Source organism: Rutidosis leptorrhynchoides, chromosome 10, assembly GCF_046630445.1.
Source record: "Rutidosis leptorrhynchoides isolate AG116_Rl617_1_P2 chromosome 10, CSIRO_AGI_Rlap_v1, whole genome shotgun sequence".
In the NCBI taxonomy this organism is placed as follows: Eukaryota; Viridiplantae; Streptophyta; class Magnoliopsida; order Asterales; family Asteraceae; genus Rutidosis; species Rutidosis leptorrhynchoides.
In genome coordinates, this window is record NC_092342.1 from 213,932,048 (window position 1) to 214,076,226 (window position 144,179).

Consider the following 144,179-nt stretch of genomic DNA (forward strand, 5'->3'; position numbering starts at 1 on the left):
GGTGGCTGTACAGGTGCATCATCAGGGTCCTCATCTGAATCCTCGTCACTAGAGTCGTCAGAGGATGAGTCGTCGGATGAAGAATCGGCGGATGATGGGTCGTCTAGATCAGTTGGGGGTTGCTGCACGGGTGGCTCTCCTCAGGCGGCCAACAGCTGTCGGTATCTGGCAGGTCCGATCGGCACGAGACGTATATCAGGAAGGCGTCGGCACCAATGGTTATGCTCATTACGGACCGGACCTTCCCTAAGTTCCACAGGAATCACAGTACCACCGGGATGGTGCTGTGGCTTCGGAGGTCCTGGGGCAAGTGGAGCTGGAATCTCCGGTGGGTCCATGTGTCCATCTGAGGTAACCACTGGGTCGGGCGTATGGCTACTGGCTCAAGAGGATGAAGCGCCTGAGTCACTGGAAGGTGTCGACGACGGCATCTGGGAATCGGCAACAATGGTCGGTGAGGTGGCTGATGAGTCTGTGTCGCTGTCCAAAATGATGACAGGTGGAATATCCGACATCTGAACAAGGAAAAATAACTTTTTCCACGTCAGTAAGTCATAAAGTAATCACCTATTAGGCAAAGTAACTACGACAGTCTAAATCATGTATAGCAGTAAATAGCATGGCAATAATAACGAATCGTACAGAAGTAACATGCAATCGAAAGCAAATAATAGCATGCAGTAGTGAAAACAAGTAGCATACGGCATATAGCAGTAAAAGTAAGCAGTAGCATGCAGTAAGTTCAGCGAAAACAAGTAAACTAGCAAGTTATAGATTAGTCCTATTAGTGAATCCTACTCAGGTCGGTCTTAGACTCACTAATACAATCTAAGTCCCTACAACCAATGCTCTGATACCAAATGTGACGCCCCGTACTAAATCAACATGTACGAACCATCAACAACAGGATCATTACAAGGTCAAACACAATATGCATTTTCAAAACAAGTTTGCATTCACGATAAAAGGTGACGTCATAACTAACGTCGAATGTTTTACATCAAAAGTATGCTTCTATGAATAGAAGCAAAGATAATAGTGCGTAACTCTTAGGTCGTTACAAATCATTATTTCAAAAGTATTAAGGTTTGAATGCAAGATAAAGTGTTTCATGCGGTGACATCTCTAGTAAAGCACAACGGAAGTCTACGAGGCATGACTAGTACAACAATGGAAGCGGCTAACCTTAAGCACCTGAGAAAAACATGCTTAAAAATGTCAACACAAACGTTGGTGAGCTATAGTTTAAGTATAACAGTAATGTAAGGTAGGCCACGAGATTTTAGTGCTACAAAGAGCGTTTCAAAACAGTATGTAAAGTATATGTTTAACCGTGGGCACTTGGTAACTAACTTAACGTTTATAACCCCCTGAAAGTACACTTGGAAAGTGCGTATGTTTATGAAGTATTAAACACCCGTTAAATGCTAGCGCTACTAGCCCGAGTGGGGAAGTCAAACCCTATGGATCCATATCTAAGATTCGCGTTCACCGGTTCAAAGACCAATGACTAAACGTTACTGAGCTAAGGGGAAAGTTTATGCCGTTGTATAACCCACACATATAATAAGTTTAAGTACTCGTACCTAGTATGTAAAACATAAAACGCGCATGTATTCTCTGTTCCCAAAATAGTTAAAGTAAAAAGGGATGCTATAACTCACAGTGGTAAAGTAGTAGTAAAGTTGAGTCAGGAAGTAAGCAAGTATGTAGGTCCGGAAAGTCCTCAACCTAAGTCAAATATTACTAAGTCAGTAAATCGTTCCAATAGGTTTAAATTTATGTAAATTAGGTCTTAAGTATCATCATCATTCATCATTAAGTCAAAAGGGTAAAGTAAGTTTTCAATCAAGTAAAGTGTTTAAAACAAAGGCTGATTTCGATCAGTCACCACGGCCTCTATACCTACTGAAATAAAATGAGTCCAGTATCCATGGTTCCGTATAAGAGTCCTTTAGTTGTGGTAAAAATTCCACAAGTAAACTAGTCTTTGTTTGACCGTGGTGACGGTTTAAGTGCGAGTTGTAGAGACCCGTCCTAATCCATACGGACGAAGTCATCAACCTTTGATCCCCGAGCGATGATCGACTCCAAGTATTGTCCTTAAAATGAGCAAAATGAATAGCGGAAGGTTTCTTTCACACCTGAGAATAAACATGCTTTAAAGTGTCAACCAAAAGGTTGGTGAGTTCATTAGTTTAACATAAATAATCATTTCATAATTTTAATAGACCACAAGATTTCATATTTCCATTTCTCATAAACATACGTCCCATGCATAGAGACAAAAATATCATTCATATGGATTGAACACCTGGTAACCGACATTCACAATATGCATATAAGAATATCCCCATCATTCCGGGATCCTCCTTCGGACATGATATAAATTTCGAAGTACTAAAGCATCTGGTACTTTGGATGGGGCTTGTTGGGCCCGATAGATCTATCTTTAGGATTCGCGTCAATTAGGGTGTCTGTTCCCTAATTCTTAGATTACCAGACTAAATAAAAAGGGGCATATTCGGTTTAGTAATCCAGCCATAGAATGTAGTTTCATTTACTTGTGTCTATTTCGTAAAACAGTTATAAAAGCAGCGCATGTATTCTCAGTCCCAAAAATTTATATTGCAAAAGCATTTAAAAAGGGAGTAATGAAACTCACGCAAATAAATATTGTAAAACAGTTAATAAAGCATTTGCATGTATTCTCAGCCCAAAATGTATATAAAAAGGGAATAATAAAACTCACCTAATGTATTTTGTAGTAAAAATACATATAACGATATTTAACAGCTGAACAATGCAGGGTTTGTCTCGAATTCACGAACCTATATTATTTGTATATTTATTAATACATATAATCGTATTCGAATGAATATATATAAATTTATTAATTACATTATTTTTTTATATCAATAACATATATATTTTTTTATTTGTATGTACATTCAAATGGTTAATATTTTTATAGTTATATTAATATATTCATATTCATACTTGTTTAATGTTTTTTTTTTTTTTAAAATTGATAATTTGTTGTTTGTAAGTGTTTATATAAATAATTTTAGTAGGTTTTATATATATAGCTATGTGTAGTTTTAATATAACTATAGTATATATAATAAATATATTTTATGTACAAAATATTTATTTGTTTAAAAAAAATGATAGTTTCGATATTAACGATTTAATAATAAGAATAATCATAACTTTATTATAAATGATAATATTAATAATAATAATATGGATATTGTTAATAATAATACTAATAGTTATAAGAGTGTTACTAATACTTAATATTAATGAGAGAAAAAAAAATGATAACTTGTATTACCTTCATAATAATGTTAATAATAATGATCCTAATAATAATAATAATAACACATCTGTTAATGATAATAATAATTATAGTACTTTTAATAACAATAATAATATCGATATTATTGATAATTTCAATGATAACATTTATAAAATTGATAGTGATATTAATAAGTTTTATAATACTAATGATAATAAGAATAATAATATTGATAATAATAATAATAATTGATATTCACACTACTTAATAATAATAATACTAATAATAATAATATTGTTACTTAATAATAATACTAATACTCATATTAACAATATAACTAATATTACTTATAATAATAATACTTTTAATACTAAATACAATAATAATAATAAATCAGAACAATAATAATAATATTAATAATAATAATAATAATAGAATTAATAATAATGATAAAAATGATAATAATAATTATTTTAGGAAACTACCTCATCAAAAATTGGCTCAAAAAGATGTACATCGACCCTGCCAAGACTCGAACCCGAGACCCCTCGCTCACCTGCTAACACTCTAAACCCTTGCTCCATTTCCATTTTTCTGATTTAAACTCACAGAAAAAAATATGTAACCCGTCGGTCTAATTCTCCCTTCTTCTTCTTCTTCCCTCAAGTCACATGACCCAATTCAATCACTTAATCGTATATCAGTTTATATGTTGTCTTAAATTATAAAACCGAAACATAAATCAATTAAATGTGTTTAGAATTAATTAAAACAGAAAAAGAAATAAAAAAAATTCATACAGTGTTATATTGAACTCGATAAACTCATGGTTTGATTTTTAAATCCAGGACGTTTTAGGAGAAGAGTTCAACATGAAAATGGTTCTAATCCTTACCTATAAACTTTCCGTAAACTTAATTTAACATAAAACATACAAACAGCTTCGAATTTTGAGATGAACAAAAGTTTTGACTTTTTAGAAATAAACTTTGACTCAATAATTCAAACTCGATATCAAGAATTGGAACCTAAATTTTTGCAGAAAGATTGAATGATAGATTCCTAACAAAACTTCATTTACAAAATTTGAAATTATATTCGAATTCAAGGTTTAAAAAAAAAAAATACGTGAGCAGAGCGAGTGCTGTTCTTCCATTATTTTCTGTTTAAAAAATCGCAGTTGAGGAAAATGGGAGAGTAGTAATTGATAATGGAAATAAAGAGTTGAATGAATTTTCAGAATAACATTGATAAACCATTTGTTTAATAACTCTGTCGACAGCATCTTTGAATCAGACAAGAAGTTGAATAAAAAAAATAAAATAAAAGCAGTTTGTGAATTTTCCACAGGTTCGTACGATTTGATCCTGATATGGAATAATTTTCTAACAAGAACACAAATTAGATACTGTTAGACAGTGATGTAAAACAGAAAACATATTTTCCTGTATATATATATGTATATAATTTTGTTATATATAAAACTTGCTGTAAATGTATTGATATATATATATGTAATCGTATATTATATATATATATATATATATATATATATATATATATATATATATATATATATATATATATATATATATATATATATATATATATATATATATATATATATATATGTATATGATTTTATATATAACTAATTTTATATATTCATATATATATATATATCTGTTTATATATATAAATAATTCATAAGTTTTTGATAATTAACAATTATATTGATAATATTAATAATAATACTAATAATTAATAATATTACTAATAATAATAATATTTTTGATAATAGACTAGTATAATAAAAGATAAATAATAATATGATATTGAAAATTTTAATAATTTAATTAATAATAATGATAATAAAAATGATAATAAAAATCTTATTATTGATACTAATAATGATACTAGTTATAATAATATTAATATTGTTAATGATAATAATAACATTAATAATAATATAAATAATACAACTTAAACATATCACATATTATATACACATATATTTTATATTAGCAGTAATAATATTACTAATATAAATATCAATATTAATATTAATAATGATAATAATAATGAAAGTAATGAGAATAATATTAATATATCAATTATATTCAAATTTGCAATTTAATATAACACTATCTTATTATTTATGTAATATTATATTTTCTACTGACATTTATTGAATAGTTAATACATATATATTTCATATATATTTAATAGAAATCATATATAGATTCATTATAACATATATATATATATATATATATATATATATATATATATATATATATATATATATATATATATATATATATATATATATATATATTTTATATAAACATTTTTATTTACAAACAAGTGTTCGTGAATCGTCGGTACAGTCAAAAGAGTAATTGAATTCATGCAAATAGTTTAAACATTTTGAGACTCAACATTACATACTTTGCTTATCGTATCGAAATCATATAAAGATTAAAGTTTAAATTTGGTCGAAAATTCCCGGGTCATCACAGTACCTACCCGTTAAAGAAATTTCGTCCCGAAATTTGAGTGAGGTGGTCATGGCTAACAATAAAAATGTTTTCATGACGAATATGAGTTGATAAATTGAGTTTTATCATTATTGAGTAATATGGATAAAATAACTCGATTATTCGAAGAGTACTAATGAAGCTATCACCAAAGAGTGAAATATGAAAGTAAAGATTCATCTTAACTTTTGGCATAGTTAAGGTTGAATTCCGGAATTCAAGGGATTTAAAGAAAATCTTCGAATCTAAAAGATTTGATTCTTCGGCGAGTAAGGAAATTAAGATCTCTATAATTAAATACGGTGATCTGCCTCGATTACTGTGTCTGATATTTCCATTATAAATTTACCTTTTCCGTTCCATTTGTTTTCACCACTTCTATACTCAATTCCCAAATTCAAAAGATTTATGAAAATGTTTAACCCTGTTCTGATCCTTGTTCTTATTCTAACTATCGCAATGATCGTTCTTCCTTTCCAACTCCCACATGAAGAATCTGTTTATTTCTATTATGCTCTAGGGATTATTGTATTTATAATCCTCCTGTGTCTTTATATTGCTATACGTACTGATATCCACAGTTTGTAATTTCGATGTTGTCATTGGGCTTTATATTTTCTCTTATATTTTGGATCTCTTTGTCTTTTTATTATCCTCTCGACCTTTATTGAAGCGAGCAACGGTCCAGAATTCATAGATATGAATTTCAAAATGAATGTAGTTAATGTTCTAAGAAAGAAATGGTAATAACACGATCTTAATTCGTCAAATTACCAGAATATCCGGGAAAGATAGAACTATCAAGAAAATATGTTCTTGATATGTTTATATATCAGATCAAATGTAAGAGTCGTGTAACATGGCACATGATGACGTTATAATCTGTGAATCATCATGTCCCATTTAGAAACTCAGCATGACTTACTGTAATATAATCACGTTGATCAAGTGTCATTATATTATACTAATTCATGCATCAGTTCCCAACATTACTTCAATAACATTCATATTTTAAGCTCGAAAGTTTACAGCATATAGAAACTACCATTTTCTATATGATGTAACACTGATAGCACGAAGAGATAATTAATATCAGGCGAGAATATTTATGAAGATATCTTCAGAAATATTGAGGATATTTATAATGAAAGATACGATGATATCTTGGAACTTCTAATATCGAAGGATGATAGAGAAGATTTATCCGTAAGGGTTTAGAGTGAAGAGCAAGATATTCGCTAAAGACTTCAGCAGCCATTGAATCATTTAGATTCTTTGAAGTCAAACTTATTCTTTGTGATTTGTTCACGGCTTTCTTCATAGTTTCGCATAATCTGGTTTTCAGTACTAAATTTTCTCTTGAATGTTCCCAATATAATGATACGTAGGAAGCACGAAGAGGTATATAAATTCGGACGAGAATATTTTTGAAAATATCCTCAGAAATATCGAAGATATTGATGATGATACATTGGAATTTCTAAGTTCGATGGTTAATGAGGAAGATTTTCCGCAAGATTTTAACGTGAGTACGGAGCAAGATATTCATTGAAGGTTTCATCGGATCCAGAATTACCTGGATTCTTTGAATATATGGTATGGTCCTTGTATTTGTCCTTGGTCTCCTTCGTGGTTAGCTCAATCCGTTTTCCAGTTCCAACTTTTCTGAGCTTTTCCAACATACTATTCTTTATCATCAAAATTTCGATGATTAAGGGTGTTTATGGTTGTCTATGGTTTCTGCTGCTTCATTCAGCTTTTTCAACATTCAGAGTATTGATTTGTGACTGAGTGCTTTTCAGAATTTCAGAATGAGAGATCATAATTCTAAGAGATAAATGTCATACATATAACTGTTGATGTAGATATGAAGTGAGTTTTCAAAGTACTGATTGCTGATTCCCGGTAATTGGTATGGTAGTTCTCGTTACAAGATGCGGATGAGTATATGATAGGGTCTCAATGAATAAATATAATGATTTGTCAGAGAGATTTAAGCCAAGAAGCAACGAGGTTGCTGGACGTCTGCTGGTAATATGGTGGAATATAAAAGAATTCTCCGGTATCAAAAGGGTAATCGTATATATCAGGATTTATAATAAGGCTACTTCGAATGAAAAGTCGAAGTTGACCTGCTGGAGCTGTGACAAAATTGGCTACTTTGAAAAGGGATCGTAAAGTTATTTCTGCTAATAAATGCCAAAGGATCTGACGCAGCTACGTGTTAAACTTTTACTCAATTGCCGAGAGTTTCTTAGGTGCAATACTATATACATAAATCTTTCTTTCCGTAGATGAAGTACGATTGGTTCATCCTCTAAATTGAGGTGTTTTCCAGAATTATGAAAGGTTTGAACGCAGATTGTTATCGTCAAGATACAAATGAGGTTGGAGATGAAATCAATTGGCAAACTTGAAGAATCATTTAGTTTCATATGTTATAAACAATATTTTAATTCATTTTAATTGTCCAATATTGGTGGTCCTCTATTTATAGTCCACAATTATCAATTCAATAATTTATATATAATTTAATATATAATATTCGAATTAATTAATACGTATCGTGACGCGTATTCATCTCAGACTCGATCACAACTTAAAGTATATATATTATTATAGAATCAACCTCAACCCTGTATAGAGAACTCAATCATTACTGCATATAGAGTGTCTATGGTGATTCCAAATAATATATATAGATGCGTCGATATGATATGTCAAAACTTTGTATACGTGTCTCGACATTTAAAGTGCGTAAAATAAATAACAGAATTTAAATGACGATAAATAAAGTGCGTAAAGTAAATAACAGAAATTAAATTGCGATAAATAAATTGCGATAAATAAACTGCGATAAATAAAATGTAATCAGTTAGCTAGGAACAGTTAGCTGGAAACAGTTAGCGTGGATTCTTAACAAAATTTCTCATAGTTAATTTGTTTGTTTCTAACAAATTTTATTTTGTCCAATGTTTTCTTCATTATGCCACTTGTTGGATTATGATAAATCAAAATCCAAATATGAATTTGAATTTGAATGAAAATAGTTATTCTTTGGTGAACGGATACGTATATCGATGGTTGTAAATAGGATAGTAAATGATTGTTGAATCAAATTCGAAGAATGTACAGTGTAACTTATTAATGTGAAATCTAAATATTCCTCGGGTATTACCTACCCGTTAAAATATTTTCATCATTAATAGTTTGTACGAAAGAATTTTTAATTACAATCTTTATGAAAATATATATACATATATATTTTCTTCAGATGTAATCATGGATTTAATGAGTCAATATAATATTAGACTCATTTGATTTTTTTTTTTTTGAGCTAGAATAAGTAATCTCTAAAACTATTAGGATCCACATATTCTTCGCAGAATATTAATGAAGTTATGGATCAATACTTCATCGTTAATTGCCGTTGGTACTCCTTGGTATCCATGGTGCGTATGATGTTGATGTTCGTGTGACAGATTATGAAATTGAGGCTTGGGATGCGGATGTTGTTGTTGGTGATACTGTTGCTGCCGATAATGTTGCTGAAGCTGGTACATTTTGCACCATATTTTTCAAGACTACCACTCAGGTACGAAGCTCGTTGACTTCTTTGATTACTTCGGGATGTTTGGCGATTGGAACGAAAGGATGAATAAGGTTTTGAATTTTGAGATAGTATTTAATCATGGCGAGATATTCGGGTAATGAGGGTGAAAATGGTGTTTCAAATTGGTTCGCCGGTAAGTGCTTCAGGTTCATCGCCAAGAGGTGAATTCGGTTGGTGGAAAGAATCGCCTTCTTCTCGTCTCCATTGATTAAGTAGGCTACGAATCCATCAGATGAATTGGGGATGGATGATTGGTTGATTCATTCTGGTGACACTGCTTTCGGAGCTTAGGTGAAACTCCATATCGGAATAGCTGTCGGAATTCGAGGAATTCGAACTGGTTGAGGAATTCATCCCGTACGATCAGATGAAGGATTTTCGATAAGAATTAGATCATAGGATGTAGATTAGTACCCTGCAATACATAATTTACATATGCATATATAATACTAAATTTCCATAAGTTACGGAGGAATCTACGGAAGCTGTCAGGCAAAGATAACAATAACAGGTACGCTAAGATATGAATTAGCAGATACGCTAAGATATGAATTTTGTCTATACACTTTTCATGCAATCATTGTAGTAAGACGTGTCTAGACTAAGAATGATAAGCAGGTAATTTCCTAAGGATGATAAACAGATGATTTCCGACAAAAATGATAAGCAAAACTTTTGACATGTAGACACGGTCGAAGTCCAGACTTACTAATGCATCCTAACGACTATCAGTTAGACACACTAATGCAAGATCTGGTTCACTAAGACCACCGCTCTGATACCAACTGTAGAGACCCGTCCTAATCCATACGGACAAAGTCATCAACCTTTGATCCCCGAGCGATGATCGACTCCAAGTATTGTCCTTAAAATGAGCAAAATGCATAGCGGAAGGTTTCTTTCACACCTGAGAATAAACATGCTTTAAAGTGTCAACCAAAAGGTTGGTGAGTTCATTAGTTTAACATAAATAATCATTTCATAATTTTAATAGACCACAAGATTTCATATTTCCATTTCTCATAAACATACGTCCCATGCATAGAGACAAAAATATCATTCATATGGATTGAACACCTGGTAACCGACATTCACAATATGCATATAAGAATATCCCCATCATTCCGGGATCCTCCTTCGGACATGATATAAATTTCAAAGTACTAAAGCATCTGGTACTTTGGATGGGGCTTGTTGGGCCCGATAGATCTATCTTTAGGATTCACGTCAATTTGGGTGTCTCTTCCCTAATTCTTAGATTACCAGACTAAATAAAAAGGGGCATATTCGGTTTAATAATCCAGCCATAGAATGTAGTTTCATTTACTTGTGTCTATTTCGTAAAACAGTTATAAAAGCAGCGCATGTATTCTCAGTCCCAAAAATTTATATTGCAAAAGCATTTAAAAAGGGAGTAATGAAACTCACGCATATAAATATTGTAAAACAGTTAATAAAGCATTTGCATGTATTCTCAGCCCAAAATGTATATAAAAAGGGAATAATGAAACTCACCTAATGTATTTTGTAGTAAAAATACATATAACGATATTTAACAACTGAACAATGCAGGGTTTGTCTCGAATTCACGAACCTATATCATTTGTATATTTATTAATACATATAATCGTATTCGAATGAATATATATAAATTTATTAATTACATTATTTTTTTATATCAATAACATATATTTTTTTTTATTTGTATGTACATTCAAATGGTTAATATTTTTATAGTTATATTAATATATTCATATTCATACTTGTTTAATGTTATTTTTTTATAAAATTGATAATTTGTTGTTTGTAAGTGTTTATATAAATAATTTTAGTAGGTTTTATATATATAGCTATGTGTAGTTTTAATATAACTATAGTATATATAATAAATATATTTGATGTACAAAATATTTATTTGTTTAAAAAAAATGATAGTTTCGATATTAACGATTTAATAATAAGAATAATCATAACTTTATTAAAAATGATAATATTAATAATAATAATATGGATATTGTTAATAATAATACTAATAGTTATAAGAGTGTTACTAATACTTAATATTAATGAGAGAAAAAAAAATGATAACTTGTATTACCTTCATAATAATGTTAATAATAATGATCCTAATAATAATAATAATAATAACACATCTGTTAATGATAATAAAAATTATAGTACTTTTAATAACAATAATAATATCGATATTATTGATAATTTCAATGATAACATTTATAAAATTGATAGTGATATTAATAAGTTTTATAATACTAATGATAATAAGAATAATAATATTGATAATAATAATAATAATTGATATTCACACTACTTAATAATAATAATACTAATAATAATAATATTGTTACTTAATAATAATACTAATACTCATATTAACAATATAACTAATATTACTTATAATAATAATACTTTTAATACTAAATACAATAATAATAATAATAAATCAGAACAATAATAATAATATTAATAATAATAATAGAATTAATAATAATGATAAAAATGATAATAATAATTATTTTAGGAAACTACCTCATCAAAAATTGGCTCAAAAAAATGTACATCGACCCTGCCAAGACTCGAACCCGAGACCCCTCGCTCACCTGCTAACACTCTAAACCCTTGCTCCATTTCCATTTTTCTGATTTAAACTCACAGAAAAAAATATGTAACCCGTCGGTCTAATTCTCCCTTCTTCTTCTTCTTCCCTCAAGTCACATGACCTAATTCAATCACTTAATCGTATATCAGTTTATATGTTGTCTTAAATTATAAAACCGAAACATAAATCAATTAAATGTGTTTAGAATTAATTAAAACAGAAAAAGAAATAAAAAAAATTCATACAGTGTTATATTGAACTCGATAACACTATCTTATTATTTATGCAATATTATATTTTCTACTGACATTTATTGAATAGTTAATACATATATATTTCATATATATTTAATAGAAATCATATATAGATTCATTATAACACACACACACACACACACACACATATATATATATATATATATATATATATATATATATATATATATATATATATATATATATATAAACATTTTTATTTACAAACAAGTGTTCGTGAATCGTCGGTACAGTCAAAAGAGTAATTGAATTCATGAAAATAGTTTAAACATTTTGAGACTCAACATTACATACTTTGCTTATCGTATCGAAATCATATAAAGATTAAAGTTTAAATTTGGTCGAAAATTCCCGGGTTATCACACGAGTAGGTCAGAATTTTCAGCACAACGTTAAAAGGACATAGTGAAGTTCGGAGGGCCATAGATCCTAAACCGTAACTCGGATTAAGATGAGTCTTGAATGGGAAATTATCTACTCGAATAGAGATAACTGAAAATCAACTTTACAGTAGCCAGGTATTTTGATCAGTTCCAGAAAACAGTAAACAGTGTGTTCCAGTGGGTTCTTGGTGCTTGACGGTCATCACGGTTCTCATCCTTGATGCATATAGCTTCAAGTGTACAACTCGTTGATGTGTTTACATCATCTTTATCAAGTTTTTACCATCATAACATAAGTGTAAGTCTAAGATAAGTAGCACAACTCAATTAGGTGTTGCAAGTAGTTTGATGAACCAAAGTTACATCAAGATCTTAGATCCGACACATACATGAAATCTAAAAGTAATATTAAGCTACAAACTTGAAAGTAAACTAAATAATCAAGATCTTAAGTTGTAGAATATAGTTCTTAGTTAGATCTTGAAGATTCAAGATCCAAAAGTCTAGATCTAAAGTTACTAAGTTAAATCCTAAGTTATAACATTTGAATCTTTACTTTCATGAAACCATAAGTTATGAAACTTAGATTTTCATCTTGTAAAGTGTATGTAAGCTCATAAGCTCTTGATTATGACAAAATAAGTAGACCATAAGCTATAGAAACTTAGATCTTTCATAAGTATGTGAAGTTATAACTAGAAAGTTATACTTCCATGTTCTTGAAATTATAAAGTTAACTTTAGTTCAAGAAAGTATGAGATCAAGATTAACTTGTAATATTTGACCATTTAACCAACAATTGATACATGTACAAAATGAAGAAATAAATTATATCTACAAGTACTAAGTTTATGATTGTTCATACTTGGAAAGATTCAAGCCAAGGCTTGATCCTTAAGAAAGTAAACTTTAAGTTTACAAACATGAACACAAGTAATGATTTACAACTCATGAACTTTCAATCTTTCAAAACCTTAAATGTAGAACATAAACTAGAAAGTTTATGTTCTTGTAGGTTCTTGTATGAACAAGATAAAGTGAAGAACAAACTAGAGAGTTTGATTCTTAATAACTAGTAAGTAACAACTACAATAACAAGTAAGTAAACTACAAACAAGAACAAGTAATTAAACAAGCACATGATGATGATGAGGGTTGTATGTGCTACGGTTTTTCAAAGAAAAGAGGGAGAAAGAGAAGCCTTGTTACTTACAATATTTTGAGAGAAAAGAAATGAGAGAAAGTTGAGAGAAAAAGTAAGTAAGTGTGTGTGAAGAAATGAGATGGAATACTAGTAAATAAGTCACCAAAATTTGAAAACAAAACTCTCCCCATCCTCCACAAAATCCAACGATTTCCAAGGGGCCAAGGGAGGGAAATGTCTACTAGTTTCTTGCATGCATTTGGCTCAAAATAGTAATAAAGTGAGTTGTTATGGGAAAGTGTTGTAATGGAACAAGTAACTAGTCTTTCCTTTACCAACTAAACTAGTTTAAGCCTAAATGTAATACTTGCATAATAAGATGGGCTAACTAGTCCATTAAGGAAGTAGGTTGGGCTTCTAAGTCCATTAACATTAATAAAAGCCCAAGTTCAAGTAAATATGCAATTAATCAAATAAAGTCCAAGTAATTAACTAGTAACCTTAGTTAATTAAAATGACTAATAATAATTAATCAGGAATGTAAATAATATTCGAAAATATTATTCACGCAAAGTACGTGTGTCACAAAGACAAGTCGGGATATGTAAAGTTAAATACGGTAACAAGTAACACGTATAAGAACACGTTTATTAAAACGCAAGCATTAAAAAAATGAATTATTAATAATATAACGTTGGAAAATCCAGGGTCGTTACACTTTCGATTTCACGTGTAATGTAACCCAGTATGGTTCACGTCGGACATACAAAGGTGATCTACACACTCTTTAAACTCATACATAGCTATAGTCATAGATGATGGACCATTCAAAGCCTCATATACACTAAGCAAAGCATTAAAATCACCTAACATGACCCAATGATTTTTATCTACAAACCTGAAGTGCATTTCAAGATCTTTCTAAAGAGCTCGCCTTGTAATATGATAGTTATGTGTAACATCCTCAAACTGAGCCTAGCCGTAAGTTGACGATTTTGCCCTAGGCCTCGTTAATTGTGATTTTAATTAATTATCATGGTTATTTTTTTTAGCGCTGTTAGATTTTCTAGTGACCAGGGTTCCATAACAGTTCAGTTTACGTGTTTTGGACCCCGTTTGGGCCGCCAAACGAGGTGCGTTTGGGGCTAGATTACTGTTAGATACCCGTGTGTTGTGGGGTATGGGATTGTAATCTTAATAAGTGTATAGTGCTGCCTTCCTACCCCATTTTCCCCATCTCTCTAGAAACATCACCAACACCCCATATCTTCTTCCTCTCTAACTACCAAACCCTATGATATCGGCCAAAAAGTCACATTTTTACCCCCAAAATTAAAGCCCTAGAACAATAAAGATTCAAACTTTGTCGGCAAAATTATCTCTTTTTCAGTTGATTTTGTAGATTAAGTAATTACGAAGGCGATGCAAAAATAATCAAGTAAAACGGAGCTAAAACGAAGATTCTAGAGCGAAAACGGTGAAAGACAAGAAATCAAGTTACGATCCAATGAATTTCAGCTGACCAGGCAGCCAAACGGCCTGCCTGGCTCACAAACAGCCTGCCACACGCCCTGATCAAACGGCCCCTGCAAATGGCCTGCCAAACGGCTTGCCAAACGGCCTGCCAGCCGTTTGCAGGCAAAAATCAAGTCTATTTAAAGGGCTCTCTCCATCCATTTTAGCACACACTCAATTTATAATTCACTTTATATTTTCAAGCTTTTACTTAGTTTTAGTAGTAGTTAGCTTACCTTTTATTTTCCGAAAGATATCCCGGCGAGTCCCTAGGATCTCGGGCAGATTTCTTCGGTCTTTTCAGGTTTTTATCCGAAACGCTTGTCTTTTGTATTAAACATGTGTTCTTACTTTTTATGTTTAATAATGCGTTCCGATATTACCATGATAGCTTAATTAATCTGTATGTTGCCATGATAGAAGTTTGGGTTAGCGTAATTATGTTAATTTAGTATGATTACTTTCGTAATACTGAACTAGGAAGTCTGATAGGTTTGTATGCTAGCATCTTAAGGATTGACCAACCTAGTTGTGTGACAACCCGGAAATTTCCAACCAAATTTAAACTTTATCTTTATATTATTCCGACACGATGAGCAAAGTTTGTTAAGTTGAATCTCAAGAATTTTAAACTGTGTTCATACATTCATTATAACCTCGACCAAGTTCTGACGATTCACGAACCGTTATATATAAATAGATATGTATATATATGTATATATATATATATATATATATATATATTATAACTTGAGAATATTAATAAAGTATTAAACGTATAATGCTTTACACGAACGTATTTGTTTCAATATGTTTATCGATGGAATTAGAAGATAATATCAAATGATTGATTTATCAGATACATTGTGATATGATTACGGGTCCATGTTATGAGGTCCACTGTGATTTAAGAAATCTATTCTTTTTGACAACATTCGGAAAATGGTAAAGTGATTTATAAGTAAGAACGTGGAGTGTAAATAACTTAGATGTTGGATATCGACAAGTTAAGTAACTTGACACTTTTCATTAAGATGATTTCATACGTTTATTTAACCTTTGGACTTTATCCCATACTTCACCAACAGACTGTAATTTAAAATTTTGAAACCTATTATGAATATATATATGATTATACTTTTCTAAAACGTTTTATGATATAACGATTTCCATTATTTTAACCTTTAAACAAAATGATTCCTAAATATATTTAGTTTTGGAAAACAAAATTATCATATTTATTTGATTTAGTTTCAAACGTACAAAAACGTTTTCAGTTTAAAAAGAACTTTATTATTAAAACGTATATAACTTTTATAAATATCTAGAACCACTTTTGACAACTCATTACTTAACCAGAATGATAAAAATAATGATATTTATATTTTATTTTATTAAATATATATAACAATTTAAATTAATATTATATATATTTATACGCGTATTATACGTACATAGTTTTATACTTTTACTATACTTAAACTTTACCTTTACTTTATTTTTACTTTACTTTAACTTTAATAATTCACTTTAATAATTCATAATTTAATAATTCACTTTAATAATTCATACTTTAATAATTCACTTTAATAATTGATACTTTAATAATTCATACTTTAATAATTCATACTTTAATAATTCACTTTAATAATTCATACTATACTATAATAATTCACTTTAATAATTTAAAAATCTATTATAAATAGAATTCAATAGGTTTCATTATTTCATAGAAACTTGAAAATATTTTCTCTAAACTCTCTCAAAAAATTTACATATATATATTTACTCCGTATTATTTCAAGATATTATTAGTATACATAAAATATTACGATAAAGTGCTGTCCGAGTGATTTTGAAATTGTTTTTCGAGCGGGATAGAGCTAAGGAAATTATGGGTTATAGCTATAGAGGTTATGGGTATGGTTCGGGAGTATTGCTCGTGAGTCAAACTAGTATTTATCATCCCCGTTGTATCTATGTACTTTTCCTGTAATATTGAATCTCAATATTGATACGTGAGCCCTCATAACTTAACCTTTATATATAATTAGTGTATCCCCGACTAGTGCTCGAGTATATAGGATTATGCATGCTTATACGTTCGTTATTGTCGTTAGATAGGTTATGTCGAATCTTGAATTAAATACATATGCTATTAAGATAAGGTATATGATATGCATGTCGTTGGAAAGCTAGCGAAAAATTGAGAACTTTTCATTTAGATATCGAATGGTTTCGATGAACGGTTAGAAGTTATAGTCAATTGAATTTTTGTAAAAATGATTATTATTATCGTCGTTATTATCGTCGTTATAATCTAATTATTATTATTATTATTATTATTATTATTATTATTATTATTATTATTATTATTATTATTATTATTATTATTATTATTATTATTATTATTATTATTATTATTATTATTATTATTATTATTATTATTATCATTGTCGTTATTAATAAAAGATATTATTGTTATTTTTATTATTATTATTATTATCGTTATTATCGTTAAGGTTATAATAATAATAATAATAATAATAATAATAATAATAATAATAATAATAATAATAATAATAATAATAATAATAATTATTATTATTATTATTATTATTATCATTCAAATAGTTATTAGTATTATCATTAATATTATTATTAGTAGTATTATTTTAATTAAAACTAATATTAGTATCATCTAATTATTTTGATTACTATTATTATTATTATTATTATTATTATTATTATTATTATTATTAATATAAACGCGATATAAAAGACGACTAAAAGCTATTAAACGAAACGATTAGGAAATAATGCGTATGAGTATCATGATGAAATTAAGATATTGATTTAAAGGAAAAATATCGTTTTCATTATTTTACTATTATTGTTATTAAAAGTATTATTAATATTAAAACTATCATTTTTACTAAAATTATTATTTTTAATAAAAATATCATTGTTAATATGAAACATCATTATTATTATCATTTTAGTACTATTATTAATAAAAATTATCATTTTATCATTTTTAGAAAATATAATTATTGTTATTTTTATTAGTAGAATAATAATAATTATTACAAAATAATACAACCTTTACTTATTATTATTATTATTATCAATATTATTTTATCAAATAAATATGTGATACAAAGATATTTTACTACGTATAATATAATTACATTAATAATACCTATCATATTATTTTTATGATATTAAATGAACTTTATAAATTTTATTACTTAAGATATATAAAGGTATATTTTTATTATATAAATTTTTAATATAAAATTTTATTTATTAATAAAAGAACTATATTATTTACTTTAATAAAATCTGTTAAAAATATTTAAATATATAAAATGACTATATTTAAAACTATATAATAATCATGTATAAATTTTGGAAGACATTTTGGTCAATATGACTTTTGTTGACTTTTGCATATTTAGTCTCGAGCATTAGGATTGTGATACACTACGACTTGACCTAAATTGTTAGACAGATATTGATCAAACATATAAATATATATAATTAATATAGGTTCGTGAATCCAAGGCCAACCTTGCACTTGTTCAATGACGTCATATGTATTTTTACTACAAAATACAGTATTGTGAGTTTCATTTGCTCCCTTTTAAATGCTTTTGCAATATATATTTTGGCACTGAGAATACATGCGCTGTTTTATAAATGTTTTACGAAATAGACACAAGTACTTAAAACTACATTCTATGGTTAGATTACTATACCGAATATTGCCCCTTCAAGTCTGCTAGCCTAAGAATTAGGAAAATGACTCCTAATTGACGTGAATCCTAAAGATAGATCTATGGGCCTAAAAAACCTCATTCTGGAATTTGGAATGCTTTAGTACTTCGATTTAAATGGTGATTGCGATTGCCAATATTTATGGCATACTTGCGAGTATGCGGGGGATATTCTATATGCATTATGTTAATGTCGGTTACCAGGTGTTCATCATACGAATGGATTTTATATACTTGCGAGTGTAATGATATTTATGAGAAATGAGGATCATGTGGTCTATTAAAATTATGGAATTGATGGATTATGATAAACTAATGAACTCACCAACCTTTTGGTTGACACTTTAAAGCATGTTTATTCTCAGGTATTAAAGAAATCTACTGCTGTGCATTAGCTCATTTTAAGGATATTACTTGGAGTCATTCATGGCATATTTTTGAACGACGTTGCATTCGAGTCATTGAGTTCATCAAGATTATTATTAAGTCAATTATAGTTGGATGTATTATGAAATGGTATGCATGCCGTCAACTTTAGATGAAAAGAAAGTTTATCTTTTAAAAATGAATGCAATATTTGTAAAATGTATCATATAGAGGTCCAATACCTCGCGATGTAATCAACTATTGTGAATCGTTTATAATGTATATGAACGGGTCCTTTCAGGTTGTGATCAGGACTTGTATACCTATATGAAATTAGCTACTTCATAGGATTAAGACCCCTGGTTATACTATATCTGAAGATTCTATGAACTCGATATGGCTGGAGCTCCCGAGAGGCATCTAATGCGCTTCTATGAACTCATTTTATCAGCTCATATTCATCATGAAGCCATTCTTATTGTTAGTCAAGACGACCTCACTCAAATTTCGGGACGAAATTTCTTTAACGGGTAGGTATTGTGACCACCCGGAAATTTCCGACCAAATTTAAACTTGATCTTTAATTGATTTCCAAGACGATGAGCAAAGTCTATTAAATCGAGTTCCCAAAATGTTTGAACTATTATTCATGAATGCATTTGACCTTTGACTATTCTCGACAATTCATGAACCATGGTTGAATATATATATATATATATATATATATATATATATATATATATATAAATTTGAAGATAAGTATATATAAAATACAAATTTAATCACTAGAATTAAAAATGTAAAATAATATATAGAATAGTTAAGTTGCTATTAGAATGAATATATATATACATATCTATGAATGAGTTCTATATATCTAATAATATATATATATATATATATATATATATATATATATATATAGTCAGGTGAATATACATGATCTCTATACACAATTATTGATTATATATTTATATTAAAATGTATAGGTATTAGATAAGCAAATACATAGTATATATTAGATAATCATCAAGTATTACATAAATAATAAAATGTAATATTAACAAAGTAAATTTAATTACAAATCAAAATCTAGTTGTTGAAATAATATAAATACTATTTTCATTATCATTATTAATACGAATATCAATATTTGTGTTATTAATTTTTATGGTTGAAAGCATTAAAAGTCTAATAAATTTAAGGTTAGGATTCTCAAAATAAAGGTTCTGAAAATAAATATTAGTATAAGAATGATTAAAATTGTAATTTAAATGTAATTCAAATATTATTAGTTATTATTAATACGATATTACTTAGTAGTATTATTACTTTTATAATTTCATTAACATTAAAAATCATTGTGATAATTATAAGTTATCCTTATTATTATAAAAATTTATCAATTACAATACTATTATCATTTTTGATTAATATCGTTATTACTATTAGTATTATTATTATTAACATAGTGATTTATTCATTTATACTAGATATATTATGAAATCAGGTATATATAAATATTTACATATAAAATTCAGTTACATATTTATATATAAAAATATATATGCAGATAAATATATATACTACAATTATTATTAATATTAAGAAATTTAATTGTTATTAATATTAAGTTATACAAATATAAATATGAATATATAAAAGCAAGGTCATTCGTTATCTGCTATTTATATCTGTTATTTATTTATTTTTTATTTTTTTCTCTTTCACCTGCTTCCCTTTTCGTTTTTGTTCTTTCCTGCTCGTGAACCTACAGCCACACACCCACTCCATATACAAAAATCAATCATCTAGTATCTGTTTTAAATCAATCAATTACCACCATCATTATCAATTACACTGCTATCCTCTGATGATAATTGGAAAATCAAACAGAAGTTTTAAGCTACGAGCCAGGTCATATGGTCAAGTCAGCAACCACTAAAAATTGAACCAATTTGTAATTCTAAAAATGCAGAAGTGTTCTAATTCATGTCGTGAAAGTTTCTTCAAATTCTCAGGTTTTAATTCGCCAAATCAAATTCGAATTCGAAGAGTCAAACTTCGAATCAAAAGTCAACTGGATTTTTATTTTTCAAAATTCAAAATTTAGAAGATGTTTCAGGTTAAATTGATGATTCCAGTAGATTCTAGGAATGATTTTAAATTTAATTCATGTTGTAACAATTCTCTAAAACCTTCTCAAAATCAAAATCAAATTTTTTTTGAAACCTTCGACGGACACCAGCAGGGGTCTGTTTAATTTTTTTTTTTTGCTGTTTGTCTCTATTAATAACACTAGTAGTCTTAGTCTTTGAGTTAATTTAGAAGGCAAGAATCGAAATTAAATTGGTTAAGTTAGATTGTGGAGTTCACTGTCGATATGGGTATTGAAGAAGAAGGTGAACTAGATGCCTGGGTTAAATGTTTTTGGGAATGGAAGATAAACAGAAATATAGATTAGAGCAGATGGTTTGGTTGAAGGTTGGGTATTCGAAGGGGTCGCGGGTTCGAGCCCCATCAGGGGCTGTTAATTGTTTTTTTGAAACCTATTCCTAGTGAGGTAGTTTCTTTATTGTTGTTATTATTATTATTATTATTATTATTATTATTATTATTATTATTATTATTATTATTATTATTATTATTATTATTATTATTATTATTATTATTATGATTATTGATTATTTTTATTACAAGTATTATGATTATTATTATTAGTACCATTACTAATGTATGTATGTATTATTATTATTTTTAATGATTAGGATTACTATTAGTATTATTTATTAGATATTAGGATTATTGTTATTATTATTATTATTATTATTATTATTATTATTATTATTATTATTATTATTATTATTGATACTATTAGTATTACCAATATTATAATTATCTTTATAAGCATTAGAAACATTAATTATCATTAATATTGTTATAAGTAAGACTATTATAAATCTTGTCATTTTAGTGATATTATTAATATGATTATGATTAATATTAATACTAGTATCACTTTTGTAACTATTAGTATTATTAATCTTATAATTAGACAAAACTATCACTATTAACAATATCATTATTTATATTAAAATTATCATTTTTTTTATAAAGTAATTATTAATATTATTATTATTCTTAGTAAAACATTAATATCAAAACCAACATTTTTTAAACAAATAAATATTTTGAATATAAAACATACTTATTACATATACTATAATTATATTAATAAGCCATATAACTAAATATAAAGCATATTAACTTTACTTATATAAAAACTTATGTACAACAAATTAGGTATTTTTCAGATATAGACATATTAATATAATTATATAAATAATAATCATTTTCAAATATATATACAAACTAAATATATAATATATAAGGTTATAAGATATGAAATTGTTCGATTACGATTATATATTTTAATTTATATATACGAATGATATAGGTTCGTGAATCTGAGGCCAACCCTACACTATTCAGTGCCGTCATATGTATTTTTACTACAAAATACAGTATTGTGAGTTTCATTTGCCTTTTTACCCTTTATATTTTTGGGCTGAGAATACATGCGCAATTTTTATAAATGTTTTACGAAATAGACACAAGTAATTGAAACTACATTATATGGGTGAATGATCGAAGCCAAATATGCCCCTTTTACTTGGCAACCTAAGAATTAGTAAACCGATCTACTAATTGACGCGAATCCTAAATATAGATCTATTGGGCCTAACGAACCCCATCCATGGTTGCGGATGCTTTAGTACTTCGATGTTGTTTTATCATGTTCGAAGGATTTCCCGAAATGATAGGGGATATTCTTATATGCATCTTGTTAATATCGGTTACCAGGTGTTCACCATGTGAATGATTTTTGTCTCTATGCGTGGGACGTATATTTATGAGAACTGGAAATGAAATTCTTTTGGTCTATTAAAATAATGAAAATGAATGATTATGATAAATTAATGAACTCACCAACCTTTTGGTTGACACTTTAAAGCATGTTTATTCTCAGGATTTAAAGAAATCTTCCGCTGTGCGTTAGCTCATTTTAAAGATATTACTTGGAGTCTTTCATGGCATATTTTGAAGGACATTGCATTTGAGTCGTTGAGTTCAGTAAAGATTATTATTAAGTCAAATTATAGTTGGATAGTGAATATTATGAAATGGTATGCATGCCTGTCAATTTTCGATGTAAAGAAAGTTTGTCTTTTAAAAACGAATGCAATGTTTGTAAAATGTATCATATAGAGGTTAAATACCTCGCGATGTAATCAACTATTGTGAATCCTTTATAATGTATATGAACAGGTCCAATCACCTTAGGAACCGGAGAAATTCCTGAAATCAGTTCACACATGATTAGTCTAGTCAGTATGATCTGTAAATTTCAAGGATTAACGACTGACGATCTAAACTTTCAGTTAAACAAATTTATCAGTCTGGTTGACTCTTTTAAGAAGGAAGAAAACCAGAAAAATATTTTGAAACTTCATCTTTTTCAATATTCGCTGTCTACACACGCTTTAGCATGGTTTGACGAACTTAACCCGAATTCAATACATTCATGGGAGGAACTAGCCACTAAATTTCTAAACAAATTTTATCCACCCTCCCTACAAACCTGTTTAAGAAATGACATCACAAACTTTTCTCAAAAAGAAAACGAGTCATTGTGTCTAGCATGGAATAGAATGAAGATGATGCTTAAAAGATGTCTGAATCATTTGTTAAGTCGAGCAGACATAATCTGTATGCTTTACAATGGTTTGACCAAGGATGATAAGTCTCTCCTAGACATGGCCTCGCAAGGCAATTTCATGTCCCGAACAGCAGACGAAGCATGGAATCTCTTGGATACAATGGCCACACAACAGGAAGATTGGAATAGTGAAGCTGCTGAGAAGGATGACGTCTTTGCACATATAGTAAAAATGCTGGAAACCAAGTTACAAGATCTCACCCTCACTCTTCAAAGTTTACCAATTCCTAAAAACTCTGATGCTAATAGAACCAATCTAAGGTATCCTAACACTAGATGGGCACATAAACAGTAAAATAGCTCGGATCATTATATAATCTTCCCATTACGCAAACCTACTCTCCACTCTAAGAAAATTTTAGTTGAATTTATAAAAAAACAATACATGATAAACCTTCAAGTCATAGAATGTCAAAATAATTTTGACACTTTGATAAAGACTTTTGAAGAATTAATAACTAATTTTCAGCTTATGCTTAAACGTTTAATCACTAAAGTTGATATAGAGTGTAGTAAGTTTGATGCCCTAGTAATCACTAGAGGAGGGAAAGTGTGACGCCCCGTACAAAACTATCGTGTACGATTCATCCACAACATGATCTTTACACGGTCAAATACTACATGCTGTTTGAAAACCAGTTTTGCATTCATAAAAAGATAGCGTTTACAAAAGATAACATGACACAAAGGTCGTTTCAAAGTCATTATTTTAAAATAACATAAGTTACGAATGCAAGATAAAAGTTCCATGATTGAGACATCTCTAAGTAATGCAGCGGAAATCTAACACAGCAGGTCCATAACAGCAAGTCTAACAACGGAAGCAACATCATCTAAGCACCTGAGAAATACACGCTTAAAAGTCAACACGAATGTTGGTGAGCTATATTTTGAAATCAGTAAAGTAATGTAGACCACGAGTTATCGTATTCAAAATAGTATGAAAAGTATATGCTTATCCGTGGGCACCCGGTAACTAACTTAACGTAATAGTAATACCCCCTAAAAGTACACTTGGCGAGTGCGTATTTCCTCGAAGTATCAAACACCCGTTAAATGCTAGCGCGACTAGCCCGAGTGGGGATGTCAAACCCTATGGATCCATATCTAAGATTCGCGTCTACCGGTTCAAAAACCAATAGTTAAACGTTACCGTGCTAAGGGGAATCTTTGTGCCGTTATATCACCCACACATATATAAAGTTTAAGTACTCGTGTCTAGTATGTAAAAAATAAAAAGCGCATGTATTCTCAGTCCCAAAAATAGTAAAGTAGAAAGGGAGCTATAACTCACAGTGAATAAGCAGTAAATGTTGATATGAAACGTATGCAAGTAGTAAGTCGGTCCGAAAGGTCGTCAACCTAAGTCAAAGGTCACTAGGTCAATATGTTGTCCCCATAAGTTTAAAAGTGCATAAATTAAGTTTAAGTGTCATCATCATCATCATCATCATCATCATTATCATCAATACTAAGGTAAGTTTAAGAAGAATAGAGATCGAAACAAAAGGCTGAGTTGGGACAGATTTTACGACCTCTATATAAATCGAAAAGACGAGTAGTCAGTGGCTATGGCTCCGTATGTGAGTCCTCTAACTGCTGACCAATTTTCAGAACCCAACTCGTCTTTGTTTGACCGTGGCGACGGTTTAAGTGCGAGTAGGTCAGAAATTTCAGCACAACGTTACAAGGGCGTAGTGACTTTTGGAAGGCTATAAATCCTAAACCGTATATCGGATTAAGTTGAGACCTAAATAAAAAGTCATCTACTCGAAATGAACTATCTGAAAATCAATTTTCCAGAAGCCTAGAAGTCTTATCAGACCCCGAAAAATAGAAAACAAGTGCTCTGGTGAGGTTCTTAGTGCTTGATGCTCATCACGGTTCTCATCTTTGATGCTTGTAAGCTTCAAGTGTACAAATCTTTGATGTTTTAGCATCACTTTGACCAAGGTTCAACCATCAACACACAACTAAAAGTAAAATCTATCATTCTACAAGTTTGAAACATCAAGATTGCCTCCTTATTGCATGAATCCAATAAAGCTTCAACCTTTGTCCATTTTACACAAGTTCATGCATCTATATCATATGTGATGATGAAGACTTGATCTTTATCATCACAACAAACACAAAAAGGTTCCAAGTAAGTGAGATATACAATAATAACTTAGATCTCAAGTATTAAGAAAACCCTAAGCTAGAAAGATTGGATCTTTACAAGATTAATGAGACCATAAGCTAGAAAGCTAAGATCTTTAACAAAATAATGAAAGTAATGAGACCATAAGCTAGAAAGATAAGATCTTTAATAAAATAATGAAACCCTAAGCTAAAAAGATTGGATCTTTAGTGTTCTTGAAGATCTTGAAGCATAAAGCTTGGATCTTTAAGATACATGAAGATTACAAACACAAGTTTGAATCTTTTTAACAAAATAACAAGATTAATGCTAAAAAGATTTAGATCTACAAAATAGGTGAAGATTCAAAGCTAGAAAGCTTGAATCTTCCATCTTCTTGAAGAATTCAAATCCATGTTTGAATCTACAAGATGTAATCAGGATCAAAAGCTAAAAAGCTAGACCCTTTGATGATGATGATGAATTTGTGAAAGAGAAGGGAAGAAGAAGAAGAAAACTCAAATACTTACACTTTTTAGAGTGAGAAAGACTAGAGAAAGAATTAGAGAGTAAGTGTGTGTAAATTGTAAATGAGAGCAAGTGTAAATTGTGAGGAAATAGCTTAGTATTTATTGGGAAATGAGGGTGTGGGAGGCTCCTTTGGCCGTCACTTTTGGGAGGGGACAAGCGGGGGACAAGTTTGCTTTTTGGTTAGTGGTTGTCTAAAGTTGGTACTTATGTTAGGATCCCATGCAACATTAAGGATAATGCTTAACAAAAATGCTAGTATGTTCCCTCTAATAAATGGGCATTTGTCTTTCATTATTATGGGTCACTAACTTATTATAGTCCACTAGCTAGTGTAGGGTGGGCTAAGGTCCAACAAGGTAGAAAGTCCAATAAGCCCAACTAGTGTGCTCTAGTAAATTACTAAGCGTAATTAAGCATCCAAAAACCCAAGTAATTGTTATTATAAAATAACAATTAGTATTACGTAGTTATAATATTCCGATTATGACCAAAGTTAAACGTGTACCAAGTACATAGCTCGTTTCAAACGTCAAGTGACACCAACGGTCGTAAAAGCATTCGGGGATCAAGTTAAGTGATTACACACTTAATAGCACGTTGTAAGATATTAATGAAAGTAATTAATCATTAAATAAGATCCTAGAGCATAAACTAGTTCAGTACGCACATATACGCAGTTTCGTGAAAACACAAAGCACAAAAGCAAGTCGAAAAAGCTGGGTCGTTACATTACCCACCTGTTAAAGAAAATTTCGTCCCGAAATTTTGAGGAGTGACCAACAATGGCACCGTATTCGAATAAGAAGGAGCGTATCAAAGTTCCGAGAGTCTCGTGGGCTCAGAAGTGAACTATTTACCTTGAAAGATACTTGAGCGTATGAAAGTAAGAATATGTATATGCCATTAACTAAGTCTCTTGTCCTAAGAGATCAATAGGTATATGCCATTAATTAAGTCTCTTGTCCTAAGAGATCAATAGGTATATGCCATTAATTAAGTCTCTTGTCCTAAGAGATCAATAAATTGATTTCGTTTCTGGTTAACATGAGTATGTCATTTGAATATATATCCACAAAAGGAAAGATGACATTTTTAGCCCTACATGCATCTTCAGTAAGCTGGATGCATGAAATGCATCATGAATGTTACCAAACTCATCTAAAACATTGAACGCTTATGTCGCAATATAAAGCTGACAGATAGAATGGGTAGCATGGTGATCACAACCATGCGATTTGATGTCTGGATAGTGTTAGCCACGGATTTTACTAATCCCTTAATTTCGGAAGGAGACCATAGGTATAAAGAACCGATATCTAAGAAATGTTTGTATGCAATGCTATCCATAATTATTTATAGTATCTTTAGGGCGGTCTGAACGAACAATGAAAGGTATCACCCAGTTTTCCATGATGCATGTGATCTTATCCTTGAATGGAATGAAAGAACAGTTCCATAATGTAACTTTATCCTTTCAGTTACATGTTGAAGTTAGGGTTAACATTAACTAGAACAACATATAGTTGTAATTAACGAAGGAAGGAATGTGTAGAGTAACCACATCAGTGTCGTAGATGTTTTAAGCAGTCCCCTCCAAGAGAATAACAAGATTCATAGATTCCTAAAGTATTTTACACTACAATTCCGAAAGAAAATCGCACGAAAGGTGTGATCTTTGAACGAGAGTGAACTCTCCGAGCGGTTCATCCTGAATTTGTCCTTATACTTAAGGGGATGCGCGGATGAGAAGATACGTGAACTCTTAGTCCTACAGAATGTTTTACTCTACGTGAAAAGAATCTCCAAAAATGATTCCTTGTACCTCAATATACTGATTCATAGAGATGTTGTTTATGAGGGTGTTACGATTAGTTGTGAAACATTAAGAGTAGAAATCTACCTAGTGCCTTTCCTACGATAGGGTGACCACTAAGTGTACCTCAGAAAACTGATTTATCGGCTCGCGTTTTTGCCATGTCTAACCTTAAAGGAACATTTCATGAGCGCAAAGACTTCTTAACAAATTTTGTAAAATTGCCATCCAAGGTGGCTCAAGAGTTTTTAACAAAGATCTTAATCGTAAGCTTCATCCCTAAACGGAGGACGAGAAGAAGTGTGATCCATACATGGTGTAGACTAATACAAAAATCTTTAATGAAATCAACCAGGGAAGTTTTGAAAAACTTTAAACATTTGATGTGACAACATAAACGGAACGAAGTTCCTAGTAGATTTAGAATTATGTACAACGTGTACCATTTTACACAAAACTATTTGACTTAAGTTAAATAACTCGATAAAGGAGCAATTTTTAAATAATTTGAAGGTATAACTTAGTATGTACTAACCCCAAATAAATAAAGGTAAGTTTATTAACCTAATTATAAACATACATATATGATTTTACAAATCGCATAAGTGACAGAAAAATTTTATTACTTTCATTTGTCCATAAATCTCGTGATGACCGCGTAAATAAACAACATGTAAAAATCAACGTGTAAAAACTTTGGTAAACATAGTTTTTCGTATTTCAGAGGTTACGAATTGAAAAATATTGAGTGAAAAATCTTTGAATCATCTGGTGACATGTTACTAGGTAATGAAAACTAATGAATTAAATGTAGTTTTGATAATTATCAGGACACAAGTCTTTGTGCTAAAAATGTTCGCGTGTGCAGCCGTTGCTGAAAAGTGAGGTACGAAGGATAGAGCATGAGGATGAGAGGTTAATCGCTTCTTGACTTTGCAAAATGCCAAACAGGTTATGACTAATACTAAAGTCAGAATACTGATGGTGTTAATATCGCTAGATGAGAATCTTCTGGAATAAGTCAGGACCTCGAGTTATGTAAGAAAGAGCATCGTTCCAACAGGCGTGGTAAATAAGATCCTTGGGGTAACGTAATAGCTTTGAATGGTTTAAGTGTTAGTGAATGCCCGAAGGCTCTGCATGACGTGGTAGTAAGTGCCTTCATCACATACACACACAAACACATGAATTTCTCAATTTCGACGGTTGTCATTCTTCATGATGACTTGGATACGAATAAGCAACGAAAAATTTTATATAATAAGCAACGAAAATTTTATAGAAATCGTTTAAGGTGACAACGTAAGAAAAGAAATGAAGTTCTTAGTAAACTTGGGTTATGTACAACACGTACCATTCAAAGTAAGATATCTTTTGAATAGAAGATTTGATTTGTAAAAGTGAAAGTAAAATTTCATATGTATTTATCAAAAATAAGTAACTCGAAAATGATATATATAACGATTATCGTTATAAGACTATTAAAAATGAGACTATTAATTTCAATGAGTTATATACATAAAAATGAGACTATTAATTTAAGAAACTCGAAAACGATATATATAACGATTATCGTTATAACAACGTCTTACTAGGTACATATGAATCATATTAAGATATTGATACACTTGAATAATTATGTTAAATGATAAGTAAATATATTATTAAGTGTATTAATAATGAAATACATATGTAAACATAAGACTACTAACTTAATGATTTCGAAACGAGACATATATGTAACGATTATCGTTGTAACGACATTTAACTGTATATACATCATACTAAGATATATTATATATCATAATATTATGATAATATAATAATTTAACATCTCATTTGTTATAATAAACAATGGGTTAACAACATTCAACAAGATTGTTAACCTAAAGGTTTCAAAACAACATTTACATGTAACGACTAACGATGACTTAACGACTCAGTTAAAATGTATATACATGTAGTGTTTTAATATGTATTCATACACTTTTGAAAGACTTCAAGACACTTATCAAAATACTTCTACTTAACAAAAATGCTTACAATTACATTCTCGTTCAGTTTCATCAACAATTCTACTCGTATGCACCCGTATTCGTACTCGTACAATACACAGCTTTTAGATGTATGTACTATTGGTATATACACTCCAATGATCAGCTTTTAGCAGCCCATGTGAGTCACCTAACACATGTGGGAACCATCATTTGGCAACTAGCATGAAATATCTCATAAAATTACAAAAATATGAGTAATCATTCATGACTTATTTACATAAAAACAAAATTACATATCCTTTATATCTAATCCATACACCAACGACCAAAAACACCTACAAACACTTTCATTCTTCAATTTTCTTCATCTAATTAATCTCTCTCAAGTTCTATCTTCAAGTTCTAAGTGTTCTTCATATATTTTACAAGTTCTAGTTACATAAAATCAAGAATACTTTCAAGTTTGCTAGCTCAATTCCAATCTTGTAAGGTGATCATCGAACCTCAAGAAATCTTTGTTTCTTACAGTAGGTTATCATTCTAATACAAGGTAATAATCATATTCAAACTTTGGTTCAATTTCTATAACTATAACAATCTTATTTCAAGTGATGATCTTACTTGAACTTGTTTTCGTGTCATGATTCTGCTTCAAGAACTTTGAGCCATCCAAGGATCCGTTGAAGCTAGATCCATTTTTCTCTTTTCCAGTAGGTTTATCCAAGGAACTTAAGGTAGTAATGATGTTCATAACATCATTCAATTCATACATATAAAGCTATCTTATTCGAAGGTTTAAACTTGTAATCACTAGAACATAGTTTAGTTAATTCTAAACTTGTTCGCAAACAAAAGTTAATCCTTCTAACTTGACTTTTAAAATCAACTAAACACATGTTCTATATTTATATGATATGCTAACTTAATGATTTAAAACCTGGAAACACGAAAAACACCGTAAAACCGGATTTACGCCGTCGTAGTAACACCGCGGGCTGTTTTGGGTTAGTTAATTAAAAACTATGATAAACTTTGATTTAAAAGTTTTTATTCTGAGAAAATGATTTTTATTATGAACATGAAACTATATCCAAAAATTATGGTTAAACACAAAGTGGAAGTATGTTTTCTAAAATGGTCATCTAGACGTCGTTCTTTCGACTGAAATGACTACCTTTACAAAAACGACTTGTAACTTATTTTTCCGACTATAAACCTATACTTTTTCTGTTTAGATTCATAAAATATAGTTCAATATGAAACCATAGCAATTTGATTCACTCAAAACGGATTTAAAATGAAGAAGTTATGGGTAAAACAAGATTGGATAATTTTTCTCATTTTAGCTACTTGAAAATTGGTAACAAATCTATTCCAACCATAACTTAATCAACTTGTATTGTATATTATGTAATCTTGAGATACCATAGACACGTATACAATGTTTCAACCTATCATGTCGACACATCTATATATATTTCGGAACAACCATAGACACTCTATATGTGAATGTTGGAGTTAGCTATACAGGGTTGAGGTTGATTCCAAAATATATATAGTTTGAGTTGTGATCAATACTGAGATACGTATACACTGGGTCGTGGATTGATTCAAGATAATATTTATCGATTTATTTCTGTACATCTAATTGTGGACAACTAGTTGTAGGTTACTAACGAGGACAGCTGACTTAATAAACTTAAAACATCAAAATATATTAGAAGTGTTGTAAATATATTTTGAACATACTTTGATATATATGTATATATTGTTATAGGTTCGTGAATCAACCAGTGGCCAAGTCTTACTTCCCGACGAAGTAAAAATCTGTGAAAGTGAGTTATAGTCCCAATTTTAAAATCTAATATTTTTGGGATGAGAATACATGCAGGTTTTATAAATGATTTACAAAATAGACACAAGTACGTGAAACTACATTCTATGGTTGAATTATCGAAATCGAATATGCCCCTTTTTATTAAGTCTGGTAATCTAAGAATTAGGGAACAGACACCCTAATTGACGCGAATCCTAAAGATAGATCTATCGGGCCCAACAAGCCCCATCCAAAGTACCGGATGCTTTAGTACTTCGAAATTTATATCATATCCGAAGGGTGTCCCGGAATGATGGGGATATTCTTATATATGCATCTTGTTAATGTCGGTTACCAGGTGTTCACCATATGAATGACTTTTATCTCTATGTATGGGATGTGTATTGAAATATGAAATCTTGTGGTCTATTATTATGATTTGATATATATAGGTTAAACTTATAACTCACCAACATTTTTGTTGACGTTTTAAGCATGTTTATTCTCAGGTGATTATTAAGAGCTTCCGCTGTCGCATACTTAAATAAGGACGAGATTTGGAGTCCATGTTTGTATGATATTGTGTAAAAACTGCATTCAAGAAACTTATTTTGTTGTAACATATTTGTATTGTAAACCATTATGTAATGGTCGTGTGTAAACATGATATTTTAGATTATCATTATTTGATAATCTACGTAAAGCTTTTTAAACCTTTATTGATGAAATAAAGGTTATGGTTTGTTTTAAAATGAATGCAGTCTTTGAAAAACGTCTCATATAGAGGACAAAACCTCGCAACGAAATCAATTAATATGGAATGTTTTTAATCAATAAGAACGGGACATTTCAGTTGGTATCCGAGCGTTGGTCTTAGAGAACCAGAATTTTGCATTAGTGTGTCTTATCGAGTTTGTTAGGATGCATTAGTGAGTCTGGACTTCGACCGTGTTTACTTGAAAAATGATTGCTTAACAAATTTTGTTGGAAACTATATATTTTTAACATGTGAATATTATGTGATATATTAATCTCTTAACGCGTTTGATATTATGTGATAGATGTCTACCTCTAGAACAAGTCCCATTGACTCACCTAATAATAATGAAGAGTCAAATGTAAATTGGAATGATTCGTGGACTGATTCACAAGTTCCCGAAGAGGAACCGGAAGAAGAGTCGGAACCGGAAGAAGAATCGTAACCGGAAGAAGAATCGGAACCGGAAGAAGAAATAGAACCGGTGGGGGAAATAATAAAACAGTTAAGTAAAAAAGAATCCTCAACCAACCGACCAAGGTTAATTATGGTCAATGGTGTTTCCGCCAAGGAAGCAAAATATTGGGAGGATTACCAATTCTCCGATGAATCAGATTCCGACGAGAATTCCGATGATGTTATAGAAATTACCCCAACTGAATTTAAAAAGGCAAAAGAAAATAATAAGGGAAAGGGCATAAAAATAGAGAAATCTAATTCCAACTCCGATGAACTTTATATGTATCGTCAACCCCCAAAGTCCTTAAGTTGTAACAATGACCCGGGAACCTCTAAACCACCAAGTTTTTCTAAACCAATGTGGACAACGACGGCTCGTATTAGAGGAACATCATATATCCCTAGAAACTTGGCAAAACGAACCAAAACCGAACAAGAAGAAACGAGCGAGTCAGAATAAGATAGTTGTATTCGTGTGGTGTAATATATGTAATATAGTGTGCTTATGCTTTATGATATATGTAAAAATTGCTTGTATTAATAAGTATTTTTTTTTATGAATCTAACTCTTGTCTATTTTACAGTATAAAAACACAAAATGGATAGACAACCCAATATTTTAAGAGACCTACCCGGAGACATGATTGATGAAATCTTGTCTAGAGTCGGTCAGAATTCTTCGGCACAACTATTTAAGGCGAGATCAGTTTGTAAGACATTCGAAGAACGTTCCAAGAATGTCTTGGTTTATAAGAGACTTTCTTTTGAAAGATGGGGGATATCACATTGGGAAACCCATAAGTTACGATGTGTTTACTTTGACGCATATATTGCGGGGAACCCAAATGCTATTTTACGCAACAGGTTAAGAAATTATTTTGACTCAATATATCCGAATATTGGACTTCGTGATTTAGAAAAAGCGGCTAACATGCAACATAAAGAAGCATGTTATGCTTACGGATTAGTAATGTTCGCTTCTCACCAAAGTGAGAACAAGAACATCGGACTACAGCTATTAAACAAAATGTTTCCACAAGTGACGGAGTCGGTAATTGGGGTAAGAAATGAGGTTTTTAGATTGTTACGGGACTGTTGGACATTACGTAACCCTCGTCCCTTTGACGACGTTACAACATGCTGTCTTATCAACGGCCATAACAGTTATGTTCCACAAGACTAAGGATGGGAAGTAATCCTAGTAAAACCAGAATGCATGACTTGTTTCTGGACGTATGAATTACGTGTCTTTATTGCCTTTGCTGAACGACTTGTGTACTAGCTAGAATTATCTTCACAAATATCTTGTATCAAAGTTATTGTGTGCTATATTTCATGCTTTATGTAAAATAAGCGGTATTGTAAGTTTGTAAAATATTGTATAAAAGTTTGAACGCGAAATATTATTATAATCAGTTTTTCATATAGAATTGTAGTAGTTGAATTGTATATTAGCTACTAAGTATGAACTTAACGGGTAGGTACTACCCGAATTTAAACTTATAAAACGCTAATATTAAGAAAAAGCTTTTATAAATGAGTTCATATTATGCTACGAAATACTATTAACTACTCTTAATATTCTGTATGATTAACTTGTTCCATTTGACTATTTTGAAGGAAATGGCACCGACTACTCGACACACCGTGAATATGAATGAAGAGGAATTCCGTACTTTTCTAGCTTCAAACATAGCCGTAGTACAGGCTGCGCTACATACCAATAATAACCTTGGATCTAGCAGTACAGGAAATCGTGTAGGATGCACCTACAAAGAATTCACTGCCTGCAAACCTTTGGAATTTGATGGAACCGAAGGACCGATCAGATTGAAACGGTGGACCGAGAAGGTCGAATCGGTGTTTGCCATAAGTAAGTGTACTGAAGAGGACAAAGTGAAGTACGCTACGCATACCTTCACAGGTTCTGCGTTAACATGGTGGAATACCTATCTAGAGCAAGTGGGACAAGACGATGCGTACGCACTACCGTGGTCAGCATTCAAGCACTTGATGAATGAGAAGTACCGTCCCAGAACCGAGGTCAATAAGCTCAAGACAGAACTTAAAGGGTTACGAACCCAAGGATTTGATATTACCACGTACGAAAGACAATTCACAGAATTGTGCCTATTGTGTCCGGGAGCATTCGAAGATGAGGAAGAGAAGATCGACGCGTTTGTGAAAGGATTACCGGAAAGAATCCAAGAAGATATAAGTTCACACGAGCCCGCCTCTATACAACAGGCATGTAGAATGGCTCACAAACTAGTGAACCAGATTGAAGAAAGAATTAAAGAACAAACTGCTGAAGAGGCCAATGTGAAGCAAGTCAAAAGAAAGTGGGAGGAAAACGGTGATAAGAATCACCAATACAACAACAACAGCAATTACAACAATAATCGCAACAATTATCCCAACAATCGCAACATCAATTGCAACTACAACAAACGGCCCAACAACAACAACAACAACAACAACAACAACAACAACAACAGCAGCAGCAACTACAACAATCATCCCAACAACAATAATAACCGCAACAACAACAACAACAATCAGAAGCAGCTATGCCAAAGTTGTGAAAAGTATCACTCGGGGTTCTGCACCAAATTTTGCAACAAGTGTAAAAGAAATGGTCATAGCGCGGCGAAGTGTGAGGTCTACGGACCAGGGGTTAATAGAACGAAAGGAACAAATGGTGTCGGAACGAGTAATGGCGGAGCTAGTAGTGTCGGAGCAAGTTATGCCAATGTAGTTTGTTATAAATGTGGAAAACCGGGCCACATTATTAGAAATTGCCCGAACCAGGAGAACACGAATGGACAAGGCCGCGGAAGAGTTTTCAATATTAATGCGGCAGAGGCACAGGAAGACCCGGAGCTTGTTACGGGTACGTTTCTTATTGACAATAAATCTGCTTACGTTTTATTTGATTCGGGTGCGGATAGAAGCTATATGAGTAGAGATTTTTGTGCTAAATTAAGTTGTCCATTGACGCCTTTGGATAGTAAATTTTTACTCGAATTAGCAAATGGTAAATTAATTTCAGCAGATAATATATGTCGGAATCGAGAAATTAAACTGGTTAGCGAAACATTTAAGATTGATTTGATACCAGTAGAGTTAGGGAGTTTTGATGTGATAATCGGTATGGACTGGTTGAAAGAAGTGAAAGCAGAGATCGTTTGTTACAAAAATGCAATTCGAATTTTACGAGAAATAGGAAAACCCTTAATGGTGTACGGAGAAAAGGGCAACACGAAGCTACATCTTATTAGTAATTTGAAGGCACAAAAACTAATAAGAAAAGGTTGTTATGCTGTTCTAGCACACGTCGAGAAAGTACAAACTGAAGAAAAGAGCATCAATGATGTTCCCATTGCAAAAGAATTTCCCGATGTATTTCCGAAAGAATTACCGGGATTACCCCCACATCGATCCGTTGAATTTCAAATAGATCTTGTACCAGGAGCTGCACCAATAGCTCGTGCTCCTTACAGACTCGCACCCAGCGAGATGAAAGAACTGCAAAGCCAATTACAAGAACTTTTAGAGCGTGGTTTCATTCGACCAAGCACATCACCGTGGGGAGCTCCTGTTTTGTTTGTCAAGAAGAAAGATGGTACATTCAGGTTGTGTATCGACTACCGAGAGTTGAACAAACTTACCATCAAGAACCGCTACCCACTACCGAGAATCGACGACTTATTTGATCAACTACAAGGCTCGTCTGTTTATTCAAAGATTGACTTACGTTCCGGGTATCATCAAATGCGGGTGAAAGAAGATGATATTCCAAAGACTGCTTTCAGAACACGTTACGGTCATTACGAGTTTATGGTCATGCCGTTTGGTTTAACTAATGCACCAGCTGTGTTCATGGACCTTATGAACCGAGTGTGTGGACCATACCTTGACAAGTTTGTCATTGTTTTCATTGATGACATACTTATTTACTAAAAGAATGACCAAGAACACGGTGAACATTTGAGAAAGGTGTTAGAAGTATTGAGGAAGGAAAAATTGTACGCTAAGTTTTCAAAGTGTGCATTTTGGTTGGAAGAAGTTCAATTCCTCGGTCACATAGTGAACAAAGAAGGTATTAAGGTGGATCCGGCAAAGATAGAAACTGTTGAAAAGTGGGAAACCCCAAAAACTTCGAAACACATATGCCAGTTTTTAGGACTTGCTGGTTACTACAGAAGGTTCATCCAAGATTTTTCCAGAATAGCAAAACCCTTGACTGCATTAACGCATAAAGGGAAGAAATTTGAATGGAATGATGAACAAGAGAAAGCGTTCCAGTTATTGAAGAAAAAGCTAACTACGGCACCTATATTGTCATTGCCTGAAGGGAATGATGATTTTGTGATTTATTGTGACGCATCAAAGCAAGGTCTCGGTTGTGTATTAATGCAACGAACGAAGGTGATTGCTTATGCGTCTAGACAATTGAAGATTCACGAACAAAATTATACGACGCATGATTTGGAATTAGGAGCGGTTATTTTTGCATTAAAGACTTGGAGGCACTACTTATATGGGGTCAAAAGTATTATATATACCGACCACAAAAGTCTTCAACACATATTTAATCAGAAACAACTGAATATGAGGCAGCGTAGGTGGATTGAATTGTTGAATGATTACGACTTTGAGATTCGTTACCACCCGGGGAAGGCAAATGTGGTAGCCGATGCCTTGAGCAGGAAGGACAGAGAACCCATTCGAGTAAAATCTATGAATATAATGATTCATAATAACCTTACTACTCAAATAAAGGAGGCGCAACAAGGAGTTTTAAAAGAGAGAAATTTAAAGGATGAAATACCCAAAGGATCGGAGAAGCATCTTAGTATTCAGGAAGACGGAACCCGGTATAGGGCTGAAAGGATTTGGGTACCAAAATTTGGAGATATGAGAGAAATGGTACTTAGAGAAGCTCATAAAACCAGATACTCAATACATCCTGGAACGGGGAAGATGTACAAGGATCTCAAGAAACATTTTTGGTGGCCGGGTATGAAAGCTGATGTTGCTAAATACGTAGGAGAATGTTTGACGTGTTCTAAGGTCAAAGCTGAGCATCAGAAACCATCAGGTCTACTTCAACAACCCGAAATCCCGGAATGGAAATGGGAAAACATTACCATGGATTTCATCACTAAATTGCCAAGGACTGCAAGTGGTTTTGATACTATTTGGGTAATAGTTGATCGTCTCACCAAATCAGCACACTTCCTGCCAATAAGAGAAGATGACAAGATGGAGAAGTTAGCACGATTGTATTTGAAGGAAGTCGTCTCCAGACATGGAATACCAATCTCTATTATCTCTGATAGGGATGGCAGATTTATTTCAAGATTCTGGCAGACATTACAGCAAGCATTAGGAACTCATCTAGACATGAGTACTGCCTATCATCCACAAACTGATGGACAGAGCGAAAGGATGATACAAATGCTTGAAGACATGCTACGAGCATGTGTTATTGATTTCGGAAACAGTTGGGATCGACATCTACCGTTAGCAGAATTTTTCTACAACAACAGCTACCATTCAAGCATTGAGATGGCGCCGTTTGAAGCACTTTATGGTAGAAAGTGCAGGTCTCCGATTTGTTGGAGTGAAGTGGGGGATAGACAGATTACGGGTCCGGAGATTATACAAGAAACTACCGAGAAGATCATCCAAATTCAACAACGGTTGAAAACCGCCCAAAGTCGACAAAAGAGCTACGCTGACATTAAAAGAAAAGATATAGAATTTGAAATTGGAGAGATGGTCATGCTTAAAGTTGCACCTTGGAAAGGCGTTGTTCGATTTGGTAAACGAGGGAAATTAAATCCAAGGTATGTTGGACCATTCAAGATTATTGATCGTGTCGGACCAGTAGCTTACCGACTTGATTTACCTCAACAACTCGCGGCTGTACATAACACTTTCCACGTCTCGAATTTGAAGAAATGTTTTGCTAAAGAAGATCTCACTATTCCGTTAGATGAAATCCAAATCAATGAAAAACTTCAATTCATCGAAGAACCCGTCGAAATAATGGATCGTGAGGTTAAAAGACTTAAGCAAAACAAGATACCAATTGTTAAGGTTCGATGGAATGCTCGTAGAGGACCCGAGTTCACCTGGGAGCGTGAAGATCAGATGAAGAAGAAATACCCGCATCTATTTCCAGAAGATTCGTCCACACCTTCAACAGCTTAAAATTTCGGGACGAAATTTATTTAACGGGTAGGTACTGTAGTGACCCGAACTTTTCCATGTTTATATATATTAATTGAGATTGATATTTACATGATTAAATGTTTCCAACATGTTAAGCAATCAAACTTGTTAAGACTTGATTAATTGAAATATGTTTCATATAGACAATTGACCACCCAAGTTGACCGGTGATTCACGAACGTTAAAACTTGTAAAAACTATACGATGACATATATATAGTTAACATGTTTTTATTATAAGTATGTATCTCATTAGGTATTTTAACAATGAGTTATATACATAAAAATGAGACTATTAATTTAAGAAACTCGAAAATGATATATATAACGATTATCGTTATAACAACGTCTTACTAGGTACATATGAATCATATTAAGATATTGATACACTTGGTTAATTATGTTAAATGATAAGTAAATATATTATTAAGTGTATTAACAATGAAATACATATGTAAAAATAAGACTACTAACTTAATGATTTCGAAACGAGACATATATGTAACGATTATCGTTGTAACGACATTTAACTGTATATACATCATACTAAGATATATTATATATCATAATATCATGATAATATAATAATTTAACATCTCATTTGTTATAATAAACAATGGGTTAACAACATTCAACAAGATCGTTAACCTAAAGGTTTCAAAACAACATTTACATGTAACGACTAACGATGACTTAACGACTCAGTTAAAATGTATATACATGTAGTGTTTTAATATGTATTCATACACTTTTGAAAGACTTCAAGACACTTATATAAATACTTCTACTTAACAAAAATGCTTACAATTACATCCTCGTTCAGTTTCATCAACAATTCTACTCGTATGCACCCGTATTCGTACTCGTACAATACACAACTTTTAGATGTATGTACTATTAGTATATACACTCCAATGATCAGCTTTTAGCAGCCCATGTGAGTCACCTAACACATGTGGGAACTATCATTTGGCAACTAGCATGAAATATCTCATAAAATTACAAAAATATGAGTAATCATACATGACTTATTTACATGAAAACAAAATTACATATCCTTTATATCTAATCCATACACCAACGACCAAAAACACCTACAAACACTTTCATTCTTCAATTTTCTTCATCTAATTGATCTCTCTCAAGTTCTATCTTCAAGTTCTAAGTGTTCTTCTTATATTTTACAAGTTCTAGTTACATAAAATCAAGAATACTTTCAAGTTTGCTAGCTCACTTCCAATCTTGTAAGGTGATCATCCAACCTCAAGAAATCTTTGTTTCTTACAGTAGGTTATCATTCTAATACAAGGTAATAATCATATTCAAACTTTGGTTCAATTTCTATAACTATAACAATCTTATTTCAAGTGATGATCTTACTTGAACTTGTTTTCGTGTCATGATTCTGCTTCAAGAACTTCGAGCCATCCAAGGATCCGTTGAAGCTAGATCCATTTTTCTCTTTTCCAGTAGGTTTATCCAAGGAACTTAAGGTAGTAATGATGTTCATAACATCATTCGATTCATACATATAAAGCTATCTTATTCGAAGGTTTAAACTTGTAATCACTAGAACATAGTTTAGTTAATTCTAAACTTGTTCGCAAACAAAGTTAATCCTTCTAAATTGACTTTTAAAATCAACTAAACACATGTTCTATATCTATATGATATGCTAACTTAATGATTTAAAACCTGGAAACACGAAAAACACCGTAAAATCGGATTTACGCCGTCGTAGTAACACCGCGGGCTGTTTTGGTTTAGTTAATTAAAAACTATGATAAACTTTGATTTAAAAGTTGTTATTCTGAGAAAATGATTTTTATTATGAACATGAAACTATATCCAAAAATTATGGTTAAACTCAAAGTGGAAGTATGTTTTCTAAAATGGTCATCTAGACGTCGTTCTTTCGACTGAAATGACTACCTTTACAAAAATGACTTGTAACTTATTTTTCCGACAATAAACCTATACATTTTCTGTTTAGATTCATAAAATAGAGTTCAATATGAAACCATAGCAATTTGATTCACTCAAAACGGATTTAAAATGAAGAAGTTATGGGTAAAACAAGATTGGATAATTTTTCTCATTTTAGCTACGTGAAAATTGGTAACAAATCTATTCCAACCATAACTTAATCAACTTGTATTGTATATTATGTAATCTTGAGATACCATAGACACGTATACAATGTTTCGACCTATCATGTCGACACATCTATATATATTTCGGAACAACCATAGACACTCTATATGTGAATGTTGGAGTTAGCTATACAGGGTTGAGGTTGATTCCAAAATATATATAGTTTGAGTTGTGATCAATACTGAGATACGTATACACTGGGTCGTGGATTGATTCAAGATAATATTTATCGATTTATTTCTGTACATCTAATTGTGGATAACTAGTTGTAGGTTACTAACGAGGACAGCTGACTTAATAAACTTAAAACATCAAAATATATTAGAAGTGTTGTAAATATATTTTGAACATACTTTGATATATATGTATATATTGTTATAGGTTTGTGAATCAACCAGTGGCCAAGTCTTACTTTCCTACGAATTAAAAATCTGTGAAAGTGAGTTATAGTCCCACTTTTAAAATTTAATATTTTTGGGATGAGAATACATGCAGGTTTTATAAATGATTTACAAAATAGACACAAGTACGTGAAACTACATTCTATGGTTGAATTATCGAAATTGAATATGCCCATTTTTATTAAGTCTGGTAATCTAAGAATTAGGGAACAGACACCCTAATTGACGCGAATCCTAAAGATAGATCTATCGGGCCCAACAAGCCCCATCCAAAGTACCGGATGCTTTAGTACTTCGAAATTTATATCATATCCGAAGGGTGTCCCGGAATGATGGGGATATTCTTATATATGCATCTTGTTAATGTCGGTTACCAGGTGTTCACCATATGAATGACTTTTATCTCTATGTATGGGATGTGTATTGAAATATGAAATCTTGTGGTCTATTATTATGATTTGATATATATAGGTTAAACCTATAACTCACCAACATTTTTGTTGACGTTTTAAGCATGTTTATTCTCAGGTGATTATTAAGAGCTTCCGCTGTCGCATACTTAAATAAGGACGAGATTTGGAGTCCATGTTTGTATGATATTGTGTAAAAACTGCATTCAAGAAACTTATTTTGTTGTAACATATTTGTATTGTAAACCATTATGTAATGGTCGTGTGCAAACATGATATTTTAGATTATCATTATTTGATAATCTACGTAAAGCTTTTTAAACCTTTATTGATGAAATAAAGGTTATGGTTTGTTTTAAAATGAATGCAGTCTTTGAAAAACGTCTCATATAGAGGTCAAAACCTCGCATCGAAATCAATTAATATGGAACATTTTTAATCAATAAGAACGGGACATTTCATAAAAACCATTGAGTTTAAATGTAGTTGATGACTATTGGTAGGGCACAAGTCTTTCGACCAAAAATGCTTAAGCGTAAAGTTGTTGCTTATAAGTGAGATACGAAAGGGAGAGTATGAGGATGAGAATTATCCACCCATTGATTTTGGAATATTTCAAACTGGTATGACTAATATCGAAGTAAGAAGGATGATGATGTGATTATCATCGATTAAGTATTCTCTCAGAATAAGTTAGGATTCAGAGTATCGTAAGAATGAGTATCAAATGAGATTCTTGGGTAGTCCTTAATATAGAATTCGAATCGCTGAAGTGATGGGATACAATTTCCTCTATGTATCGTTGTGCAGGTTGGTCTATTGTATCGGTTCCTTTCATGGCTAAGCAGATTTGGTGAGGTGGTCAACAGTACCCCAGGTAGTGTCATAACTGCTTACCGTTTTTGGTAGCTTCGTGATGAAATCCATTGTTATTTCCTTCCCATTTCCATTATGGGATTTCGGGTTGTTGTCATGCAACTAATAGGGTTCTACTTCGGGCTACTTCTCTCCCCGTAACCTATTAATGGCTCACCATTCTTGCGAGGTATACGAATGACCTTCTCACTATAAATAACTTTCGCTTTCATCCTTGAAAGCCAGTCTGTTCCAACTATTTCATCAAAGCTTCCTAACTTGATGAGTATTAGGTTAATCCTAAAGTCCATTCCAACTTTTACATCAAGCTTCCTGACTTAATGAGTATTAGGTTAATCTTAAGGTTCATTCCAACTAAATCTTATTATACTATCGCGAAAAATTCTATCAACCTTCTCAAATAACATTTGTTTGTGCATAGGTAACTAATCATTTCCAACTACTTCATTAAAATTTCCAAGTTTGTTGGCATGCGGTCATCTCCAAATGACCCACCTGTTAATTTTAAGGTACTACCTTAAATCATTCCTCTATCTCTGCCAGCTTACCATTAGCTTGTCCTAGAGAATACTTAACTCCCATGGTTGTTAACGGCTTATTAGTCATAACACTAAGGTCATTAGATATAAGGTTTCTATCGCTCTAGTACTAAACAACTCCGAGACAATAAAACGTTGTGACGAAACGTACCCTAACTAAAATCAGGATCCATGCGGGTCTCCATAGCTGAGATAACGATTGCTTTACCGCAAGTAAGTCCAACATTTTTCCTATTTGAGAACTTTTTCCTTAAGTGTCCAGGGTGTCTATATCATTAACAGATTTTTGGGTTATCAATTCTGCAATCAAGGCCCTTCTTGTACAGTATGTGGGCTATGCGGTTATTCTTTTCCTACCTTTAATAGACCATAATGCGTATACTCCAGTGGTTCCTACCAAAATTTTATTTGAATCAATTCATATTCCTTAGATAGTAGCATTGGGACTTCTGCATGATTTACTTCAATATAATCATGCTGGCCTGGCGTCATTATATTGTACTAAATCGTACATTCGTTCCAATATCACTACATATGGTCAATTTAACGTGAACACTTCAAGTTCTACTCAATTTCATCTAACAGTGTTTTATCGATACTATCTCAAAACATATTCTACATAATTAATCTCATGGTTTCTCGGTGTGGGTGCGTAGGTTCCGTATGTCATGCATCAATGCCTAAATGTCCCAAAACTTCTTCAAGATGTTCGGGTTCAGGTAACGTCGCTAGGTTCCTTTCTAGAAATTTAATCTGGGTCTCGCGTCGAGTTGTACGTGTAGCAAGTAGTAATACGATATGTTTTGAGGCGACTCCCAAGTCTTTGGGTATGGCTGAGCATCAGTGGAAAACACAATGACCTTGTGAAAGGAGATGTCCTCCCGACTTCTCCAATGCCTAAGAGTGTTAGGGACCCAAGTCCAGAAGTGTCGTTAGATCGTCGAGTAGTGGTGAAGAATTGAAGAGATAAGTGTCGGTCATGAAAGCTTACGGGATACGGGTCACCTTACGGGAAGTGAACAACCTTCTAATGTTCATACGTTGTACGTGACTGATTAGAGTGAGCTCGGGGTGCGGTTACTCCGACAAGTCCTCACATATCTCCTCCTCCGAGGATCAACTTTAGCGGGTGTGTAATCTGAGGGGTACTCCTCCTAGATTGCGTGAAGTAATGTTTTGATCTCTGGAACGGTGGAACGGTAGTAACAGGTGGATTACAATACTAGTCCTCAGGGTTAGACGAGCGGGAAAAGGGTTCAGAAAAACATCTGAACTAGGAAAGATAAGTTTTCCAAGTTGGTACAACGAAAAGTAGACAGGTAGCAAGCACGAAATCAGGCATAGTAACTACAGCAGCCTAGATCGTCTACAGCAGTACATAGCATGGCAGTAATAGCATTATCAACAGAAGTATAGTAGCATGCAGTAGCGAGAATAAGCAATAACATACAGCGAGTTCACATAGTAGTAAAAGGAAACGGTAGCATGCAGCAAGTTCATACAGCAGTAGAAGTAAGCAGTGGCATGCAGTAGTAGTAAGCAGTAACATGCAGTAATATAACATAGTAGCATGCAGCGGTTCGCAGAAACAAGTAAACAAGCAAGTTGTAGATTAGTCCTATTAGTGAATCCTACTCGACCTAGGCTAGACTCACTAATGCAACATAATTTCCTACAACCAATGCTCTGATACCAAATGTGACACCCCGTACAAAACCATCGTGTACGATTCGTCAACAACAGGATCTTTACACGGTCAAATACTACATGCTGTTTGAAAACCAGTTTTGCATTCATAAAAAGATAGCGTTTACAAAAGATAACGTGACACAAAGGTCGTTACAAAGTCATTATTTGAAAATAACATAAGTTACGAATGCCAGATAAAAGTTCCATGATTGAGACATCTCTAAGTAATGCAGCGGAAATCTAACATAGCAGGTCCATAACAGCAAGTCTAACAGCGGAAGCAACATCGTGTAAGCACCTGAGAAATAAACGCTTAAAAGTCAACACGAATGTTGGTGAGCTATAGTTTGAAATCAGTAAAGTAATGTAGACCACGAGTTATCGTATTCAAAATAGTATGAAAAGTGTATGCTTATCCGTGGGCACCCGGTAACTAACTTAACGTAATAGTAATACCCCCTAAAAGTACACTTGGCGAGTGCATATGTCCTCGAAGTATCAAACACCCGTTAAATGCTAGCACGACTAGCCCGAGTGGGGATGTCAAACCCTATGGATCCATATCTAAGATTCACGTCTACCGGTTCAAAAACCAATAGTTAAACGTTACCGTTCTAAGGGGAATCTTTGTGCCTTTATATCACCCACACATATATAAAGTTTAAGTACTCCTGTCTAGTATGTAAAACATAAAAAGCGCATGTATTCTCAGTCCCAAAAATAGTAAAGTAGAAAGGGAGCTATAACTCACAGTGAATAAGCAGTAAATGTTGATATGAAACGTATGCAAGTAGTAAGTCGGTCCGAAAGGTCGTCAACTTAAGTCAAAGGTCACTAGGTCAGTATGTTGTCCCCATAAGTTTAAAAGTGCATAAATTAAGTTTAAGTGTCATCATCATCATCATCATCATCATTATCATCAATACTAAGGTAAGTTTAACAAGAATAGATATCGAAACAAAAGGCTGATTTGGGACTGCTGTTACGACCTCTATATAGATCGAAAAGACACGTAGTCAGTGGCTATGGCTCCGTATGTGAGTCCTATAACCACTGACCAATTTTCAGAACCTAACTCGTCTTCGTTTGACCGTGGCGATGGTTTAAGTGCGAGTAGGTCAGAAATTTCAGCACAACGTTACAAGGGCGTAGTGACTTTCGGAAGGCTATAAATCCTAAACTGTATATCGGATTAAGTCGAGGCCTAAACGAAAAGTCATCTACTCGAAACGAACTATCTGAAAATCAATTTTCTAGAAGCCCAAGAGTCTGATCAGACTCCGAAAAACAGCAAACAATTGCTCTGGTGAGGTTCTTAGTGCTTGATGCTCATCAGGGTTCTCATCCTTGATGATTGTAAGCTTCAAGTGTACAACTCTTTGATGTTTAGCATCACTTTGACCCAGGTTCAACCATCAACACACAACTAAAAGTAAAATCTATCATTTTACAAGTTTGGAACATCAAGATTGCCTCCTTATTGCATGAATCCAATAAAGCTTCAACCTTTGTCCATTTTACACAAGTTCATGCATCTATATCATATGTGATGATGAAGACTTGATCTTTATCATCACAACAAACATAAAAAGGTTCCAAGTAAGTGAGATCTACAATAATAATTTAGATCTCAAGTATTAAGAAAACCCTAAGCTAGAAAGCTTGGATCTTTACAAGATTAATGAGACCATAAGCTAGAAAGCTAAGATCTTTAATAAAATAATGAACCCCTAAGCTAAAAAGCTTGGATCTTTAGTGTTCTTGAAGATCTTGAAGCATAAAGCTTGGATCTTTAAGATACATGAAGATTACAAACACAAGTTTGAATCTTTTTAACAAAATAACAAGATTAATGCTAAAAAGATTTATATCTAAAAAATAGGTGAAGATTCAAAGCTAGAAAGCTTGAATCTTCCATGTTCTTGAAGGATTCAAATCCATGTTTGAATCTACAAGATGTAATCAAGATCAAAAGCTAAAAAGCTAGAACCTTTGATGATGATGATGAATTCGTGAAAGAGAAGGGAAGAAGAAGAAGAAAACTCAAATACTTACACTTTTTAGAGTGAGAAAGACTAGAGAAAGAATTAGAAAGTAAGTGTGTGTAAATTGTAAATGAGAGCAAATGTAAATTGTGAGGAAATAGCTTAGTATTTATAGGGAAATGAGGTTGTGGGAGGCTTCTTTGGCCATCACTTTTGGGAGGGGACAAGGGGGGACAAGTTTTCTTTTTGGTTAGTGGTTGTCTAAAGTTGGTGCTTATGTTAGGATCCCATGCAACTTTAAGGATAATGCTTAACAAAAATTTTAGTATGTTCCCTCTATTAAATGGGCATTTGTCTTTCATTATTATGGGTTACTAACTTATTATAATTGGGCTAATTAAATAGTCCACTAGCTAGTGTAGGGTGGGCTAAGGTCCAACTAGGTTGAAAGTCCAACAAGCCCAACTAGTGCTCTAGTAAATTACTAAGCGTAATTAAGCATCTAAAAACACAAGTAATTGTTATTATAAAATAACAATTAGTATTACGTAGTTATAATATTCCGATTATGACCAAAGTTAAACGTGTACCAAGTACATAGCTCGTTTCAAACGTCAAGTGACACTAACGGTCGTAAAAGCATTCGGGAATCAAGTTAAGTGATTACACACTTAATAGCACGTTGTAAGATATTAATGAAAGTAATTAATCATTAAATAAGATCCCATAGCATAAACTAGCTCAGTACGCACATATACGCAGTTTCGTGAAAACACAAAGCAGAAAAGCAAGTCGAAAAAGCTGGGTCGTTACAGAAAGAAACAACTGTTAAGATACCCATACAAGATTTTTCCGATAAGGAACCTGTGTAAATTGACCCAGTTATTAATCCACCAGAACCTATCTCTCCTAAGGCCCTGAAAATTATTTCGCGCACCCGCATACCTTTCCCAAGTAGGCTTAGGAAGGAAAAATAAGAAGCGCAATTCGCTAAGTATTGCGATAATGTCAAGAATTTGTATTTGAATGTACGACTAGTAGATGCTTTAGTAGAAATGCCAAACTGTGCTAAATTTTTCAAAGAACTGCTTTCAAACAAAGAGAGATTAAGAGAGATAGTTAGCTTGCCCTTAAGTGAAGAATGCTCATTAGTGTTACAACATGTTATTCCCCCTATGTTAGGAGATACAGGAAGATTTACGGTACCTTACTACCTGCAAGATGTCCAAATTAGCAATGCGTTAGCAGACTTAGGAGCCATTGTAAACCTAATGCCCTATTCATTATTCAAAAAGCTACGATTAAATGACTTAAGACCTACCAGAATGACTATTCAGCTCGTGGATAGATCAGTTAAGATTCCTCGAGAAATAGCTGAAGATGTCATAGTCAGAGTGGATAAGTTCGCATTTCCCGTTGATTTCGTCATTATGGATATTGAGGAAGACATGAAGGTCCCACTCATTCTTGGCAGACCATTCCTAAATACTGCCAAGGCCATAATTGATGTACACGAGAGATCACTTAAATTAAGGGTTGGAGGAGAAGAAATCACTTTCAATGTTGACCGTCTCAAGAACCATTCTCGCGAAGAAGATGTGAATCTCCCCGATTCTTTTCAAGAACTCGCCAACGAATACATGGAAGAAACCATGGCTATATGTAGTCAAGATCAAATTTCTAAGGATCTGTTCTTTACACCTCCTAAAGGAAATCTCGACATCCATTTGGCCATAAAACAAAAATATCCCCTATCTGAAAGTAATTTTCTTAGCAAAACTATCCGAATAGCACCTCTAGGACAAGGCATTCCCCTACCTCTGTTAAGGAGAAGACTGAATGAAGAGACAGATTTCATTCCGTTATTTCGGGAACCCCAGTCAAAAGAAGACTGTGGGGAAATTCCTGAACCAACCTTCGAAACTAAGGAAGACGTTTCTGAAGAGGAAGCATTAAGAAGGACAATTTCCAAAAATGAAGAATAGATAGCATCAGTGACCGCTACTGAAGAAACAGAATTCCAGGAGAGATATGACTCTTAGACTGAAAGGAGATAGCTAGAATGAAGCCATCCATCGAGGAACCTCCAGAATTGGAATTAAAGAAGTTACCCGACAATCTGGAGTATGCATTCTTAGAAGGAGAATCACAACTCCCCGTAAGCATCTCAAAAGAACTCACGCCACAAGAAAAGGCGAAATTGATTCAAGTTTTGAAATCACATAAGAAAGAAATTGCTTAGAAGATCTCCGGCATAAAAGGAATCAGCCCCAACTATTGCATCCACAAGATATTCATGGAAGATGATTTCAAACCATCAGTTCAGAGGCAAAGAAGGGTCAACCCTATGATTCAAGAAGTCGTCAAGAAAGAAGTAATCAAAATTCAAGATGCCGGTCTGATCAATCCCATCTCTGATTCACCAAGGGTCAGTCCTGTTCAAGTGGTACCCAAGAAGGGAGGGACGACCGTAATTCAAAATGAGAATAATGAGCTTATTCCAACACAGGAGGTCACCGGCTGGAGGGTTTGCATAAATTATTGTAAACTAAATGATGCAACCCGAAAAGATCATTTTCCATTACCTTTCCTCGATGAAATGTTGGAACGTCTATCAGGAAATGAATACTATTGTTTCCTCGACGGTTTTTAGGCTACTTTTAGATTCCCCTCGATCCAAAGGACCAAGAGAAGACAACCTTCACCTGTCCTTATGGAACATTTGCCTATCGTCACATGCCCTTTGGGTTATGCAATGCACCAACTACATTCTAGCGATGCATGGTAGCAATATTCCATGACATGATTGAACGTTGTATGGAAGTCTTCATGGACGACTTCTCAGTCTTTGGTAGTACTTTTGATTCGTGCCTTTCTAACCTTGACAAGTTGTTCACCCAGTGTGAAGATTCAAATTTATTTCTGAACTGGGAAAAATGTCACTTCATGGTTAAAGAAGGGATAGTTTTAGGACATAAGATTTCAAAAGCAGGAATAGAAGTTGATAAGGCTAAGATTGAGACCATAACAAAACTTCCAGAACCTACCACAGTAAAAGCGGTAAGGAGTTTCCTTGGACACGCTAGTTTTTATCGACGCTTCATTAAAGATTTCTCAAAGGTCACACGACCTCTCACTCATATCCTAGGAAAGGAAGTTCCATTTGTCTTTGATGAAGAATGTATTAAAGCATTCAACTATCTGAAAGAACAACTAACACATGCACCCATCATGATAGCTCCTGATTGGAGCTTACCATTCAAAATCATGTGTGATGCAAGTGACTTCGCAGTTGGAGCTGTACTCGGACAACGGACATATAAGCACTTTCATCCAATCTATTACGCCAGCAAAACCTTAACCGGAGCTCAAGAGAATTACACTACCACGGAAAAGGAGCTGCTGGCTGTAGTATTTGCCTTCGACAAATTTCGTTCCTATCTCATCCTGTCCAAAACTACGATTTATACAGATCATTCAGCCCATAAATATCTATTCACTAAGCAAGATGCTAAACCAAGACTCCTACGATGGATCTTACAACTTCAGGAATTTGATATTGAAATTAAAGATGAGAAAGGAGCAGAGAATGTCGCAGCAGACCATCTTAGTCGTTTGGAGAACCCAGCGATCGAACAACTTGCTGAACAAGATATCAGAGATAAATTTTCGGAAGAACAGCTTATGAGTTTAGGACAAGCTCACATACGATCACAATTCGCTGATACTCTTTGGAATGCCGACATGGCCAACTACCTAGTTGCTGGAGTAGTACAAATGTAACATCCCGCGTTTTTTCGTTAAATTTATTTTTAACACCGTTTTTTTAGATAATATCTTTTGTTATCTAAATTCGTGTCTTTCGTTAACTAACGTTCTTAATATTTCTGTTATTGGATTATCACACCTCTCGTTACTCTAGTGTATTTAAATAACTCGTTCGGTTAATTCACGCACCCGCATCCAAACTTAAGGGACTAATGTTGTCAAGTGAGGAAAGAGGTAACTAGTGGTTGACTAGTCAACCACCTCCCTCCCCACCATTCATTATTTTTCTTTTCTTTTCCATTTTCTCTCCATTTTTACTTCCAAACTTCCACCATTTGATCTTCATCACTAATTTATCATCTAAATCCGAATCAAGAAGCTAACATCAAAACAAATCGTACTTTTGGAATCCTCTCTTCATCCTCTACATTTTGGTACCAATTTCACTACTTGGGGTAAGGTTTCTAAAAACTCTAAATTTCTCTAATTCGATTTATAGACTTGAAATGGTGTTAGTTAGGGTCTATGGCTCGAGTCTAGCATGAATATGTGAATTATATGCTCGATCTTGTTGTTTTACATAAACTAGCATGAACTTAAAATGAGTTTATTTAATCTTGAGTTTTGGGATGATTAAATGTTGTTTAAATTTTAAAGTTCATGTATTAAATGTGTTACTAGCATCGTTAGCTTCGTTTTGGTATGTAGGTTGATTTAAAAAAGCTTCATTTACAAAATGGTTGAATTCATGATTCTTGGTTAGGGTTTGATGAACTTTAAAATGAATTTTTGATGCATTGTATGCTTGTTAAGGTTGTTAGTAAGTGTTTAGTTGCAATGTATGTTTAATTACCTTTGAAACGGCGTATCGTATGTGTAAATTGGATTCCCGAATCATGAAATGCATTTTATGAACTTGAAACTTTGATAATAAACTTGTAACGATCATTCGACGATGATGTTGTTGTTGTAAATGATGAATTTGATTTATGAAATGTGTTTAGTTGTATTCCTCGTCAAATTTCCTTTCCAACGATATAAGATACGTGTTTTGAGTGTTTACGGTTCGTTAATTGTGTTTGAATGAAATTTGGTTTGAGACGTACACATTTGAAACAGCCTAGGTACCAGGCCACGCCTAATGTCGCGGCGCGGCAATGGCCGTGTTTGGGGACTGTTCAACTTTTCACTTTTTCGTTTAATTCCAACTATGCTACATGTAGTGACCCGAACTTTTCCATGTTTATATATATATTAAATGAAATTGTTATTTACATGATTAAGTGTTTCCAACATGTTAAGCAATCAAACTTGTTAAGACTTGATTAATTGAAATACGTTTCATATAGACAATTGACCACCCAAGTTGACCGGTGATTCACGAACGTTAAAACTTGTAAAAACTATACGATGACATATATATGGTTATATATATAGTTAACATGATTTTATTATAAGTATGTATCTCATTAGGTATTTTAACAATGAGTTATATACATAAAAATGAGACTATTAATTTAAGAAACTCGAAAACGATATATATAACGATTATCGTTATAACAACGTCTTACTAGGTACATATGAATCATATTAAGATATTGATACACTTGGTTAATTATGTTAAATGATAAGTAAATATATTATTAAGTATATTAACAATGAAATACATATGTAAAAATAAGACTACTAACTTAATGATTTCGAAACGAGACATATATGTAACGATTATCGTTGTAACGACATTTAACTGTATATATATCATACTAAGATATATTATATATCATAATATCATGATAATATAACAATTTAACATCTCATTTTTATAATAAACAATGGGTTAACAACATTCAACAAGATCGTTAACCTAAAGGTTTCAAAACAACATTTACATGTAACGACTAACGATGACTTAACAACTCAGTTAAAATGTATATACATGTAGTGTTTTAATATGTATTCATACACTTTTTAAAGACTTCAAGTCACTTATCAAAATACTTCTACTTAACAAAAATGCTTACAATTACATCCTCGTTCAGTTTCATCAACAATTCTACTCGTATGCACCCGTATTCGTACTCGTACAATACACAGCTTTTAGATGTATGTACTATTGGTATATACACTCCAATGATCAGCTCTTAGCAGCCCATGTGAGTCACCTAACACATGTGGGAATCATCATTTGGCAACTAGCATGAAATATCTCATAAAATTACAAAAATATGAGTAATCATTCATGACTTATTTACATGAAAACAAAATTACATATCCTTTATATCTAATCCATACACCAACGACCAAAAACACCTACAAACACTTTCATTCTTCAATTTTCTTCATCTAATTGATCTCTCTCAAGTTCTATCTTCAAGTTCTAAGTGTTCTTCATAAATTCCAAAAGTTCTAGTTTCATAAAATCAAGAATACTTCCAAGATTGCAAGTTTACTTCCAAGTTTTCTAAATCCATCCCAAGTAATCATCCAAGATCAAGAAACCTTTGTTACTTACAGTAGGTTATATTTCTAATACAAGGTAATAATCATATTCAAACTTTAATTCAATTTCTATAACTATAACAATCTTATTTCGAGTGAAAATCTTACTTGAAATTGTTTTCATGTCATGATTCTGCTTCAAGAACTTTCAAGCCATCCAAGGATCCTTTGAAGCTAGATCCATTTTTCTCATTTCCAGTAGGTTTATCCAAGGAACTTGAGGTAGTAATGATGTTCATAACATCATTCGATTCATACATATAAAGCTATCTTATTCGAAGGTTTAAACTTGTAATCACTAGAACATAGTTTAGTTAATTCTAAACTTGTTCGCAAATAAAAGTTAATCCTTCTAACTTGACTTTTAAAATCAACTAAACACATGTTCTATATCTATATGATATGCTAACTTAATGATTTAAAACCTGGAAACACGAAAAACACCGTAAAACCGGATTTACGCCGTCATAGTAACACCGCGGGCTGTTTTGGGTTAGTTAATTAAAAACTATGATAAACTTTGATTTAAAAGTTGTTATTCTGAGAAAATGATTTTTATTATGAACATGAAACTATATCCAAAAATTATGGTTAAACTCAAAGTGGAAGTATGTTTTCTAAAATGGTCATCTAGACGTCGTTCTTTCGACTGAAATGACTACCTTTATAAAAACGACTTGTAACTTATTTTTCTGACTATAAACCTATACTTTTTATATTTAGATTCATAAAATAGAGTTCAATATGAAACCATATCAATTTGATTCACTCAAAACGGATTTAAAATGAAGAAGTTATGGGTAAAACAAGATTGGATAATTTTTCTCATTTTAGCTACGTGAAAATTGGTAACAAATCTATTCCAACCATAACTTAATCAACTTGTATTGTATATTATGTAATCTTGAGATACCATAGACACGTATACAATGTTTCGACCTATCATGTCGACACATCTATATATATTACGGAACAACCATAAACACTCTATATGTGAATGTTGGAGTTAGCTATACAGGGTTGAGGTTGATTCCAAAATATATATAGTTTGAGTTGTGATCAATACTGAGATACGTATACACTGGGTCGTGGATTGATTCAAGATAATATTTATCGATTTATTTCTGTACATCTAACTGTGGACAACTAGTTGTAGGTTACTAACGAGGACAGCTGACTTAATAAACTTAAAACATCAAAATATATTAAAAGTGTTGTAAATATATTTTGAACATACTTTGATATATATGTATATATTACTATAGGTTCGTGAATCAACCAGTGGCCAAGTCTTACTTCCCGACGAAGTAAAAATCTATGAAAGTGAGTTATAGTCCCACTTTTAAAATCTAATATTTTTGGGATGAGAATACATGCAGGTTTTATAAATGATTTACAAAATAGACACAAGTACGTGAAACTACATTCTATGGTTGAATTATCGAAATCGAATATGCCCCTTTTTATTAAGTCTGGTAATCTAAGAATTAGGGAACAGACACCCTAATTGACGCGAATCCTAAAGATAGATCTATTGGGCCTAATGTGACGACCCGGAAATTTTCGACCAAATTTAAACTTTAATCTTTATATTATTCCGACACGATAAGCAAAGTTTTTTAAGTTAAATCTCAAGAATTTTAAACTGTGTTCATACATTCATTATAACCTCGACCAAATTCCGACGATTCACGAACCGTTATATATAAATAGATATGTATATGTATATATATATATTATAACTTGAGAATATTAATAAAGTATTAAACGTATAATACTTTACACGAACGTATTTGTTTCAATATGATTTTCGACGAAATTAAAAAAAAAATATATTAAATGATTGAATTATCAAAAACATTGAATTATGATTACAAGTCTCTGTTGAGAGGTCCACTATGATTTGAGAAAATCTATTCCTCTTAACGATATTCAGAATAATTTGTAAAGCTATTTATAAATAAAAACAAAAAGTATTATTTACGAAAGTTAGACAAAAGTTAGTGGAGAATTGGTTTCCATAATATTCTATTAATCTATTTTCAAATGTACAAAGACGTTTTCAGTTTAAAAAGAACTTTATTATTAAAACGTATATAACTTTTATAAATATCTAGAATCACTTTTGACAACTCATTACTTAACCAGTATAATAAATATAATGATATTTATATTTTATTTCATTAAATATATATAACGATTTAAATTAATATTATATATATTTATACGCGTATTATACATATATAGTTTTTATACTTTTACTATACTTTAACTTTACCTTGACTTTACTTTTACTTTACTTTAACTTTAATAATTCACTTTAATAATTCATACTTTAATAATTCACTTTAATAATTCATACTTTAATAATTCATACTTTAATAATTCACTTTAATAATTCATACTTTAATAATTCACTTTAATAATTCAAAAATCTATTATAAATAGAATTCAATAGGTTTCATTATTTTATAGAAACTTAAAAATATATTTCTCTAAACTCTCTCAATCAATTTATATATATATATTTGCTTTGTATTATTTCAAGATATTATTAGTATACATAAAATATTACGACGGAGTGCTGTCCGAGTGATTTCAAAATAGTTTTTTTTGAATGAGTCGAAGCTAAGGAAATTATGGGTTATAGCTATGGAGGTGATGGGTATGGTTCATGGGTATGCTCGTGAGGTCAATCTAGTGTTTATCATCTCCGTTGCATCTACATACTTTCCTGCAATATTGAATCTCAATATTGATACGTTCGTGAATCCGAGGCCAACCTTGCACTTGTTAAATGACGTTATATGTATTTTTACTATGAAACACAGTATTGTGAGTTTCATTTGCTCCCTTTTTATACATATTTTTGGGCTGAGAATACATGCGCTGATTTATAAATGTTTTACGAAATAGGCACAAGTACTAAAACTAATTCTATGTGGGTTTAAACCAGAAATATACCCTTAGCTTGGTAACATTAAACTACTTGTCTATGTACGGTAGGCGCGAATCCTAAAGATAGATCTATTGGGTCTGACAAACCCCATCCTGACTATGGGATGCTTTAGTACTTCGAGGTTATTTTAAACACACCTGATCTGGTGTACTTCAGAGGGTAAAACATGAACGTTAAGGCTTGTTACCGGGTGCCTACAACTTATAGAATACTTTTATACACTTGCGAGTGTACATATATTTATAAACGGAAATCTTGTGGTCTATTAATATATTGAAATGATTGTTATGATAAACCTATGAACTCACCAACCTTTTGGTTGACACTTTAAAGCATGTTTATTCTCAGGTATTAAAGAAATCTTCCGCTGTGCATTAGCTCATTTTAAGGATATTACTTGGAGTCATTCATGGCATATTTTGAAAGACGTTGCATTCGAGTCATTGAGTTCATCAAGATTATTATTATGCCAATTATAGTTGGATGTATTATCAAATGGTGTGCATGCCATCAACTTTCGTTGTAAAGAAAGTTTGTCTTTTAAAAATGAATGCAATGTTTGTAAAATGTATCATATAGAGGTCAAATACCTCGCAATGTAATCAACTATTGTGAATCGTTTATAATGTATATGAACGGGTCATTTCAGTTGGTATCAGAGCGGTGGTCTTAGCGAACCAGGTCTGCATTAGTGTGTCTAACTGATAGTCGTTAGGATGCATTAGTGAGTCTGGACTTCGACCGTGTCTGCATGTCAAAAGTTTTGCTCATCATTTTTGTCGGAAATTACCTGCTTATCATTCTTAGTCTAGACACATCTTATTGCATTGATTGCATGAATAGTGTATAGACAAAATTCATATCTTAGCGTATCTGCTAATTCATATCTTAGCGTATCTGTTACTGTAAACTTTGCCTGACATATTCAGTAAATTCCTCCGTAATCTACGAAACCTTTTGCTCTATATAATTAGAATACCACCCGATAGCCGGAAAATCATTTCATATCGAAAAATTCTTTATTCTATCGTACGAAATGAAATTCTTCATTAGTTCAAGTCCCTCGGATTCCGAAATGGAATCCCACTCAAGTTCCGAAAGCAGTGTGACCGGAATGGATCAACCAATTAGTCATCATCTATTCTGGATGAATTGGGGATGGGTTCGTAGCCTCCTTAATCATTGGAGACAAGAAGAAGGTGATCCCTTCCATCCACCACATTGCCCTCTTGGCGAAGAACCTGAAGCACTTACCGGTGAACCTATCCGAAACACCATTTTCTCTCTTATTTCTAGAGTATCTCGTCACGATTACATACTACACCAAATTCTAGATTTTATTTATCCGCTCGTTCGAACCGACAATCACCCCGGTGTAATAGAAGAAGTCAACGAGCTTCGCGCTCGGGTAGTGGCTTTGAAGAATATGGTGCGAAGGTTACAAACACCAGCAGCAGCACCAGCAGCATAAACAGTACCACCATCAGCAACACCAACAGTACCATCACCACCACCAACAACAACATCCACATCCCACACCGCAACATCACAATCTGTATCTCAAACATCAACGTCATACGCCCTGTAAATATCCAGGAATATCAACAACAACAAACGATGAAGTATTAATTCATAAACTTCATTGAAGAGATATCTCTGCGGCAGTTATGTAATCTCCAAAATCTTAGAGATTATTTAATTCTGACCGTAAATCAGATGAGTGAACGGAGATGGTAGAGTAGAAACTTTGATCGAAAATGGTGTACGATTTACAAGCTAGAATTGTTTAACCAACAGCATCAACAGGACCGTAGCATTATCAACACAGTCAGTGCCGTCAGTATCGTCAGAATCAACAGCACATGTAACATCACAAACTCTGTCAGTTCAAGAATCATTGTGGACATCATTACGAATCAACAACAAATATATTGTATCAACGAGTTATGAAGTATTAACTCATTTCCAATCGAAAGAATTATATGTATATTTTATATGTATAAAATTTTAAACCATAATAAATCTTCCCGTACTAAGCTATTATGTGTGAATCTTAACTACTCAGTTAATTCATATTACAAATATGCAATGATGTACGTCCTTCGTCCGCAACTTAACCATCGTTAATTACAATCTCTGTCTCAATTCAATAAAAATCCAATTCATAATAAATCAAGTGTATTATTCGAATATATGTTTGATTTTACACTTTCATCATCGATGTACTCGAAACTTTTCAAATAACATCATTCGTACCTTGCGAAGTTCACAAGAATTTCACGAAAAACCAACAAATAACAAAGTAATGATTAATAATTTCAATATTATTGAAGAAATACTTATGCAATTTATAAAGTTTTAGGGATTACTCAATTCTAGTTCCAACCATAAAACAAATGAGTTTAATTTAATATTAACTCATTAAATCCATATTACATCTAAAGAAAATATACACATATATTTTCCTAAAGACTGTAATAAACTTCTTTTGTACAAAATATTAATTGTGAAATTTTTTTTAACGGGTAGGTAATACCCGAGAGATATATAAATTCACAATTAATATATTACATTTTTCGAAACTGATTCAGCAATCATCAACTATACTCTCTACTTTCACAACAATATCCATTCTTTCATATAAATCAAAACAATCATACTCATTCAAATTCAATTACATATTCTGATTTTGAAATCGCATAATTCAATTCGAAATATAACCAGTATCATCACTCTTAGATTCCTATATATTTCAAAGCTATACTTTGACTTCAAAACTGTGTTAGAACATCATATGTATTAACGATTACAATATGTGCTCAAACCCTTCGAAATTCCTGAAGACACTTCAACTAAGGAACAATTGAGATGATGATCCAACCACATGTTACCCACAGTTATACACCTGAAAAACTCTCAAAACCAAAGTCATAGTTCGACACGTATCCGTGTTAGACCCTTTGGCATTTACTAGCTAAAATAACTTTTCAATTCTGTTTCAAAATAGACAGTTTTGTCATAGCTCCAGCAAGTCAACTTCGACTTCTCAATCAAAACAGTCTTATTATAACCTCGATAGATACGTTGCCCTTTCGCCAACGTTACCGGGGAATCGTTTATATTCACCACATTAGCAATAAACTTACCAACAACTTCACTGATCTTTGACTTTCAAAAAAAAAAAAAATCATTATAATTATCGAAACCCTATCATATACTCATTCGTACCTTATAACAAGAATTGCCATACCAATTATTGAGAATCAGCAATCAGTATTTTGAAACCTCGCAGCATGTCTACATCAACAATTACATATACACACAACGTCTACCTCCAAGACTTACATTCTTTGAATGAGAAATTTCTGAAAAACACCCTAAACTGCGAACCAGTTCTCGAAATTTTGAAAAATACTGATGAAGCAGCAAAAACTGTAAACAACCTTAACAGTAAAAAGTTGGATGATAAAGGATAGTATATTGGCAAAGCTCAGAAAAAGAGAAGCTTTGGAACTGGAAAATGGATTGAGCAAAGTATGAAGGAGGCTGTGGACAAATCACAAAGGCTGAACCTGCCTTCAAAGAATCCAAATGATTCAGTACTTGCTGAAGTCATTAACGAATACCTTGCTCCTGACTCTAAACCACTGCGGACAATATCCTTCATCATCCTCTGATATTAGATATTCTAAGAAATCATCGTATCTTTCATTATAAATATCATCCATACTTCTGAAGATATTTTTATAATTATTCTTATCTGAAATCATTTACCTCTTCGCGCTATCTGTATTATATCATAAAAGAAACTATTTTAGTTTCTAAATTCTGAAACATTCAAGTTTAAAATAGGAATATTCTTGAAGAAGTGTTGGGAGCTGAAGCATGAGTTAATATAATATAATGACACTTGATCAACGTGATTATATTACAGTAATTCATGCTGAGTTTTTAAATGGAACATGATGATTCACAGATCATAACGTCATCATGTGCTATGTTACACGACTCTTGTATTCTCTTTGATCTCTAAATATCAAGAAAATATTTCTTGATGATTCGGCCTTTTCCGAGGTATTCTGGTAATTTGACAAGTCAAGATAGTGCCATTACAATTTCCTTCCTAGAACATTAACAATGTTCATTTCGAAATTTATATCTGCGAATTCTGGACCATTACAAGCGGTGCTTAATCGCAAGAAGAAGAAACGAAAGGACAAAGCTCCGAGCTAGAAATGGGAGTATAAATCATAGCAAATAGAAGAGATCATTAACTGTGGATGACAATGATTATAGAAGAAGCAAGGACTTTGAAATATAAGGGAAGATATAAAACCCAACAACAACCCAGAAATCACAAACCGTATATATCAATGCATATAGCAATATAAAGACACGGGAGAACTAAAAACACTATAAAACCAAGAGTATAGTAGAAGTAAATAGATTCTTCCGGAGGCAGATGAAAAAGAAGAGCGACAGATATGAAAGTAAGGAGTATATCAAGAATCAGCACTGGATGAAGCATATTGACAAATACTTTAAAATATGAGTTGAGAAGGTGTGAGTTGTAAGAAAACAAATGAGGTGGAATTATAGTGAAATATCCGACAGAGAAATCAAAATGGATTATCGCATTAATTCGAAGAGGATCATAATTTCCTTAATCGCCGAATAATCAAATCCAATATAGATTACAAAGATTTTCTTTTCGAAGATCAATCGTGATGACGTCAAAAGATACGACGAATCACTATTATCTTATTTCATTCATTTACGATAACTTCACTCACACGCTTCGAGTAATCGAATTATTTTATCCATTCTTCTTGAACATGATAAAACTCTATAATCGTTATAATAACATTCTCATTGTTAGTCATGACGACCTCTATCAAATTTCGGGGACGAAATTTCTTTAACGGGTAGGTACTGTGACGACCCGGAAATTTCCGACCAAATTTAAACTTTAATCTTTATATTATTCCGACACGATAAGCAAAGTTTTTTAAGTTAAATCTCAAGAATTTTAAACTGTGTTCATACATTCATTATAACCTCGACCAAATTCCGACGATTCACGAACCGTTATATATAAATAGATATGTATATGTATATATATATATTATAACTTGAGAATATTAATAAAGTATTAAACGTATAATACTTTACACGAACGTATTTGTTTCAATATGATTTTCGACGAAATTAAAAAATATATATATTAAATGATTGAATTATCAAAAACATTGAATTATGATTACAAGTCTCTGTTGAGAGGTCCACTATGATTTGAGAAAATCTATTCCTCTTAACGATATTCAGAATAATTTGTAAAGCTATTTATAAATAAAAACAAAAAGTATTATTTACGAAAGTTAGACAAAAGTTAGTGGAGAATTGGTTTCCATAATATTCTATTAATCTATTTTCAAATGTACAAAGACGTTTTCAGTTTAAAAAGAACTTTATTATTAAAACGTATATAACTTTTATAAATATCTAGAATCACTTTTGACAACTCATTACTTAACCAGTATAATAAATATAATGATATTTATATTTTATTTCATTAAATATATATAACGATTTAAATTAATATTATATATATTTATACGCGTATTATACATATATAGTTTTTATACTTTTACTATACTTTAACTTTACCTTGACTTTACTTTTACTTTACTTTAACTTTAATAATTCACTTTAATAATTCATACTTTAATAATTCACTTTAATAATTCATACTTTAATAATTCACTTTAATAATTCATACTTTAATAATTCACTTTAATAATTCATACTTTAATAATTCACTTTAATAATTCAAAAATCTATTATAAATAGAATTCAATAGGTTTCATTATTTCATAGAAACTTAAAAATATATTTCTCTAAACTCTCTCAATCAATTTATATATATATATTTGCTTTGTATTATTTCAAGATATTATTAGTATACATAAAATATTACGACGGAGTGCTGTCCGAGTGATTTCAAAATAGTTTTTTTTGAATGAGTCGAAGCTAAGGAAATTATGGGTTATAGCTATGGAGGTGATGGGTATGGTTCATGGGTATGCTCGTGAGGTCAATCTAGTGTTTATCATCTCCGTTGCATCTACATACTTTCCTGCAATATTGAATCTCAATATTGATACGTTCGTGAATCCGAGGCCAACCTTGCACTTGTTAAATGACGTTATATGTATTTTTACTACGAAACACAGTATTGTGAGTTTCATTTGCTCCCTTTTTATACATATTTTTGGGCTGAGAATACATTCGCTGATTTATAAATGTTTTACGAAATAGGCACAAGTACTAAAACTAATTCTATGTGGGTTTAAACCAGAAATATACCCTTAGCTTGGTAACATTAAACTACTTGTCAATGTACGGTAGGCGCGAATCCTAAAGATAGATCTATTGGGTCTGACAAACCCCATCCTGACTATGGGATGCTTTAGTACTTCGAGGTTATTTTAAACACACCTGATCTGGTGTACTTCAGAGGGTAAAACATGAACATTAAGGCTTGTTACCGGGTGCCTACAACTTATAGAATACTTTTATACACTTGCGAGTGTACATATATTTATAAACGGAAATCTTGTGGTCTATTAATATATTGAAATGATTGTTATGATAAACCTATGAACTCACCAACCTTTTGGTTGACACTTTAAAGCATGTTTATTCTCAGGTATTAAAGAAATCTTCCGCTGTGCATTAACTCATTTTAAGGATATTACTTGGAGTCATTCATGGGATATTTTGAAAGACGTTGCATTCGAGTCATTGAGTTCATCAAGATTATTATTATGCCAATTATAGTTGGATGTATTATCAAATGGTGTGCATGCCATCAACTTTCGTTGTAAAGAAAGTTTGTCTTTTAAAAATGAATGCAATGTTTGTAAAATGTATCATATAGAGGTCAAATACCTCGCAATGTAATCAACTATTGTGAATCGTTTATAATGTATATGAACGGGTCATTTCACCTAACAAACCCCATCCAAAGTATCGGATGCTTTAGTACTTCGAAATTTATATCATATCCGAAGGGTGTCCCGGAATGATGGGGATATTCTTATATATGCATCTTGTTAATGTCGGTTACCAGGTGTTCACCATATGAATGATTTTTATCTCTATGTATGGGATGTGTATTGAAATATGAAATCTTGTGGTCTATTGTTACGATTTGATATATATAGGTTAAACCTATAACTCACCAACATTTTTGTTGACGTTTAAAGCATGTTTATTCTCAGGTGAATACTAAGAGCTTCCGCTGTTGCATACTAAAATAAGGACAAGATTTGGAGTCCATATTTGTATGATATTGTGTAAAAACTACATTCAAGAAATTGATTTCGATGTAACATATTTGTATTGTAAACCATTATGTAATGGTCGTGTGTAAACAGGATATTTTAGATTATCATTATTTGATAATCTACGTAAAGCTTTTTAAACCTTTATTTATGAAATAAAGGTTATGGTTTGTTTTAAAAATGAATGCAATCTTTGAAAAACGTCTCATATAGAGGTCAAAACCTCGCAACGAAATCAATTAATATGGAACGTTTTTAATCAATAAGAACGGGACATTTCAGTTGGTATCAGAGCGTTGGTCTTAGTGAACCAGAATTTTGCATTAGTGTGTCTTATCGAGTTTGTTAGGATGCATTAGTGAGTCTGGACTTCGACCGTGTTTACTTGAAAAATGATTGTTTAACAAATTTTGTTGGAAACTATATATTTTTAACATGTGAATATTATGTGATATATTAATCTCTTAACGCGTTTGATATTATGTGATAGATGTCTACCTCTAGAACAAGTCACATTAACTCACCAAATAATAATGAAGAGTCAAATGTAAATTGGAATGATTCGTGGACTGATTCACAAGTTTTCGAAGAGGAACCGGAAGAAGAGTCAGAACCGAAAGAAGAGGACGAACCGGAGGAGGAAATAGAACCGTTGGGGGAAATAATAAAACGGTTAAGTAAAAGAAAATCCTCAACCAACCGACCAAGGTTAATTATGGTCAATGGTGTTTCCGCCAAGGAAACAAAATATTGGGAGGATTACCAATTCTCCGATAAATCGGATTCCGACGAGAATTCCGATGATGTTATAGAAATTACCCCAACTGAATTTAAAAAGGCAAAAGAAAATAATAAGGGAAAGGGCATAAAAATAGAGAAATCTAATTCCAACCCCGATGAACTTTATATGTATCGTCAACCCCCGAAGCCCTTGAGTTGTAACAATGACCCGGGAACCTCTAAACTACCAGGTTTTTCTAAACCGTTGTGGAAAACGACAGCTCGTATTAGAGGAACATCATATATCCCTAGAAACTTGGAAAAACGAACCAAAACCGAAGAAGAAGAAACGAGCGAGTCGGAATAAGATAGTTGTATTCGTGTGGTGTGATATATGTAATATAGTGTGCTTATGCTTTATGATATATGTAAAAATTGCTTGTATTAATAAGTATTTTTTTATGAATCTAACTCTTGTCTATTTTACAGTTTAAAAACACAAAATGGATAGACAACCCAATATTTTAAGAGACCTACCCGGAGACATGATTGATGAAATTTTGTCTAGAGTCGGTCAGAATTCCTCAGCATAACTATTTATGGCGAGATCAGTTTGTAAGACATTCGAAGAACATTCCAAGAATGTCTTGGTTTATAAGAGACTTTCGTTTGAAAGATGGGGGATATCACATTGGGAAACCCATAAGTTACGATGTGTTTACTTTGACGCATATATTGCGGAGAACCCAAATGCTATTTTACGCAACGGGTTAAGAAATTATTTTGACTCAATGTATTCGAATATAGGACTTCATGATTTAGAAAAAGCGGCTAACATACAACATAAAGAAGCATGCTATGCTTACGGGTTAGTAATGTTCGCTTCTCACCAAAGTCAGAAAAAGAACATCGGACTACAGCTATTAAACAAAACGTTCCCACAAGTGACGGAGTCGGTAATTGGGGTAAGAAATGAGGTTTTTAGGTTATTACGAGACTGTTGGTCATTACGTAACCCTCGTCCCTTTGACGACATTACAACACGCTGTCTTATCAACGGCCATAACGGTTATGTTCCACAAGACCAAGGATGGGAAGTAGTCCTAGTAAAACCAGAATGCATGACTTGTTTCTGGACGTATGAATTACGTGTCTTTATTGCCTTTGCTGAACGACTTGTGTACAAGCTAGAATTATCTTAACAACTATCTTGTATCAAAGTTATTGTGTGCTATATTTCATGCTTTATGTAAAATAAGCGGTATTGTAAGTTTGTAAAATATTGTATAAAAGTTTGAATGCGAAATATTATTATAATCAGTTTTTCATATAGAATTGTAATAGTTGAATTGTATATTAGCTACTAAGTATGAACTTAACGGGTAGGTACTACCCGAATTTAAACTTATAAAACGCTAATATGAAGAAAAAGCTTTTATAAATGAGTTCATATTATGCTACGAAATACTATTAACTACTCTTAATATTCTGTATGATTAACTTGTTCCATCTGACTATTTTGAAGAAAATGGCACCGACTACTCGACACACCGTGAATATGAATGAAGAGGAATTCCGTACTTTTCTAGCTTCAAACATAGCCGCAGTACAGGCTGCGCTACATACCAATAATAACCTTGGATTTAGCAGTACATGAAATTGTGTAGGATGCACCTACAAAGAATTCACTGCCTGCAAACCTTTGGAATTTGATGGAACCGAAGGACCGATCGGATTGAAACGGTGGACCGAGAAGGTCGAATCGGTATTTGCCATAAGTAAGTGTACTGAAGAGGACAAAGTGAAGTACGCTACGCATACCTTCACAGGTTCTATGTTAACATGGTGGAATACCTATCTAGAGCAAGTGGGACAAGATGATGCATACGCACTACCGTGGTCAGCATTCAAGCACTTGATGAACGAGAAGTACCGTCCCAGAATCGAGGTCAATAAGCTCAAGACAGAACTTAGAGGGTTACGAACCCAAGGATTTGATATTACCATGTACGAAAGACGATTCACAGAATTGTGCCTATTGTGTCCGGGAGCGTTCGAAGATGAGGAAGAGAAGATCGACGCGTTTGTGAAAGGATTACCGGAAAGAATACAAGAAGATATAAGTTCACACGAGCCCGCCTCCATACAACAGGCATGTAGAATGGCTCACAAACTAGTGAACTAAATTGAGGAAAAAATTAAAGAACAGACGGCTGAAGAGGCCAATGTGAAGCAAGTCAAAAGGAAGTGGGAGGAAAACGGTGATAAGAATCACCAATACAACAACAACAGCAATTACAATAATAATCGCAACAATTATCCCAACAATCGCAACATCAATCACAACTACAACAAACGGCCCAACAACAACAACAACAACAACAACAACAACAACAACAACAACAGCAACTACAACAATCATCCCAACAACAATAACAACCGCAACAACAACAACAATCAAAAGCAGCTATGCCAAAGGTGTGAAAAGTATCACTCAGGCTTCTGAACCAAATTTTGCAACAAGTGTAAAAGAAATGGTCATAGCGCGGCGAAGTGTGAGGTCTACGGACCAGGGGTTAACAGAACGAAAGGAACAAATGGTGTCGGAACAAGTAATGGCGGAGCAAGTAGTGTCGGAGCAAGTTATGCCAATGTAGTTTGTTATAAATGTGGAAAACCAGGCCACATTATTAGAAATTGCCCGAACCAGGAGAGCACGAATGGACAAGGCCGCGGAAGAGTTTTCAATATTAATGCGGCAGAGGCACAGGAAGACCCGGAGCTTGTTACGGGTACGTTTCTTATTGACAATAAATCTGTTTACGTTTTATTTGATTCGGGTGTGGATAGAAGCTATATGAGTAGAGATTTTTGTGCTAAATTAAGTTGTCCATTGACGCCGTTGGATAGTAAATTTTTACTCGAATTAGCAAACGGTAAATTAATTTCAGCAGATAATATATGCCAGAATCGAGAAATTAAACTGGATTTCGAAATATTTAAGATTGATTTGATACCAGTAGAGTTAGGGAGTTTTGATGTAATAGTTGGCATGGACTGGCTGAAGAAGGTGAAAGCAGAGATCGTATGTTATAAAAATGCAATTCGCATTGTACGAGAAGAAGGAGAACCCTTAATGGTGTACGGAGAAAAGGGCAACTTGAAGCTACATCTTATTAGTAATTTGAAGGCACAAAAACTAATAAGAAAAGGTTGCTATGTTGTTCTAGCACACGTCGAGAAAGTACAAACTGAAGAAAATAGCATCAATGATGTTCCCGTCGCAAAAGAATTTCCCGATGTATTTCCGAAAGAATTACCGGGACTACCTCCACATCGATCTGTTGAATTTCAAATAGATCTTGTACCAGGAGCTGCACCAATAGCTCGTGCTCGTTATAAACTCGCACCCAGCGAGATGAAAGAACTGCAAAGCCAACTGCAAGAACTATTAGAACGTGGTTTCATTCGACCAAGCACATCACCATGGGGAGCTCCTGTTTTGTTTGTCAAGAAGAAGGATGGTACATTTAGGTTGTGTATTGACTACAGAGAGTTGAACAAACTTACCATCAAAAACCGTTATCCACTGCCGAGAATTGACGACTTATTTGATTAACTACAAGGCTCGTCGATTTATTCGAAGATCGATTTACGTTCTGGATATCATCAAATGCGAGTAAAGGAGGATGATATTCCAAAAACTGCTTTTAGGACGCGTTATGGTCATTACGAGTTTATGGTTATGCCGTTTGGATTGACTAACGCACCAGCTGTGAAAGAACCCGTTCATATACATTATAAATGATTCACAATAGTTGATTACATTGCGAGGTATTTGACCTCTATATGATACATTTTACAAACATTGCATTCGTTTTTAAAAGACAATCTTTCTTTACATCAAAAATTGACAGGCATGCATACCATTTCATAATATTCACTATCCAACAATAAATTGATTTAATAATAATCTTTGATGAACTCAATGACTCGAATGCAACGTTCTTCGAAATATGCTATGAAAGACTCCAAGTAATATCTTTAAAATGAGCAAATGCACAGCGGAAGATTTCTTTAACACCTGAGAATAAACATGCTTTAAAGTGTCAACCAAAAGGTTGGTGAGTTCATTAGTTTATCATAATCATTTATTTCCATCATTTTAATAGACCACAAGAATTTCATTTCCAGTTCTCATAAATATACGTCCCATGCATAGAGACAAAAAATAATCATTCATATGGTGAACACCTGGTAACCGACATTAACTAGAAACAAATAAGAATATCCCCTATCATTCCGGGATCCTCCTTCGGACATTATATAATTTCGAAGTACTAAAGCATCCGGTACTTTGGATGGGGTTTGTTAGGCCCAATAGATCTATCTTTAGGATTCGCGTCAATTAGGGTGTCTGTTCCCTAATTCTTAGATTACCAGACTTTAATAAAAAGGGGCATATTCGATTTCGATAATTCAACCATAGAATGTAGTTTCAATTACTTGTGTCTATTTCGTCAAACATTTATAAAAGCGCATGTATTCTCAGTCCCAAAAATATAAAGGGTTAAAAGGCAAATGAAACTCACCATACTGTATTTCGTAGTAAAAATACATATAACGTCATTGAACAAGTGCAAGGTTGGCCTCGGATTCACGAACCTAAATTAATTATATATATTTATGTGTTGGTCAATATTTGTCTAACAAATTAGATTAAGTCATAGTGTACCACAATCCTAATGCTCGAGACTAATATGCAAAAGTCAACAAAAGTAAATTTGACTCAAAATAATTTCCAAAAATCTATACATGATTAATATATAGTTTACATATCGTCGTTTTATATTTTTAAATATTTTTATAAGATTTATTAGAGTAAATAATATAATTTATTTATTAATAAATAAAATTTTATATTATATTTATATAATAAAATATACTTTTATATATATTAAGTAATAAAATTTATAGGGTTCATTTAATATTATAAAGATAATATGATAGGTATTATTAAAGTAAGTTATTACACGTAGTAAAATATGTTTGTATCAAATATTTATTTGATAAAATAATATCTATAATGATAGTAAGTAAAAGTTGTATTATTTTGTAATAATAATAATTATTATAAAAATATTAATATTTATAATTACTAAGATGACATTATGATAAACGATAATTCTAATTATGATAACTTTAATATTTACGATAATTTTTAATATTATCTTTAAAATAATAATTCTATTTAAAATAATAATAATAATGATATTTTATAGTAACAATGACATTTCTATTAAAATGATAATTTTTGTTAAAATGATAGTTTTAATACTAACGATAATTTTAATAATAATAGTAATGATAAAAATAATAAGAACGATAATTTAATCTAAATCAATATCTTATAATATTTTAATTTCATCATGATACTCTTACCCATTATTTCCTAATCGTTTCGTTTAATTGCTTTTAATCGTCTTTTATATCGTGTTCGTAATAATGATAATAATAGTAATCAAAATAATTAGGTGTTACAAATATTTGTTTTAATTACACTAATATTAATAATGATAGTTACTATAACATTATTAGCGATAATACTAATAATTATCATAATGATAATATAGTAATAATAATATTAACAATAACAATAACCATTTTTAAATAATGATATATATATTAATAATGATAATAATAATAATAATACCAATAATAATAATAATAATAATAATAATAATAATTGGATAATAATAATAATACTAATTATAACTTTAACGATAATAACGATAGTAATAATAATAAAAAATAACAATTTTTTTAATGATAAATCCTTTTATTGATAAAGATAATAATAATAATAATAAGATAAAACTAGAACGACGATAATAACGACGATAATAATAATCATTTTTAATAATAATACAAAAATTCGATGGACTATAACTTCAAATTCGTTCATCGAAATCATTCGATATCTAAATGAAAAGTTCTTAATTTTTCGTTAGCTTTCCAACGACATGCATATCTTATACCTTATCTCAGTCGCATATATAACTAATTCACGATTCAACATAACCTAACTAAAGGCAATATCAAAAGTACAAATATGCATAATCCTATATACTCGAGCACTAGTCAAGGATACACTATTAGTATGTAAAAGTTAAATTATGAGTACTCACGTATCAATATTGAGATTCAATATTGCAGGAAAGGTACGTAGACGCAACGGAGATGATAAACACTATATTGACCTCACGAGCATACCCATGAACCATACCCAATCACCTCCATAGCTATAACCCATAATTTCCTTAATCCAATCCCACTCGAAAAACAATTTCAAAATCACTCGGACAGCACTCTGACGTAATATTTTATGTATACTAATAATATCTTGAAATAATACGGAGTAAATATATATATGTAAATCGATTGAGAGAGTTTAGAGAAAAATATTTTCAAGTTTCTATGAAATAATGAAACCTATTGAATTCTATTTATAATAGATTTTTGAATTATTAAAGTGAATTATTAAAGTATGAATTATTAAAGTGAATTATTAAAGTATGAATTATTAAAGTGAATTATTAAAGTATGAATTATTAAAGTGAATTATTAAAGTATGAATTATTAAAGTTAAAGTAAAGTAAAAATAAAGTAAAGGTAAAGTTTAAGTATAGTAAAAGTATAAAACTATGTACGTATAATACGCGTATAAATATATATAATATTAATTTAAATCGTTATATATATTTAAAAAAATAAAATATAAATATCGTTATCTTTATCATACTGGTTAAGTAATGAGTTGTCAAAAGTGGTTCTAGATATTTATAAAAGTTATATACGTTTTAATAATAAAGTTCTTTTTAAACTGAAAACGTTTTTGTACATTTGAAACTAAATCAAATAAATATAATAATTTTGTTTTCCAAAACCAAATATATTTTTAAGAATCATTTTGTTTAAAGGTTAAAATAATGGAAATCGTTATATCATAAAATTTTTTAGAAAAGTAGAATCATATATATTCATAATAGGTTTCAAGTTTTTAAATTACAGTTTGTTGGTGAAGCATGGGATAAAGTTCAAAGGTTAAATAAACGTATGAAATCATCTTAATGAAAAATGTCGAGTTACTTAACTTGTCGATATCCAACATCTAAGTTATTTACACTTCACGTTCTTACTTATAAATCACTTTACCATTTTCCGAATGTTGTCAAAAAGAATAGATTTCTTAAATCACAGTGGACCTCATAACATAGACCCGTAATCATATCATAATGTATCTGATAAATCAATCATTTGATATTATCTTCTAATTCCATCGATAAACATATTGAAACAAATACGTTCATGTAAAGTATTATATGTTTAATACTTTATTAATATTCTCTAGTTATAATATATATATACATATATATACATATTTATTTATATATAACGGTTCGTGAATCGTCGAAATTTGGTCGAGGTTATAATGAATGTATGAACACAATTTAAAATTCTTGAGATTTAACTTATCAAACTTTGATTATCGTGTAGGAATAATATAAAGATAAAGTTTAAATTTGGTTGGAAATTTCCGGGTTGTCACAGTACCTACCCGTTAAAGAAATTTTGTCCCAAAATTTGAGTAGAAAGGTCGTGAATGATAATAAGTATGTTTTCATGATGCATACAGGCTGAAAATTAGAGTTTTATCATCAGCGAATAATTTGGATAAACAATCCATTTATATGAAGAGTACGAATGAAGCTAACATAGAAGAGTGAAATGAGTAAGTGTAGATTCATCTTATCATTTGAGGTAGATATGATTGATTTCCAGATTTCAAGGGATTTGAAGAAAATCTTTGTAATAAGATTTGATTCTCCGGTAACAAAAGGAATTTGGATCCGCTTTAAATGCGATAGTCCATTTTAATTGTTTTTTCGGAGATTTTCTTATAAATTCACCTCCTTCATTTTCTTATAACTCACACCTTCTGTTGATGCATTTTATGCAAGTCCCTAGACATCTACCCACGTCTATTGCAGGTACAACAGTTTACAGGCCACCATGATCGTTTGTTATTATCCTATCCGTGTTTGTATGTGGTTACAGCAACTGCAGGAACGAGATTTAGATGTTTGACTATGTTACACTTAGTCAGACGTCCAAGTGAAGCCTCACTCGTACAGCTGATAGGCTCATACGCACGGTTGATACTGAGCTAAGTCACAATTACAACCTAAATGAGAAGACACGAGTGAGTGATCACCCGTACGGCTGATGAAGCCAACTCGTATGTGTGATGGATGAATCGTACGGGTGAGTCAACAGCAGGGGTATATAAAGTCTTATGTTCATCATTTTAGGTTAAGCCTCTCATTTGTTACACACACTCAGATCTGGTGAGCTCCTCCGATTCTCTCTCAACCCAAATCACCCAGGTGGTGAATAATAGCTCTAGGTGTTGATTTAATCACACTTGATTTAGTTATGGTATGACTAAATTAATCCCAAAAAGCTTAACCTATTTACTAGAGGGTTTGATTCACTTATTCCGTCATTGTGTGAGTTAAATCTGTTGATTTCTAAGTTCCTAGTCATGTTTCATCACCTTCTATTCTTTCCCCCTCAACTCATATTTTAAAGTGTTCATTAATATGCTCCATCCAGTTCTGATTCTCGATATATTTATAACTTTCATATCGGTCATTCTTCTTTTTCATCTATCGCCGGAAGAATCTATTTACTTCTACTATACTCTTGGGTTTATAGTGTTTCTAGTTCTCCCGTGTCTTAATATTGCTATATGCATCGATATATATGGTTTATAATTTTTGGTTTGTCGTTGGGCTTTATATCTTCCCTTATATTTCAAAGTCTCTGTTTCTATCTTCTATAATCATTGTCATCCACAGTTAATGCTCTCTTTTATTTGCTGCAATTTATACCCCAATTTCTATTTTGGAGTTTTGTCCTTTCGTTTCTTCTTCTTGCGATTAAGCACCGCTTGTTATGGTCCAAAATTCACAGATATGAATTTCGGAATAAACATTGTTAATGTTCTAGGAAGGAAATTGTGATGGCACGATCTTGACTTGTCAAATTACTAGAATACCTTGGAAAAGGCCGAATCATCAAGAAATATTTTCTTGATATTTTAGAGGTTAAATAAAATACAAGAGTCGTATAACATGGCACATGATGATGTTATGATCTATGAATCATCACGTTCTATTTAGAAACTCAGCATGAATTACTGTAATATAATCACGTTGATCAAGTGTCATTATATTATACTAACTCATGCTTCAGTTTCCAACACTACTTCAAAAACATTCATATTTTAAACTCAAAGGTTTACAGAGTATAGGAACTAAACAGTTTCCTTTTTGATGTAATACAGATAGCGCAAAGAGATAAATGATTCCAGATAAGAATAGTTATGGAAATATCTTCAGAAATATGGAGGATATTTATAATGAAAGATACGATGATATCTTAGAATTTCTAATATCATAGGATTATGAATAATATTATCTGTAAGGGTTTAGTGTCAGGAGCAAGGTATTCGTTAATGACTTCAGCAGACACTGAATCATTTGGATTCTTTGAAGGCAGGTTCAGTCTTTGTGATTTGTCCACAGCCTCCTTCATACTTTGCTCAATCCGTTTTTCAGTTCCAAAACTTCTCTATTTCTGAGCTTTGTTAATACACTAATCTTTATCATCAAACTTTTTACTGCTAAGGTCGTTTACAGTTTTTGTTGCTTCATCAGCATTTCGAGAACTAGTTCGCGGTTCAGAGTGTTTTTCAGAAACTTCACATTCGAAGTATGTAAGCCTTGGAAATAGACGTTATGTATAACTGTTGGCGTCAACATGCTATGAGATTTCAAAATACTGATTGCTAATTCCCAATGATTCGTATGGTAATTCTCGTTACAAGAGGCAGATGAGTAAATGATGAGGTTTCGATAAATATAAAGATTCTTCGGAATGCCCAAGATCAGTGAAGTTGTTGGTAAATTTATTGCTAATGTGGTGGAATATGAAAGGTTCTCCGGTAACAAAAGGGTAATCACATATATCAAAATTATGATAAGGCTACTCCGAATGAAAAATCGAAGTTGTCTTGCTGGAGCTGTGATATAATTTGCTACTTTGCAAAGGAATTGCAAGGTTATTTTTGCTAATAAATGCCAAAAGATCTGACACAGATATGTGTTGAATTATGACTTTGGTTTCGAGAGCTTTTTAAGTACATAACTGTGGGTAATATGTGGTTGGATCATCATCTCGATTGCTCATTATTTGAAGTGTCTTCAGAGATTTTCTAAGGGTTTGAACACAGATTGTAATTGTTTGTATACATTTGATGTTCTAACACACTTTTGAAGTCAAAATATAGCTTTGAAAGATGTAGGAATCTAAAAGTGATGGTACCGGTTATATCTCGAATTGAATTCTGAGATTTTAAAATCAGAATATGTAATTGGGTTTGAATGAGTATGATTGTTTTGATTTCTATGAAAGAATGTATATTATTGTGAAAGTAGGAAGTATAATTGATAATTTGCTTAATCTGATTCGAAGAATGTAACATATTAATTATGAATTTATATATATCTCTCGGGTATTACCTACCCGTTAAAAAATTTTCACAATTAATATTTTGTACATAAGAATTTTATTACAGTCTTTATGGAAATATATATGTATATATTCCCCTCAGATGTAACATAGATTTTAATGAGTTAATACTAAATTAAACTCATTCGATTTACGGTTGGAACTAGAATTGAATAATTCCTTGAAGGCTTTAGAGGTTACATAAGTATTTCTTCAATAATATTGAAATTATGAATCAATACTTCGTTATTTGTTGAGATGTGATGTTGGTTTTCATTAAATTCTTGTGAACTTCGCAAAGTACGAATGATGTTATCTGAAAAGTTTCGGTTACATCAATGATGAAGTGTAAAATCAAATATATACTTGATTTATTAGGAATTGGAATTTGTTGAATTGAGATAGAGATTGTAGTTAACGATTGTTAAGTCACGGGCGAGGGACGTATATTATTGCATATTTGTAATATGAATTAATCGAGTAGTTAAGATTCACACACAATAGCTTAGCACGGAAAGATTTATTTTTTTATTTCAAAATATATATATAAAATATATATATAATTTCTTCAGAGGGAATGAGTTAATTCTTCATAACTTGTTGATACAATATACACGTTATTGATTCGTAATGATGTCCACAGTGATTCTTGAACTGACGGAGTTTGTGATATTATAGGTGTTGTTGATTCTGATGTTGACTGTACTGACGATGCTGGTGACGTTGACGGTACTGTTGATGCTGTTGGTAAAACAAGTTTAACTTGTTAATCACACACCATTTTTTTTCAGGGTTTCTACTCTTCCTTCTATCATTTTGGTTCGCTTAACTGATTTATGGTTAGGGGTAGATTAGATAATCTCTAAGACTTTAGAGATTATATAATCACCGCAGAATGTTTCTCCAATGAAGTTATGAATTAATACTTCGTCAGTTATTGTTGTTGGTACTCCTTGGTATCTATGGTGCGTATGACGTTGATACTAGTGGGACAGATTGTGAAGTTGAGGTTTACAACGTGGTTGTGGTTGGAGGTGGTAATGGTACTGTTGGCGTTGATGATGGTGCTACTGGCTATGCTGCTGGTGCTGCTGCTGGTGTTTGTAATCTCTGCACCATATTCTCCAAAGCCACTACCCGAGCGCGAAGTTCGTTGACTTCTTCTATTATTCCAGGATGATTGTCGGTCGGAACGAGCGGATAAATAAAATCTAGAATTTGATGTAGTATATAATCGTGACGAGATACCCTGGAAATGAGAGAGAAAATGGTGTCTCGAACAGGTTCGCCGGTAAGTGCTTCAGGTTCTTCGCCAAGAGGGCAATGTGGTGGATGGAAAGGATCGCCTTCTTCTTCTTTCCAATGATTGAAGAGGCTACAAACCCATCCCCAATTCATCCAGAATAGGTGATGACTGATTGGTTGATCCATTCCGGTCACACTGCTTTCGGAGCTTGAGTGAGATTCCATTTCAGAATCCGAGTGACTTGAACTGATGACAAATTCCATTTCGTACGATTGGATAAAGGATTTTCGATATAAAATGATTTTTCGGCTATCGGGTGGTATTCTATTTACATAGGATATCTATATATAGATATCAAAAGATTTCATAGATTACGGAGGAATTTGCGGGATATGTCAGGCAAAGTTTAAAGTAACAGATACGATAAGATATGATTTAGCAGATACGCTAAGATATGAATTTTTGTCTATACACTACTCATGCAATTAATGTAGCAAGATGTGTCTAGACTAATAATGATAAGCAGGTAATTTCCTATGGATGATAAGCAGATGATTTCCGACTAGAAATGATAAGCAAAACTTTTGACATGCAGACACGGTCGAAGTCCAGACTCACTAATGCATCCTAACGACTTATCAGTTAGACACACTAATGCAGACCTGGTTCGCTAAGACTACCGCTCTGATACCAACTGAAAGAACCCGTTCATATACATTATAAACGATTCACAATAGTTGATTACATTGCGAGGTATTTGACCTCTATATGATACATTTTACAAACATTGCATTCGTTTTTAAAAGACAATCTTTCTTTACATCAAAAATTGACAGGCACGCATACCATTTCATAATATTCACTATCCAACTATAAATTGATTTAATAATAATCTTTGATGAACTCAATGACTCGAATGCAACGTTCTTCGAAATATGCTATGAAAGACTCCAAGTAATATCTTTAAAATGAGCAAATTCACAGCGGAAGATTTCTTTAACACCTGAGAATAAACATGCTTTAAAGTGTCAACCAAAAGGTTGGTGAGTTCATTAGTTTATCATAATCATTTATTTCCATCATTTTAATAGACCACAAGAATTTCATTTCCAGTTCTCATAAATATACGTCCCATGCATAGAGACAAAAAATAATCATTCATATGGTGAACACCTGGTAATCGACATTAACTAGATATATATAAGAATATCCCCTATCATTCCGGGATCCTCCTTCGGACATGATATAATTTCGAAGTACTAAAGCATCCGGTACTTTGGATGGGGTTTGTTAGGCCCAATAGATCTATCTTTAGGATTCGCGTCAATTAGGGTGTCTGTTCCCTAATTCTTAGATTACCAGACTTTAATAAAAAGGGGCATATTCGCTTTCGATAATTCAACCATAGAAATTAGTTTCAATTACTTGTGTCTATTTCGTCAAACATTTATAAAAGCGCATGTATTCTCAGTCCCAAAAATATAAAGGGTAAAAAGGCAAATGAAACTCACCATACTGTATTTCGTAGTAAAAATACATATAACGTCATTGAACAAGTGCAAGGTTGGCCTCGGATTCACGAACCTAAATTAATTATATATATTTATGTGTTGGTCAATATTTGTCTAACAAATTAGATCAAGTCATAGTGTACCACAATCCTAATGCTCGAGACTAATATGCAAAAGTCAACAAAAGTAAATTTGACTCAAAATAATTTCCAAAAATCTATACATGATTAATATATAGTTTAAATATCGTCGTTTTATATTTTTAAATATTTTTAAAAGATTTATTAGAGTAAATAATATAATTTATTTATTAATAAATAAAATTTTATATTATATTTATATAATAAAATATACTTTTATATATATTAAGTAATAAAATTTATAGGGTTCATTTAATATTATAAAGATAATATGATAGGTATTATTAAAGTAAGTTATTACACGTAGTAAAATATGTTTGTATCAAATATTTATTTGATAAAATAATATCTATAATGATAGTAAGTAAAAGTTGTATTATTTTGTAATAATAATTATTATTATAAAAATATCAATATTTATAATTACTAAGATGACATTATGATAAACGATAATTCTAATTATGATAACTTTAATATTTACGATAATTTTTAATATTATCTTTAAAATAATAATTCTATTTAAAATAATAATAATAATGATATTTTATAGTAACAATGACATTTCTATTAAAATGATAATTTTTGTTAAAATGATAGTGTTAATACTAACGATAATTTTAATAATAATAGTAATGATAAAAATAATAAGAACGATAATTTTATCTAAATCAATATCTTATAATATTTTAATTTCATCATGATACTCTTACCCATTATTTCCTAATCGTTTCGTTTAATTGCTTTTAATCGTCTTTTATATCGTGTTCGTAATAATGATAATAATAGTAATCAAAATAATTAGGTGTTACAAATATTTGTTTTAATTACACTAATATTAATAATGATAGTTACTATAACATTATTAGCGATAATACTAATAATTATCTTAATGATAATATAGTAATAATAATATTAACAATAACAATAACCATTTTTAAATAATGATATATATATTAATAACGATAATAATAATAATAATACCAATAATAATAATAATAATAATAATAATAATAATAATTGGATAATAATAATAATACTAATTATAACTTTAACGATAATAACGATAGTAATAATAATAAAAAATAACAATTTTTTTAATGATAAATCCTTTTATTGATAAAGATAATAATAATAATAATAATAATAAGATAAAACTAGAACGACGATAATAACGACGATAATAATAATCATTTTTAATAATAATACAAAAATTCGATGGACTATAACTTCAAATCCGTTCATCGAAATCATTCGATATCTAAATGAAAAGTTCTTAATTTTTCGTTAGCTTTCCAACGACATGCATATCTTATACCTTATCTCAGTTGCATATATAACTAATTCAGGATTCAACATAACCTAACTAAAGGCAATATCAAAAGTACAAATATGCATAATCCTATATACTCGAGCACTAGTCAAGGATACACTATTAGTATGTAAAAGTTAAATTATGAGTACTCACGTATCAATATTGAGATTCAATATTGCAGGAAAGGTACGTAGACGCAACGGAGATGATAAACACTATATTGACCTCACGAGCATACCCATGAACCATACCCAATCACCTCCATAGCTATAACCCATAATTTCCTTAATCCAATCCCACTCGAAAAACAATTTCAAAATCACTCGGACAGCACTCTGACGTAATATTTTATGTATACTAATAATATCTTGAAATAATACGGAGTAAATATATATATGTAAATCGATTGAGAGAGTTTAGAGAAAAATATTTTCAAGTTTCTATGAAATAATGAAACCTATTGAATTCTATTTATAATAGATTTTTGAATTATTAAAGTGAATTATTCAAGTATGAATTATTAAAGTGAATTATTAAAGTGAATTATTAAAGTTAAAGTATGAATTATTAAAGTGAATTATTAAAGTATGAATTATTAAAGTATGAATTATTAAAGTAAATTATTAAAGTTAAAGTAAAGTAAAAATAAAGTAAAGTTAAAGTTTAAGTATAGTAAAAGTATAAAACTATGTACGTATAATACGCGTATAAATATATATAATATTAATTTAAATCGTTATATATATTTAATAAAATAAAATATAAATATCGTTATCTTTATCATACTGGTTAAGTAATGAGTTGTCAAAAGTGGTTCTAGATATTTATAAAAGTTATATACGTTTTAATAATAAAGTTCTTTTTAAACTGAAAACGTTTTTGTACGTTTGAAACTAAATCAAATAAATATAATAATTTTGTTTTCCAAAACCAAATATATTTTTAAGAATCATTTTGTTTAAAGGTTAAAATAATGGAAATCGTTATATCATAAAATGTTTTAGAAAAGTAGAATCATATATATTCATAATAGGTTTCAAGTTTTTAAATTACAGTTTGTTGGTGAAGCATGGGATAAAGTTCAAAGGTTAAATAAACGTATGAAATCATCTTAATGAAAAATGTCGAGTTACTTAACTTGTCGATATCCAACATCTAAGTTATTTACACTTCACGTTCTTACTTATAAATCACTTTACCATTTTCCAAATGTTGTCAAAAAGAATAGATTTCTTAAATCACAGTGGACCTCATAACATAGACCCGTAATCATATCATAATGTATCTGATAAATCAATCATTTGATATTATCTTCTAATTCCATCGATAAACATATTGAAACAAATACGTTCATGTAAAGTATTATACGTTTAATACTTTATTAATATTCTCTAGTTATAATATATATATACATATATATACATATTTATTTATATAACGGTTCGTGAATCGTCGGAATTTGGTCGAGGTTATAATGAATGTATGAACACAATTTAAAATTCTTGAGATTTAACTTAACAAACTTTGCTTATCGTGTCGGAATAATATAAAGATAAAGTTTAAATTTGGTTGGAAATTTCCGGGTTGTCACAAGCTGTGTTCATGGACCTTATGAACCGAGTGTGTGGGCCATATCTTGACAAGTTTGTCATTGTTTTCATTGATGACATACTTATTTACTCAAAGAATGATCAAGAGCACGAAGAACATTTGAGAAAAGTGCTAGAAGTATTGAGGAAAGAAAAACTGTACGCTAAGTTTTCAAAGTGTGCATTTTGGTTGGAAGAAGTTTAATTCCTCGGTCACATAGTGAACAAAGAAGGTATCCAGGTGGACCCGGCAAAAATCGAAACCGTTGAAAAGTGGGAAACCCCAAAAACTCCGAAGCATATACGTCAATTTTTAGGATTGGCTGGTTACTACAGAAGATTCATCCAAGATTTCTCCAAAATAGCAAAACCCTTGACTGCATTAACGCATAAAGGGAAGAAATTTGAATGGAAGGATGAACAAGAAAAAGCGTTTCAATTATTGAAGAAAAAGCTAACTACGGCACCTATATTGTCTTTGCCTAAAGGGAATGATGATTTTGTGATTTATTGTGACGCATCAAAGCAAGGTCTCGGTTGTGTATTAATGCAACGGACGAAGGTGATTGCTTATGCGTCTAGACAATTGAAGATTCACGAGCAAAATTATACGACGCATGATTTGGAATTAGGCGCGGTTGTTTTTGCATTAAAGACTTGGAGGCACTACTTATATGGGGTCAAAAGTATTATATATACCGACCACAAAAGTCTTCAACACATATTTAATCAGAAACAACTGAATATGAGGCAGCGTAGGTAGATTGAATTGTTGAATTATTATGACTTTGAGATTCGTTACCACCCGGGGAAGGCAAATGTGGTAGCCGACGCCTTGAGCAGAAAGGACAGAGAACCCATTCGAGTAAAATCTATGAATATAATGATTCACACTAACCTTACTACTCAAATAAAGGAGGCGCAACAAGGAGTTTTAAAAGAGGGAAATTTAAAGGATGAAATACCCAAAGGATCAGAGAAGCATCTTAATATTCGGGAAGACGGAACCAAGTATAGGGCTGAAAGAATTTGGGTACCAAAATTTGGAGATATGAGAGAAATGGTACTTAGAGAAGCTCATAAAACCAGATACTCAATACATCCTGGAACGGGGAAGATATACAAGGATCTCAAGAAACATTTTTGGTGGCCGGGTATGAAAGCCGATGTTGCTAAATATGTAGGAGAATGTTTGACGTGTTCTAAGGTCAAAGCTGAGCATCAGAAACCATCAGGTCTACTTCAACAACCCGAAATCCCGGAATCGAAATGGGAAGTTATGGGTAAAATAGAGTTCAATATGAAACCATAGCAATTTGATTCACTCAAAATGGATTTAAAATGAAGAAGTTATGGGTAAAACAAGATTGGATAATTTTTCTCATTTTAGCTACGTGAAAATTGGTAACAAATCTATTCCAACCATAACTTAATCAACTTGTATTGTATATTATGTAATCTTGAGATACCATAGACACGTATACAATGTTTCGACCTATCATGTCGACACATCTATATATATTTCGGAACAACCATAGACACTCTATATGTGAATGTTGGAGTTAGCTATACAGGGTTGAGGTTGATTCCAAAATATATATAGTTTGAGTTGTGATCAATACTGAGATACATATACACTGGGTCGTGGATTGATTCAAGATAATATTTATTGATTTATTTCTGTACATCTAATTGTGGACAACTAGTTGTAGGTTACTAACGAGGACAGCTGACTTAATAAACTTAAAACATCAAAATATATTAAAAGTGTTGTAAATATATTTTGAACATACTTTGATATATATGTATATATTGTTATAGGTTCGTGAATCAACCAGTGGCCAAGTCTTACTTCCCAACGAAGTAAAAATCTGCGAAAGTGAGTTATAGTCCCACTTTTAAAATCTAATATTTTTGGGATGAGAATACATGCAGGTTTTATAAATGATTTACAAAATAGACACAAGTACGTGAAACTACATTCTATGGTTGAATTATCAAAATCGAATATGCCCCTTTTTATTAAGTCTGGTAATCTAAGAATTAGGGAACAGACACCCTAATTGACGCGAATCCTAAAGATAGATCTATTGGGCCTAACAAACCCCATCCAAAGTACCGGATGCTTTAGTACTTCGAAATTTATATCATATCCGAAGGGTGTCCCGGAATGATGGGGATATTCTTATATATATGCATCTTGTTAATGTCAGTTACCAGGTGTTCACCATATGAATGATTTTTATCTCTATGTATGGGATGTGTATTGAAATATGAAATCTTGTGGTCTATTGTTACGATTTGATATATATAGGTTAAACCTATAACTCACCAACATTTTTGTTGACGTTTAAAGCATGTTTATTCTCAGGTGAATACTAAGAGCTTCCGCTGTTGCATACTAAAATAAGGACAAGATTTGGAGTCCATGTCTGTATGATATTGTGTAAAAACTGCATTCAAGAAACTGATTTCGATGTAACATATTTGTATTGTAAACCATTATGTAATGGTCGTGTGTAAACAGGATATTTTAGATTATCATTATTTGATAATCTACGTAAAGCTTTTTAAACCTTTATTTATGAAATAAAGGTTATGGTTTGTTTTAAAAATGAATGCAGTCTTTGAAAAAATGTCTCATATAGAGGTCAAAACCTCGCAACGAAATCAATTAATATGGAACGTTTTTAATCCATAAGAACGGGACATTTCAGTTGGTATCCGAGCGTTGGTCTTAGAGAACCAGAATTTTGCATTAGTGTGTCTTATCGAGTTTGTTAGGATGCATTAGTGAGTCTGGACTTCGACCGTGTTTACTTGAAAAATGATTGCTTAACAAATTTTGTTGGAAACTATATATTTTTAACATGTGAATATTATGTGATATATTAATCTCTTAACTCGTTTGATATTATGTGATAGATGTCTACCTCTAGAACAAGTCCCATTGACTTACCTAATAATAATGAAGAGTCAAATGTAAATTGGAATGATTCGTGGACTGATTCACAAGTTCCCGAAGAGGAACCGGAAGAAGAGTCGGAACCGGAAGAAGAATCGGAACCGGAAGAAGAATCGGAACCGAATGAAGAAATAGAACCGGTGGGGGAAATAATAAAACGGTTAAGTAAAAGAAAATCCTCAACCAACCGACCAAGGTTAATTATGGTCAATGGTGTTTCCGCCAAGGAAGCAAAATATTGGGAGGATTACAAATTCTCCGATGAATCGGATTCCGACGAGAATTCCGATGATGTTATAGAAATTACCCCAACTGAATTTAAAAAGGCAAAAGAAAATAATAAGGGAAAGGGCATAAAAATAGAGAAATCTAATTTCAATCCCGATGAACTTTATATGTATCGTCAACCCCCGAAGTCCTTAAGTTGTAACAATGACCCGGGAACCTCTAAACCACCAGGTTTTTCTAAACCAATGTGGATAACGACGGCTCGTATTAGGGGAACATCATATATCCCTAGAAACTTGGCAAAACGAACCAAAACTGAAGAAGAAGAAATGAGCGAGTCGGAATAAGATAGTTGTATTCGTGTGGTGTAATATATGTAATATAGTGTGCTTATGCTTTATGATATATGTAAAAATTGCTTGTATTAATAAGTATTTTTTTTTATGAATCTAACTCTTGTCTATTTTACAGTTTAAAAACAAAAAATGGATAGACAACCCAATATTTTAAGAGACCTACCCGGAGACATGATTGATGAAATCTTGTCTAGAGTCGGACAGAATTCCTCGGCACAACTATTTAAGGCGAGATCAGTTTGTAAGACATTCGAAGAACGTTCCAAGAATGTCTTGGTTTATAAGAGACTTTCGTTTGAAAGATGGGGGATATCACATTGGGAAACCCATAAGTTACGATGTGTTTACTTTGACACATATATTGCGGGGAACCCAAATGCTATTTTACGCAACGGGTTAAGAAATTATTTTGACTCAATATATCCGAATATTGGACTTCGTGATTTAGAAAAAGCGGCTAACATGCAACATAAAGAAGCATGTTATGCTTATGGATTAGTAATGTTCGCTTCTCACCAAAGTGAGAACAAGAACATCAGGCTACAACTATTAAACAAAACGTTTCCACAAGTGATGGAGTCGGTAATTGGGGTAAGAAATGAGGTTTTTAGATTGTTACGGGACTGTTGGACATTACGTAACCCTCGTCCCTTTGACGACGTTACAACACGCTGTCTTATCAACGGCCATAACGGTTATGTTCCACAAGACCAAGGATGGGAAGTAATCCTAGTAAAACCAGAATGCATGACATGTTTCTAGACGTATGAATTACGTGTCTTTATTGCCTTTGTTGAACGACTTGTGTACTAGCTAGAATTATCTTCACAACTATCTTGTATCAAAGTTATTGTGTGCTATATTTCATGCTTTATGTAAAATAAGCGGTATTGTAAGTTTGTAAAATATTGTATAAAAGTTTGAACGCGAAATATTATTATAATCAGTTTTTCATATAGAATTGTAGTAGTTGAATTGTATATTAGCTACTAAGTATGAACTTAACGGGTAGGTACTACCCGAATTTAAACTTATAAAACGCTAATATGAAGAAAAAGCTTTTATAAATGAGTTCATATTATGCTACGAAATACTATTAACTACTCTTAATATTCTGTATGATTAACTTGTTCCATTTGAATATTTTGAAGGAAATGGCACCGACTACTCGACACACCGTGAATATGAATGAAGAGGAATTCCGTACTTTTCTAGCTTCAAACATAGCCGCAGTACAGGCTGCGCTACATACCAACAATAACCTTGGATCTAGCAGTACAGGAAATCGTGTAGGATGCACCTACAAAGAATTCACTGCCTGCAAACCTTTGGAATTTGATGGAACCGAAGGACCAATCGGATTGAAACGGTGGACCGAGAAGGTCGAATCGGTGTTTGCCATAAGTAAGTGTACTGAAGAGGACAAAGTGAAGTACGCTACGCATACCTTCACAGGTTCTGCGTTAACATGGTGGAATACCTATCTAGAGCAAGTTGGACAAGATGATGCGTACGCACTACCGTGGTCAGCATTCAAGCACTTGATGAACGAGAAGTACCGTCCCAGAACTGAGGTCAATAAGCTCAAGACAGAACTTAGAGGGTTACGAACCCAAGGATTTGATATTACCACGTACGAAAGACGATTCAAAGAATTGTGCCTATTGTGTCCGGGAGCATTCGAAGATGAGGAAGAGAAGATCGACGCGTTTGTGAAAGGATTACCGGAAAGAATCCAAGAAGATATAAGTTCACACGAGCCCGCCTCCATACAACAGGCATGTAGAATGGCTCGCAAACTAGTGAACCAGATTGAAGAAAGAATTAAAGAACAGACTGCTGAAGAGGCCAATGTGAAGCAAGTCAAAAGAAAGTGGGAGGAAAACGGTGATAAGAATCACCAATACAACAACAACAGCAATTACAACAATAATCGCAACAATTATCCCAACAATCGCAACATCAATCGCAACTACAACAAACGGCCCAACAACAACAACAACAACAACAACAGCAACTACAATAATCATCCCAACAACAATAATAACCGCAACAACAACAACAATCAGAAGCAGCTATGCCAAAGGTGTGAAAAGAATCACTCGGGGTTCTGCACCAAATTTTGCAACAAGTGTAAAAGAAATGGTCATAGAGCGGCGAAGTGTGAGGTCTACGGACCATGGGTTAATAGAACGAAAGGAACAAATGGTGTCGGAACGAGTAATGGCGGAGCAAGTAGTGTCGGAGCAAGTTATGCCAACGTAGTTTGTTATAAATGTGGAAAACCGGGCCACATTATTAGAAATTGCCCGAACCAGGAGAACACGAATGGACAAGGCCGCGGAAGAGTTTTCAATATTAATGCGGCAGAGGCACAAGAAGACCCGGAGCTTGTTACGGGTACGTTTCTTATTGACAATAAATCTGCTTACGTTTTATTTGATTCAGGTGCGGATAGAAGCTATATGAGTAGAGATTTTTGTGCTAAATTAAGTTGTCCATTGACGCCTTTGGATAGTAAATTTTTACTCGAATTAGCAAATGGTAAATTAATTTCAGCAGATAATATATGTCGGAATCGAGAAATTAAACTGGTTAGCGAAACATTTAAGATTGATTTGATACCAGTAGAGTTAGGGAGTTTTGATGTGATAATCGGTATGGACTGGTTGAAAGAAGTGAAAGCAGAGATCGTTTGTTACAAAAATGCAATTCGCATTATACGAGAAAAAGGAAAACCCTTAATGGTGTACGGAGAAAAGGGCAACACGAAGCTACATCTTATTAGTAATTTGAAGGCACAAAAACTAATAAGAAAAGGTTGCTATGCTATTCTAGCACACGTCGAGAAAGTACAAACTGAAGAAAAGAGCATCAATGATGTTCCCATTGCAAAAGAATTTCCCGATGTATTTCCGAAAGAATTACCGGGATTACCCCCACATCGATCCATTGAATTTCAAATAGATCTTGTACCAGGAGCTGCACCAATAGCTCGTGCTCCTTACAGACTCGCACCCAGCGAGATGAAAGAACTACAAAACCAATTACAAGAACTTTTAGAGCGTGGTTTCATTCGACCAAGCATATCACCGTGGGGAGCTCCTGTTTTGTTTGTCAAGAAGAAAGATGGTACATTCAGGTTGTGTATCGACTACCGAGAGTTGAACAAACTTACCATCAAGAACCGCTACCCACTACCAAGAATCGACGACTTATTTGATCAACTACAAGGCTCGTCTGTTTATTCAAAGATTGACTTACGTTCCGGGTATCATCAAATGCGGGTGAAAGAAGATGATATTCCAAAGACTGCTTTCAGAACACGTTACGGTCATTACGAGTTTATGGTCATGCCATTTGGTTTAACTAATGCACCAGCTGTGTTCATGGACCTTATGAACCGAGTGTGTGGACCATACCTTGACAAGTTTGTCATTGTTTTCATTGATGACATACTTATTTACTCAAAGAATGACCAAGAACACGGTGAACATTTGAGAAAGGTGTTAGAAGTATTGAGAAAGGAAGAATTGTACGCTAAGTTTTCAAAGTGTGCATTTTGGTTGGAAGAAGTTCAATTCCTCGGTCACATAGTGAACAAAGAAGGTATTAAGGTGGATCCGGCAAAGATAGAAACTGTTGAAAAGTGGGAAACCCCGAAAACTCCGAAACACATACGCCAGTTTTTAGGACTAGCTGGTTACTACAGAAGGTTCATCCAAGACTTTTCCAGAATAGCAAAACCCTTGACTGCATTAACGCATAAAGGGAAGAAATTTGAATGGAATGATGAACAAGAGAAAGCGTTTCAGTTATTGAAGAAAAAGCTAACTACGGCACCTATATTGTCATTGCCTGAAGGGAATGATGATTTTGTGATTTATTGTGATGCATCAAAGCAAGGTCTCGGTTGTGTATTAATGCAACGAACGAAGGTGATTGCTTATGCGTCTAGACAATTGAAGATTCACGAACAAAATTATACGACGCATGATTTTGAATTAGGCGCGGTTGTTTTTGCATTAAAGACTTAGAGGCACTACTTATATGGGGTCAAAAGTACTATATATACCGACCACAAAAGTCTTCAACACATATTTAATCAGAAACAACTGAATATGAGGCAACGTAGGTGGATTGAATTATTGAATGATTACGACTTTGAGATTCGTTACCACCCGGGGAAGGCAAATGTGGTAGCCGATGCCTTGAGCAGGAAGGACAGAGAACCCATTCGAGTAAAATCTATGAATATAATGATTCATAATAACCTTACTACTCAAATAAAGGAGGCGCAACAAGGAGTTTTAAAAGAGGGAAATTTAAAGGATGAAATACCCAAAGGATCGGAGAAGCATCTTAATATTCGGGAAGACGGAACCCGGTATAGGGCTGAAAGGATTTGGGTACCAAAATTTGGAGATATGAGAGAAATGGTACTTAGAGAAGCTCATAAAACCAGATACTCAATACATCCTGGAACGGGGAAGATGTACAAGGATCTCAAGAAACATTTTTGGTGGCCGGGTATGAAAGCCGATGTTGCTAAATATGTAGGAGAATGTTCGACGTGTTCTAAGGTCAAAGCTGAGCATCAGAAACCATCAGGTCTACTTCAACAACCCGAAATCCCGGAATGGAAATGGGAAAACATTACCATAGATTTCATCACTAAATTGCCAAGGACTGCAAGTGGTTTTGATACTATTTGGGTAATAGTTGATCGTCTCACCAAATCAGCACACTTCCTGCCAATAAGAGAAGATGACAAGATGGAGAAGTTAGCACGACTGTATTTGAAGGAAGTCGTCTCCAGACATAGAATACCAATCTCTATTATCTCTGATAGGGATGGCAGATTTATTTCAAGATTCTGGCAGACATTACAGCAAGCATTAGGAACTCGTCTAGACATGAGTACTGCCTATCATCCACAAACTGATGGGCAGAGCGAAAGGACGATACAAATGCTTGAAGACATGCTACGAGCATGTGTTATTGATTTTGGAAACAGTTGGGATCGACATCTACCGTTAGCAGAATTTTCCTACAACAACAGCTACCATTCAAGCATTGAGATGGCGCCGTTTGAAGCACTTTATGGTAGAAAGTGCAGGTCTCCGATTTGTTGGAGTGAAGTGGGGGATAGGCAGATTACGGGTCCGGAGATTATACAAGAAACTACCAAGAAGATCATCCAAATTCAACAACGGTTGAAAACCGCCCAAAGTCGACAAAAGAGCTACGCTGACATTAAAAGAAAAGATATAGAATTTGAAATTGGAGAGATGGTCATGCTTAAAGTTGCACCTTGGAAAGGCGTTGTTCGATTTGGTAAACGAGGGAAATTAAATCCAAGGTATATTGGACCATTCAAGATTATTGATCGTGTCAGACCAGTAGCTTACCGACTTGATTTACCTCAATAACTCGCGGCTGTACATAACACTTTCCACGTCTCGAATTTAAAGAAATGTTTTGCTAAAGAAGATCTCACTATTCCGTTAGATGAAATCCAAATCAACGAAAAACTTCAATTCATCGAAGAACCCGTCGAAATAATGGATCGTGAGGTTAAAAGACTTAAGCAAAACAAGATACCAATTGTTAAGGTTCGATGGAATGCTCGTAGAGGACCCGAGTTCACTTGGGAGCGTGAAGATCAGATGAAGAAGAAATACCCGCATCTATTTCCAGAAGATTCGTCAACACCTTCAACATCTTAAAATTTCGGGACGAAATTTATTTAACGGGTAGGTACTGTAGTGACCCGAACTTTTCCATGTTTATATATATTAATTGAGATTGATATTTACATGATTAAATTTTTCCAACATGTTAAGCAATCAAACTTGTTAAGACTTGATTAATTGAAATATGTTTCATATAGACAATTGACCACCCAAGTTGACCGGTGATTCACGAACGTTAAAACTTGTAAAAACTATACGATGACATATATATGGTTATATATATAGTTAACATGTTATTGGTATAAGTATGTATCTCATTAGGTATTTTAACAATGAGTTATATACATAAAAATGAGACTATTAATTTAAGAAACTCGAAAACGATATATATAACGATTATCGTTATAACAACGTCTTACTAGGTACATATGAATCATATTAAGATATTGATACACTTGGTTAATTATGTTAAATGATAAGTAAATATATTATTAAGTGTATTAACAATGAAATACATATGTAAAAATAAGACTACTAACTTAATGATTTCGAAACGAGACATATATGTAACGATTATCGTTGTAACGACATTTAACTGTATATACATCATAATAAGATATATTATATATCATAATATCATGATAATATAATAATTTAGCATCTCATTTGTTATAATAAACAATGGGTTAACAACATTCAACAAGATCGTTAACCTAAAGGTTTCAAAACAACATTTACATGTAACGACTAACGATGACTTAACGACTCAGTTAAAATGTATATACATGTAGTGTTTTAATATGTATTCATACACTTTTGAAAGACTTCAAGACACTTATCAAAATACTTCTACTTAACAAAAATGCTTACAATTACATCCTCGTTCAGTTTCATCAACAATTCTACTCGTATGCACCCGTATTCGTACTCGTACAATACACAGCTTTTAGATGTATGTACTATTGGTATATACACTCCAATGATCAGCTATTAGCAGCCCATGTGAGTCACCTAACACATGTGGGAACCATCATTTGGCAACTAGCATGAAATATCTCATAAAATTACAAAAATATGAGTAATCATTCATGACTTATTTACATGAAAACAAAATTACATATCCTTTATATCTAATCCATACACCAACGACCAAAAACACCTACAAACACTTTCATTCTTCAATTTTCTTCATCTAATTGGTCTCTCTCAAGTTCTATCTTCAAGTTCTAAGTGTTCTTCATATATTTTACAAGTTCTAGTTACATAAAATCAAGAATACTTTCAAGTTTGCTAGCTCACTTCCAATCTTGTAAGGTGATCATCCAACCTCAAGAAATCTTTGTTTCTTACAGTAGGTTATTATTCTAACACAAGGTAATAATCATATTCAAACTTTGGTTCAATTTCTATAACTATAACAATCTTATTTCAAGTGATGATCTTACTTGAACTTGTTTTCGTGTCATGATTCTGCTTCAAGAACTTCGAGCCATCCAAGGATCCGTTGAAGCTAGATCCATTTTTCTCTTTTCCAGTAGGTTTATCCAAGGAACTTAAGGTAGTAATGATGTTCATAACATGATTCGATTCATACATATAAAGCTATCTTATTCGAAGGTTTAAACTTGTAATCACTAGAACATAGTTTAGTTAATTCTAAACTTGTTCGCAAACAAAAGTTAATCCTTCTAACTTGACTTTTAAAATCAACTAAACACATGTTCTATATCTATATGATATGCTAACTTAATGATTTAAAACCTAAAAACACGAAAAACACCATAAAACCGGATTTACGCCGTCGTAGTAACACCGCGGGCTGTTTTGGGTTAGTTAATTAAAAACTATGATAAACTTTGATTTAAAAGTTGTTATTCTGAGAAAATGATTTTTATTATGAACATGAAACTATATCCAAAAATTATGGTTAAACTCAAAGTGGAAGTATGTTTTCTAAAATGGTCATCTAGACGTCGTTCTTTCGACTGAAATGACTACCTTTACAAAAACGACTTGTAACTTATTTTTCCGACTATAAACCTATACTTTTTCTGTTTAGATTCATAAAATAGAGTTCAATATGAAACCATAGCAATTTGATTCACTCAAAACGGATTTAAAATGAAGAAGTTATGGGTAAAACAAGATTGGATAATTTTTCTCATTTTAGCTACGTGAAAATTGGTAACAAATCTATTCCAACCATAACTTAATCAACTTGTATTGTATATTATGTAATCTTGAGATACCATAGACACGTATACAATGTTTCGACCTATCATGTCGACACATCTATATATATTTCGGAACAACCATAGACACTCTATATGTGAATGTTGGAGTTAGCTATACAGGGTTGAGGTTGATTCCAAAATATATATAGTTTGAGTTGTGATCAATACTGAGATACATATACACTGGGTCGTGGATTGATTCAAGATAATATTTATCGATTTATTTCTGTACATCTAATTGTGGACAACTAGTTGTAGGTTACTAACGAGGACAGCTGACTTAATAAACTTAAAACATCAAAATATATTAAAAGTGTTGTAAATATATTTTGAACATACTTTGATATATATGTATATATTGTTATAGGTTCGTGAATCAACCAGTGGCCAAGTCTTACTTCCCGACGAAGTAAAAATCTGCGAAAGTGAGTTATAGTCCCACTTTTAAAATCTAATATTTTTGGGATGAGAATACATGCAGGTTTTATAAATAATTTACAAAATAGACACAAGTACGTGAAACTACATTCTATGGTTGAATTATCAAAATCGAATATGCCCCTTTTTATTAAGTCTGGTAATCTAAGAATTAGGGAACAGACACCCTAATTGACGTGAATCCTAAAGATAGATCTATTGGGCCTAACAAACCCCATCCAAAGTACCGGATGCTTTAGTACTTCGAAATTTATATCATATCCGAAGGGTGTCCCGGAATGATGGGGATATTCTTATATATATGCATCTTGTTAATGTCGGTTACCAGGTGTTCACCATATGAATGATTTTTATCTCTATGTATGGGATGTGTATTGAAATATGAAATCTTGTGGTCTATTGTTACGATTTGATATATATAGGTTAAACCTATAACTCACCAACATTTTTGTTGACGTTTAAAACATGTTTATTCTCAGGTGAATACTAAGAGCATCTGCTATTGCATACTAAAATAAGGACAAGATTTGGAGTCCATGTCTGTATGATATTGTGTAAAAACTGCATTCAAGAAACTGATTTCGATGTAACATATTTGTATTGTAAACCATTATGTAATGGTCGTGTGTAAACAGGATATTTTAGATTATCATTATTTGATAATCTACGTAAAGCTTTTTAAACCTTTATTTATGAAATAAAGGTTATGGTTTGTTTTAAAAATGAATGCAGTCTTTGAAAAAACGTCTCATATAGAGGTCAAAACCTCGCAACGAAATCAATTAATATGGAACGTTTTTAATCAATAAGAACGGGACATTTCATTAAATGTGTTACTAGCATCGTTAGCTTCGTTTTGGTATGTAGGTTGATTTAGAAAAGCTTCATTTACAAAATGGTTGAATTCATGATTCTTGGTTAGGGTTTGATGAACTTTAAAATGAACTTTTGATGCATTGTATGCTTGTTAATGTTGTTAGTAAGTGTTTAGTTGCAATGTATGTTTAATTACCTTTGAAACAGTGTATCGTATGTGTAAATTGGATTCCCGAATCATGAAATGCATTTTATGAACTTGAAACTTTGATAATGAACTTTTAACGATCATTCGACGAGGATGTTTTTGTTTTAAATGATGAATTTGAATTATCAAACGTGTTTAGTCGTATTCCTCGTCAAATTTCCTTTACAACGATATAAGATACGTGCTTTGAGTGTTTACAGTTCGTTAATTGTGTTTGAATGAAATTTGGTTTGAGACTTAGACATTTGAAACAGCCCAGGTACCAGGCCACGCCTAATGTCGCGGTGTGGCAATGGCCATGTTTGGGGACTGTTTAACTTTTCACTTTTTCGTTTAATTCCAACTATTCTACACACCTCCGATTAACATGTAACTTGTTCTAACATGCTCATATATGATTATATGACTCAGAAAAATTGTTCGAGACCCGACCTGAACGTGTTGACTTTTTCGTGGACTTTGACCAAAGTTTGACTTTTTGTCAAACTTAACCAAATACTTATGCAATCGTTCTAGTCTTCTTTTATACTTGATTCTTGCATGAAACTTGACAACATGACTCACATGCTATATAATCAAGCCGTAACGAGCTATAGGACTAATTGAACACATTTCGCCCGACCTTGTGTCGTAACTAGTTAATTGATACAACTTACTTGTTTAGGTCAAGACTAAGCAACTTTTATGCATACCTTTACTTTGTGAAGTACTTTTATACTCGTACACTCGAGGGGAGATCATAGTCCCACCCTTTTCAATAACTTTTATACTTTTAAATAGTGGGCTGAGAAACATATACTTTGTATACATTTTATACGGTTTATACTCTTATACTTTGAACACAAATACAAAAGCAAAGATACGTACGAGTTAGAACAAAAATCCTCAAGTCCAATTATCATCAGTCACACTTGTAGGTTGTAAGCGTGAATTTATGTTATGTGGCCATACGGGTTTGACGAACCCTCATTCGGATGAATGAAACCTATTTTCTGGAAATAGTGTAGGTTCTAACACTATATTCAGAGGTAAGATTCAGTTAAACTTTGATAATTGGATGCTCGTGATACAAACACATCTTTTGAGATGTATACGCTTGATAATCGGTTTATACTAAATCTTGTGGTTCAAAAACATACTTTTACAAATACACCTATGATTTCACCAACGTTTTTCGTTGACAGTTTTCTATATGTTTCTCAGGTTCATACTTGGCTACTTGATACATGCTTCCGCACACTTTGATTACTTGCTTGGAGTCAAGCATACATGCATACGCTAGTGATAGCACCTTTGATTCAAACTTAAAGCATACATACTTATGCTATTTATAGTAACCGTGGTTTTAAACTAATTATATCGCAAATTATTTCATTTATACTTTACATATTTTGTAAACTTAAACTTGTTGTAAATCCGTTTGGTAAACTAAACTTTGCAAGTCTTATACGTTTCAAATGAATGCGACATAATTTTGGTCAAACACGTCTCATATAGGGACTATGACCACATAAAGGGACCTAAGTTAACGGCGCCGTCAATGACGATTTTGCTGGGTTGTTACAACAAAAAGGAATGAGCACATCCCGAAGAAGGAAGTTCTTCAGGGATGCCAAGTACTACTACTGGGAAGACCCTTACCTGTTTAGAATTTGCCCTAATCATATAATCAGAAGGTGCGTAGATGAAAAACAAGCATCATGGATTCTTCACCAATGTCACCACTGACCAACTGAAGGTCATCATGGAGAAAACTTAATGGCAAGAAAAGTCTACGAATCAGGATTTTATTGGCCGTCTATATTCCGAGATGCGCAAGAGCTTGTAAAGCGTTGCGATGCATGCCAGAGGTAAGGTATTATCTCTATGAAGAATGAGATACCTCGGACTAATATCCAAGCTTGCGAGATCTTCGATATATGGGGATTAGACTTCATGGGGCCATTCCCAAAGTCTAATGGGAAGGAATATGTCCTCGTAGCAGTAGATTATGTCTCCAGATTGTCGAAGCCCAAGCATTTCCAACCAATGATGCCAAGGTCATCACCAACTTCCTGAAGAGACTCTTCTGCCGATTTAGAGCTCCCCGCGCTATAATAAGTGATAGAGGCACACACTTCTGCAATACTCAATTTATGAAGGTGATACAATAATACGGAATTACCCACAAAATGTCCACTGCCTATCATCCGCAAACTAACGGACAAGCAGAAGTCACCAACAGAGCACTCAAGAGAACTCTAGAATGCACCGTCGGCCATCATGGAAATAAATGGGCCGAGAAACTAGACGATGCTCTATGGGCATTCCGGACTGCTTACAAGAATCCTCTAGGGACTACACCCTACCGCATGATCTATGGAAAAGCCGGTCACCTTCTGCTAGAACTTGAATATAAAGCTCTCTGGGCACTGAAGACCTGCAACCTCGATCCCTCAGTTATCACTAAGCATCAGAAGATGCAGATGAATGAACTCGCTGAATTAAGAGACTAAGCGTACGAAACGTCATACATCTACAAGGAACGGACGAAGCTGACACATGATGCAAAATTGATTCCTATAAAGTTCGCTCCTGGAGATAAAGTTCTGCTCTTTAATTCTCGATTCAAGAAGTTCGCTGGAAAATTTAGATCAAGATGGAGTGGGCCATACAAAGTTATACATGCTTTTCCTCACGGAGCCGTGGAACTAGAAGGACCTATTGGAAACTTCAAAGTCAACGACCACCGGCTAAAAGCTTATCTAGAAGACCATGATAAGGAGGAGCACCTCTTCTCCTTTGATCCATTCTGAAGATCTGGCAAAGAAAAGTTGAGTTGTAACGACTTGATAAACAAAGCGCTCTTGGGAGGCACCCCTTGCTTATCCTTTTTATTTTATTTATTTTATTTATTTTCAGTCTATAAATAAAATAATACATCAGGACGAATACAATACATTTGGTTACATCGCGAGGTACTTGACCTCTATATGATACATTTTACAAACATTGCATTTTTTAAAAGACAAACTTTCTTTACATCGAAAGTTGACGGCATGCATACCATTTCATAATATATCCAACTATAATTGACTTAATAATAATCTTAATGAACTCAACGACTCGAATGCAACGTCTTTTGAAATATGTCATGAATGACTCCAAGTAATGTCTCTAAAATGAGTAAATGCACAGTGAAAGATTTCTTTTATGCCTGAGAATAAACATGCTTTCAAGTGTCAACCAAAAGGTTGATGAGTTCATTAGTTTATCAAAAACAATCATTTCCATTAATTTAATAGACCACAAGATACTCATATTTCGAAAACAATCTGTGCAGGTCTGCTCACTGCTGGAAAATCATTCATACGATATATAAACACCTGGTAATCGACCTTAACAAGATGCATATAGAATATCCCCCGCATACCGACATTCCGCACGGTCATGCAAAAGCATACAAACAGGCTACTCTTTTAAATATGATGGTTGTGTACACCTCACAAACAGATCATATCTTTTAAAGCTGGTGGTTGTATACCTATTTTGAAGTACTAAAGCAGTTCAAATTCTATGACTGGGGCTTGTGAGTGCCCATAGATCTATCTTTAGGATTCGCGTCAAATAGGAGCTCGGTTTCCTAATTATTAGATTACCAGACTATAAAGAGGTGATATCTGGTGTACTCGTAACTCAATCGTAGAATGTTTTTAAGTACTTGTGTCTATTTCGTAAAACAGTTATAAAACAGCGCATGTATTCTTAGTCCCAAAAATATATATATTGAAAATTTTTTTAAAAAGGGAGTAATGAAACTCACGATACGATACTTTGTAGTAAAAATATGCATACGACGATACTGAACAATGCAGGGTTGGCCTCGGATTCACGAACCTATATCATTTATACATATATTAACACATATACTAGTAATCAAATAATTTTTATATTATGAGTGATATGATTTATATGCTTCATTGATTCTTTTATTAATATAAATTTAAGGTAGTTTAATAATTTATTTGTAATTATAATATTTATCCTTCATTAATAATAACTACTTATTTTAAGGTTTATTTGATAAAATATATATATATATATATATATATATATATATATATATATATATATATATATATATATATATATATATATATATATATATATATATATATATATATATATCAATTAATATCATTTATATATAGTTTAATTAATATCATTTTAATAATAACATATAGTATTATGTATTCTAATTGTAATGTATTTTTAGATAAAATATATATTTTCAATAATAATAATAATAATAATAATAATAATAATAATAATAATAATAATAATAATATTAATAATAATAGTAGTAATAATAATAATAATAATAATGAGTAATAAGTAAACTACCTCAAAGAAGTAGTCATAAAAATGCCCAAGTTCGGGTTTGAACCCGCGAAGTCCCGCTAACCCGAATACATCCTTAACCATTACGCTATGTGTTTCTAAAAAAAAATACCCGAGCTCGAACTCGCGACCTCATGCTAACTCGCAACACACTTAACCATTAGACCAATATTATTTTTCTGAAATTATAGGAACCTAATATCTATACAATCCATTTTTCTGTTTCTCTCTTTATTATTACATCATCATCGTCATCATCATTCATTATTATCTCAGATCCTCATAACCAATAATCATAATCTTAATCTTCATCTAACCTCATTGTCATTCATCATTCTTATATCATTATCATCTATTCCTATCCTATTCATCATCGAATCCATTTGCCATCACCATTATAATCACACACCTTCACCATCATTACTCGCTTATTATCATCATATTCACGGTTACAATTTACCCCATATAACTGAAATACTATCAAAAGTTTATTTAACAGAATCATCATCTCATTTTCGTTCACCACAACAATCATAGACGGTTTTACGGCCCAGAAACACGGCCCAAAATAGTAGCCTATCAACCAAACTGTTAACAAGCCCAATACAATTAATACGACCCAAAAGTGATATGAATTGTTTTTGCAGCGGCTGCAGTAGCGAGGGATTAATAAACATGAAAGTAAGAAACACCATCTGTACATTCCATTAACTATAAAATAAGCAAAAGTACTGTATCAGTTCATCATTGATCATTACCCTCATCATTCGTTTATCATCTTTTCACAACGACAAGAATAGTTACAGTTTATCGAATCATAGAAAGAGAAAAATATATATGGACGGTTTCGATGAGGTGGGGATTAAATTTGAATAATAATTGTAATGACTAATTATTTTATGTGTGTTTGTGTTGGTGTTCTAGGATGGTGGTTAGTGGTTTACGGTTGCTAATATGGTTATGAGGGTGGTCTTGGTGATGCTGCTAAACAAAAATAAAAGGGACGGTGGTGGTGATTGAAACAATGGGTTAAGTGGTGTGTGATAGTTATCGAAATAGAAACATTAAAGTGGCAATTGCATGTTTTCGTTGAAAGGAAATATACACAAACAGGAGCAATTTTTGTTGATTTCAGTTGAAACATAAACAGACACAGCAATCACTCTCACAAGAGAAAGTAGTGATCATGAAAAAGAAGGTGGCGATTAGTGGAGACATAGCAGCAGCACAGAATAATTTGGGTTGGCGGTTTAGATGGTTTTCATTGGTAGTGTTAAAAAGTCGATAATGGTGTGGTGATGAGAGTAGGTTTCACGAAAGGAGCAGCATCAGGTTCCTTGCTCGTTGTAAAGCAATAACATGGACAATGATGTTGGTATTCGGTTGGTGTTTAAACTTAGTTGTTTCCAAGAAAGAGAGAGAGAAGGGTGGGAGGTTGAGGTTCAAACGGTGAAGAAGGTGGTTGGTTATGATGTCCGTTTAATCGATGGTGGTTATGACTCACGATGGTTAGGTGACGGGTTTATGGAGGATGGTGGTGATTCTTGCGGTGTATATAAAACAGAAAAATAGTAGCAAAGTGTGTTCAATTTGGTGGCGGTTTTGTGGGATTCAATGGCAATGAACTGGCGGTTAGGGTGATCGGTGAAGAGGTAGTTCAACGAAGGTGCTGGTAGTGTTTTGGTTTCATCGAACGAAATAGGAAACAAAAGCAGTTACAACAGCGGGTTTTGGGCCTTGTTCGAAAGTAATAGAAACATAAAAACTTAGTAGTAGTACAGCAGATCGTCTTAGGTAGTTTAAGGTGGTGGAAGATGGTCACGGTGGTGGTTGCGGATGGTGAAGCTAGACTTGCTGGCGATGTGGTGGCGGTGATCATTGTACGGATGTGGTGGTGTGTTTCTCGCATAAGCATATGCATCATGTATATATATAAGTAAACTAAACTTTGATCTAATAATTCATAATAATAATATAATATAAATTATAATATACAATAATCATAAAACGTGGGAAAATGAAAAGAAGCAGCCTCCATTTTATCATCTTATGCTGACAGTTTATCACGGATGGCTATATCGTGTCCCGTTGTTCACTCAGTCGTAAATAAAAGTCTTCGGAAAAATCCCAAATTTTTAGATTAACTATATTTATTTATTTTGGTCATTATGATATAAAATTTGATCATTAACTATTAAATAAAAATTACATTAATTATTCACTCCCAACCCTCAAGCAAAATATAAAAAGTTTTAAAATTTGACAAACAACATCTAATTATATTATTAATAAGCCTAAAATTTATAAAACTCATTTTCAAATCACCGTTTATTTTAAAATTACATAATTTTAAATTTAACTTGCTTAATATCAATTGAAACATCAAACAAGTATTACAATTATTTAATATTTATTTTTAATATACTTTATTTATATATAGAGATATATTTTAAATAATAATTATTATAATATCCTATTTTTATTTTATTAATTTTTAATAACAACAACATATAATACTTCAAATTATATTTCAAATTATTATTTATATATACATACACACACACATATCTATTTACAATTAATTGTTCGTGAATCATCGGGTACAGTTTGAGGTTAAATGACTTCATGAAATAGTTAAAATTTTGAGACTCAACATTACAGACTTTGCTTATCTTGTCGAAATCATATAAGATTTAAGTTTAAATTTGATCTAGAATTTCCGGGTCGTCACAGTACCTACCCGTTTAAGAAATTTCGTCCCGAAATTTGATTGGGATGGTCATGGCTGACAATAAGTATGTTTTCATGACGCATACGAGCTGATAAATAGAGTTTTATCATTATTGAGTACTACAGATAAAACGATTCGATTTTGTGAAGCGTACGAGGGAAGTTATCACAAAAGAGTGAAATGAGAAATAGAGATTCGTCTTAGCTTTTGACGTTGTCTTGGTTAAATTCCGGAATTCAAGGGATTTAAAGAAAATCCCCGAAATCTAAAAGATTTGATTCTTCGGTGAATAAGGAAATTAAGATTTTTATAGTTAAATACATTGATTTGCCTCGATTACTCTGTCTGACATTTCACTATAAATTCACCCTCTTCGTTTTCTTACTTCTACATCTCCCATCTTCTATACTTTCTTCCCCAATTCATACTTCTAAAACAATTGTCAATATGCTTGATCTAGTTCTGATCCTTGATATTTTTCCTAATTATCATTTCTGTCATCCTTCTTTTAAAATTTCCACCAGAAAAAATCTGTTTACTTCTACAATTACCTTGGGGTGATATTATTCTTAATTCTACCGTGTCATTATATTACTATTCGTATTAATATCCACGGTTTGTAACTTCCGTGTTGTTATTGGGCTTTATATTTTTTCTTATATTTTAGAGCTCTTTACCTTTTTATTCTCTTCTTGATCTCTAGTAAAGCGAGTAACGGTCCAGAATTCGTAAGTAGGGAGTTTCGAGTGAACTTAATGTTCTAAACAAGAAAGAATGTAATAGCACGATTTGATTTGTCAAATTACCAGAATTACTGAGAATAGAACTATCAAGAATATATTTTCTTGATATGTTCAGAAGTTAAGCAGAATGAAAGAGTTATGTAACATGGCACGTGATGATGTTATGATCTGTGAATCATCACGTCCCATTAGAAACTCAGCATGACTTACTGTAATATAATCACGTTGATCAAGTGTCATTATACTATACTAACTCATGCATCAGTTCCCAACACTACTTCAAAATCATTCATAATTCAAACTCTAAGTTTTCAGAGATTTAGAAACTAAAACAGTTTCCTTTTTTGATATAACACAAATAGAGTGGAGAGATAATTAATATTGGACAAGAATATTTATGAAGATATCTTTAGAAATATTGAGGATATTTACAATGTAAGATACGATGATATCTTAGAATATCTAAGATCAGAGGATGATGAAGAATATTGTCCGCAAGAGTTTAGAGTTAGGAGCAAGGTATTCGTTAAAGATTTCATCAGAAACAGAATCATCTGGATTCTTTATGTACAAGTTTAGTCCTTGTGATTTGTTCAGAGTCTCCTTCATTGTTTCGCATAATCCGCTTTTCGGTACTAAATTTTCTATTGAGCGTTTCCAACACTCCATTCTTTATCGTCAAACTTTTGATGGTTAAGATCGTTTACTGTTTTTGCTGCTTCATTCAACTTTTTTAGAATTCGGAGGATTGATTTGTAGATTGGGTGGTTTTCAGACTTTCAGATTGGAAGATCATAATTCTAAGAGATAAATGTTATATGTATATATATAACTGTTGATGTAGAAACACTGCGAGATTTAAAACACTGATTGTTGATTTCTAGTAATTGGTATAGCAATTCTCGTTACAAGGTGCGGATGAGTATATGATAGGGTTTTAATGAACAAATATAATGGTTTTTTGGAAAGTCAAAGATCAATGAAGTTGTTGGTAAGTTTACTGTTAGTGTGATGGGATATAAACGATTTCCTGATAACAATGACGAAAGGCAACTTATATATCGAGGTTATAATGAGGTTAAATTAGAATGAAAGTCGAAGTTAATTTGCTGGAGCTGTGACAAAATTGTCTAATTTGAAGAGGGATTGCATGATTATTTTTGATAATAACAATGCTAAAGGAGCTAGCACAAATACGTGTTAAACGTTTACTCAGGTTTCGAGTGTTTTCAGGTGCATAACTATATGCATCAATCTTTCCTTTCGTAGATGAAGTGTGGTTGGTTCATCCTCTTGATTGAGGTGTCTTCAAGAATCATGAAAGGTTTGAACGCAGATTGTAATCGTCAAGATACAAATGAGGTTTAAGATGAAATCAAGGGGCAAACTTGAAGAATTGTTTAGTTTCATATGTTATAATCAATATTTTAATTTATTTTAATTGTCCAATGTTGGCAGTCCACAGTTAGCAGTCCACAATTAGTAATCCAATAATTCATATATCGTTTAATATATAATATTCGAATTAATTAATACGTATTCGTGACCCATTGTATACATGTCTCAGACTCTATCAGAACTCAAAGTATATATATTATTGTAGAATCAACCTCAACCCTGTATAGCTAACTCGAACATTACTGCATATAGAGTGTCTATGGTTATTCCAAATAATATATGTAGATGCGTCGATATGATATGTCAAAACATTGTATATGTGTCCCGATATTTAAATGCGTAAATAACAGTATTTAAATGACGATAAATAAAGTGCGTAAATTAAATAACAGAAATTAAATGACGATAAATAAAATTGCGAGAATTAAAATTGCGATAATTAAATGTAATAAGGAATTAACAGTTAGCTAGGCACAGTTAGCTATGATTTTGTTAGCGTAGATTCTTAACAAAATTTTTCATAGTTAATTTATTTGTTTCTAACAATTTTTTTTTGTCCAATGTTTTCTTCATTATGCCACTTGTTGGATTCTGATAAGTCAAAATCCAAATATGAAATTGAATGAAAATGGTTATTCTGTGGTGAATGAATACGTATATCGGTGGATGTAAGTAGGATAGTAAATGACTGTTGAATCAGATTCGAAGAATGTACAGTGTAACTTATTAATGTGAAATCTAAATATTCCTCGGGTATTACCTACCCGATAAAATATTTTCACCATTAACAGTTTGTACAAAAGAATTTTTAATTACAATCCTTATGAAAACATATATACATGTATATTTTCTTCAGATGTAATCATGGATTTATGAGTTAATATGATATTAATCTTATTTGCTTTTTGGTTTGAGCTAAAATAAATAATCTCTAAGACTTTAGAGATTACATAATCGCCGCCTAATAGTTCTCCAATGAAGTTATGAATCAATACTTCGTCGTTGATTCTTATTAGTACTCCTTGGTATCTATGGTAAGTAGGATGTTGATGCTTAAGGTACAGATTGTGATGTCGAGGTGTGGCATATGGATGTTGCTGTTGGTGGTGGTGATGGTGGTACTGTTGCTGCCGGTGTTGCCGCTGGTGCTTGTAATCTTTGCACCATATTCTCCAAAGTCACTACCCGAGCGCGAAGCTCGTTGACTTCTTCTATTACACCGAGATGATTGTCGGTTCGGACAAGTGGATGAATAAGATCTAGAATATGAGATAGTATATAATCATGACGGGATACTCTGGAAATGAGAGAGAAAATGGTATTACGAACAGGTTCGCCGGTAAGTGCTTCAGGTTCATTGCCAAGTGGGCAATATGGTGGATGGTAGGGATCACCTTCTTCTTGTCTCCAATGATTAAGTAGGCTACAAACCCATCCCCAATTCATCCAGAATTTGTGATGACTGATTGGTTGATCCATTCCAGTTACACTGCTTTCGGAGCTCGAGTGGAAATCCATATTGGAATAGCTATCGGAATCTGAGGGACTCGAACTGGTTGAGGGATTCATCTCGTACTATCAGATGAAGGATTTCCGATAAGAAATAGATTATAGGATGTAGATTAGTACCCTGCAATACATAATTTACATATGCATATATAATACTAAAATCCCATAAGTTACGGAGGAATCTACGGAAGCTGTCAGGCAAAGGTAACAATAACAGATATGCTAAGATATGAATTTATCTATACACTGTCTATGCAATAGAGGCAGTAAGACATGTCTATACTTTAAGGATTATAAGCAAATAATTTTTGACACGAAATGATAAGCAAAACTTTTGACATGCAGACATGGTCGAAGTCCAGACCCACTAATGCATCTAAACAACTATCAGTTAGACACACTAATGCAAGACCTGGTTCGCTAAGACCACCGCTCTGATACCAACTCTAACGACCCGTCCTAATCCATCAGGACGAATACATTACATTTGGTTACATCGTAAGGTACTTGACCTCTATATGATACATTTTACAAACATTGCATTCGTTTTTAAAAGACAAACTTTCTTTACATCGAAAGTTGATGGCATGCATACCATTTCATAATATATCCAACTATAATTGACTTAATAATAATCTTGATGAACTCAACGACTCGAATGCAACATCTTTTGAAATATGTCATGAATGACTCCAAGTAATGTCTCTAAAATGAGTAAATGCACAGCGGAAGATTTCTTTCGTACATGAGAATAAACATGCTTTCAAGTGTCAACCAAAAGGATGGTGAGTTCATTAGTTTATCAAAAACAATCATTTCCATTCATTTAATAGACCACAAGATACTCATATTTCGAAAATAATATGTGCACGTCTGCTCACTGCTGGAAAATCATTCATACGATATATAAACACCTGGTAATCGACCTTAACAAGATGCATAAAGAATATCCCCCGCATACCGGCATTCCTCACGGTCATGCAAAAGCATACAAACATGCCACTCTTTTAAATATGATGGTTGTGTACACCTCACAAACAGATCATATCTTTTAAAGCTGGCGGTTGTATACCTATTTTGAAGTACTAAAGCAGTTCAAATTCTATGACTGGGGCTTGTGAGTGCCCATAGATCTAACTTTAGGATTCACGTCAATTAGGAGCTCGGTTTCCTAATTCTTAGATTACCAGACTATAAAGGGGTGATATCCGGTGTACTCGTAACTCAATCGTAGAATGTTTTTAAGTACTTGTGTCTATTTCGTAAAACAGTTATAAAACAGCGCATGTATTCTCAGTCCCAAAAATATATATATTGAAAAAAAATTTAAAAAGGGAGTAATGAAACTCACGATACGATATTTTGTAGTAAAAATATGCATACGACGATACTGAACAATGCAGGGTTGGCCTCGGATTCACGAACCTATATCATTTATACATATATTAACACATATACTGGTAATCGAATAATTTTTATATTATGAGTGATATGATTTATATGCTTCATTGATTCTTTTATTAATATAAATTTAAGGTAGTTTAATAATTTATTTGTAATTATAATATTTATCCTTCATTAATAATGAGTACTTATTTTAAGGTTTATTTGATAAAATATATATATATATATATATATATATATATATATATATATATATATATATATATATATATATATATATATATGTATATATATATATATATATGTATATCAATTAATATCATTTATATATAGTTTAATTAATATCATTTTAATAATAACATATAGTATTATGTATTCTAATTGTAATGTATTTTTAGATAAAATATATATTTGCAATAATAATAATAATAATAATAATAATAATAATAATAATAATAATAATAATAATAATAATAATAATAATAATAATAATAATAATAATAATAATAATAATAATAATAATAATAATAATAATAATAATAATAATAATAATAATAATAATGAGTAATAAGTAAACTACCTCAAAGAAGTAGTCATAAAAATGCCCAAGTCCGGGTTTGAACCCGCGAGGTCCCGCTAACCCGAATACATCCTTAACCATTACGCTATGTGTTTCTAAAAAAAAATACCCGAGCTCGAACTCGCGACCTCACGCTAACTCGCAACACACTTAACCATTAGACCATTATTATTTTTCTGAAATTATAGCAACCTAATATCTATATACAATCCATTTTTCGGTTTCTCTCTTTCTTATTACATCATCATCGTAATCATCATTCATTATTATCTCAGATCATCATAACCTATAATCATAATCTTAATCTTCATCTAACCTCATAGTCATTCATCATTCTTATATCATCATCATCTATTCCTATCCTATTCATCATCGAATTCGTTTGCCATCACCATTATAACCGTACACCTCCACCATCATTACTCGCTTATTATCATCATATTCACGGTTACAATTTACCACATATAACTGTAATACTATCAAAAATTTATTTAACAAAATCATCATCTCATTTTCGTTCACCACAGCAATCTTAGACGGTTTTACGGCCCAGAAACACGGCCCAAAATAGCAGCCTATCAACCAAACTGTTAACAAGCCGAATACAATTAATACGGCCCAAAAGTGATACGAATTATTTTTGCAGCGGCTGTAATAGCGAGGCATTAATAAATAGGAAAGTAAGAAACACCAGTTGTACATTCTATTAACTTTAAACTAAGCAAAAGTATTGTATCGATTCATCATTGATCATTACCCTCATCATTCGTTTATCATCTTTTCACAACGACAAGAATAGTTGCAGTTTATCGAATCACAGAAAGAGAAAAATATATATGGACGGTTTCGATGAGGTGGGGATTAAAATTGAATAATAATAGTAATGACTAATTATTTTATGTGTGTTTGTGTTGGTGTTTTAGGATGGTGGTTAGTGGTTTACGGTTGTTAATATGGTTATGAGGGTGGTCTTGGTGATGCTGCAAAACAAAAATAAAAGGGACGGTGGTGGTGATTGAAACAATGGGTTAAGTGGTGTGTGATAGTTATCGAAACAGAAACATTAAAGTGGCAATTGCAGGTTTTCGTTGAAAGGAAATATACACAAACATGAGTAGTTTTTGTTGATTTCAGTTGAAACATAAACAGACACATCAATTGCTCTCACAAGAGAAAGTAGTGATCATGAAACAGAAGGTGGCGATTAGTGGAGACATAGCAGCAGCACAGAATAATTTGGGTTGGCTGTTTAGATGGTTTTCATTGGTAGTGTTAAAAAGTCGATAATGGTGTGGTGATGAGAGTAGGTTTCACGAAAGGAGTAGCAGCAGGTTCCTTGCTCTTGTAAAGCAATAACATAGACAATGATGATGGTATTCGGTTGGTGTTTAAACTTAGTTGTTTCCAAGAAAGAGAGAGAGAAGAGTGGGAGGTTGAGGTTCAAATGGCGAAGAAGGTGGTTGGTTATGATGTCCGTTTAATCGATGGTGGTTATGACTCACGATGGTTAGGTGACGGGTTTATGGAGGATAGTAGTGATTCTTGCGGTGTATATAAAACAGAAAATTAGTAGCAAAGTGTGTTCAATTTGGTGGCGGTTTTGTGGGTTTCAATGGCAATGACCTGGCGATTAGGGTGATTGGTGAAGAGGTGGTTCAATGGAGGTGGTGGTAGTGTTTTAGTTTCATCGAATGAAATAGGAAACAAAAGCAGTTACAACAGCGGGTTTTGGGCCTTGTTCGAAAGTAATAGAAACATAAAAACTTAGTAGTAGTACAGCAGGTCGTCTTAGGTAGTTTAAGGTGGTGGAAGATGGTCACGGTGGTGGTTGTGGATGGTGAAGCTAGACTTGCCGGTGATGTGGTGGCGGTGATCATTGTTCGGATGTGGTGGTGTGGTTCTCGCATAAGCATATGCATCATGTATATATATATAAGTAAACTAAACTTTGATATAATAATTTATAATAATAATATAATATAAATTATAATATACAATAATCATAAAACGTGGGAAAATGAAAAGAAGCAGCCTCCATTTTATCATCTTATGCTGACAGTTTATCACGGATGGCTATATCATGTCCCGTTGTTCACTCAGTGGCAAATAAAAGTCTTCGGAAAAATCCCAAATTTTTAGATTAACTATATTTATTTATTTTAGTCATTATGATATAAAATTCGATCATTAACTATTAAATAAAAATTACATTAATTATTCACTCCCAACCCCCAAGCAAAATATAAAAAGTGTTAAAATTTGACAAACAACATCTAACTATATTATTAATAAGCCTAAAATTTATAAAACTCATTTTCGAATCACCGTTTATTTTAAAATTACATAAGTTTAAATTTAACTTACATAATATCAATCGAAACATCAAACAAGTATTACAATCATTTAATATTTATTTTTAATATACTTTATTTATATATAGAGATATATTTTAAATAATAATTATTATAATATCCTATTTTTATTTTATTAATTTTTAATAACAACAACATATAATACTTCAAATTATATTTCAAATTATTATTTATATACTTCAAATTATATTTCAAATCATCGGGCACAGTTTGAGGTTAAATGATTTCATGAAATAGTTAAAATTTTGAGACTCAACATTACAGACTTTGCTTATCTTGTCGAAATCATATAAGATTTAAGTTTAAATTTGATCGAGAATTTCCGGGCCGTCACAGAAAGTACGCCTTTTTCACTATGGACGCAATTGAAATCTAGCGTCCAAATCATCGAAGCTCGAAACTTTTTCTAATACTTTTGAAAGATGTGACGACTTCTGATGAAGGCATAATAAAAGGATCCACGGGTGGGCAAGGGAGAATCTATTAGAAAGAACCTTATATTTTCGCTTTTTGCTCGAGGACAAGCAAAGCTAAGTGTGGGGTATTTGATATCGGCCAAAAAGTCACATTTTTACCTCAAAATTATGCCCAAGAACAATAAAGATTCAAACTTTGTCGAAAAAATTATCACTTTTTCGGTTGGTTTTCTAGATTAAGTAATTATGAAGGCGATGCAAAAAGAATCAAGTAAAACGGAGCTAAAACGAAGATTCTAGAGCGAAAACGGTGAAAGACAAGAAATCAAGTTACGATCCAGTGAATTTCAGCTGACCAGGTAGCCAAATGGCCTGCCAAATGTCCTACCTAACGGCCTGCCTGGCTCACAAATAGCCTGCCACACGCCCTGATCAAAAGGCCCCTGCAAACGGCTTGGCTTGGCAAACGGTCCCTGCATAATATAAATAAACAAAACCACTGTAAAAGTAAATTTAGGCCCCACATAATATAAATAAACAAAACCACTGTGTGCTACCCTGATCAACTGAATCTGACATCCTGCGGCCTAACGACACCGCACGAATAAAACTGTCCATTTCGGCAGTATCGTAAGTAGTCACATCACCCTAGATTTTTAATACTTGTTCTTGAGCTCGAATCATCTATATCTTCTTGTTCCTTACAATTTATTGAGTCCTATGAGGTAAGAATCAAAGTGTTTCAAGCTTTAATCTTTGAGAAAATGAAGATTTTGTGTTAGGTTTGTTAAAAGTATAATTTGGGTCAAAATGGTAAGATTTAGGTATTGTTTGTGTCAAAACCTTGTGGGTTTATGTTTCTAAATGTTTAGTGTACTTGATTTGGTAAGTTTTGGGGTCAGAAACAAGCTCTAGAGCAAGAATTGGTGAATTTTGTGTGAAACCTGTAGCTGTGTTCATCTTCATCTGCAGATGAACATGGTCGGCCGAGTGTCTTTTATCTAGACCATCAACCGAGTGTGTAGACCATCGACCAAGTGTGTCTGCAGGTGACGATCGACCGGCTGACTAGACACTCGACCGAGTATGTAATGATAGTCGACGGATTGTCTCTGACAGTCGACCAAGGGTCTTTGGTAGTTGAAATTTTACTAAGTGTTGATGCCTAGTCATTATGCTGTGCGTGTGTCTAATTTTGATTAGAACACTATACTAACTTAAGTTGCCTTTTGTCCAGGTGATAAAAATAAGGAAGCAGTTCAGTGATAGATAATCTGAGCTAGTTGCTGGTATTCGCTGAGTGGGTCTATCTCCGAATAGAGTATTAAGTAGCTTACACTCTACTTGTTCATACTTTTATTAACATGTTTATTTATTATAGCAATGTTCAGTGTAATTTCCATGTGTAGTTAGATATTTCCATGCTATTTAGGACGATTGCATGACTGATTTTCTGTGATCTTATGTGCACACTATATGTTTAGACACCAATCGAGGCAGCAATGTTGGGAACCTACCGAGGCAGCAATGTAAGGTTTATGTGAGGTCGATCGTGGTAGCCTGGTCAGGTCATGGTGTTACTGTCTGTTCAGTACAGCATAAAAGGACACATGTGTTGTTTCTAGACGGTTATGCAGTGGATTTAGTAAAGCGGACTATCAGTAGTCTTTAGCCTGATCAGCTAAGTCGTCTGCTCGTAAAAGCCGCCGATCCTCATATTTTCATTTGTAGATGTTGTATGCTAGTTCAGGATGTTAGCACAATTGTGACCTTTGCATGTTCAGTTTGGTTATGCTTGGTCTGTTAGATACTATCCATTCACTTAGCAGTTTGCTACTCCCCCACATTTTCACCCATTGTAGGTTCAGGTACTGCTGGTCAGACGGGTGTTGTTGTTGGGTTAGAAGACATGTTTAACTGAGAGCTTAACTCTGATGTTTTCTTACTTTGTTTTAAAACTGGCTATGACCAGAGTTTTGTACTGTTTTTATGTAACACCGTCTTTGGGTAGCTTTGTAATGTATGCTAACAATGTTATTTTATAAACTCTACCTTTGTAAACATTAATCAGGGCTATTTTGGTAATTATCTTTACGTCCGCTAGGAATTAAAATAAATCAGGGTGTTACATTATGCACATACACAAATGAAACATAAAATTGTACATCGCCACTCACCTCCTTTACCATACAATGCACAATTTGATCACTTATCAAAACAACCATAAGACTTACCACATACAGATTCCACCCTAAGATGATCCGTGTACCACTTTGACACATAGAGTTATTAGATGTCCATAAACAGTGGTTAAAAACCATATTAAAAATACCATTAAGCTTATCAATATCAACATGTGATTTAAGAATAGCGCAAACACATAACTTATTACCATTCACCACGTCAATCACCTCATTTTGTTTGGAGACGCGGTTCAAACCCCTAATATTCCATGATGATACACTAATCATGAGTACTCTTTTGACCGGGAGTGCTTGCCCCCTCAGATTTTTACCCAACATAAATTCAGCAGTAGCATTCACTTCACCTTCTACATCACTCTCATCATGGAGATGCATTTTAGTGCCATCACTTTTTGTGCTCATGAAACAAATTATACTCATCAAGCCCATCAAGAGTAGTAAAAGCATTACTCTTTTCCACAATAGTAATGGTACTTGGACCTGCTTCATCTAAATGCTTGTTGTTGGCGAATGGTGTATCCTAAGGGATGCACACATAAGAGCGTCATTTTTATGCAAAAGAAAGGCTTAAAATGCATAAAAGACAGCAATTATAAGGGCTTTTGTTAATAGACGTTCAGCGCTCAGCCAGGCCATCCAGTGTCATGCGTAAGCCCTGTAGGCAGCTTCTATGCTTAAGCCCTTGATTAGGCGCGTTAGTGACACACAGCCACGTCAGCCCAAGCTAAAGTCGGTGGCGGATAGTTCACATAATCAAATTAATCATCATCTGACACGTGTTCCCGAGAATTTTGGACATTCTACGCTTATAAATAGACCCCCTAGGTCACCACCTTTCACAGTTCAGTCACTTGTGGCAGAGAGTACACTTTCTCTCTCACACAGTACTTTTTCACTCTAGAACTTCTCCGCTTAGCAACAGAACACTAGACGGATCATTCTCAGCTTGGTCCAAAGACTGATAAGGCCACCCCACGGACATCTCATCCATGTTCCGAGTCTACAGGGATCTTATCCTGAGGGCAAACATCAGTCAGCAACAAATATCTCCACGCTAGGCAATTCTAGTATTGTACTAGTACCTTTTAGCCGCTAGACGAAAAATAGTACCAACATATGGCACATGACGGATGGAATTTTCTGTTATGTGAAAATGCCTTTTGGATTAAAGAATGCTGGAGCACCTTATCAATGTGTTATTGACATGGAATTTAGAGAACAAATCAGCAGGAATGTGGAAGCCTATGTGGATGATATTGTTATCAAAAGAAACACTGAAGAAAGAATGATCAGGGATATTCTTGAAACTTTTGAGTCATTACGAAAGATTAACATGAAGTTAAATCCCAAAAAGTGTGCTTTTGGTGTTGAGGAAGGTAAATTTTTGTGTCATGTAGTTACATAAAGAGGAATAAAAGCAAATCCAAAGAAGATTTAAGCAATTGAAGATATGACTTCACCAAAAACAAAGAAAGAGGTGCAAAGTTTAAATGGGAGGCTTGCAGCATCAACAAGATTTTTTTCTAGAGCAGTAGAACGTTCATTACCATTTACGAGGGTGTTAAAAAATTGTTTGAACAAGAAAGATTTTGTGTGGACTTTGAAGGCCGAAGCAGCCTTCCAAGATGTTAAAAAACTCCTGAAAGACCTATCAACTTTGACTGCACCAATTGCAGGGGAGACATTAATCCTCTACATGGCAGTGTCAACATAAGCTATTAGTTCTGTCTTAATCGCAGAATGGAATGGAACTCAAATGCCAATATATTTTTCCAGTAAATTGTTACAACAAAGTGAAGCCAATTATCCACCTATTGAGAAGCTAGTATACGCTCTAGTGCACACAGCTACACGGTTGAGAATATATTTTCAAGGATATTCAATCCTAGTTCTAACAGACCAACCAATTAAGCAAATTTTGAAACACCCAGAATCATCAGGGCTTTTAGCAAAATGGGCAGCGGAGTTGGGAGAATACGAAATATTTTTTTCTCCAAGGCATGCAGTTAAAGGGCAAATTTTAGCAGATTTTCTGTTAGAAACAACTAAAAAAGTTGATTATTCTCATAACCCTGTAATCAAATATGGGAATTGCATACTGATGGGGGCATCAAGTGATGAAGGAGTAGGTGCAGAGTTGGTACTTACCAATCTAGAAGGAGAGAAACATACGAATTCTCTCAAATTTTGTTTTTATGCACCTAACAATGAAGTGGAGTATGAAGCATTGCTTTCCGGCCTCCGTATAGCAGTAAATATGGGAATAAAACATTTACGTGCTTATGTGGATTTCCAGATTGTAGCACAACAAGTTAATGGAGTATTTGAGGAAAAAGACATATCAATGAAAAGATATTTACAGCTGGTTGAAAAGGTTTCAAAGAATTTTGAAAAGTTTGGAAGTTGTGCAAATATAATGAAATAAGAATAAAAAAGCAGATGTGTTGATCAAATTAGAAACATTAACATTCGATCATTTACACAAAATGTCTTGCTAGAAGTCTTGAAAGACAAATCAATTGATGAAAAGGTAGTGGTGGCAACAATTAGAAGAAGGGGGCAATGCTGGATGACCTCCTATATTAAGTATCTGCAAGACGGAACACTGCTAGAGGATACCACAAAAGTAAGACGGATAAAGTTAAGTGCTCCATTGTATGTATTGGATAATAGTGTGCTTTATATGAAGTCGTACAATGGTCCATATTTGAGATGTTTAACACCACAACAAGCAATATATGTGGTGAAAGAAATGCATGAAGGTTTATGTGCACAACACTCTGGTTATTGGACCATCGTAGCACGGATTATGAGACATGGATATTACTGGCAAACAATTTATAGGATACTGCAGAAATAATCAAAGCATGTGATGCATGCCAGTGACATGGAAAAGTTCAGCGTTTATCAAAATATGATTTGATATCAGTATCATCTGCATGGCCATTTTAAAAATAGGCAATTAATATAGTGAGACCATTTCTAAGAAGTGTTGAAAATGCATGATTTTTGGTGGTTGCAATTGAATTTTTCACCAAGTGGGTAGAGGCAAAAGTTTTAACACTGATAACGGGGGAAAACATGAAAAAATTTGTATGGAATGACATCGTGTGCAGGTATGGTTTACCAAATGAGATTGTAAATGATAATGGCAAACAGTTCGCTGAGAACCTATTCAAGAGTTGGTGTGAAGAGTTAAGCATTAAACAAACATTCACTATGTTTCACATCCACATGCGAATGACCAGGTTGAGGTGACAAATAAGGAGATTGTGGCCTGCATAAAGGCTAGATTGAGTTTGAGTCAGAAAAAATGGGTTGATGAAGTACCATATGTTTTGTGGGCTCACCGTACAATGCCGAAATGGAGCACGGGTGAAACACTGTTAGCTTGGTGTATGGTACTGAAGCAGTAATACCAACAGAAATTCGTGTACCAACACACATAGTTTTAACATTTGATGTTGAAAGCAACTCATCTGTTTTGAGTGAAAATTTGAACCTACTGGAAGAAAGGCGTATTATGGCCACTATCTGTGAAGCAGATGCTAAATAACGCATGACCAAATATTACGATAAAAGAGTTAAACATGTGCAATTTAAAGAAGGAAATTTAGTGTTGAGAGATATTGAGGCAAGCAGATAAGCAAAGTAGGGAAAGTTGGGGCCATGATGGAAAGGACTGTACAAGATCATTAAAGCACATAAGAATGGATCCTATACCCTTGCAGCGCACTCTGGCGAAGGAATACAGAGAACATACAATGCAATGAGTCTAAAGAAATTTTATGCGCAGTATTGCATATTCGAATAGCCTGATCAACTATTTTGAATATGAGATGCAATCATAAATGTAAAAATTTCTTTAAGATATAAAAAATGAAATATTTTATTCTTATAGCACAATATTCATATTTTTTTTCCGGCTAAGGATTTTTAATCAGATGACACAAAGATGTGTGTCATCCCTGCCCACAGAATAAAAATTTAATCTCGGAGGTAGAAGTTTAATCATAAACAAAAGGTTGAATCGGCAGCGGATGACGTAGACTTCGCTGAGCATCGAAACAATAGATTGTATCTACGATCGTCATGACTTAAAAACAATACAGGGCTAGACAATACAATTGATTCTTTATTCAAACATATAAAGCTTTAGCAAAAATGAACAAAGTATCAAAATACATAAATTGCATACATTCAATTTTAAGGAACAATATGTATTAAAGTTTGAAATTCAAAATATCATCTACAGACTATAAAGGATCATTACAAACAGTGTCTAAATCAGGAAATGATAATTCCTCTACTTGTTTTCTTACAACTTTAACTCTATCTACTGCATCTGGTTTCAGTTTAGAAGTGATAACATCAGACAATGGATTTGGAAAATTGGGTACTTTTGTCCTCAGTGCTTCAAGAAATCTAATCCGTTCAGCGTCTAGTGCAATCATAATGAATTATTGAATGGTTTCATGAATGTTTCGGAGCTGAAGGCTTTCTTCACAATATTGGGAATACCTGCAGCAAGACGTTCTGTGTCATTGTTGCTTGCATGCAGTTTTTCCTCTAAAGCTTTTTCTGATTCAGCCAAAGTTTTAATCCTATGCAGATACCATTTTTCCTTTGATTCCAGCTCAGAAACACGAGCTTCTGCAGCACGCTGCTCAATAATTGGAGCATTTAACTCAAGTTTGGCAGCTTTTTTAGCACCCTCCAATTCTGTGATTTTTCCCTTATCCTTTTCAATCCTTTCAGATTTTTCCCAGTGCACTTGGTCAGAAAATTCTAAGCGTTTCAAGCTATCCAGCTGTGAAGCAATGTTAAAAATAACGCCCTGTGTACGAGATTTACGGGCATCAATCTCAGATAAGTTATGGAAAAAATTAGCAAGTGAAGGTGACACCATGGCTTCTAGGTATTTAAATATTCTACATAGCTACCAAGTGGACCTGCAAGAAATAATGACAGACAAGCTGTATCCAGATGAGGGAGGTTGATTTGTGAAATAATTTCACCAATCGTATTGCGCTGGTCGGATGGCAGAAGAGCAAGTATTTTTGATGTCCCTGCTTCAGATGGCATGACTAAATCAAAACAACATTTATTATTTATAAAGTTTTTCAAGTCCAAACATGATGATTCAAAATTCAACAGAGGATACTTAAAAGGATCATGATTATAATAACCACCGTACTAGGCATTTGGTAAAACCAAAACAAGTTTTCATCCGCAATACTTTCAAAAGAAAGATTACCATCAACACGGCATTTACGAGAATTCACTCGGGTTAAACTTGAATTGTCCACAGGCTCATGATCGGGAATATTTCCCTCACATAATTCATCAACAAGCTTTTTCGATGAAATTTGTTAATCTTCAAACTTTCATGGCGCAAAGAGGAGAGCGGACTAATCTCCGAAGCAACAAAATTAAACAATTATCAACAACATACATAATGTATAACACAAAACAATTATTATTCTGAACATACCTCTATTTCTTAGCATAACTGAAAGTAATTCGTGTGCCCGAGAGACATATTAAATTAATGTGGCTAACATGTTATGATCCAAGTTAGGTCATACCCAATAACAAGCTTACCGACACCTTATTCGTATTTAATTCTAGCGAATGGATCGTTGATTAAATACGAGACACTTGAATTTTAAGGAAAAGGTTTCTTAAATGATATTACTTGATATGTGTAATATAAGTTATGGAATAATTTATATAACAAAGATTTAATTATTTATAGGTTAAATAATTGATTATGTTATGTTACATTTTATAAAATTAGTTTTATAAAATATACATAACTAATAATATACAAGTTTATAAAATGTGTTTTATAAAATCAAGTTTTATAAAAAAAAAAATTTGATTTTATAAAATCAGTTTTTCCTTTTATAAACTATATTATAACATTGCTAATGGCCTTGGAAGTGGGTGTAAGCATGCTCTTTATTGGTCAAAAGCATGGTTAGTTCCCATGTACTTAGATATACATCTAGTGCTCTTTCAAGACATGCAAGACATATCAAAATACAAGAAAAAAACTGCACTTTCTCCCTCACTTCTGCTGTATTCAGGCCGTGGCCTTTCAAGGGAGATAGGAGGTTCAATTTTATTTTTTACAAGCTTATATTCAAGTGTAATTAAATCCTAACCAAGGCTAGGGTGTTGGTGTACAAGTTTGGGGTATATCTACTTGAGGTTTCATCCATTTGAGACTCCATTCATCATCATCATCATCTTCATCACTCACCACCTAGCTTGGAGAAGGTATAAACTCTTTTCTTTCTTGTAGTTTGTAAGTATGTTTCACAACTTGATCCTAATTGGGATTTAACTTTAATTGGTTAAAGATTAACAAGTTACTAAATGGTTATTTACATGCTTCCGCTTTGAATGATTCCTAAAAGGTTTTTAAGTATTATGTAACATGTTAAATCCCAATAATGGTATCTAGAGCCGAGGTTGTTGAAATATGCTTCGAGATGGTCATTAAACTCACTATATATTTTGCATTTTATGTACATGCATGAAAGTAAAATGCAAATATAAATTGTTTGGGTGGGTTTCATGGTTTAGCCGAATTTTGGGAGCTTCCAAATGGGGTTGGAAGTTGCCATTTGGTCATATTTTATTGTATGTTGAAGTTCACAATCAAGCCTTGACCTTATGTTTGAATGTATGCATGTTTGGTTGATTTAATTCATTCATATGGTTTGTAATAATATTTATTCATTTGGTTTGTAATAATTATTCTTTTGGTTATGTAATTTATTTTATATTTGGCATGTAAAATAGTTTAGGTTGTAATTTCATTTTTAGACAAAATGTATTAGGATATATTTTGTAAAATAATGAAGATGATGAAGACTTGAAGACTTGGAAGAATCATTTGGATGCAAGATTAAGTGGGAGATTTTGAAATCTCCTACTTAGTGTTATAACCCTTAACCGGTGACATTTGTTTTTGGCTAAACAAATGTCTACCAAATTGGCTTGATTGTGAACACTTTTATTTGCATGCGTGGTTGTTTTATTTCTTGTATGATTGTGGATTGTGTATGTTACTACAACAAGTTATCACACAAGTTAACCACAAGCATAACTACAATTTAATTGGTTAAATTATTAACGACATGCAAAACGTCAATTTAAATGGTTAAATTAAAAATGGCTAAAAGGACATTTATAAACGGTTATTAAGAACATGATAAGGATCATATATTGATGTCGAACGAGGTGTATATAAAATAGTTATTATTTTACTAGGAAATACTATTAAATACGATACAATTTTACACAAGATATTTATTTATTTATAGAATGGATATACTTAAACCTTGCTACAACACTTATAGGCAGTGTACCTAATCGTACAGTAGTGTAGTTTTTAGTAAGTCCGGTTCGTTCCACAGGGAGATCTTTAAGCAAAGCTCAACGCTATATTAGTTTACTTTTATAAAAATACAAATATATATATATAAGTAATATTATTATTATAAAGGGGGGTTTTTACCGTTTAATGACCGGTTTGTCGATTTTAAAACTTTAGTCGCAGTTAAAACCTAATGTAAAATATAAAATAAATACAAGACTTTAAATTAAAGCGTAAAGTAAATAACGATAATGAAATTACGAATAATAAAAATGCGATAAAAAATTAAATTGCGATAATTAAAAAGTACGATAATTAAAAATGCGATAAAATGAAATAACAATAAATAAAAGTGCAATAATTAGAAGTGCAATTAAATATAAAATAAAGGAAATTAAATATGATATAAAAGAATTATGCTTATTTAAACTTCCGTAATCATGATGTTTGACGTGTTGATTTTAGTTTTATGCCCATGGGTTAATTGTCCTTTGTCCTGGATTATTTAATATGTCCGTCTGGTTTTTGTCCATAACAGTCCATCAGTCATAAATATAAATTGCAAGTGTCCTTGTCAAATTATTATTATACCCGAAGATAAATATTCCAACTAATTGGGGATTCGAATTGTAACAAGGTTTTAATACTTTGTTTAATGAATACACCAGGTTATCGACTGCGTGTAGACCAAGGTTTTACTACTTTGTTAACAATTACACCAATTACCCTTGAATGTAATTTCACCCCTGTTTTAATTATTCTAGTGGCTATTAATCCATTCCCGTGTCCGGTTAAATGAACGATTATTCGTACATATAAATACCCCGCCCATCGTGTCCGATCGAGTGTATATGGTAATTTATAGGGACGCCCAATTGTAAATCTTTATATTAACATTAACAAACTTTCATTTAGTTAAACAAATATAAAGCCCATTAATAGCCCATAGCCTAGTTTCCACAAGTGTCGTTCTTTTGTCCAAACCCCAATTATGGTACAAAGCCCAATTACCCAATTTTAGTAATTAGCCCAACATCATGATTACTTCGTTTTAAACAAGCATAATAATAACTTAGCTACGAGACATTAATGTAAAAAGGTTGAACATAACTTACAATGATTAAAAATAGCGTAGCGTTACACGGACAGAATTTCGACTTACACCCTTACAACATTCGCTAACATAACCTTATTATTAGAATTAAAATTAAAATATAAATTATAAATATAAATATATATTACTTCGTATGAAGAGAAGAAAAATATGATGATATTTTTGATCAGAATTCGGGTTGATTTATAGCCAGGAGTGAATTTTGGGGCTCCGCGACTCGCGGCAAAAAGCCCTTCAAACTCCGCGAGTCGCGGAGAGGTATTTTCAATTTACTCCCTTGGAGTTTCTGGCTGCCGACAGTTTTTAATATATATATATAATATATATATAATTAATATAATTAATTATATATTATATTATATTTATATACATAGTTAACTTGTAATTTTTAGTCCGTTGCGTCGAGCGTTAAGAGTTGACTCTAGTCCCGGTTCCGGATTTTCGAACGTCCTCGCGTACAATTTAATATCTTGTACTTTGCGTTTTGAATCTTGTACTCTTGTGATTTCGAGACGTTTCTTATCAATAATTGGAACCTTTTTGATTGTCTTTTGTTCTTTTGAGCTTTTTGGTCGTTTGCGTCTTCAAATCGTCGAATCTGTCTTTTGTCTTCACCTTTTATTATTTAAACGAATATCACTTGTAAATAGAACAATTGCAACTAAAAGCTTGTCTTTCTTGAGGAATAATGCTATGAAATATATGTTCGTTTTTAGCATTATCAAATATTCCCACACTTGAGCGTTGCTTGTCCTCAAGCAATATCGTCTTGAAATACTAGAATCACTTTTTTATTCTTCACACTTTGTACATCAGTGATTTCTATACGGCGGTATAAACAATGGTAGTAACGATATGGTTTACAGTCCCACATGACTATAAAAATTTAGATCCATTAAGGAAATTGGATCTTTATGAAAACATTTGATCTTTTGAAAATTAAATCTAGTTTTTACCCTAGATAAGTTTTCCGGAATAACCCTTTACCGGTGTTTGCAAAATATTTTTGTGGGTTTGGTGGGTTTCAGATTTGAAAATTTTAGCTCAAAACTTGCGGTTTTGTGTCACCCACTTGCTAAACTTGTATTTGGAAAGCAACACGTCCAGTTTACTTGTTCCGTATATTACCTTTCGGCAAACTACCGTCCGGTTGTAAAGGAAAGCGTTGAACAAGCAACTGTTAAGGCAATGTCCCGTGACATGCTTTTGATTATGGTCTATAACGTGTCGGACGCAATTACTATCCTTGGTAGGAGCAATAGTAAAGCTCATCCTATGATTTTTCGGTCTGGCACAAGGTCCTGTCTTTGACCATGCTATGCAACCACCGTTCTTACGGTTGACACCCGATTTGGTTCAGGTGACCTAATGAATTCCAGGTGAATTCCTAGGATTTTACGTTCAATGGTAATGAACGCATTGAAAATAGGGTTTTCAGAAAACAAATCGGTTTGTAATTTTGATCAAAATATTTTCTCGTTTAAGCTCGAGTTTAGATATCATTGAATTCCATGAGTTTGTAATTCTCAATCTTTAAGGTCAATCTCAAGGATTGAGTAATATCAGTCTTAAAAGCTGATTTTTAATCTTTAAGGAGATTATCCTTTCTGGGGATCTGATTCATTAGTCTTATCCAGCTAATTTGCACGGTGCCCCCCCATTGTACTTGATAAATCCTTCTCATGGTTAGGATAAATCTGACCACTTGGCGACCCTGTTTAATGCTGAGGTCCGTGGATTTCCTGCTGATTTTAGTGATGACTTTTCTAGATTTTTCGTCAACCTACAGCTGGTCTGAACGACAACTTCATGACCTAAATCAAGAAGCGCGTGTCTTTTTCGGAAGACTTTACTTCCTTTTAATGATGGAATTGATTCATCGTGTAGATCCATCTCTTCTTTTCTTTCATTGGGTAAAACAGTTTAGTTTAGTCCAAAGCAAAAGTATTTTCAGTTATTTATTACAAATATATGTGGCATATGTTTAAAATAACTTGGTAAATTTTCCCACACTTGGCTTTTTATTTTTCTTTTTATCGTCCTCTATTCCATTTTAAATGAATTTTAACATTTTAGTTTGTTTCTCAATTTATGTCCTTTCCGAGGTAACAATAATTTCGGTGTTAAAACCTAGTTTTATCGTTCATAAATATGTATAAACATGATTTTAATTCATTTAATTGAAAATTTCGAAAAATTTTACTAGAATTGGGTAGTCAGTATATAAGACTAGGGCTGTTCTTTTTATCAGAGAGCACTAGATTCTAATACAACTACTGCTTTACTAGTATTTTTAATGGTAACCAAGTGTTTAATATAAAAATTTTAAAATCCGAAAGAATTTAATCCCTTCCCACACTTAAGATCTTGCAATGCCCTCATTTGCAAGAAATCAGTAACAATTTAAATTATTGAGGGTGATTTGTGTGAAAATGATTAAATTTTTACCAAAGTTTCCAAATATATTGGCGTTTGTTTGCTGAATGATAAATGGTGCACGTCATTTGTTCATTCCGTCTTGTTGTTATTTCACATGTATTTTGCATCATTGTCGTCAAAATTACTTGCTTTTGCTGAACTTAATGCCAGTCTTTGAAAATGCGTTGTTTTACCCTGTTGTGTACATAAGATAAACTGCAAACATATATACATATTTTTGAAGTTTGGTTTATTACCCCACATTCAAAAATTATTAAAATCTAAGAATAAAAGTTAGATAATTATAAAAATGATTACAATATTAATAAAAGTATTAAACATATCAATAATTACAAATTACAAAATAAAAATAAAAATAAGTAAACTAAGGATGATATTGGTACCAATAGGGGTTCCACGCATAACCATAAGTGCTATAGAATGCCTCGGCAGGGTCATACGTAGGATATGGTGGCTGCATCTCTATCGACCAAGGAGGGAAGACGGGTTTCGGTGTAGGAATATAGTTTCTACCTATGTGTTGGCAATGCGCTATGATCTGGTTCTGATGAACTTGCCAATCTTCAAATGCTCTCTGTCTAGCATTTTCGTATTCCTGAGAAGCTATAAACCTTTGCATTTCTTGCATCTGGTTCCCCCCTCCTACATTACCTTGTTCCTGGTTTCTCTCTACCTGTGGATGTCTACCATTGTATCGTACTGCGGCGTTATTTCGCCGCTTCAACACTTTCGCACCATGGTATACATTTAAACCTATAGTGTCGCGGGGTTCCGGCTCTTCTACTAATAATCCCCCCCGACTTATATCCACACCGAGATATTCACCAATCAAAGTAATAAAAATACCACCCCCTATTATGCTATGTGGACGCATCCCTCGAACCATAGCTGATAAATAATAACCCACACAATATGGTATACTTACAGCGCTGTGTGGGTCTCGAATACACATATGGTAAAACAGATCTTGTTCATTTACCTTTTCTTTGTTTTTACCCCTTTGTGTAATCGAGTTAGCTAAAAACCTATGTATTACTCTTAATTCGGCTCTATCTATATCCAAATAAGAGTAGTTTCCCCCTTTAAAACGGTGATGGCTTGTCATTTGACTCCACACACCGTGTGTATCAAAATTTTCATCTATTTTCCTACCGTTTAGTATCAATCCTCTACAATCGGCAGACGCTAATTCCTCAGGCGTATATATACGTAAAGCCTGAGCCATGTCCAGTAATGACATGTGGCGCATCGAACCGCCTAACAAAAATCTAACAAAAGAACGATCGGTTAAACTGGCTACCCGATCATTCAACTCTATACTACATAACAACTCTTCACACCATACTTTATATACAGGTCTGCGTATGGTGAATAAACATATCCAGTCATTAAAAGAAGAATTACCATACCTCTGTACCAGTAATTCCCTAATTGGCCCGGCCAATTCTACAGCTTCCAAGGGTCCCCATTCTATGACCCTTGGTACCTCAACAACCTTAGAGTGAAGAGTATGCAAACCCCGTTGATATTTTGGATAATCTATCCAAAGTCTGTCAAATCGCAGGTTCGGGTGCAACTGTTCCAAGTGCATATCTGAAAAGGTCATGACTGGATGAGGTACATCCTGCTTGTAGTAGTTATCTACCTCCTGTTGTTCCAAGTTCTCAGCAGGAGCATGGCGGGCTTGGGATGAAGATTCACCCCTTTCAGTCTGTTTTCTTGAGTAGTTCCTAGATATCATCCTTCTCAACATGATTGTAGTGAAAAATTTGAAGATTAACGGTGAAAAATTGAGTTTTTGGGATGATTTTTGTGGGTTTTTTCGGGTTTTTTCGAGCTGTATTTGGGTGTTTTTGTGTGTGTGTGAGTGATCAGTTCGTGTGCAGCTGTTTTATTTTTTTCTGTAATTTGGTCCCTCCGCGAGTCGCGGAGGTTTGTACTTAAAACTCCGCGAGTCGCGGAGTTATTTTTTTTTTTTTTTTTTTTTTTTTTTTTTTTTTTTTTTATAATAATCTTTAACTTATAAAACAATTAAGAAATTAATTTTAAAATTTTGTTTCCCTTGTTATTTAGGACGAGGTCGTTTCGGATTGATGTCCTAGTCCGTCCCTCGACAAAATTTTAAAATTTGTCTTTTTGTAGCGATTGTTTTAAAAGCTAAGATTTTTGGGTTTTTTAATGTTTTTGGCATACTTTAAATCAACAAGATTAAAAATATTGATAATAAAAGTTCTCGTCCCTCCCTCGGGTAAAGCAATTTCGGTTCAAAGACCTAGTCTTCAACTTACGACGAATTTTAAAAATCATATTCTTAACTTAATGAGATAAAGTAAATTTTTGTTTTTAAATTCACACAACATAAATATAAAATTCAAAATTAAAAATTAAAAAATTCACACCAAACTTAAAATTTGAAATGCATAAAATTAAAAATTAATATTTTAAAAATTAAAAATTCACACCAAACTTAATTTAAAAATTCATAAATTCATATCAAACTTATATTAATTTTTCAAATATTTACAATTTTAAATATATTGTTTTTATAAAGTTTACAATATTAATTTAAGATTTAAATATTAAGATTAAAAACATGGTAAAAATAAAATTGAAAATCTTTTTGTCTTTTTATCCCACTTTAATCAATCAAATATTATCAAAAATATGCGCCCCTCTTTTCGGTAAAGTAATTTCGGTTCCAAGACCTAATTTAACTCATGACGAATTTTTGAAATATTTTGGTTTGATTGTTTAAAGATATTTATACCTTAAGAATAAACGTTAAATTTCGCAGTGATGTAATAAATTTTTGAATGATATCAATAATTTCGGTCGCCAAACCTAATTTTATTTAATACCAATTTAATACTTTTTAGCGAACAAATTAGCGTTTATTATCAAAAGGTTAAAAATAAAAATAAAAATAAAAACTGTACAGACATACCTGTGAAATAGATTTCTTAGTTATATGATCTATTATATTCATAAGATAGTCGGTTTAATTGGTCTTCCATGGCTGCATAGGCGTAACCTCGAGCATTCATTGTCTTTTCTTCTAAACATATGAACGGTCCGTCTCTGCATAAAGTAACAAATTCGGTATTTGAATAAGTTTGATTATTTGAACATTTACCTCCATGTGACCATTTTCCGCATTTGTGACATTTTTCTAGGTGTCGTGCTCTTCTTTTCGCTGCGGATTTTGATTTTCCTTTACCAAATTGTAACTTATTATCTTCGCATCTGGATCCTTTTCTAACTCCGTCCATTCTTTCTCTGATTACTGATACTAATTCACTCGGTAGTATGTCATTATTACGTTTAGTGATCAAAGCGTGTAGCATTAGACCATGGTTTAGTTCACAGGCAGTCTTCATTTTGTAAAAACCTAAAAAAATAAAAATTCAGAATGGGGGGAGAAGACTAGTTCTTTAGGGTCTGCTAGGGAAAGACCATACGTGTTCCATTTTCGAGAACTACACGAAAACAGACAATCTAACTCTAACAGAAATATATATTATCCTTTAAAGACTTGATTCTCCCCACACTTAGTTAGCTGTGGTGTCGAAATTGTGATTAACTTCGTTGTCGACTTCCATCGGACCATGTATGTAATGTTTAACTCTGTGACCATTAACTTTAAATTCAATCCCATTTGAATTTATCAATTCTATCGTTCCGTATGGGAAAACTCTTTTGACTATGAATGGTCCAGACCATCTTGATTTCAATTTTCCAGGAAATAGCTTGAATCGTGAATTGAAAAGAAGAACTCTGTCTCCTTCTTTAAATTCTTTTGAACTTCTGATTCTTTTATCATGCCATTTCTTCGTTCTTTCTTTATAGATTAACGAATTTTCGTATGCTTCATGTCTTAATTCTTCTAATTCGTTTAGTTGACTTAATCGTATACGTCCGGCTTCATGTAAATCAAGATTACATGTCTTCAAAGCCCAAAATGCTTTGTGTTCAATTTCTACTGGAAGATGACACGCTTTTCCATAAACAAGTCTAAAAGGTGTGGTTCCAATTGGAGTTTTGTAGGCTGTTCTAAAAGCCCAGAGTGCATCCTCCAATTTAATGGACCATTCCTTCGAATTTGATCCTACGGTTTTCTCAAGAATACGTTTTAAAGCTCGGTTTGTATTTTCAACTTGTCCACTTGTTTGTGGATGATATGCGGTGGAGATTTTATGAGTTACTCCATATCTTTTAAGAACTTTCTCAAGTTGATTATTACAAAAATGAGTTCCCCGATCACTTATTAAAGCTTTCGGTGTTCCAAACCTTGCAAAAAGACGTTTTAAAAAGTTGACTACAACTCGTGCATCGTTAGTTGGGAGAGCTTGTGCTTCCGCCCATTTAGATACATAATCAATGGCTACGAGTATATATAGATTATTATGAGATTTTGGAAATGGACCCATAAAGTCAATACCCCAAATGTCAAATACTTCACATACTTGGATGACATTTTGTGGCATTTCATCACGTTGACTTATTCTTCCGGCCCTTTGACATGCATCACAGGATTTGCAAAGAAGGTGTGAGTCTTTGTAAATTGTAGGCCAATAGAATCCAGCTTCATAAACTTTTCTTGCTGTTAGTTGAGGCCCATAATGCCCTCCTGTTGGTCCTGTGTGACAATGGTTTAATATTTTACTAGCTTCATCTCCAAATACACATCGGCGTATTATTCCATCGGGACAACTTTTAAACAGATGTGGATCTTCCCAGAAATAGTGTTTTATATCACTGAAGAATTTCTTTCGTCTTTGGTACGATAATCCTTTTTCAAGGAATCCACAAACTAAGTAGTTTGCATAGTCTGCAAACCATGGGATTTCTTTATAATCTATCTTCAATAGATATTCATCAGGAAAGTTGTCTTGTATGGCCGATTCATTCAGAACTTCTAATTCGGGATTTTCAAGACGAGAAAGATGATCAGCTGCGAGATTTTCTGCTCCTTTTTTATCTCGGATTTCAATATCAAACTCTTGTAAGAGTAAGATCCAACGGATTAATCTTGGTTTAGCATCTTGTTTTGAAAATAGGTATCTAAGAGCAGAATGGTCGGTATAGACCACCGTTTTTGCTAGAACGAGATATGATCGAAATTTGTCAAAAGCAAAGACAATAGCAAGGAGTTCTTTTTCAGTAGTTGTATAGTTCGTTTGTGCTCCTTGTAATGTCTTACTAGCATAATATATAGGTTGAAATCGTTTTTCAATCCTTTGTCCTAAAACGGCTCCCATTGCAAAATCACTTGCATCGCACATTAGTTCAAATGGTAGATTCCAATTTGGTGTTATCATGATCGGTGCATTAGTGAGTTTTTCTTTAAGAATATTAAAAGATTTGATACATTCATCTGAAAAGATGAATGGCGCATCCTTTTCTAGGAGTTTATTCATAGGAGTGGCAATTTTAGAAAAATCTTTTATGAAGCGTCGGTAAAAACCGGCATGCCCTAGAAAACTCCTAACTCCTCTAACATTGGTGGGATGTGGAAGTTTAGCAATTACATCTATTTTAGCTCTATCCACTTCAATTCCTTCTTTTGAAATTTTATGTCCAAGAACGATGCCTTCTTTAACCATGAAATGGCATTTCTCCCAATTGAGTACTAGATTTGATTTTTCGCATCTAATTAGCATTCGTTCCAGATTAACTAGACATGATTTAAATGTATCACCGAAGACTGAAAAGTCATCCATGAATACTTCCATGCATTCTTCTATCATGTCGTGAAAAATCGCCATCATACACCTTTGAAAGGTTGCAGGGGCGTTGCAAAGTCCAAATGGCATTCTTTTGTAAGCAAAAGTACCATAAGGGCACGTGAATGTGGTTTTCTCTTGATCTTCGGGTGCTATTGGAATTTGAAAATATCCGGAAAATCCATCTAGAAAACAATAGTAACTATTTCCGGCTAATCTTTCCAACATTTGATCTATGAAAGGTAAGGGAAAGTGATCTTTTCTGGTGGCGTCATTTAATTTTCTATAATCAATACATACACGCCATCCTGTTACAGTCCTAGTAGGAATAAGCTCATTTTTCTCATTTGTAATGACAGTCATGCCACCCTTCTTAGGTACGCATTGAACTGGGCTTACCCATGGACTATCAGAAATTGGATATATCAAACCTGCATCTAGCAGTTTAATAATCTCTTTCTTAACTACATCTTGCATATTAGGATTTAGTCTTCGTTGGCGTTGCACATACGTTTTATGACCTTCTTCCATAAGGATTTTATGTGTGCAATACGAAGGACTTATTCCTTTAATATCATGAATCTTCCATGCAATGGCTGGTTTATGAGCTTTCAACACAGAAATGAGTTGTGATTTCTCATTTTCAGTAAGAGAAGACGATATTATTACAGGTAATTCAGATTCACCATGTAAATAAGCGTATTCCAAATGGTTTGGAAGTGGCTTTAACTCTAATTTCGGAGGTTCTTCTATCGATGATTTATATCGATATCTGTCTTCTTCTTTTAGCATTTGAATTTCTTCTGTTGTTGGTTCATATCCATTAGCTATAAGTGTAGCTAACATTTCAGCTTCATCAATTGGTTCATTTCCTTCTCCTAAAGAACATTCTCCTGTTCCTTGTAATTCTGGAAATTCTTCTAATAATTCTGCATGTGCATCTATAGTTTGAATATAATAACATGTATCATCTGCAGATTGTGGTTGTTGCATTGCTCTATCAACTGAAAAGGTAACACTCTCATCCTCTATACTTAGGGTCAGTTTCTTACCGAACACGTCTATCATTGCTTTAGCCGTGTTTAAAAATGGTCTTCCTAATATGAGAGGAACTTGAGAATCTTCTTCCATGTCCAAAACAACAAAATCTACTGGAAATACTAAAGTACCAACTTTAACTAGCATGTTCTCCATTATCCCTCTAGGATATTTTATTGATCTATCGGCTAGTTGTATGCTTATTCTGGTTGGTTTCAATTCTCCAAGGTCTAGTTTAGCGTATAGTGAATACGGCATTAGATTTATACTAGCACCTAAATCAGCCAATGCTTCTATTGAACTAAGACTACCCAGAAAACATGGAATTGTGAAACTTCCTGGATCAGATAGTTTTTCTGGTATCTTATTCAACAGCACTGCTGAACAATTTGCATTCATTGTAACAGCCGAGAGTTCTTCCATTTTTCTTCTATTCGTGATTAGATCTTTCAAGAATTTAGCATACCTTGGCATTCCTGAAATCACATCAATGAAAGGAAGATTTACATTTATCTGTTTAAACATATCCAAAAATTTGGATTGCTCGGCTTCAAGTTTTTCCTTCTTCATTTTACTCGGGTAAGGAAGTGGTGGTTGGTATGGTTTAACATAAGGTTTATCCTTAACTGTGTTATCTTCATTAACCTTTTCAACTACCGGTTCTTTTTCCTTATCTTGATCAGGTTGTGGTTCTTGTGGAGTAGGAATAGTTTCATCAGAAGTTACAGGTATTTCAGGTGGTTTAAGTGTTGTACCACTTCTTGTGGTAATAGCTTTAGCTGTTTCATTCCGGGGGTTAGCGTTTGTATCACTAGGTAAACTTCCCGGTTTTCTTTCACCTATTAACCTTGCTAGGTTACTTACTTCTTGTTCCAGATTTTGAATAGAAGCTTGTTGGTTTCTAAATGCTTGAGCATTTTGTTCATTGGTTTGTTTTTGAGATGTGAAAAACTGCGTTTGAGTTTCAACTAGCTTCGTCATCATATCTTCTAAATTCGGCTTTTTATCATCGGTTTGTTGTGGTGGTTTGTTTTGAAAATTCGGTCTTTGCTGATTGTAAGTATTGTTGGATACTTGTTGATTGCTAGGACCTTGTTGGTTGTTGTATGGAATATTTCGGTTATAATTCTGGTTTTGATTGTAAATCGGTCTTGGCGGTTGATAATTATTCTGATAATTATTTCCAGGCCTTTGGTTTATGTATGAAATATTCTCTCTTTGTTCCATTGTTAATTCAATACTGAGACAATCTTTTGTCAAATGTGGTCCTCCACACTGCTCACAACTAATTCGTATAGCATGAATATCTTTAGTCATCTTTTCCATTCGTCTCTCGAAAGCATCTATCTTTGCGGAAATGGAATCTAAGTCATGGCTAGAATCGGCTCTAGCTGCTTTAGATGATCTAATGATGTCTTTTTCTTGGTGCCACTCATGTGAGTGGGAAGCAGTATTATCAATAATTTTGTAAGCATCAGTTTCGGTTTTCTTCATAATAGAACCACCAGCTGCTATATCTATGTCTTTTCTTGTAGTGATGTCGCATCCTTGGTAGAATATTTGTACTATTTGACAGGTGTCTAAACCATGTTGCGGACATCCTCTTAACAACTTTCCATATCTTGTCCACGCCTCATATAGAGTTTCATTTGGCTTTTGTGTGAACGTAACAATTTCTGCTTGAAGTCTTACTGCTTTAGATGCAGGAAAAAATTGTTTAAGAAATTTATCAATTAAAACGTCCCATGTATCGATCGCCCCTTCGGGTAACGATTCCAACCAATCTTTGGCTTCTCCCTTTAAAGTCCAGGGAAATAACATGAGATATATCTGTTCATCCTCCACTTCTCGTATTTTAAATAGTGTGCAGATCCTATTAAAGGTACGTAGATGTTCATTTGGATCTTCCTTCGGCGCACCACTAAATTGGCATTGATTAGTCACCATGTGTAGAATTTGTCCTTTGATTTCATAATCTGGCGCATTAATGTCTGGATGAGTAATTGCGTGACCTTGGCCAGTGCGTTTAGCTCTCATTCGGTCTTCCATACTTAAAGGTTCCAGATTCTCCATAATTGAATTTGTTGAATCGGTATCACTAGATGCTTCAGATTTAATAGTTCGTTCCTCAACAATCTCTGTTTGAATGATTGGTGGTTCCGGAGGAAAGTTTAATGGTTCAGGATCTACGAACCGTTCCTGAATATTTTCTGGATTCTCAATTGTGAGGTTTGTTTCAAAAACTGGATTATCGGTATTTTGAACTGAAGTACTTGGTCGACTGGATGACGATTCTAAAGAAAAATCAACGGCGGTTATATTTGTCAAACGATGTCTTGATCGAGTTACAGGTGGTGAACGTACAAAAGGTGATGAACGTCTTGCTCGGTGCATTCACTGAATATCCTATTAGTTTTTTAAAAGGAAAGAAAAATTATAATAAGTTATCCAATCAATAGACTTTTCTGATTTTGCCCACGTTTCGAATAGCCAAAAGATGCAGCAGAGGGGCAGGATTCGTTTGGTCTCAATATAATTGAGGACTGTTTGGCTCCAATAACCCGGTCCACGTACAAATCCAACTATTACTACGAACCAGAAAATTTTGATGTCTATCAATTTAACCACTTAAAATAAATTTTCGTAATTTTAAGAAATTTAGAGAAGAAGTAGAAAAAAATTCTAAGTCCTAAAAACTAGAATAGCGAGAAATAAGAAAGACAAAGAGTTCGTCGAAAAATGTCGAAAAAGAAAAAAAATGGTTGAAAAATAAAAGGTGACGGAAAAATAAAAGAAACTTATAAAAACTTAAAAATACTTAACTAATTTAACCTTATTACTACAACTAACTTAAAATTATAATCGCAAATTGAAATTACTAATTGGAATGATAATTGATACATAGTAAAAGGTCTAAAAATATTAAAGCTTACAGGAAAAACTAAATCCCAAATGGAAATAACTTAAAAAGAAACTAAAACTTAAAAAGGCGTCGCAAAATTCTAGAGCACCTAAATCTTAGTCTAAAGAAAAAGCACTTAAGGAATTCTACGGCAAAGCCTAAAAATATAGGAGTAAAAATAACTATAGCAAAAACTAAGTTTAAAATTAATTATGAGCTAAAAAAAATACAAATATTACGCTACAACGATTAAAAAGGTACAAAATATAAAAATATACAAAAAGTTGTAAAAAGTACAATTTTTATAAAAATATTATTTTTATATTATTTATTTAATAAAAACTACTAATTTTACAATTTAATAAAAACTTATTAAAACTAAATACATATATAAAGTAAAAAGTAAAAATAAAACTAAAATTAATAATAATAATAATAATTAAGTAATTAATAATAATAATAATAAATTAAAACCCGTGATTAGGGTTTTGTCCGTGTGTCAGAAACCCTCCGCGAGTTGCGGTGAATAAAGAGGAAAACCCCGCGAGTCGCGGGGATTCAGAATTCAGTTGACAGATTGTACTTTTACGCGTTTTTCTTTTTTTTTATTTTTATTTATTTTTCTGTTTTCTGTTTTTAATTTAAATAAACGATTTTTAATAAAATTTATATTTTTATAAATTAAAATAAAGATAAAGAAACTTATAAAACTTAAATATTTAACAAAATCCTAAAAATACTTATATTTTTGTTTTTCTTTTTCTATTTTTGAATGATTAAAACGTAATTTTACAAAAATGACTTTTAATAAAAGTAACTAAAATTTTTTTTTTTTTTTATTATTAGCGTTGCGCTTCCGGCTTTTAAGATAGTTCCCCGGCAGCGGCGCCAAAAATACTTGATGTCGAACGAGGTGTATATAAAATAGTTATTATTTTACTAGGAAATACTATTAAATACGATACAATTTTACACAAGATATTTATTTATTTATAGAATGGATATACTTAAACCTTGCTACAACACTTATAGGCAGTGTACCTAATCGTACAGTAGTGTAGTTTTTAGTAAGTCCGGTTCGTTCCACAGGGAGATCTTTAAGCAAAGCTCAACGCTATATTAGTTTACTTTTATAAAAATACAAATATATATATATAAGTAATATTATTATTATAAAGGGGGGTTTTTACCGTTTAATGACCGGTTTGTCGATTTTAAAACTTTAGTCGCAGTTAAAACCTAATGTAAAATATAAAATAAATACAAGACTTTAAATTAAAGCGTAAAGTAAATAACGATAATGAAATTACGAATAATAAAAATGCGATAAAAAATTAAATTGCGATAATTAAAAAGTACGATAATTAAAAATGCGATAAAATGAAATAACAATAAATAAAAGTGCAATAATTAGAAGTGCAATTAAATATAAAATAAAGGAAATTAAATATGATATAAAAGAATTATGCTTATTTAAACTTCCGTAATCATGATGTTTGACGTGTTGATTTTAGTTTTATGCCCATGGGTTAATTGTCCTTTGTCCTGGATTATTTAATATGTCCGTCTGGTTTTTGTCCATAACAGTCCATCAGTCATAAATATAAATTGCAAGTGTCCTTGTCAAATTATTATTATACCCGAAGATAAATATTCCAACTAATTGGGGATTCGAATTGTAACAAGGTTTTAATACTTTGTTTAATGAATACACCAGGTTATCGACTGCGTGTAGACCAAGGTTTTACTACTTTGTTAACAATTACACCAATTACCCTTGAATGTAATTTCACCCCTGTTTTAATTATTCTAGTGGCTATTAATCCATTCCCGTGTCCGGTTAAATGAACGATTATTCGTACATATAAATACCCCGCCCATCGTGTCCGATCGAGTGTATATGGTAATTTATAGGGACGCCCAATTGTAAATCTTTATATTAACATTAACAAACTTTCATTTAGTTAAACAAATATAAAGCCCATTAATAGCCCATAGCCTAGTTTCCACAAGTGTCGTTCTTTTGTCCAAACCCCAATTATGGTACAAAGCCCAATTACCCAATTTTAGTAATTAGCCCAACATCATGATTACTTCGTTTTAAACAAGCATAATAATAACTTAGCTACGAGACATTAATGTAAAAAGGTTGAACATAACTTACAATGATTAAAAATAGCGTAGCGTTACACGGACAGAATTTCGACTTACACCCTTACAACATTCGCTAACATAACCTTATTATTAGAATTAAAATTAAAATATAAATTATAAATATAAATATATATTACTTCGTATGAAGAGAAGAAAAATATGATGATATTTTTGATCAGAATTCGGGTTGATTTATAGCCAGGAGTGAATTTTGGGGCTCCGCGACTCGCGGCAAAAAGCCCTTCAAACTCCGCGAGTCGCGGAGAGGTATTTTCAATTTACTCCCTTGGAGTTTCTGGCTGCCGACAGTTTTTAATATATATATATAATATATATATAATTAATATAATTAATTATATATTATATTATATTTATATACATAGTTAACTTGTAATTTTTAGTCCGTTGCGTCGAGCGTTAAGAGTTGACTCTAGTCCCGGTTCCGGATTTTCGAACGTCCTCGCGTACAATTTAATATCTTGTACTTTGCGTTTTGAATCTTGTACTCTTGTGATTTCGAGACGTTTCTTATCAATAATTGGAACCTTTTTGATTGTCTTTTGTTCTTTTGAGCTTTTTGGTCGTTTGCGTCTTCAAATCGTCGAATCTGTCTTTTGTCTTCACCTTTTATTATTTAAACGAATATCACTTGTAAATAGAACAATTGCAACTAAAAGCTTGTCTTTCTTGAGGAATAATGCTATGAAATATATGTTCGTTTTTAGCATTATCATATATATATATATATATAATCGTTTATATCATGTAATTGGCTAAAATTACTAGACTTGAAAATGGATTTCAAATGAACCATACACTAAATGCATGTTGGTGTATGGCATAAATGTTTTCTCAAACTAGAATTAAAGAAAACTTAAAATCCCTTAATTAACAAGGCAAACAAGTTAAACGCCATCCTTTTGTGTGACACTTGAAAATATTAGGGAACTCATAATGGGATAAAGGTCACCTAACAGTTATGAGCAAACTAATATGATTGAGGTGGATTTCGCACACTTGTGGGATAAAGGTCACCTAACCACTTGTGTGTTGAATTTACACATTTACACTAGTAGGATGACTTGATTTGGGAATCATGAACTTAGGGTCACCGAAGCATGAGGAACAAATAGGCGTTGATGGGATAAATATGCCATGCAAAAGGATTGCATGATCCCATATCTTAGAAGTTGCAAAAGGATTGCAATTGTCATATAATGACTACCTAGCTAAATCAAATGACGGGATAAAGGTCACCTAACCGAAATTTGGTTTACCGTTGGATTCTAAAATTTAATAAATATCAATTGAATTTAAAGGGTATTGATTGTTAAATTAAAATTAATACTTAAATGACTTTGTTAAATTTTGTAGATGGCCGCCAATAACAACAACATTCCCAATGCACCAATAAACTTTAACAACCTATCGTTGAGGTCAATCCTCGAAAAGGAAAAACTAAACCATACGAACTTCATGGATTGGTTCCACAATCTAAGAATTGTCCTAAAACTAGAGGACAGGGCGTATGTGTTTTAAGACCCCATTCCCGATCAACCGGACGAGGACGATACGGAAGGTATGGCTTATTGGGATAAATATTGCACCGATTCATTGCAAGTTTCTTGCCTCATGCTTGGGACTATGATACCCGAACTCCAAAAGGATTTTGAGCATCATAGTGCATATGACATGATCACACAGTTGAAGGAGATGTTCCTTCAACAAGCTCGTGTCGAGTGCTTTGAAACGGTCCGAGCGCTTCATGCATGTCGGATGGATGACTCCTAATCCGTTTCATCTTATGTCCTTAAGATGAAAAGCCTAATTGATCGAGCAAACCGTCTAAACTGCAACGTGTCTAATGAATTAGCCACGGACCTTATCCTTAATTCGTTGTCAAAGAGGTTTGACACATTTGTAATGAATTACAACATGAATGGATGGGATAAGAGCATTGGCGAATTACATGCCATGCTTAAGACTGCAGAAGCAAGCATGGGTAAAAGGGCTTCACCCGTGTTTACGATCAATGAAGGCGGGTCCAAAAACAATAACACTTCTAAGCCGAAGGCGGCTAAGAGGAAAGGACCCACCTACCAAGGCAAGGGCAAGGGAAAGGGGAAGATGGTTACCCCAACCAACAACAACAAGAAGCAAAAGGTTGCCGGAAAGGCTAACCCCAAGGAAGATCCGTGCTTTGGTTGCGGTGAATTGGGTCACTAGAAACGCAACTGCCCGGTCTACCTTAAGGAGTTGAAGGAAAAGTGGGATGCAGGGCAAACCTCAGGTAATGTATATATGGTATACATTGAGCTTAGTATTACTTCTTCTAATACATGGGTATTAGACACATGATGTGGAACTCATATTTGCAATTCTTTGCAGGGGTTCAAAAGAAGTGATCAAGATGCGGGAACAACAAGTCTCTTCATGGGAAATGGAGCAAGGGTGCAAGTGAAAGCTCATGGAGACGTTGTTTTAAAGCTTCCAAGTGGTTTGGAGCTTATGTTGAAAAATGTTTTGTATGCACCCGATTTATCTCGAAACATTATTTCTGTATCCCGTTTGAAACAATATGGTTTTAATCTTAATTTCATTAATGATGATATCCATGTTTCTTTAGATAACGTGTTCTATTTTAAGGCTTCCCCTTCGAATGGTATTTATGAATTAGTTCATGATGACACATCATACAATAACTCAATGTACCATGCAAACACCAAGAAACTCAAAAAGGATTTGAGTGATTCCTACTTATGGCATTGTCGCCTTGGTTACATAAACAAGAATCGAATGCATACACTTCAAAGGAATGGCCTTTTGAAATCAAATGAACTAGACTCATTTGATGTATGTGAATCTTGTTTACAAGGCAAAATGACTAAAGCACCTTTCAAAGGGACCTATGAAAGGGCTAAGGACTTATTGGGATTAATACATTCGGATGTATGTGGACCCTTTATGCCCATGACTAGGAAAGGTGAAAGATACTTCGTCACTTTCATTGATGACTTTAGTCGTTTCGGATATGTCTACTTGTTAAGACATAAGGACGAAACTTTTGAAGCATTCAAGGAATATCAAAATGAAGTACAAAATCAACTCAACAAGACAATAAAGGTACTTCGTACTGATAGAGGAGGTGAATACCTAAATGATGCTTTCCAAAATCATCTTAGAAGTTGTGGGATTATCTCGCAACTTACTCCACCCGGGACACCACAACTTAATGGTGTGTCCGAAAGGAGGAACCGAACCCTAATGGATATGGTTCGATCTATGATGGCTAGAAGCTTGTTACCTCAATCATTCTGGGGTTATTGTCTATGCTCCACGGCTCGTATTCTAAATATGGCCCCAACCAAGAAAGTGGAACGAACTCCTCATGAGATGTGGTTTGGAAAACCTCCATCTCTATCATACTTAAATGTATGGGGATGTGAAGCTTATCCCAAGCGTTACGTCCCTAATAAGTTGAATGCTCGATCCACGAAGTGTATCTTCATAGGATATCTCAAGGATGATATGGGATATTATTTCTATGATCCATCCAAGAAGAATGTATTTGTTGCTCGGAAGGCGGAATTCCTTGAAACTAAGTTCCTAATGGAAGGAAATAGTGAAAGGAAGATAGATCTTGAAGAGGTTCAAGATCAAATAGATGATACAAAATTGGCTGACACTAGCACTCAACATGAAAATGTTGAGAGTGATCAAATGGATGATCAAAATACACAAGACGTTCACAGATCTGGTAGGATTAGTAATCATTCTGAGAGATATGGGTTTCTCATGGATGGTTGCTATGTGGTTGATTTGGATGAACCAACAAACTACCAAGATGCTTTATCAAGGATTGATAAGGATAAATGGTAGGAAGCCATGAACGCTGAGATGCAATCCATGTATGACAACCAAGTTTGGGAACTTGTTGAACAACCTACTGGCTCAAGGCTGGTTGATTGTAAATGGCTTTTCAAAATGAAAACCAACATACATGGAAACTTGGATACATATAAAGCTAGACTTGTAGGAAAAGGTTTCACTCAAACTCAAGGGGTTGACTATGATGAAACTTTTTCACCTGTGGCAATGCTGAAGTCTATTAGGATATTACTTGCCATTGCTGCTCATTATGATTATGAAATATGGCAAATGGATGTCAAGACCACTTTCCTAAATGGATATCTTGTGGAAGATTTCTATATGGTTCGGCCTGAAGGTTTTGTTGATCCGAAATATCCTAAAAAGGTATGCAAGTTAAAGAAGTCAATCTACGAATTGAAACAAGCATCTAGAATGTGGAATCATCGTTTTAATGAGGAAGCCGAGAAATTTGGCTTCATTAAAAATGGTGATGAAGCTTGTGTATATAAGAAAGCTAGTGGGAGCACTATCATGTTCCTTGTACTATATGTGGATGATATATTGTTATTTGGAAATGATATTCTGGCAATGCAAGGAGTTAAAACTTGGCTAAGTAAATGCTTCTCCATTAAGGATCTTGGAGAAGCACAATACGTCTTGGGGATTGAGATCTACAAGAATAGATCCAAGAAACTGATAGGTTTGAATCAAAGTGCATACATTGAAAAGATCTTGAAAAGGTTCAAGATGGTGAACTCTAAGAAATGTTTGGTACCTATTCAAAAGGGAACACTTCTCAATTCATCTCAGTGCCCCACCACGAAAGATGAACAGGAGAGAATGAAGAAAGTCCCATATGCGTCTACCATTGGGTCAATCATGTATGCAATGATATGCACTAGACCGGTCATGCGCTCTTAGCCTGACAAGTAGATACCAGAATAACCCAGGTAACAGTCATTGGATTGCTGTCAAAAGTATATTGAAATACCTTAGGAGGACTAAGGATATGTTTCTAATATATGGGTCTGGTGAGGAGGAACTTGCTGTAAAAGGTTACGTAGATGCGAGTTTCCAAACTGATCGCGATGATTCTCGATCACAATCTGGTTATGTCTTCACATTAAATGGAGGTGCGGTCTCTTGGAAGAGTTCAAAACAGGATGTTGTTGCATTATCCACTACAGAGTCGGAGTACATTACCGCCTCATTGGCAGCTCAGGAAGCTGCATGGATGAAGAAATTCATCGACGACTTAGGAGTAGTCCCTTCCATACAGGACCCTCTTGAGATCTTTTGTGACAACGAGGGTGCGATTGCTTAAATCAAAGAACCTCGTGCTCACCAAAAGACCCGTCACATTGAGCGGAGATTCAACTACATAAGGGATGAAGTTGAAAAGGGAAAGATATGTATTCGCAAAGTTTACACAGATCTTAATATAGCGGATCCTCTCACGAAGCTCTTACATGGATCAAAACATACAGGACATGTTTGTGCATTAGGGCTTCGATATTCTAGTGATTGGTCATGATCTGTTTTAAGTATTATAACGGAACGAAATTGTTCAAACTCATTAATATAATTATGGCATTAATTTATTTTGAGTTATGTTCCTATTTTGCATATTTTATCCATGAATAAGTAATTATTCTAAATTCCATAGTCGATCACATTTGTGGGAACAAGTGTGAGGTTTAGACTATTATGAACTTGGATTGGTATACATTCATGGACTGAATGTGGGGCAAGGTTGATGCCAAGGTTCATAGATATTTGTGGGATACAAATATTGGAAGACCCGCTCTCAAGATTCACTAAATGGAGCCTTTGTGGTTGATCACATGTGAAATGTCCCGTTCTTATTGATTAAAAACGTTCCATATTAATTGATTTCGTTGCGAGGTTTTGGCCTCTATATGAGACGTTTTTCAAAGACTGCATTCATTTTTAAAACAAACCATAACCTTTATTTCATAAATAAAGGTTTAAAAAGCTTTACGTAGATTATCAAATAATGATAATCTAAAATATCCTGTTTACACACGACCATTACATAATGGTTTACAATACAAATATGTTACATCGAAATCAGTTTCTTGAATGCAGTTTTTACACAATATCATACAAACATGGACTCCAAATCTTGTCCTTATTTTAGTATGCAACAGCGGAAGCTCTTAGTATTCACCTGAGAATAAACATGCTTTAAACATCAACAAAAATGTTGGTGAGTTATAGGTTTAACCTATATATATCAAATCGTAACAATAGACCACAAGATTTCATATTTCAATACACATCCCATACATAGAGATAAAAATCATTCATATGGTGAACACCTCGTAACCGACATTAACAAGATGCATATATAAGAATATCCCCATCATTCCGGGACACCCTTCGGATATGATATAAATTTCGAAGTACTAAAGCATCCGGTACTTTGGATGGGGTTTGTTAGGCCCAATAGATCTATCTTAAGGATTCGCGTCAATTAGGGTGTCTGTTCCCTAATTCTTAGATTACCAGACTTAATAAAAAGGGGCATATTCGATTTTGATAATTCAACCATAGAATGTAGTTTCACGTACTTGTGTCTATTTTGTAAATCATTTATAAAACCTGAATGTATTCTCATCCCAAAAATATTAGATTTTAAAAGTGGGACTATAACTCACTTTCACAGATTTTTACTTCGTCGGGAAGTAAGACTTGGCCACTGGTTGATTCACAAACCTATAACAATATATACATATATATCAAAGTATGTTCAAAATATATTTACAAAACTTTTAATACATTTTGATGTTTTAAGTTTATTAAGTCAGCTGTCCTCGTTAGTAACCTACAACTAGTTGTCCACAGTTAGATGTACAGAAATAAATCGATAAATATTATCTTGAATCAATCCACAACCCAGTGTATACATATCTCAATATTGATCACAACTCAAACTATATATATATTTTGGAATCAAACTCAACCCTGTATAGCTAACTCCAACATTTACATATAGAGTGTCTATGGTTGTTCCAAAATATATATATAGATGGGTCTACATGATAGGTCGAAACATTGTATACGTGTCTATGGTATCTCAAGATTACATAATATACAATATAAGTTGATTAGGTTATGGTTGGAATAGATTTATTACTAACTTTCACGTAGGTAAAATGAGTAGTTTTTATCAATCTTGTTTTACTTGCCATTTCTTCGTTTCTAATCCGTTTTGAGTGATTCCAGTGGCCACGGTTTCGTATTGAACTTAACTTTATGAATCTAAACAGAAAAAGTATAAGTTTATAGTCAGAAATACAAGTTACAAGTCATTTTTGAAAGAGGTAGTCATTTCCATCGAAAGAACGACATCTTGATGACCATTTTGAAAAACATACTTTCACTTTGAGTTTAACCATGATTTTTGGATATAGTTTCATGTTTATAAGAAAAATCATTTTTCCATAAGTATAGCTTTTAAATCAAAGTTCTTCTTAGCTATTAATTATCCCAACCAAAACAGCCCCCGATTTTACTACGACGGCGTATATCCAGATTTATGGTGTTTATCGTGTTTACGGGTTTTAAATCATTAAGTTAGCATATCATATAGATATAGAACATGTGTTTAGTTGATTTTAAAAGTATAGTTAGAAGGATTAACTTTATTTGTGAACAAGTTTAGAATTAACTAAACTATGTTATAGTGATTATAAGTTTATAACGTTGAATAAGACAGCTTTTTATGTATGAATCGAATGATGTTATGAACATCATTACTACCTCAAGTTACTTGGATAAACCTACTGGAAATGAGAAAAATGGATCTAGCTTCAAAGGATCCTTGGATGGCTTGAAAGTTCTTGAAGCAGAATCATGACACGAAAACAATTTCAAGTAAGATTTCCACTCGAAATAAGATTGTTATAGTTATAAAAATTGAATTAAAGTTTGAATATGATTATTACCTTGTATTAGAAAGATAACCTGCTGTAAGTAACAAAGGTTTCTTGATCTTGGATGATTACTTGGAATGGATTTAGAAAACTTGGAAGTAAACTTGCAATCTTGGAAGTATTCTTGATTTTATGAAACTAGAACTTTTGGAATTTATGAAGAACACTTAGAACTTGAAGATAGAACTTGAGAAAGATCAATTAGATGAAGAAAATTGAAGAATGAAAGTGTTTGTAGGTGTTTTTGGTCGTTGGTGTATGGATTAGATATAAAGGATATGTAATTTTGTTTTCATGTAAATAAGTCATGAATGATTACTCATATTTTTGTAATTTTATGAGATATTTTATGCTAGTTGCCAAATGATGGTTCCCACATGTGTTAGGTAACTCACATGGGCTGCTAAGAGATGATCATTAGAATGTATATACCAATAGTACATACATCTAAAAGCTGTGTATTGTACGAGTACGAATACAGGTGCATACGAGTAGAATTGTTGATGAAACTGAACGAGGATGTAATTGTAAGCATTTTTGTTAAGTAGTAGTATTTTGATAAGTGTCTTGAAGTCTTTCAAAAGTGTATGAATACATATTAAAACACTACATGTATATACATTTTAACTGAGTCGTTAAGTCATCGTTAGTCGTTACATGTAAGTGTTGTTTTGAAACCTTTAGGTTAACGATCTTGTTAAATGTTTTTAACCCAATGTTTATAATATCAAAAGAGATTTTAAATTATTATATTATCATGATATTATGATGTACGAATATTTCTTAATATGATATATATACATTAAATGTCGTTACAACGATAATCGTTACATATATGTCTCGTTTCAAAATCATTAAGTTAGTAGTCTTGTTTTTACATATGTAGTTCATTGTTAATATAATTAATGATATGTTTACTTATCATAATATCATGTTAAATATATATATAACCATATATATGTCATCATATAGTTTTTACGAGTTTTAACGTTCTTGAATCATCGGTCAACTTGGGTGGTCAATTGTCTATTTAAAACCTATTTCAATTAATCAAGTCTTAATAAGTTTGATTGCTTAACATGT

The 144,179-nt window shown here is 32.8% G+C and overlaps 1 protein-coding gene across 1 annotated transcript; it reads left to right on the forward strand.

The window, feature by feature from the left end:
* The first annotated feature begins 113,630 nt into the window (after positions 1 to 113,630).
* LOC139870811 (uncharacterized) lies at positions 113,631 to 114,932 on the forward strand. The gene is made up of 2 exons (XM_071858581.1): positions 113,631 to 113,883; positions 114,247 to 114,932. Exons 1-2 carry the CDS (start codon positions 113,631 to 113,633, stop codon positions 114,930 to 114,932), a joined length of 939 nt encoding a protein of 312 aa, XP_071714682.1.
* The last annotated feature ends 29,247 nt before the right edge of the window (positions 114,933 to 144,179 follow it).

What these genes read in the sequence shown, in the direction of transcription:
- LOC139870811 (XM_071858581.1), top strand. Translation starts at nt 113,631, where the DNA reads ATGACGGATGGAATTTTCTGTTATGTGAAAATGCCTTTTGGATTAAAG. An exon ending in TGCTTTTGGTGTTGAGGAAG is followed by an intron (nt 113,884 to 114,246) that starts GTAAATTTTTGT and finishes TCTTAATCGCAG; the next exon opens with AATGGAATGGAACTCAAATG.